Genomic DNA, 144,179 nt, shown 5'->3' on the forward strand with positions numbered 1-144,179 from the left:
CAAAGTATTTGGAGCATTTGAAGCAGTTTTTTTCCCTGTATACCCATGTTTCCTTCAGATTATCAGTTTCAGTTGAAAATACTACAGTCTGATTTCAATACGAAACAAGCTGTACAAGGCATCTTAAAACTTTTCACATATTACGCATAGGCTTATAACATTTCATAATCAATAGTAAACTAGACATAACTAAGATTGAAAATAAAATACAATAATACAAGTGGTATTACAGTAGATTAGAAAATGTATGAATTATTTTGTATTATTTAATTTGTATATTAGTATAGTAATTTGTCACTAAATCTCAGTACCAATGTTTAATATTACAGTGCTTACAATTATTTTTATTCACCGCAGAATGAATTCGAAATTTAAGAGTACAGGAAGGGAAATAAATAAATTTTGCCATATAAATTAAATTTGTTGCACTATTAAACTGAGTTTCCACCCTTACAGAAATACTTTTACTACTCATGACCTTAACTGTCAACAATAATTAAAACAATATATTCGTTTAACTGTTGCTTTTTTACAACTATTATCATTTAATGGAAATGCTAAACATTGTCAGTCCTTCTTTGATTTGAAGTAAACTGTCCTAAACAATTATTGAATAATTCATTACACCCTTTTCAGGGGGGATTGTAAAGAAGCTTGTCAGAATTGGAAATGATTCTGTTAAAGGAAATGAGGTCATAGTTTAGCCAGTCGTCTCATCTAGCATCCGTAATATTCTACTTCTATTGGACCTCATTTCCTTTCATTTCGCCATTTTTATTAAATCCGTGCGTAATATTGTAATAAAGTAATATAAACTTTCCATTTCAGCGATATTTTACTATTACTTTAGTATAAGTTAGTAGTTCTGTCCTTCGTAAATGTGTTTTTTAACTTTAACCGAAAACCATTCTAACCTATGTGTCTCATTGTAGTAAGTAAGTGCCTATGGCCAGTTCACAGAATGCGCTAGTGTTGTATTATACCCGTTAATAGTAGTACTAGGCTTAACCGTCATATCGCTTTCGATCGTTTCTTTCAGTCAAGATTCTTATTCTCCATTTTCAATGAATGAATCTGAAAATTAGGAAGTATGTAAACAAAGTTGTGCACAACATAACTTCTCTTTATCAATGCAATTATTTTATTCATTTAACTGCTGTTAGAGGATTTCTTCCTCCTTGATCTACCTCTTGATCCACGCCCAATTATCATTTCAAACATCAGTCATTTCCTCCAATTAAATTGAGAGTTTACAAGAACTACTAGTCTAAGCTTCGAATGTTTACTATTTGGAATCTTGACCTTGCCTCTAGTCTCTAATCTCAGTTTAATAATCCCTTCTGCTGCTACAAAGAGAGTGTGAGAAATACGTTGACGATACTTTAAGATAATAGCAAGGATGGAATAAACAATAAAATTATGTTGTGCACAACTTTGTTTATATACTCAGTAATTTTCGGATTCATTCACTCAATATCGCCCTACAGTATACTTGCAAATAATAATGCTCTATACACTATGAAACTAAAACCTGTAGAGTAACAACGAGAATGGAATGTAGAAAGTGAACTGAAATTCACTTTTGAAAACTTCACTTTAGTAATAAAAATCTTTTAGAATTTAAATAAAAGTACTGAGAAAAAATAAAAAGTAGAGAACCGTAAAACACCTGATATTCTGTGTTCCATCAAATTGCTCCTTAACAGACAACCCCCTCTCTCGTCTAGCTTCTCCAATTACTGTGTCACTTAATTGTCAGCATCTCATTACATCAAGAGACATTAGAGAGAGGGAGACCGGTGAAATGACGTTAAAAAGTGTTATCTTAAGTTACTCAGCAAAGCGCTTTATTTGAGGTCAAATTTTACCTTCTTCTTTGTTATTTAATGAGGAAAGTACACTGTTACACTGTTAATCGCCATAAATCTGTCAATTCAAATAAGTTGTTATCACTGGAACATTATACAACGCATGACATAAATCTACTTTTTACTTTTTACTAGCTAAAACTATGACAAATAAACACCACAATAAATCTCCTTCAAACATACCATTTTCAAACTTACCATTTATTCTCCAACTATTTCCAATTTCAGCGACGGAATCACACACACACACACACACACACACACACACACACACACACACACACACACACACACACACACACACACGCACACACACACACACACACACACACACACACACACGCACACACACACACACACACACACACACATTTCCACATTTTTGTGTTTTTTGGATTCTGAGGCTCATCATCAGAGAATATATAAAGATTTCCAAAAAGCTACGTCATGAGGGTGATTGCAATAAGCAAATTTCTATTAAATCCGCCTAAAAGAGTTGTTAAATAAATAATTAATTAGATTCCCACGCCACTTAAGTGACCACCACTTTTGCTCTTAGGGGTGGTTAACACTAAATATTGCAAACGTATCTCTGCTAAGTCAATATTTAACCTTTTATTTAAGATCTTAAAGATCAAATTGTCGTTAAATTTACAGCTAAATTCAATACTACATTTTAAGTAGAGTCATTCCCCTGATGCTGGAGTTTATTTTTTTTCTAGGCGCCCTCAAATATAACCAATACAATAAAATCTTATTTTATTTTATGACACAGATACTGTATTTTTATGTTCTGTAATCAGTATTAGCACTCATAGTATTATCTAGTTTCTACTCCCAATAGTACCACTGACAAATTCAAACCATGTAATAGTTAGGCTGGTTTGGAATATATTTAAAAACTGTTACAAAATAAAGCTCAATGAACAAAGCTGTGGATGTGTGTACATAAGGTACACGAAATTGGCTTCCTTGACATTGAGGCACGGCATATAGATAAATAAACAGTAGATAGAAAGCAGTGGGGCGAGTACTCTTTGAACAACAGACCACATTATTTGATCTCCTCGGTACGGGAGGTGTTAGATTAAATTATTCTAACTTTTTTATCGTTTTATTCTATCTATGTTTAAAACTACTTTCAGAATAGGTTTAACACATAGCGAGCTATACTTAGCTTAAGATTTATGTATTATTTTTTGTATTTTTCCTTTTATTAAAGGCTGATATACACCCACCTCTTAGTATACAAAATCATATTTAATAGACATGATTCAAATAGGAATTTAAGTGTTTTATAAGACATGGGAAAATGTTTTAAAACAACTCAGTTTAATATATATTATGACAGGTTCCAGGTTAATGATTTCATACATTTTCCTCAATACTTTTCATGCATTTTTACGATATGATCACAATAAGAAAATATGAATATTTGTAATTATTTTATTAATTCATTTGAAAAAATAACGTTTAAGTGAAATATATTGTGTTTCACCAACATGAGCTAATAAACCGGAAATAGTTTTAATTATTGAATAATGTTCAGCACATTTACTGTACTTTAAAATATGTTAGCTTGGTTATAATTGCTTTATATATCTACATTTATTGATTGAAGTTTAAACTGATTTGGTTTGTTTTCTATACATAAAACTTTAATTTGTGAAATGCGCTGTATATTAGTGCATTTATTATTATATTTTATTTATTTATAAGCTTGATGTACTATTTTATATAAAAAGTAACAGATTTTTTTCATTGGTTAAAATTAAATTATGATTATACTGTGTAACTTTATTGCTGTGAAAATGTATAATACTTTCATTGCCTAACCCATTTAAATTAATTGAGTCATCCGTAATGAAATATAGTCTCCTAATGGTTTCAAATAGAAGATAAACCATTTTTTATAAGATAAACTAGAAAGAAACATAATACTCTCAAAACTGATTCCTGGGATAATTTTACGATTTACATTATTTTAATGCCATGAATGCGTTCTATAAATTAAAATCTCATTCACAATAAGAGATTATTAAAGCATTTTCAAATTTGTTTCGAGTTATGAGAAACGAATAAGCAGAAAGCTTTCGAATAAGAGGTTTAATTCAATATTATTTAATAAATCTGCTCACAGTTCATGTAATTTAATATTCAATAACACTTTAAAATTAATAATCTTGGTGCCTTTCTGTGTTATTCTCGCCTTCTTCTTTTGACATCCCTTTGCTTTTCTCATACAACGTTCAATAAAGCATGCTATTACATTCCTTACATAGAATATTCATTCCTTCTTTCAATATTATAGTATTACTTAATTTAATGCAGTTTTCTGAAAACTCTTCTTGATTAAAAACTGTTACCATAAAGGCTTAATTTCAGCCGGATCCGGTCACAAAATATTTCAACTTTTGAATTGCAATTCTTAGTATAGCTATCATGAAAATAAGTCAACACAATAATTATAACAATGGACACATTTCAAAACTGCACACAGATTGTAACTTATTCTTTTTTAATAGCATCGATGATTATTACGAATCCAAAAATGTTTGGAAACAACTAGAATTACATTTGTGCTGCTATCTTGCAGCAAAATGTCTAACTTGCAGTAATCTACTCGCGCTAACGACGGTGTACTTAGACGCAAGTGTCGCCAAGTGCCTAAGCCCTGCTTGCAGCACGGCGAGCACTACCAATTTAGATAAAGTTTGTGTAGTTACAGTGTAAAGTAAAACCAACTGTTCCATATGTGTTTATTCTTTATATCAAGAGGAATGTACAAGAGGAATACAAATGATTTCTTAGAGTCAAACTAAAAGGTTAAGTGAGAGAACACAAGTGAAAGTGATATACCGTCATCCTCCTCAACTCTAGATGACAACCAAGCAGACTTGGACGGTGGATCTTCAGCTAATCTGAATATTATACAAGGTGAGCATTGTTCGCAATCGTCCTTACTGCCTAGTAAACATGGGAATCTTAACACCGAAATCGACTGTATTGCGTCAATAGATGAATAAAACCCAACATTTTGGATAGAGTATGTGTTGAGACTAAAGGTAGGAACCTTTGACTGTTTATAGGAACAGAGCTTGCATGTGAAACCTGCAGACGTGCTTCAAATCTAGGTCTGCTAAAACTCAGGGCCTTAAACCCAGCCAACAATGAGTACTGGGCACTGTAAGACCTAATGGATCAGACCAAACTTAAGACCAAAATTCGCTGATCAAAATGTTATTGAACATAGGGACTGCAAACTCACCAAAAATGTTTGTGCACAGCCAAGAAAACAATTTGAAGTACCTAAAAAACATGTCCAACTTGCTAATCTATCATTGTTTGAATCACTGCACAGTCTTTAGTTAGTGGTGCATATTTCAATTTAAGAATCAAATTTTTGTGGATTAGATAAGAAAAGTTTATAGCAATACACTTCACAATATTAGGCAAAGTGAGGAAATTAGTATCCTGGAAACACGCTATGTCGCACCAAGACTTATTTCAATAAAAGCTCTTTAAAGTAATTTTAATGTTTTTTATCAGCATTCAAAATGCTTTCAATGACGCTAATCGTGACACTTAAGACAGATCAACGTATTTATATCCAGTATGTTGCCTCCTGTGCCTCACTTCCCAACCTCTAATGCTTGATGCTCTCGAATAATATTTTGCTGTTACAAAAAAGAAGCCCACTACGATATATCACTTATGATGAAGATTTTAGAGAGTAGAGTCAATCATCCTGGAAGTGGACAGTTTTTAATCAGGGAATGGTATGCAAAAAGTAATATGGTATTTAAAAGTCGCCTAAAATTCATAAAATACCTGGGGGAACAATTTTACAGGAGCCAATAATTTTACTAATAGACTATTTAGGTCTATAAATGTAAGTGAAAAGTTTGAGGGTATTTTGGATAGAATTAAAATTGTTTGACCTCGTTACTGGCCATTTTTGGTAATGTTCTCTAATAATTTACGAGAAGACAATATTTTCAAACTTTTATGACACATTACAAATCCATGAGATGTATGGGAGATTTAAAAATTTATAAATAACGGATGGACACCATTTTCTCTGGAAACTCGCCAATCATTTATGCATATCTTCCACGCCTAAAGAAGCTAATGTCTGTAATAAATACAGCTGTTTTTAAAGTGTTTATGCATTAAGGTTTATCTGCGATACATTAGATAACTCCCGCAAGTTGACTGTACAGAGTGGCCCAGACCTCTTCCCACCAACCTTTTCAGGTATTATTTCTTGAGCAAAGACAAAACAAAATATGATATTCAAACTATCGAAATCTCGATAGTTACCCAAACTATCGCTATTTTATATTTTACACATATCTATTTTAATGTAAAAACTGTCTGTTGTAATAAATAGAAATATTAAACTAATACCCTGTCTAATCGCCTATTGGCCTTTTGTCTGAGATCCTTATATTACTGTTTTCATATTGTTATTTATTATATTAAAAGAACTGTTATTAATTAGTATTAGATTATATTATCCCTGGCATGTGAATTTTTGCTACCTGTGTCTCTTTTTTAGCTTCTTGGCTTTTTGGCTCAAATTAAATATTTATTAGCTGTGATTAACTTGTGTTGGCCAGCAACGTCAGTTCCTTTTAAGAGATTTTTTCAATTAAGTATGAAGTAATAAAAGGAGTAGACTTGTCCTGAAAATATTAATAAAATATTGTTTTTACATTCTAATATGAAATAAAAATAATATAATACAAACCAGTGATTTAGTCACTGAAAAGTGAGTACGAAGGAGTTTTATAATTCAACACTGAAAAATACAAGTACCATGTTACAAAATGCGAGTATTTTCTTTAAAATACCTAATTTATTCTTTTAGTTATAAGGGTTATAATCTTTGGTACATAGAAAAACAAACGACTAAATTTATATTGAATTAAACTATTCGATTTGTTTATCGTCTACTATTATGATAGTTGAAAATTTTCATTACCAGCAAATGAAGAAGTTTACATCTTTACTTTAATTTATAATTATACATTTTTGTCATTCATCTAGTTTTAGTAGTCGTCAATTTTACAAGTGTAAGCTCTAACAAAACGCTGCAATACATTGAAAACGCAAAGTAACTTATATTACTAACGCCAAGTGCTAGTAATATAAGTCATCTAGGACTAGTCAAATCAACTAACTAGTCCACTACATTGAGCACTAGTCGAATAAGGGTAGTCGACTAGATTAGCCCAACACTACTATGTTGGTGCAATTAGGATAATGAGGGTAAATCTCTCTCTGCAAATTTCAGTCATAATTAGGTTGCCTTATCTTATTGAGGAGTATTTTCCAGCAAGTATTGCTCCGTATATTTATTGTATTGAGACACCCATTCCACCATCTCAGTTAAATGTTACAACCTTCATTAACCTGTTTTCAAATTACTAATTATATGTATTCCATATCAATTATTGTTGTAAATAATGTTAATTTTTTTTTTTTTTTTACACAAAATTGTACTTTTGTAAATAAGACAATCTGCAGCCTTTATAATTGTCTTTTCCATTGTAACTAAAATACAAAACACTTAATTAGACAACATCTATTTAAAGCAACAAGCCTTATTATTTTATGCTACATAAATTGTCCATCTTATTTTTTTATATCATATTAAGAAATAGAGTTTTCAACCCAAACTATAGAAAAGGTGCCCTGAGTTTAGTGCAATACAACCCACAACAATCAATATGATTAAAAGATATGCAAGGGTGATGTGTTTACTGGGATGTAGCTGTAGTTTCAGTTTGATTGGTTACTAAACAGAATAACTATTTGCACAGGAAATTGTCTGCTGTTTAATATCCTCTAACAGGCTGCCAGAGGATGCAAGGGTTAGTGTTTATTTCCTGTCTTGCACAACTCAAAATCAAGTGTAATTAAATAATAAAGAACAAAATACCAAGCATTAACAAAAATGAATTAAGTAAATCGAGTAGTAATATTTATTTTATTTCATAATTTCTTTGAAGTAAACAAATATTTCATTCAAACTAACTTTGCAGTAAAAAGTAGACTCCCATAATTAGTTTCTTCACTTTAAAATTAAAACTTTCATTGATAAAAACAATACAAGAAATATTTTCAATAACAAAAATTATGTACATTATATTTCTTTTTTGACTTGATACCTACCTTATAACAAGTTGTTCTCCTCTTTTTAATTTCTTTAAATTAGTTTTATTTTCAAAAATAACTATCAGAACAATTTCATACCATCTCAAGGCTTCCAAACATTTTAAGTGTATGAAGCCATTGTGTGTGGACTCAGTAAAGATACAGAGTCCAATCTGAGACGTAAGCCTGGTGTAGTTGGGAATTAAGTCAAAGGATAGGATGGCTCACTTTGTGAAGCCATTATAAATCGAGGAAGGCAGGAACTGAGGTAGAGAGTATGCTAGTGGCTGGATGGGTTAAGAGTCATTGAACTTTATTTTTAGCTTGACCCAAAGATAAGAATACAGTTTCTCAGGCAATAAAGAAATTAGAGCCGGATTTTCAAGAGCTTCAAAGAGAAGTAATGCAAGGAGTCTTGAATATTAAGCCACTTGGGAGGAGAAAATACAAAGGGAGTAACTCTGATGAGGTTAGGTATAGTTAAGATTTGAGGTTGAGAATTCTACTGTGTTCAAGTTAGCAATGAAGGAATAGTGGTACCTACCTGACAGGAGTAGTGGGATAAGTGGATCTGAACGTGGCAAAGTTCCTCTAGGCTAACATACAGCACTCTAGGGCTGTTACAGCTATACTCAACAAGAGTTTTACAGCAAGCCTTCAGCTGATTTAAGAACCTCTGGTCAGAATATCATAATGCAAGGATTGAGGCTTTGAGGGAACAGACCCTCACTTATTCCTCTTATCTATCCTGGTACATGCAATTGGCATTTTAATTGGATCATCTTGGAATTCTGTTTGACAAGGAGTCAAAACTATGTGTATGAACTAGGTATGACAACAATGTTGTCACAGGATGACACCTGGCAGCATCCTGCTGTGGAGGTACCGATGTTGGAGGACTCTGCAGCCGAGCTGGGTGGGCGTGAACCTACTGCTTCTCTGTGACTCCAACACACCATGGATTGAGCAGTACTATCAGGAGAGGTACATATCTCCCTTAATACAAAGAAATTAATGACAGAACTACATCATAGCTATTAATACTCATTGAGTATTGACAATAAAAGACTTGTGATGTCAAGGTAAATTCAACAAACTATCTTTTACCAAATCTTATTGTTTTGAAATTCTTCTGACACATAAGATTTAACACATCCTGGTTCAAGACGAAAATTATCTAATTAACAGACACTCTCATAACTAGCCTATATAGTGGTGTCACAAATGTCTGATATAACTTTAAGTGATATATAACGCTACTCAAATCTATATGGCAACCAGTTTACTCAAGCAATGTTTACCACTAAATACCTATAAATTACTTGAAACTGAATTGTAAGTTTTCATAGATAGGACAAGTAAATAGTTATGTGCCAACAAACAGAATTCCAACTTATTGTTTCCTTCACCTTGATAACAGTAATAGAGGTTGACAGACTAGGCCAGGCTATGGGTATCACACCTGAATGTTAGTGACCTGGCATCTGCTGTACAGCAGCCCTGACATTAGACATCTACTATACATACAAATTATATTTTGAAGATATTGGAATAAGTAATTTAATCAAGGTCTCTTTCAAATTTACTACATACCAGATTGAGAAAATTTTAAGAAATTAAAGGAACTTATATTTGGCCTGCAAACACTAAAACCATTACAGAGGTAGATAAGGAAACTAGACACAATAACTCTGGCTCCTAACTAGTATGTTATGGAAAGCTGTTACTCTAACAGGAAATTACACAAAACAAAACCTTTAACACTACAGCACAGAAAAAGCTTAACTGGCTTTTAACTCTGAGAAAGTGAATTTCAATAATGCACGTGGGGATGCAGAAACTTCACGGCCAATAACCGAAATTTTTGACACACTTACTGATATAAAATATTAAACAAGAATTTCAAAATGTCAGGAACATAACAGAAATCTCTCTCATATTAGCTGCTGATATGGGAAATATCTTGTTTATTGACAATAGTAGGTCAAGAATCAACTGCAAAGTCATATCTACAAAAACTTCTCAAGATTTAATTTGCCACTAAACACTATTTCTAAATTTTTCAACTTAAAATTTGTTTGTGTATTGGAGAACAGTAAATTACATATAAAAGGAAGAAAAGCCTAAAAATAAGTGTTGAATAAGTTAAAACAGAAAGACATTACTCAAGGAAGGAAATTTATAATAGAGACCCAACAAATTGAACTTTTTCTCATAAGCATACTCTTACTAAGGCTTATATATTCCTATTGACAAGAAAAAAAGAAAAACTCACCACACATAACTACCTGACTATCATGTGTACCCAAGGGCCAACCATCCTACCTGAAGGCGTATCTTATTCAGAGAAAACTTGTGTGTATTAAGAAAAAAGAATTACAACTCACCTTACCTAACTACCTGACTGTCACGCCTACCAAGGGCTGACTTCTACACAAAAACGAACTGCTCTTCCCAAAAACCTATTGTATTCAAGTAAAATATAATTATCTTTAGAACAGAAGAGAGAGAAAACTTACCTAATCTATACACTTGACTGCTACACCTATCCAAGGGTCAACCACCTTACCCGAAAGCAGACCGCCTTACCTGAAAACCTACAGCCCTACCCAAGAAACCTTCCTATGTCAAACAATGCTGCAAATGAATAAAATCAATAAAAATATAATAAAACAAAATCAAAACTGAATGTTACTAATAGATTTCTAAGGAAAGAGAAAAAAACTAAAATGAATAAACAATAAGAAAGAAATACAAATTATGGCTGACTTTACAAACTGTCAAATGAAGATGAGTAGGTATATAACAGTTATAAAAAAATTAATTTTAAAAGGATGTTGTGATTGTTGCAGATATCTCAGTGTTCACAAATGAGTGTACTGAAACTCTATGTGGATTTGTTTTACAAGTTATACATAGATGTTGATAGTAAAAAGGTTAAAAGTCAAACAAAAACCAATTTCGAGCAAGTTTTTTAATAATTTTTCATAAGAATTGACAACTCAACAGTCATATTACCACATACAAATAAATATTATTTAACATCATCCGTTATTACAAAAATTCAAATAAACCATTTTTACACTTAATACATAGTATAAATAAATATTTCCTTAAATAGTAATGTTTGAGTCTAAACTAACACATGGCTTAACAATCAACAACAAAATGTTGCAATATCACAATAATATATCAAGTAACAATATTTATTGACAGAATGGGTTTGCTTGTGAATTTTTTAAAACAAACTTTAAAACTGTAAGAGAAAACAGATCTACACAATGATCATCTCATACGTTTTACACAAAATTGATGTCACTTTATAAATTACTCATCATAATTCCCATAGGAGTTTCAATTTTCCTTTTAAAATTTAATATTTGTATGCACACAGCTCAGAATTAATCATAAATATAACATCTCAAACTTAGTGATGTTTGTCATACCAAACATAATAATGATATTTACCATAACTGACAAAATAAAATTAATATCAAATAAACTAGTGATGTATCACTATGACTAAGCTAGTGATTTTCCACTTATTTAGTAATCTTTGATAACTTAAATAATCAACAACATAGTGATGTTGTACATTACCATTAACTAACCATCACTAACCTGCCTATGACATATATAATCACTAACCCAGCAATTATTATTCGCTTTATTAATCAAGAATGGTACTCCCCTACCGCTACTAACTCTCCCTCCTGCACCAATCCTCCAAGAATTGTGCTCAAGCCAATAACAGTTATCAAGATTGAAGATGGAGCAAACTAAACATACTGTTATCAGCACATCTGTTATAGAACAATATCATATTTCATGAAAATCAATATGATAACAGACAAGTTGCACAAGAAAAATGTTATTTTAACATTATTGGATGATACTCATTTACTATACTACTAATTATAGTAAATAGATCATCTTAAAACATTGTATAAGTAATAATAACATTTATAGAATAAAGGATGAAGATAAGACTGTTAATCCTTAAAACACATTTCCACAAATTCATGGTTTTATATCGTTTAATTCATGCTTTAATGCTTGTTAGGATAAACTCCTATTCTTTTAATTCAATAAGATTTGCATGATTCCATAAATACCCAACATAACAGAATTTACACAGATCACTAAGTAAATTAATTTAACCTTTTGAGTGCCAAATACTTTTAAGGTGGTGGTGCTGTCAATGCCAAGCATTTATGACAGGTCACCTCTCTCAGTGCCGTGCACTCTTTTGGTGTATGCGCAGTGTTCAACTAAATCGTTTTAATACATACTATTGTACAGTGGAGTCCCGCTAATCCGAACACTTGTAATCCGAACGTCGGTTAATCCGAACAGGTCCAGGAGGAATTATTTATAACGATAATGAACAGTTATAGGAACTAATTACATAAAAAATGAAAATGGGTGCATCATTTCGTACATAAACAAAGAAAACTTTAATTAAATAGACGTACAGTATTTTATTAAGACAAATTGTGTACGGTACAGTACATAAATAATGAAGTTAAATACAGTACCAAATTGAAATTTATAGGTTAAGTATGAGTTAAATTACTGTATTAAGAAGTGAAACCAAACAAAAATTGGACGTACAGTACTGATATTATTATTGAGTACAATATTAATTGTTAAAAGACGCATTAAAGAGAGTCTATTGGATGACGCGTAGTTTCGTACAACTATTGAACGCGTGGACCCGTACAATATCCAGTACGCTCACATTGCTTAACAATAGAACTCTCACACTAAATACGGTAAATGTGCTTAGTATTCGCAAACACGTATATTTGTCAAGAAATACAATGCAACTGTCAGAAAACATGTTTTAATAAACAATGTTGATAATTCTATAACAAAATAGACCCATTCTCAAGTTTAAAACCGTATTTTTCTGTAATTCTGGCTAATCCGAACAATCACATAATCCGAATAGGGCTCGGTCCCAATTAGGTCGGATTAACGGGACTCTACTGTATTAAGTGGATTGTATGACAACAATTCAAAAGTAAACATACAAAATAACACAAATTTTAATTTTATGATCTTAATTTATTTGTAAGTACCTTTTTTATTGCTCCTTATGTACATAGGAACAAACATATCAAATTTCAAAAAAGTAAGTATCTATGTAACTGAGTTTTAGTTTTCGTATATTTGATATTTGTGCAGTGTTCCACTAAATAATTCAACACTTTCAAAAATAAACATAATGGCATAGTGTTCTTGTTTTATTGTATAGGGGGAAACGTAGAATTTGTTTTATATTTATTTGGATCATAAAATCTGAAGTTTTTAAATTAAAAATTATCCAACAAATTTTAATTTTTAATAAACTTGAAAAATTGAAATTTTTTCATCTAATAAATTTGTATGCAACTTTATTATTGGAAATACCCACAGGCCGATCTCATCGGCTCTGGCACTCAAAGGGTTAAACATAAAAGTGCAAAATTACAGAAAACAGTAGGTTAATAGGTTCATTTGTTACGAATTTCAAAAAATATAAAACTTTACAAACGTATAGTGGAAAGTAGTTAAAAAAATTAACTGAATTGTTTTTATTACATTAACTATTTCTCTTTAGAGTTCCTGCTACGTTTTTACTGATTTTAATGGTGTAAGACAATGCTGTTTGTTCAGGAACAACTCATATTTAGGTCATCATTTACTTAGTTTATCAATAACACAAAATATTTAAGTTGATATTTATCAACTAACAGTTTTAGTTTGGAACATTTAGAGCACTGGTACTAATATTTATGAAGAGCATTAACAATCCATAAACTTAATGTTTTGATGATGAAAAATAAGAACAAATAATTTTTGTCGTGATAGGCACAGTGGCCAATGTAATTTGTGATAATAGTTCAGTTTGAAGTTGAAAGATAAGTGTAGGGCGGCAATGTGAAGAAGTGAGGGAGTGGAGTGCGGCTTGAACTGATGAACTAATGAAATTGACTAATTGAATCAAATCTAGTGATGTTATACATATTGTTACTAATTACCTGTATCATTAAAAAAAATACTATCACTACCCAGATCACGGCATATACCACCATTATCCTAGTTATAATGTATATCATTGACAAACATCACAAGTTCAGTACAAACGTCCATCATTATTACGCTGATTATGACAGATCTAATCAACAGTTACCAACATACCATTGTTAAAATTGACATCACCAATTAAGAAATTACCTTGTTATTATTTCTCTAGTGATGACATACAAACTCTAATCAAGTGATGATCAGTATAGTAACCAACATAACTATGATGTTGAACATTACCAATTAAGTGATGACTTTGTATCATAATTCCTCTAGTGATTACAAATTGGCATCAAATAAGTGTTTGTGTATGTCATATCTAGTTTAGAGAAGACCTACAACTTTTCAATATCTCAATCACTTTTCTCATCAAATTCTAGTAATGACTTATACCAACAGTAAGCAAGTGTTAAATAACTATGTGTTAAATAACTGACACAATGATGATTTATAATATCATATGTTTAGAAATGATCCTGGTCATCACTTCTAACACCAACCAGGTCATCTATCAATCAGAGACATCACTTTCTCATTCATATTTTGTAGTCCCATAATTTGTTATTGAATAAATGTTAATTCTTACTTTATCAAGTAATTATTCAGATAATTGCACTTTTGTATCGCAAACCCATTCTGAAACAAAAGTACAATGAAATGGTGAGAACTGGATTGCAAGATGTTCTGTAGTTTGGTGTCAGGCGAGAGGGAGATATGCGGCTTCCCTGCTGAAATAACACAAGGCACGTTTACACAAACCTCTGCACCATGTACACAACATTTGCGTAACACAAGGATTACACTTCGCAACAGAACTAAACTCTAATCTAGACCATACATATCATAGGAAATTGAATAATATTCAAATTATATTAACACAAAATCTATTGGTATGCTTAGTTATTATGTGAAAACTATAATTGCAGCGAATATTTCTCTAGCTCTTCCTTTTCTATCGTAGTGCTAAATGGAAGTGTAAATGCCAAAGCTATAATTTAAAGTACTAAAATTGTCTACTTATTTGTTATTTATGCTACCAAAACTATAAATAATATAACTCAAACTTAACTTCACAGCCTTCACAGTGGAACAATTTTTTTTATTTAAGTAATGATGAGTTTACACTTCAAATATAAAACATAAGGATCAACATAATGGTTCAAAATTAAAAACTTTGGCAACAGCTGGGAGTGGTGATTGAGGACAACAATATTTTAAGAGATAAAGAATTAGCTATGGGTAAGGGGAATTCAGAAGCCCACTCCCACGCTATTTTTATGATTCAATAAAAAGTATTTGTTTTTCGGTAAAAAACTATACATTTTGAGGCTGTTTTTAGGTTATTTAATTATTTGTTCATGGTTGTACATATTTATTATATTTTCAGCACTTTTTTATAACTTTCTGATAGTGAAGAAGGTGAGAGGGTTGTACCCACTCACTCCCACTTCAAGCTACTGCTGATAACTGAATAATTGTATGAACAGGTGACTATTTAAAGTTATTTTTAATTACATTCAGAATCAAATTTGTCAAGTATAATGGTTACAAGAGTATTTTTATTTCATAAGCTACACAAAAAACTTTAAATCTACAATAAGATAAGGTTAAGCTGTTACATTAAAATTAATACACACCATGAACTCAAAATGAATCATTTTCTCCCAAAATTATTAGTATAAAATTACAAATCTTTGTGAGAGTAAACATGTTCTGATGGAGTTTAATGGTTTGGGAAATTCCAAAAACAGTTATATATTGCAAGAATACTCTTTGTGTCACAGAAAAAAGACAGTCTGAATAATATTAGCCACTTTGTTGTACAACTTTATAATATGACTTTCATTGGTCCTGATGATATGTGGTTTGGGACGTGGACAAATTCAATGAGAATTGGTTTCCTTAAAAATAACCAATCACAATCAAACAGAGCAACTTATACAGTTGTAATCCTGTAAACTTATGGCTGACTTCAATACATTTATCTTATCTTAAATGTGCGTATTATTATATAATTTCTTAATTTAAAACGAGAAAGGATACTTTCCCGCTGCTAACACTTCTGAAAACTATGTATTTGCATCAGTCGAACTTTGGTTTAACAAAAACATTGTTCAGTTTTAATCTGTGCTGTAGGCCACACAACCTAGAGCACAAATTCAGTTTCACCAGGCTTCTGTGTAACGAACGTCCAGTTCTTGCAGGGCTGGGAGTTTGCTCTTCAACACCTCAAACGTCTGAGCACTCAGTTTTGTACTGTTTAGATTTAGCTTGCGAAGATTCGTCATAGCTAGAAACACAAACAAAAACATTACTTCGATTTTAATGACATGGGAACTCACTTAGCATCAATTTATTAGAGGTTATCAGACAATTCAATTACAGTAGAACCCCTCATATCCGGCCTCGGTTTTACCGCACCTCGGTTTATCCGGCCACTTCCCGGAAGCCAATATCGAAATTTATTTACCACGGCTTGCAGACGCGCAGTTGCACGCACTAGTCTCCCACGACTCTTGCGTTATTTTGGTGTATCTATTTGTTTACATTTTCCTGTGTTGTCCTCAGTTGAGCTAATAGGTTTAATCTGTAAACAGTTCGTTGATTATTTCCAGTGCGGTTAGTACAGTACAGTACAATTGTTTTGTTTCGTCAAGTGCTGTGTACTGTAGGTTGGTTTATCCGGCCGAATCGTTATCCGGCCAGGGGCTCGGTCCCGTGGTGGCTGGATATGAGGGGTTCTACTGTACTTAATTTATGTAAAACAAGTACACTATTATCTCTATTACAGCTCATTAGAATTAACCACTTTAATATTACCTATAATACGTTATAGTTGCAAATATCTCCAACTTATTAATTTTGCCATTATAACATAGTTGTGGCAATTGTTGCTTAGTACTTTCACTGTGGCTCTACATGGAGTGATCTTCACTAGTCATGGTACACCCTACTATGGCATCTGCTGCAGTCAACATGTCAAGCAACTATGAGAAACTGATTATGAATGGCAATCGTTGAATAGCATCTTCACTGTGGCTCTATATTGAGTGACCTTGACTGGACACATGGTACACCCTACCGTAGCATCTGCTGCAGTCAACATGTCAAGCAACTATGACAAACTGATTATGAATGGCAATCGTTGATTAGCATCTTCACTGTGGCTCTACATTGAGTGACCTTGACTAGACACATGGTACACCCTACTATGGCATCTGCTGTAGTCAACATGTCAAGCAACTATGAGAAACTGATTATGAATGTAACAGCCTCGACCAATGTAACAACCATGTATATATTACTCTTTAAACCCCTTGTGTGACATTCCAAAAACAACTACCTATTTGGGACCAACAATCAGCTAAAATATCAATTAACTACCATAACTATATAAGGTTAAGGTAACTCATCTCTTTAAGATAACTTTCCTGAAACAGGAAAATTGAAAGAGAAGGTTTGATCATTTCACAATGGATTGTAGGCATTTTAAGAAGTATTTAGAGACATTTTATTATCAGACAAACAGTTAAATTATGTTAAGATTGTTTTACTCATGTGTTTAAAATATAACTTGAGTGACATATTTGTATTTATTAAAGGTAATTAAAAAGATATAATTTTCTTAAATTATACTTTATTAAAAATATGTCATTTCCTCAAGATATGATTCATTAAAAAATATTTAACTTCTGGAGTTATAGTTAATACATCCTGTGAAAATTCAAATTTTTATCTTTAGCCATTTTTATTTGGCTCTTATTACAAAATTAATTATATTATTAAGTTATTATATTATAGTATATTATATTATAACATACAGCTCAAAGCTATAATACATTAACACAATAATCTGTTTTCAATGCCTCAATTGTTATAAATCTGTGAGCAAGTTATGATTTAATTAGCTCATTGTATTTTAAAGCTCCATTATGTTAACTATTTTTAACTACAGCAGAATGGTGAAACAATAGTCATTCATTCACAATCACAGTCATTTTTAGACACAATCATATTTTTATTCTCTTATACAACAAGTTTGTCTGTCACGATAATTCACTTCATATCCATATGGGCAATGTTTGTCTTCCCAAAACAAAACAATAGTACACCATTATCTTACAGCCCTAACACTGATTGTCTTTGAAATATAAAGAATGAATGAAAAATTAGAATGCTCCCCCCCTCTATTTTGTTATAAAGTTTATGTAAGGAGATATCCTTTGCATAGTGGTGCAATGTGAAAAGGAAGTTTCATTTAGTGATTTTGAAAACTGCTGTGTTCCCCAAAAGTGCGGGATTTTGGGGGCAACTCAAACATTTGCAATTTAAACCTCTATCAAGTGACCCCTCATTTTGAAGAGCATAAACATCTTAAAGAGCTTAAAGAATGGTGAAAACCAGAGATCGGTATCTCTTTCCCATACAAAATAATAGGTTATCAAACATTTTATTACGTATTGGCACTTATATTTTTTTGTTATAAAGTTACTTTCTGCATGGAAACCGGTTTATTGGTTGTTTGGGAATCACATATTGGGACCATTTTTTATTAATGGGAATCTTAATGGAGAATTGTATTTGTAAATGTTACAAGAATAGCCTGCACGGTCTCCAGACTTTACACCCAAGGACTTTTTTCTATGGGGTCACATTAAATCCATAATTTACAAAACACCAGTAGAAATGTTGAGGATTTAAGAAACAGGATTGTTGAGGCCTTCAACTAAATATCACTTCAGACTTTTCAAACGTGAGCTCACCCTATGTTTGCCTCACTTCCAAATAATAGGATGACCAGTTTGATCATTTGATTTGACTTAGAACGTTGTGAGTTATTAAAAAACTTGTTCTGGTAACCCTGGCTATTATTTTGGATGGAAAAGACATACCGATCTTTAGTTTTAACAATTCTTTAAATTTTGTTATGCTGCTCAAAATGAGGGGTCACTTGCAAGGGGTTTACATTTAAAATTTTTGAGTTTGGTTATATTTGATTCACTCAAACATTCCTTTCCAAGGAAACTTCCTTTCTACATTGTATCATTACTTAAAGGATATCTTCTTATAAACTTTAGACCAAAATAGAGGGGGAGAGGGTCCTGACTGTTTATCCACCCTGTACTTTTCAAGGTTCACACAGGATTTTTGCAGTATTTGAATTTTCATCCACAGAAAAAAGGCTCCAGTGTGTTCTTAGTCAATGGAATCTTATATGAGTTGTGTTCAAAAAATAATGGGGATTTTTAAGTTCTGCAGGTTGGGAGAGTCTGATTGTCAAGCCTTTTTTTTAAATATATTGATACTCATGCTTCTGAGTACAATACAATTTTCAACTTTTTTTGTTTAATTTTTCATTGGCAGCTTTTGTGTTTTATAAACTCAGCAATTTCTTTGTGTTAAAAAACATAAATCAAGGAATTGGTATTACATTTTGTGTGAAAAATGAAATAAAGTGGAGCAAAGCATGGGAAGTGTTAACAAAGACCTATAGGGAGTATGCTATGAGTGAAAGAAGGGTTTATGAGTGGTATAAACATTTCAAAGATGGCCATAAAAATATTGAAGATGACAAACGCTCCGAAAGCTTCCAGGATATCAACAACCGATGAAAATGTAAGGAAAGTGGAAGAAATTGTTATGAACAATCGCCATATTACAATCATAGAAGTTGCTGATGTTGTTAACATATCTATTGGATCATGCCATGACATTTTTTAAATGTTTTGGGTATGAAACTTGTGGTAACAAAATTTGTTCCAAAAACATTTTTAACAAAAACAGTGGTGAATGGGAGTTGCTTAAGAGTCACTAAATGATGTCAATGATGATGCAGAATTGCAGAAATGTGTTAAAACATGTGACTAAACATGGGTTAAAGGATATGATCTGGAAACTAAGTGAATCATCCCAGAGAAGGCATTCTGAATCACCAAGACCGAAAAAGGCTTGGTAAGTGCAGTGACTGTTTTTTTATTTTAATGGCAGAGTGCATAATGAATTTTTGCCAAAAGCCAAATGGTCTACAAGGAGTTGAACTACCTGCAAGTTCAACACTGTTTGTGTGAAGCAATCCAAAAAAAAACACCATGACAATGCAACTGCTCATACTTCACTGCATGTTCGTGAATTTTGAAACGATGCACCACCCTCCAGATATAACTCTGTGTGACAATTTTTATTTCCAAAAATAAAGAGAACCTTAAAGAGTTGTTGTTTTAGAAGCATAGATGACATTAATAGTGCATCGCTGAAAGAGCTAAAGGCTACCCAAAAGATCAAGTTTGAGATGTGTTTTGGGATGAGGGTAGAAGCATTGGCACAAGTACACAAAATCTAATGGGGACTATTTTTAAGGTGACCACATTAATGTAGGCAAATAAATATATATTTTTTAAAACATTAAAATTCCCATAACTTTTTTAACATAACTCATACATTGCTCTTTTAAAACCTTCTAATTGAGAAAAACATGATTGATTGACTTATAATAAATTAAATGAAAAATGACTTTATTAAAGGCAAAGTTAGGATTATAAAGTCCTCTCTACAACTTAACCTCATAAAAGATACTGGCCAAATTCATACTAATTCTTGGCTACTTAGCAGTTAGCAGTGGTCATGTTATGATTGTATGCAAAACTTTGTCAATGCATAAAGCATGTGTATAGCAATACAAAATTCTCAATTACACTACAGATTCTTGACTAAACATGTCAAGGTGGTGGAAGGAAACTCAGTCACCTGTTAGAGCTGCAATGCCCTTATCCGACACCGGAGTCTCGCAAAGATTGAGCACCTGCAGCTTGGGCAAGTGTTCAGAGATAATGAGCAATCCTGCATCGCCAAACTGTAACAATTACCTTGTATTACAAAGATCATTCTATACTAGGATAGCAGAGTTAATATTTTATCTCTTTATGTAAAGCTAGACATGATCACTAATCTATCGACTGACATACAAATCTGATCACTTCCCAATGTCAGTTTTCCAAAATAACCTAAAAATCAGTGTTTCATAATTAAGTGTACAAAAGTTGGTGATCTGATAGTACACAAAATTAGGCACCAAAGTACATGAGAAGGATATACCTACTCTCCAAAGTTACTGTCAAAAAGCAACTAAATAAAGATACTCATTATTAGTGTACTTTTTAATGTATTTCCAAACATAGAAAACAAAAATTCACTAAAGCGACAGAATAAGAACAAAATCAGAAACAATATATCTTTTTGCATGAAATGAAAAACACTCGCTTCTCAACATAAGTTATTAAAGGATTTCCTTCAAAATGAAAACAATTAAACCACACTTGAGTTTTTCAAGATGATGTTTTTTTACAACTTAGTAACTTGTCCATTTCCTTACGCTGATGTCAAATCGTCAGATTATTGAAATATACACAGTTTTTCATGTACTTTAACTTACCTTGTCTTAATCTGTCGTGCTCAAATTTTTCTGAGGATCGTATTTTTTACTAGTCTGACGGACTGCCCTCATTGTATGCCTCTATATTAAGGCTTCATATGTGGTAGGGGTACAACATTACAGGGCATAATATTCATCCCCATTTGATTTTCTGACACGCACAATATCCCCACTTGGGCTCCCCTACTATTATAATTCCATCTTGATTAATGTAAACTGTTTGAGGTATGACATCAATCCACATCAGACCTTCCGCACTTCCAAGATGAATAAACTTGTCTATTAGAAACTTATTCCTCATTTCAAGAATTATTCATATTCAAACATGATTTAAATAAAACATTATTAATTTTAAACTAGCAGTTACCTGTGACATTACACACAATTTTCAAAATCGAAGACCATAGCTTTTTTAGTGAAAGCATTTATTTATGTAATATGATGGAACCCTAAAATTATCTTTTAATATAAGTAGACATAGCGTATCAGGTACATATTATTTCAGTATCCATGGTTGAAAGATTCCAATATAAATACAATTTTTACTGGTTCTATTTTAGGTTTTATTGTGTGAATAAAACCTATACATAGGTTATACATGAACAATATACACAGTAGTCTCGAAAACCTAATTTAGTAAAAATAAAGTGTCAACTTCCATCTGTTTGGATTAAGTTTCTATCTAAGTTATTTCAAGTGTCATAGTTGAGTTTGACTTGTACTCCTATCAAGAAAATATATACCAACAAAAACCAACTTCAATTTTAAAGTATCTACTTTCGGCTCTTTTAATTTACTTTCTTCCTAAGACTTTTCGGTACATCATATTGATGGTTGGCTTTTTGTCTCGATAAAGAAAATATATAACTTACATACGCATGAAAAGTTACTGAAGTCCAAAAGAGTCAGATACAACTGATTTATTTACAGTTCCACAGTAGTTATGTTGTTGCACTGACCAAGAAAATAAACTCATATGTGGGTTTTGGAATATAACTTAAGATTTAAAAGCATTCATTTGTAGGTTGTGATATTTCTGGAGTTATAAGTAGTATTGATTTTTACCATGATCAAGAAAATATGTGCATACGTAAGTTTAAAAATACTACTTTAGCCAAATTGTATCTACTTACACCGCTCGTATTCTGCTTCTGATATAAGGGTATGAGTGTGCCATACCTTTGCTTTTCCTTGAAGTACAGTAAAATTGTTAAGGAAGATAACCAGTTTCGATTACTTTATGTACAAAACATTCACTGTTTTGTTCATGAAGGTGGGTTTTATAAGCCTGTTTAAATATTATTTTCAATTCATTACATGGGTTATTCATTACTGGTCCAATCTAAAATAAAAATTATACAGTAAATTTTTCTCCAATCTGCATACACTACTGATCAAGCATTGTATTAAATATTTTCTAAAATTTAAATGTAAACAAATGTTTCTGCCACTTTGGTAAACTTCAGCTGAAAGTGTCAATAGCTATTTAGGGTCAGTTAACTTTGGTTTAAATGTCATAAATATTATAATTATTTTCAAGAATTATGAAATATTTTGAGAAATTTTTCCAAAGTTTCTCACCTTTTAAACTTTCCTTGGACTACAAATAATTTAAAACAAAAATTAGACAAATCGGTCCAGCCGTTCTTGAGTTATAGTGAGACTAACAAATGGCATTTCATTTTTATATATAAAAAGTTATTGCTTTAGAAGCATGATTAGCATGTAATGTAAAGCTAAGATTTTTAGAAGCGAGAATTCTCATTCAAAAATTTGTAGGAACAAGATTTTTAAGTTTTTGTGTAATTAAAATAAACTAACTAATAATATATTCCAGGAAATAAGCACTGGTCACAAATGGAGGAACAAACGTTTTTGTAAGTAATTTAATGACTACAAATGATTAAATGATTTTATAGACCTCACACTGCAGGAGCAGGCCCTGTCTACTGTTTACAAAAGAACACATTTTCAAAATTGGTAATGGCATAAACAAATTTAAAAAATGTCATAGCTTTAAGGATTTATTTACAATATCAACAGATTAAAATACCATTTTTGTGTCAATATTGTATAACTTCAAGCTATTCAGTTAATTAAACCTTACTTACAAATTTTGAAAATTGATTAGAAAAGTTTCAAAAAGAAATGAGGGTACACTATACTTTTGCTGCTTGTGATATCACTAAGAGTAGTTCTTACAAATTTAAACTCTAAATTTAATAGTTCTTTTACAAACATTAAAACTGTGATAAAAACAATGCTCTGGTTCAAAACTTGGTGTAACAAACCATGTAGATACATGGAATACATTGATGTGTATAGGGAAGTAAATTTATCTATTGTTAGTGCTATACAGATCTAGGTTTACAGAAGTGTCTTTGACAATACCCCATCAGAAGAAGGACACATAGAGTCTCGCACAGTACCTTTGTAAAACACATGATGGTGGGTTTGGTGGCTAAATATTCATAACATCAATGACCATGTTGAACTTTCAAATGAAATTCTTCTGGTTCTAGGGTAATAGGGATACCTTAAATATCATTCCTGTTCTTTGCATACTATTCCATGGATGTCTCTACTCCCATATCTAAGAAAATTCAGTCATACTGTAGGACTATACCTACCTGAGTGGCCCAGAGGTTGAGATAGCGTAGACCAGGCAGTTTGATTATGTGTTCTGCACAGGCACTGGTGACGTGGGTAAAAGCAAGGCTGAGACACTCCAGGTTGCCAAGAGCCCCGCAGCTGAGCAAGCGTATCACGTCGCTGTCAGTAGACCGACTGGGCAGCGTCAACTTGCGAGGTCCTCCCTTCTTATGCTGTAAAAATCATCATGCCAAATTTTAATATTGTCAACAATATAAATGGAAATTAAATGATGAAAAAGATTGAAATTTTGAGAATGAAAGAAAGTATAGAAAGTGCATAACACTGGTCCATTACCCAACTGTTATACATTGGATTGGTAAGTGAACTACCAGATTCTTGTATCGTTGCAGCTCTGGTGGTCATCTACATCTACTTACTAAAGTTAATTTTGTTTACTTTGATACATCCAAACTATTTGTCAAATGGCCATGTGCATCATACAGGCATGTGCCTGTAGTATGAAAAGCAGAAAACAAGCATTCCACTCGCTGCCGATATAAAAGTAACCCTGAACAGAATATTTGACCATTCAGACTTACAGTGCCCATTACAAGTGTCGAAACTTACAACACAACAGTTTAACCATCCAATTGTATCCATTTGAATCTTAACTGCTTTGTAACACTATTCTGACTCTTTGTGATATCAACCTTTCAATTTTTACAATCAACAATAAGTTATTAAGCAATGCATACATTTGTACATTCATTGTTACTCAGAAGATTAATCTTAAGGTTGCTTTAGTTGAACAAAATTGTGAATAATTGCATAATAAGCCCCAAAAATTACAATTCAGCCATTTCACAATGATAAAATTCATAAGAAATTACCAGTTCAGCATTAGACATCTGCATGCCATTTTCCTCTTGTATATAATGTTCCAGCTTCTGTTTGAAAATAGCTGATTTGAATGTTAATGAACTAAAGCTACCCACAATTACAAGTAAAGTCCAATTCAACTATACTATGAGACTGAAGTTTAGATGGGATATTCTTTCAGTTGATGTATATTTCTTACTAAACGTGTAGATTGATAGCTAGGCAGCTGAGAACGTACCAGCTCCTGGAGATGTAACTGCCGTTGACACAAGGCCGCATAGCTCTGACTGCCTGAGGTCGTGGACTGTAACGTAGTAGCTACTGTCAGTCTCTGGTCTGGCTCCGGTAGCAGATCCCACTCTAGCGCCAGACAGAGTGCCGACTGAGCCGCTCGGTTCTCTCTCAATGCTAGCAGCAAGCAGGCACCGAGCCGCTTGGCCATCAACGCTGCCACAAACCTCTTCCGCTTGCAGCAGCAGCCCAGTAGTGTTTCCAGCTGATCACACCATGAATATATCAGAACCACAATTTATTGATTTCATTCAGTGTCAACAACTTTTTATATTCATCTTATTACACGGCCAGAGATATGAATAACAGCATGGTCTGAAGAAGATCTTTCATTCATTGTTTGCTTGATCAGTTCTCACCTTTTAGTATACTTGAGTACTGTTCCATAGATATTATTGAGGTTGTTGCTCTTATACAGTACAGTGTGTCCATATTCTTCCCCAGTGTTGCCAATTTTCATAATGTTACTAATTATTAGTGAGTTATAGACATCTCTCAAGCTCTTAACAAACAAATCCTTTAAATTCCCATGCCCAGCACATCATATCGAGCCAAACATTAACAATGGACAACCAATGTAAAAAGTTTAACTTTTTATGAGCTAGATTTATTCTCTTAAAATTATATGTAATTATATCAGTTGTTGTGAATTTAATTTGCCAATTTCAACACTATAATCAAAACAGATTTTAATTTCTTAAGAAAACAGGTAGATCAATGCTAAATGAAGGGAGATGAAATTCTTTTTAACTATAATTACTTGACAATCTTGTGAAACATAAAATTGTAATTTAAAAACTCTTTAATAATTTCTCTTTAATAAACTCTTTTATAATTAAAATTATATAATTATAAAACTCTTGTGAAACACTCTACCAGTTAAAACAACAATATGTATTACATTATACTTCCTTCATCCGCAATGAAAAACTTGGAATACTTCTAAACTCACTTTCACATGGTCGACAAATAATTGCAGATGACACAATCCTATCTGCACAAGCCTGTGATTGTATGGTATTACAGAATGTTCAGTCATCAATAGACACATTATGTGGATCTGGTTTTAGTAAACTACTTCAAGGGTTTATCACATATAGCACTACACTATCAATGATACAGATAGATATTTAAGCACTATTAAAAAGAGCAACATAGTAGTAATAATTTTTCAGATAATTTTGGCCAACAGATTTATAAACAATAGTCACAAAATGCTGGATATTTAAAAAAAATAATTTTAATTGCTCAGTTAGAAAGGTCTGTACGTAGAATGAAGTGCCATGTCAACATCTCAAATGGGTTTGAATCAATGAATAGCTATGGTTCTTAAAATGCCTCCCAGTCTTATATTTGTATCTTTTAATCTTGTATTTTGTAATAGCAGCAGCACCGCTGACAGTGTAATGGATGAAGAAACATGTGTTTATTTTACCAATGAATTAAGTAAAAAAAACAGCTTGAACATTCAAATTTGTGTTTTTATCTGTTATCATAATTATAACAAATGACACACAGTCAGAGAGAGGAGAAGGTAGACAACATCAGACCATAGACTTAAGAAAGATTGAGCAGACCAGATTAATTTTAAAATACATGGTACAATTTTACATCATACTTCAGACTTTGCATCTAAAATTACATTATCTCTACCAGTTAATAAATCATACATTAATTGGTATTTGAGTCAGACATGAAGAGGTAAAACGAAGTTATGCTTGAACTGAGGATTAAGGAAAAACACTTAATGGAAATTGAAATGAGAAGTGCATAAAAATTGGTAAAAGCTTTGCAAACAGTTCCTTTACAGTTGCAGAGAATTAGTCTCTATCGGTACCATGGAATATTCATTAATCTAAGACAAGTAGAAAATATTTGTAAGCAGAATTCTGAAGAATAGAGAAATAAATAAGAACAAGAAAATCTTAAATAAAATTATCCCAACATAAAACTTTTGGCCATACAGAATCAGCCAGTTCAAGATTAGTGAAGGGAAAGATAATTATCATAATAAACGAAAATATATAGTACATTTATAAAGGAAGATTCTTTTAAACAGAGTATAAAGAGTAGAATAGGCAACATTGGATTATATAAAATACACTTCTCACCATCTGACCCCACAACACTCCATCGTCTATGCAAGCAAGGCTGGAGGGGCAGAATATATCCAGCCAGCCCTCCTTGCCGTCTCTCACCCCCAATACCATCTGATGAGTGTCACAGTCCGTGCTGGTGCCTATCCTCTCTATCACAGGGCTCAGGCTCCTAAAACATTCCACATCATCCTCTTATTGAAGAATGTAGAACTTAGAATTTATTTTAGTTTTCATCCATTAAATTTAAGAATTTTATAAAATTTATAAGTTACACTCTCAGCTCCACATGAAGCTACATAGTGAGGATATTCTTTTTTGTGGAATAACATAGATACCTTGGGCTGAAGTGTTTATAATATCAATAATGATTATAAGTTTTACAATGTAATAAACAACAGTAATGTAATTAAGCAATTAAAACAAATTTCATAACTAAAAATATCATAAAAATATGAAAACAAACTATAAAATTGTTAATAAAATGATTACTTGTTAATATTAGTTCACTATTTCTTACCCATGGCTTCGCATGCAGGTTCCTGCTGAATAACAAGAACATCATAGGCATATCCTTTCTAAATGGCAAACCAAGTACTTCTGAGATAAGTGATGGTCATTGAAAGATATTATCCACTTTAGAATAATTGGACTTTAAGCTTAATGGGCAATGTTTTGGAGCCTGATGTCGAATAGTAAAAACAGTTTCTATAAGCACCAATAAATAGCTCTAACTCTTAGGCAACATTCAATATTTTATTGAATAACCCTAAGGTTTTCATTGGCACTTCACAAGTGATGGGGAAGCCTTAAGATGGTGTCAATAGCATTTTTGTGAGAGCCCTTTGGATGTAATATGATGGAGCCCTATCATAACTTTTTAAACATTCAAAGTACGCATCTCTGAGATACATATTATCTTAGTATTCATCCAAAATTTCAACACAATTAGACATAACAGTTTTAATCCTATGTTGTAAGTAGTTTATTCTGGCTTATACAATTTTCAATTTGTCATTTTTTACTGGGTTAAGATAGAGACCTCTAGTTTGTGTTGTTTGTTTTCTTTTATCAGGGGCTTGAAAATGATAGGTCACTTGATGGGGCTTTACATTTAAAATTTTTGAGCTGCCCCCAAAATCCCCCATTTTGGGTTTGTGAATGAAGCAGTAATTATACCCCAAAAGTACCTCATAATATAACATAAATGTGTGGCAAGTTTAGTTTTTCTCGTGTGAGCCGTTACAATATTAGTCGGGGGTCTCCAGACTTTTTATTAACCCTGTATATGTATATATATCAATTTTATATTTTTATATTATATATTATTTTAACTGTTTCACAGACTGTTTTCATTTGTAACCTTAGATTTCGTTTGTAAATTACCATCAAAATTCTCTGATGTGTTAAGAGGACAGGAAGGCTACAACCAAGATGGTTGTGAACAACCACATTATTGATAATTACCATTTGCATTTTCTGTCACCTGATTCTTATTCTTCATTTTGATGGGCTAATGAACAGTCTTAATTTTGGGCACTGATCCACAATTTGTTTTATTCCCCTTAAAACCAGTCTTGGACACAAACAGTTAAACTTTATTAGGCTGCAACAGCCAGAGTCAGTATTTTTCTTTTTTAACCCTCGTAGTATTAATCAACAAAATTTTGTCTCCTTTCGCCGTTTCTGTACTGTCAACTTACATAATTTTGTCGGTCAACCGTTCCCTCACATAATCAGATCTTATAAAATAATGCGGTAACATATTAATTTAATTCAGACACCATTGGATTCAGGAAGAAAAATTGTAAAGAAAAATAAAGTTTTATTTCTTATTTATTTTTATCATGGTTATGACATAGCAAGATGATTATTCAAAACGTAAATGAAAACATCAGCTGTTTGTTGTGAACGTTGTCTTGCCGGCATTGTTTACTTTTATTCTGTGCCAAGCTATGCAAGTTTTAGTTTTATTAGTGTTTTAATGTTGTATTAAATGTGTTGTGTATTGTTGGATATTGTAATAGTGCAAATAACTATATTTTAAATAAAGAAATATCTTTTTAATAAACTCTGATAAATTATCAGCTTAGGTAAGATATTGGAGTAAGGTTGGCTAAAATTCATTACACGTGTTTTTCACTCTTATTTTATTCACAAATATATTATTATTCATTAACACAGTAATTTTCAGGCTGATGTAAATAAAGATTAGCTAATTTAGTAACACTGTGTATGTGTGGATTTTAATTTTTCTAAATAGTGAGCAGTATCGCATTTTCTTTTGAAAATTTGGTATTATTTCATATATTTAGGTATAGTTCCTATCAGTTATAAACAATAAATTTTGACAGAGTGCAAACTTTTTAATATGTCTTATACTTTGCTGTATGAACCTTTTATGTAACATTTTTTGATAATTACAAAAAGTAACTTTTTTATACTTTTCAAAAAATGTGTTATGGAATTAATTTCATTCTTGCAGTAAAGTTCATTTCATTTTGAGTAAGAGAATATGCATACAACATATATTTATGTACAATTAATTGTATTAGCAAAACTTTTATTAACAAACTCTTACATACACACCCGATTTTCATAATTTCTGGGAATAACCGCTTTTTGTTTTATAGCTTTATAATGGTTTCATATATTGAGTATAAAATCTGTGTTTTTCTGAAACTAGATGAAATTTGTCACAAATGGCTGTCTCACATTTACATTTTTCTCAAAATAACTTGATTTCATAGGCATGGTCCCCCCACCAAATTTCAGAGATTCTTTTGCAAAATTAGCATTTTATTTAAAAAAATATTAAATAAAATATTTTTATGGCCTACTTTATACGCAAACATTATTTTTTGTTTAGTTCAAAACAAAAAATATATATATGCTCCTAATTTATATTTTTAATAATTTTTTTTTAAACCTTGCATGAAGCTCTAAAACAGCCCGACAATATAGAATGAAATGACTCCCAGTTGTAAGGTTAAAGCTTTTTTATTAACAACCCTGAGTGAAGATCTTGCTGTTCTATCTACTGGATGGCATGTCATCATTGAAAAATGTTTTCAGTTCTATATTTTTAACCTAACTTATATTCCCGATTCTCGATTCCCATATTTCAGTACTTTACCAGAACCTCCAACATTGTAATTTTGGCTCTTTATATTTTAATATAATTTATTATAACTAGCAATCAAAAATAAAACGAAAAGATAATGTTCATTAATCTTTGTAAAGAATACAAAACCAGATAATTTATTTCTATAACTTAGGTATTCTAGTATATAGTATCTAATCTATAGTAGTGTATATATATAATTTTACACAGCTCATAACAAAATTCCACTTGGTGTCAAGTACATTGCTTGACTCGTTTGTTTCTTAAAATTTTAGTCATGGAGGAAATTTTTTGCTAAATCATATTAGTGCCCAATACCACACTTTTAATTTCATCGGTTACTGTGAATATTCCACACCACAATGCTTTCAAAATTATCACTAAGCAGAGTATTTGTAATCTTGTCACAAATTCTACTATACATGAGAATAGAATGAATGGATGTATGCATAACTTCACATTAATCAATAAAAAGTCTTTAATAATAAAAATGATTTGATGTTAGATATTTTAACAATTTTTCCATTACTTCTATCCACTTAAAATCGTTTGCATAATCCACTAATTTACTGATTTTCTGAGCTCATAGAAACAGTAGATTTCGGACATTTTCTTTCCATTGTTAAATGTTAACAATCTCAAAAGAAATTGGTGGATAGTTGAACATATGAATAACTAGTTCAGTTACAATATTGATTCATTCAGGCCCAATTGGGTAAAACCCCAGGAACACAATTTTTCTACACATTGAATCCGTTCCTCTCGATTTATCTGTATTATTCATTTCTAAAGCACTCTGAATAAAATTACGCAAAAAATATGAGCAATGATATACAATTGAATTATATTTTACTTTTTTCTGGATACAATTGTTACAATCACAACTGTGATGAATATTTACAGTTATATTTATACTATATCCAGTTTTAAGAAAAAAAGCACTAAACATTTATAAAACAAAATTTATTTTAAAAACAAATCCAAGGATGTAAACTTGATTTTCTATTACATGTTTCACAAAATAAGAGGTTTCTCGCAATCCAACCTTTACTGATCAATTATTACATGCAACACAATCATTTATTGACATTTTCCGTGTTCCATCATAAAATGAGTTTTAGATAATGCCATATTTGCTGATATACACAGACCTTAAAAACCACATCGGTATATTGAATTACAAATACAACACAAATAGTCATACTTAATTTTAGAAATCCAAATAAAGTCAATGTCCCCGTGAACTATTGGAATATTTGTTCACTAAATAGCCATCCACTAATAACAGTATAAACTTTACTTTTGAACAGCTCCTTTAGAGGACAATACCAGAAATTTTTTGATGTTGAAAGATGTCTTACATAAGACAGGAAAGTTCTTACAATGATATATTAAGAATCCAGAACTTTAAATCAAAACAGGCTTACATTTTTCACACATGAAATATAAACCCAGGATGGTTAGTCACTATATTATAGTACAATTAAAGAAAACAAATGTTTGTAAAATACAGTGGTGTCATTTAAATATTGCATATCAATATTTTACTCTTGGGATTTCCACTTGGCTTACGATTTATGAATATTTTTCCAGAAAGTCCATAGACTGACCCCCTCTTCCCCTCCTATTAAAACGACATTCTGACATGAAAGTTCCAATGACACTGAAGGTGAGTGGAGAAGTCTATGATGTATTGATGACTTACTTGATGAAGTGAGGACTAGTGAGGGCATCATCAGGTACTGGGACAGGTTGCAGCAGCTGAGCCAGCCCAGGTCTCCAGTCATCATACTCTGATCTGGCATCGCAATATAAGTTTATTCTATTGTTATAACAAATATTCTATTCAGAATTTTTTTTTTAGTTGTAAATATAAAGTTCACATATACCACTCATGAACTATGTATGATTGATGATTGTGTCAACTCTTCTTTTGTTTACTACTAGATTTCACATAGCCACAATCTAACAGATGGCAACAGATTTCAGCATTCGACAACTTATTTTCTCACATAATATTACATGAACAAAGGTAATAGTGGTGTGAACATTACAAAAGTAGGTACTCTCCCTTGAAGAGACCATTAAATGTTTGGTTTTTATTCTTTTAGTAAAACCGCATTATGCATTTTTGATAAAATTTAATATAACCACAAATTTAAATCAATTGGAGAGAGGAAGTGCATACACTAAAAGAATTTATAACTGCAAGAAGAATTTATGACCCTTGTTATATATATCCCTGTAATGCCAACAATAGAATAATGTCATGGGTTTGCTTACATTGTGCGGAAGACTTGAAGGTAGCAATCGATGCGGCTGGCCCGATCCTCCTGGATCTGATCATGGTTCCTCTCCTCCAAGATGGCAGAGATCTCGAAGATGTTGAAAATGGCTGATAAACAGACAGACACAAGGTTGGGCAGCACCCGAGGGTGAGGGCAGCCGGAGCTGGGACCATGGACGCTAGAGCAGGTAACAGGAGATATAGTACACTTACTGTCTCTAGAATCAGTAATTTTGTACAGTATAAATCTTAGTCATACTAAGCAGAATGTAAAAAGTCCAGTACTAAAACGACTAGTTTTCCCCCATAATAACAATGTTAAACCTCAAACACTTTTATATCCATATTTTGATCATAGCATTATGATAGATGTCTCATTTTAAAGATAATATGCATCCAAACTTTTTATAGTTTTTAAGTTTATATGTTTTAATAAAACAATGAAATACAAAGAACTGACTTTTTCAGATAACGTATACGTATATTAAAAGAACGTATTTGGATGTTATCAATAATATCTTTTAAATGAGACATCCTTCATGATTCTATGATTAATAATAAGATCCTAAAGGTGTATAAGGTTCAACAATATTTTTATGGATGCTATAATCCCTGTTCTAGTGGCACAGAGAACATGTGCAGATAGCAAACAAAGTTTACATTCGCTTAAAAGTACACAAGATTTATACATACATACTTTAAATGCTCCTAAGTGAAAAGGATTGTTATCAATGATATAATAGAGAGTAATATGAGAGTTGTATCATACAATTTACAAATAAAGCACATTTGACTAAAAATAACAGATTCTTCTCAAACTACTCTATAGCAAGGTGTTTAGGCACATGATGGAGTTCTTTTACGTTGACATTTTGGGTATCTGTAAATGTGGTTGGTTCTCTATGTCCATGATGGTATGTCTACAGCTATAATGAAGTATGCATGTCAGCAAAGATAGGATGTGGTGGGGCGTTCCCACTGGTGATGGGTGTACATGCACATGATGGGATATCTACAGCCTTAGTAGGGTAGTATGTTAGTTAAAGAGGGTCTGTGTCTAAAGTGTAATATCTGCAACTATGATGAGGTGTCTATACCCATTACAGAGTTTTTGTAACCAGAGTGGTTAGCCTCAATGATAGGATGTGGTGGGGCATTCCCACTGGTGATGGGTGTCTATGCACCCTCGTTTTCGTTCCTTCCAGTGCCTAGACACTGATATGGTATGGTGTCTGTACAAAGGATAGTGAGCAAACATATTGGATGACTTTTTACATAATTAGGGCCATAATTTAAGAGTAGCAAAATTGTATAATTTATTATCCGCTATTCATAATCTAAGAGAGAGTCCCTCAAAACATGTAATTTTTCCTAATAAAAATGTCCACAGTCATACCAACCTAGCAACAAATTTGTTAATAACTTCTTCATTGTCATTGTGTGTGTAAAGAGCCTGGATGTAGTCTTGGACTAACTTCTTCATTAAGGGATGTTTTCCAAAATCCTGAAACAATAATAAATATGGATTAATACAAAAATCATGCTAACATTAATTTTTATGATTTGTTCTAGTTTTCAATTAGGCAAGAAACCACACATGATAGGATGTGTCTAAGATTCCATATAACTTAGTAAGCAACAGTTCATATAACACAATTTACATTACAAAATTAAGTGAATTATAATCTGAAAACATGGTAACATATTAGTTCTTCTAATAGCTGCCTTCACTTACTGATAAAATTACACATATTTTACCAGGAAAAGTATAAACAAACATGATAAGAACTATCGTAAAATCCCTATTTAGTCTTGTCATAATTTGTAGAGACATAAAACAAACATCGTTGTGTCAACAAATAAATTCAAAGTTACTTAAGATAAGGGACTGCTTGTACATGTTGCCAAAAAAAACTTTTTAGTCTTTACAATTTAATATAATTGGTATGTAACATAAATACTGTCAATAAGCTATGGATCAATATACAATAAATGTTTTAAAATCTATAAAATTATAAAAATGAAAGCCTATGACCTTCCCATATAATGGTATTGTATATTTTCTAGTTGTTCATCCAAACCTTTATTTATATATAATGTGTTATGTTAGTAACAAGTATTGTACCTTTATCTTCTCCTGAAAACTTGTTCATTCTTCAATTATAAATATAAACATTTTGTTATATAATTACGTTCTTTTTAATAATAATCTCTGGTTTCCAAGTAATTATCTTACATGCAAAGGAATTATGACATTTTGGGCTTCATATTGAAAGCTCAATCAATCAATCAATCAAAATTCATTATGTACATGAACATAGAGTACAGTAATGGCGTCGTTAACGTCTACAAATTACCAGATACAGACCACGTTGTGCTTGAGTATCCGGTACACGACGGGCGTTAACGCGTCACTGACCAGGGGCGAGCGAGGGTGGGACACACAGTGGCGGGAGAAGAAGTGACACATCTCCGCAGAGGGTGGACAGTTCTCTAGTAGAGGTGCCAGAGTGCTGATGAGTTCTTCACTGAACAGTCGACCTGACCAGCTCTCCTCCTCCTATGTAACACAGTACGCTTACTACATGTTCATGACATTGTTCAAGTCAACTTAAGTTTTTTTTAAATAAACTGTGTCACAATTCTAGAAATGTTTTCTTATACTTTCTCGAAGAACAACACAGAAATATTTCAAGTTTTTAATTGTGTTGATAATTTTTCACTGCAGGGTAAACAGAAAAGCTTAGATAATAGTCATATGGCCTTGACCACTTCAACCTAAGAACTAAGAAAGTTATTTAAAAGTTCTCTATATACAATCTAAGGCATTAAGCATGGCAAAACTGTACAGACCAACTATTACATACTTTAATTTTTGATGTAAATGAAGTAAAATAATGTACTAAGTTACCTCCATTAGCAGTCGAGAGAAGATATCAATGGGGACTTGGTAGACACACTCGTCATGCAGTGGTGTGTTTATCGACATCTCCACAAGGTTCTGAAACATAGGAATTGGACTAAACATTAATTAATTTAATTATTATTGAACTATTTCCCCTTAATCCTGAACCATCCTGACTGCATCACAAAAAAGTACTTGATCAATTTGTGCTATATGTCTACCCAATGCCTATTATACTAACATTTTGATAACTAGATCAAATGATTTTTTTAAATTAACTTTGGGTTTTAATTCTGAATGGTTTGTGTTATTAAGTAATGTTTATTTTCCTAAACCAAAAAATTAAGTTACAACTTTGATTCGAGAAGAGAAAAGGCTTCACTTCAAGACGAGGATAGTGAGGTAGATGGGGATAGCAAGGTGGATGAGGATAGTGAAGTGGTTGACGATAGTGAGGTGAATGAGAAAAATAAGGAAGGTTTTGTGTGATGATCTATTAACAGCAGTCCTATGCTAAATTTTTTCTTAGACTTATAATCCATTTGATCTCTTAGTAATTACCTTATGATGATCTATTGAATTTAAATACTAGTTAATGTTTGTTATTGCCAGAATTTACTCAATATAACATGTTTAATAATTTTCTGTAATGTATTGACATTCCTTCTTTACACTGTTTAAGGCTATGACTTGATCGATGCTTTTAATTATAAAATACATTTATAATTAATAAATTTTGAAATCTTGTAATAATCCATACATTTTATTTTATTTTATTTTTGCAATACGAATAAATACTGAAATATAGTAACCATGGAACTGTGTTATCAGAAAAAAGATAGGTAACCTGTTTTATAAAAAGGAATGTAAAAGTGTGGTTCTACAGACAATTTACTAATTTTTTTCTAGACATGAGTCCAATCTTAAGGTATTCAAAACATTAAAGTGTCAAAAGTTAAGAACGAAAAACTTTTTATTTTTAAAAAACTTTGTATTTAATCAATATTGAACACAAATAATACATAGTTAACAAAATAAATAAGCTATATAACTTTGGAACTTTTTCTTTGGAAGTATAATTTTAAATCTTAAGCGATACATTAATTTTTAAATCTGTGTGCAAAAAAAATATAACTTTCCATTATAAGTACAAAAGTGGTGATTAAGCTGGTGATTCTTTTTTCCCACAGTAATAATTTGTATTGTACATACAGTAATTGGAGAGAGAAAGAGGCATTGTTATCTAGACCATTGTACCTCTATCTCACCATAAACCCGACAATAGTGCTATTCCATGTTTACAGTGGATATTATCAGACAGTAAAAGCACTCCCTATGCTGCAATCATTTCAAGGTTTTCCATACACTAGAAGTCCTTTGAGAGCTCTCTTACTGTTTTGATGCAATTGGAAGGGTGTTTAGCTCTCTCTGTTTACATATTTAATATTTACTATATTTCTAAAAAAAGCATCTGTTCATGATAAAAATTTAGTATCAACTGGAGGAATTCAATGCAAAATTAATTAATGTGTATAAATTGTAAATTATTAATTTACAGATTAATACATATGAAATAAATAAAATAGACTAATCAATAGAAATAAAATACTTGAACTCAAGACGTCTTGTGAAAAAAAAAATTTAGGAATGTACTAGAAAGATCAGAAACACATTAAAAAGTATAGTTAATAATTTTTATATATTAAGACAATTTACTTGAACGTTAGCTTCATGCATTATTTGTTATTATTGTTCCTCAAATTAAAAACAATGCAATCTGACGTAATTCACTAGGCATTTTAGAATGCCTTGTATTAAATCCTATTTCCAATCTATTTTGCTTCTCTAACTATTTTGTTTTGAAAAAATGTTTTTGCTTATTTTGAATGAGTGTTCTGTTTTTGTAATGCTGAATATACGTGGATGTGCACTCTTAAAAATATGGGGTTTGCTACAAAAAAATACCCACAGTTTGTAAAATAGCAATGGTATCTAATTTCATTTTAAAGTTGTTTCTCACAATGTCGAAAACCTAAATTAGTCAAATTTTATGAAAAATATAGTTTATTTTAAAGGGGTATTTGCTTTTAGGGATTTGCCACACACACTGTGGCATAGTAAAGCATTCATATATTTGTTACATGCCCGACACATTGTATCCCAACAGAGTAACAATATCATAAAATTAAATAAAATTTCAAAGTGTATTTGTAAATCATAAGATATACAGCAATATTTAGTGAAGACCTGATTTTAATTTTAAGTGTTATTTAATGGGCTGTACTTAATTAAAACAATAAAATGGAAGATGTTCTTGAAGAAACATAAAGATTTTATTTACCTTCATTTCTTTTAATATGACCTCTGGTCTGGTAGAACAAGTAAGCAAATTCTGGTACTTGAAAATGTTTTTCTGAAACAAAAAACACTTTTTAATGTGTACTCGTAGATGCACCAATTTTTCAATTATTGGAGTACTCTATATTACAATACACAAAATAATGAACAAAATCAATTTCAATTATTTTATAGAGAAATTAATTTAGTCTACAAATCTAAAGCAGAACAACATTACTAAGTGTTGTTTATTTAAACACTTATATTTGAAAGGTATGTAGTATCATTTAAACTTGACTCATATGTTCAAAAGGAAAAACTATTTTCACACAGTAACTGCTTTTTAATTTTCCTAATTATACTTCTATCATTAACTGTATCAAAATATATGGCTTATTTTTTGTTGAATTTAATGTTTAGCTGAACATCCTCGAACTGCATATTGTGCCTCAACTAGAAGAAAATTATGTATCAGCAGAGTGGCAACCCAAGAATAGACTTTATTAAACTGTCCACTTTTTAACATATAGACTACGAAACCATGTGGTTTATTTGGATGGCCTACGCCCTGCATATTAACAGGTTCAACACCACACGTTTTCATCTTGTAGTAAGATGCAAGAGTATATTGGACTTGAATCATAACAATTTATTGACAAAGTACTAAGATATTTACATCCAATCTCACAACTGTGTCTTGGATACACAGAAAGAAAATTTGATATACATACTTGAATATAAATTCACAGTCTTCAACCTCAAATCCTTTGAATAAAGATCTTTCATCCAGGATGTCCTTTTTATCAATCTGGAAATAGATAGACTGGCTCTTCTAGAAAACTTAAACTTAAGGATTTCCTTTGTATTTGCGTACTTCATACAAATCGTTTCTACATTCTACACTGTCAATTCTGAGAATTAATTCATCCTTCAGTTACTCATTGTCGTGTTTCAAGAGGGCTTTGCTGAAGATATAGCACCATGAAATCATGAAGAAATAACATTAAGGAGTTACTTAAGTTAAAATAAGAGATTTTCTCACTTTAATCGCCAAGGATAATGCTTAACCTAAGATTGAAACAACAATTAATTAATTTAGAATTGATAATAAGGCTTCTGTTGTAGGTATAGAGTTTGTAAATTAGCCTATAAATCTGTTAATAGTATGTACCCATACAGAAGCATCAATTAGTTCCAGAGTAAATGAGTACATGTTCCAAAACATGCAGAATCTGAAGAAGGCAAGAAGCCAAGAAAATATTAATACAGATAACATTTGTACTTGTTATAAACTAACCTTCCACAAGATGGAGTGGTACCACTGGTCTCGGATATAGGCGTTACTGGCCTGAAATCAAAATGCCTGTTAAATTAACAGAACCTGCCTTACAGACAGACAGAGCCTGTTGATATACTAAACTTGGATAGTAGAATACTTATGCTAAATAAACAGATACTGTAGTTTTCTTTTAAGCTAATTAATATTTTCTTGGAGTTTCATTTTTGGTAGCTAGTTATAATAAATTAAAACTAAAACTTTGGAGGTCCTGTTAAATACTGAAACATGTGAATTAAGAATTTAAAATTTTAGTTGAGTTAAAATATGGAATCAAATTATTGCTCTTATTATGGATGATGTGCCAGCTAACAGGTAGAACAGTGACACTGATAGAGCCTTCATGCAAATTTAGAGTTGGAAAATCTATTGTTTGAAGTTCTAATAAAGTACCAAGTACAATAAAGTTCTAAGTAAGGTTTGGTATCGCCAAAAATGTTTACTCGTCACCACAGAAATTTTATCGAAAGAGCTTTAAAAATGGAAATAATGACAGTGTGGCTCTTGCAGTCCTACCACTGATTTAAAGAAGAATAAAACAAATTTTTGAGCAATACCCAACTTTGTCTATTCATTAGACTGGTCAAATGAAGAAGAAGGATGAGGTGGAATGAAACACAAGTGTTAGTTCTTAACAATGTTGTTGTTCACAGCCTTGTTGTACTTCTAGTCTTCTTGTCTTCTTAACACTAATCACTATATTGCTAGGAGAGTTTTTCTTTTTGCTAGAACAACATTCAAAATTATGGGTAGGAAAATAAATTTAGGTTTAAATAGTTATTATACTTTAAATTAAGCTGATTAAATTTAGGAATGTGATGATGAGGTAGATGATCACGAAATTAATTTAAATTAAACAAATTTAACAAATAAAAACATCTTAACACTAACAAAGAAATTATACTAAAGTGGTATATATTATTATATTTCAAGCTAAATCACATAATCTTTATTATAAATCAAAAAATTAATCATTTATGAAGTGTCATAAGCTACATCATTACGTGGACTGCAATAACATTTGACAATATGAGCTCTTTTTTGTTGTAATCATAAATGTTTGAACCAAAACATGTCCTAAATAATTATTGATCATATAACATGACAGTATAATTAGTTTACATCATTACAACAATTTTAAATATATGTGTTTTGAATCTACTCTTATTCCAAAACAGTAATAAGATTATTATGAGAAAATATATTTTACTAGCGGTTTTCCACGGCTTTACACACTTTATATGCTTTGTCCATGTATGTACACTTCTGGCTCAAGTAAATTATATTTCCAATGCTGATATAGAGTTTGCCTTGTCGCCACAATCAAGAAAATCTGTGTATGTTTATAGTCAATGTACATGTACATGTACTTATTATAAAGTGGTCTAACACTCAAGCTTTAATTTCAACCAGAAATGTATCTTGAAGACAAATATACATAATAACTTAGCGCCTTCAAATAGTGTTTGGCTATTTAATATACCTAACTCTCGTAATTGCAGTTTATAGTGTGCAGGCACTCTGAAAACTTAGATCTTTTGCTGCACCACCTGGTGGCAAGTTACATCAATGGGCATAGAATATAATCCTTTTCCGGGGAAAAATACATATACATACAAAATTTCATATTGATCGATCAAATATTTTACCATTCTATAAAGGACATACAGACAAACATTTATATATATATATATATATATATATATATATATATATATAATTTGTTGAAAACTGAACACATTTCAAAATTGTAAATGGCATAATATTGTTACTTTGCACATTGATAAAAGTATGAGAACCGAATTCCAATACTTAAACTCTTATTAAAATGTAAATATATTATTTCAACAAATCACATACAGATAAACAAATGGAAAGCCATTGGACAGTATTTTTTTATGTTTTTTTTTTATGGCCTGAACCATTTATTGATATTGGTCAGTTGTTAAGGGACACTATGTAAATAGATTCCCCGATTTGGCAGCTTTGGTAGGAATTACACCAATTAAATCATGGTATTGCTTCACTTTACAGTTTTATATTGTTTAATTACTAAACCATCGATACTATGAATTTTCAATAATATTTTTAGATTACCTGAATTTAATTACTGAACAGTAAAAACGTTTGATTTTGATCTTTTACTTGATGTGAACCCTGATATTGAGATTAAAATTATATTTGTATAGTAGTTAGCAATTAGAAGAAGAAAACAAAACTTTTCAGCAAAGATAATTATTTTATTCTTAAAAGACAAAAACTGTTACATTTTGAAACTCTACACATTTAAAATTGCCATTTATGCAGATTAAAGTAAATTTATTCAATGCATTTTAAACAAAAGAGTGTAAATGAGTAAATAGGTAATGATTTAAAATATCTATAAACTTAAAAGTGTCTAAAACTTACAAGAAAGATCCATGTTATAAATACTTTAAGAAATTACCACTTTTGAAAGGTTTATAAAGCCTCTAAAAATACTTGGATGTAATTACGTTTTATACGATGTTAATGCCACTTAGATGGGTGACTCATATCTGGTGAAAGTAGTAGAACAAAGTTACCTGTAGTAGTATAGATCCATTAGGCACAACGAGGCGAATGCAGAACTTGTGGTTAGTATCCCATCTGCTGACAACATATACTTCCTGCAGAGCAGTATAAGGTATGGACATGTCCAGGAAGCCCATCGGCTGCAACATAACATACAGCACTAAGTTTTGAATGAAAAATATTAACCTACAAGACAGTTCTCATTTAAAACTTATTTTACATACACGAAATTAACAACAACTACTACTACAACTAGAGCAACTACTTCCTGTTCAATCAGCAAACTTCTATTGCCTCTGAAATAAACTCAAACAACACTTAACTCCGATTCATCCAAATCTACAATGTGATACAATTACATCAACGTTTATGTTACTAAGACATTTTTAGTGGTATGAATTTGTACAGTCATAAGTCTTTTTTTAAGATAGACACAAGACAAGCCCTCTATTTATAACATCCAAGAGTAAAAAATATGTAAAAACCCCAGAAACCACGGCAAACCCCAAAGGTGCCATTGAGACTTTTTATCGTTTATTTTCTAGGAGCTCCATTTGTAATCATAATTGAACATTATACAACAAACACCAAACCAACGTGCAAGAAACTGACCAACACAAAAGTAATTACTACAGAGCAGTTTCTAAATGTGTTGATAACGAATTTTCACAATTAACAAAAACTTGGTTACAAGTTACAATAAAGGAAATGACAGCATAGAAAGCTACTGAGGGTAGATCGTATACAACAAAGCATTCAATCAAACAGCATTCAGGGCATTAATTGAATTGGAGCTGTTGCTTTCCACTACATCGAACACCGCTCTCACTCTTTCTTTCTCTCTCTCTCTCTCTCTCTCTCTCTCTCTCTCTCTCTCTCTCTCTCTCTCTCTCTCTATGTCAACAGTTAGCTGACTGTTTTTCAAACTCTTCTTCATTATATGCATACAGTAGAACCTCGGTTAACCGAGGTAATTGGGACCCGAGGGTACCTCGGATACGGCGAAACCTCGGATAACACGGAACGTAACCTAAAAATCGTTTACCGGGGCTAAAAATAGCTCAAGATATACTAAAACATGAAACAAAAGTTATTAACTGAACTGTTGTTTAGTTTATTAGTACAAGAAATGTTATTAGTACGCAATAAAACGTGAGAGGAAACGGTAACACTCACAATACTAAACACTGTTTTAATATAACACTCAATTTATTGCACAACTGAATACGTATGATATAGGCTACACAATGTACAGAAGTTTAGTTACAGTACAGTATTCCTGTTTTACAAAATTAAAATCAAAGAAATGAAAATTAATTTACTGTACATTGTACAAAAATAAACAAAGTAAGCTAATCTTTTTTCCCAAAGAAATCAGTTATTGTTTTTTGACTTAGATTAGAGGATATTAGGCTAGCCGCCCTGTTGCGCCAGCGTCGCAGCCAAACTAAAATCGTTTGTTGTTGCGGTTTCTTGTTGTTCAATGTATGCCAGTGCTCCCTCGATCGTTCTTAGACCTTCTGTATGTGATATTTTCTCAGGCGCCCCATCAGGTTCATCGCTGTAAAAAAAACTTTTGTTTTACGTAACCGTAACGCAATCAAAAGGCAGCAGTTGGAATTGGTATGAAATTAGTTTTGGATTGATGAATGGGCAACATTTAACTAAAGTGTAACAAATATACTGTAGTTGTGTTAAAAAATTGATGTTGGATTATGTTTTTTATGTTAAAATTTTGCATAAATAAAAAATCAAAAACTTACTTGTCATCATCTTCTGGTTGGTTGAGCATCTGGATAATCACGTCATCAGTTAGGGCCTGATCCTCATCTCCATTGATCCATTCACTGATGTCCTCTGCACTGATGGGCTCAGCCACTGGAAGGTGGTTACAAAGATTCACAAGCTCTTCATTTTCAGGAGGACATGCTCTTGGCTGGTTTTCCAAGGAGCAGCTGTCTCTTGGCGGCTTGCCTTTTCAATTCCGAAAAGTTTGCGCCATGACCTTCCTTATAGTGTCCTCCCTAACGTTATCCCAAGCTTCTGACACCCAGTAGACAACATCTTTTTCATTGTGATTAACTTGAGAGCATCAGTGACACCCAGCCCGTCCTCTAGCTTCTCCAGTAGATTTCTAAGCAGCCTCTTTTTGTAGTTTCGCTTAAAAGTTTCTAGAAACTCCCTGGTCTAGAGGCTGGATGAGGGCAGTAACGTTTGGAGGCAAAAATAAGGCTCTAATGCCATCGCTGACTAGCTCATCAGCATCTGGATGGGACGAAGCGTTGTCAAGAATAAGAAGGGCCTTGCGAGGGAGTTTTTTGTTCTCCAAGAAAGCTTCAACGACTGGAACGAATTCCTCAAAAAACCATTGTTTGAAAATCCGCGAGTCCATCCATGCGTTTTTTCTGGTTTGTGTATGTGCTGGGAAATGTGTCCACATTAGTATTTTTAAAAGCCACGTGGCTTTTTATACTTGCCTATTACAACTGGTTTGAGTTTCAAACTTCCTGCAGCATTGGCACATCCTAAAACTGTAACTCGATCTTTAGATTTCTTATACCCAGGAGCTGATGTTTCCTGCTGACTGGCTAAAGTTTTTGAGGGCAACATTCTGAAGTTAAGGCCTGTCTCATCACAGTTGAATATTTGATCGGATGTAAGACCCTCACTCAAAAATCAATTTTCTTATTTTTTCTTCAAAAACTGTCACATCAGTTTCATTACCTGAAAGTTTTTCCCCAGATATATTAAGTTGCCGCACTCCATAACGGTTCTTCCATCGCATTAACCACCCCGGAACTAGCGGTAAAAGGTTCATCGCCATCGCCAAAAGATTTATGGAAATCTAGCGCTTTTTGCCTGCAAAATAGGCCCCACTTATTGGACTTCCCCTTGCTCTCATTTCCGAAAACCATAAGAATAAAGCCTCGGAAAGTTTTTTCATACTCACACTTTTTAAACGTTTTTCTCTCTGAATTGCAATTGGAATTTAAGCTCTGAGCACCCCATTTTTCTAACTCAGCCCTCTTCCTCCTCCAATCTCCGACGGTAACCTCACCAACACCCAAGTCTTTAGCGACTGTTCTTATTGACTCACCATTGTCCCAGACGACGAATCGCATTTAGTTTTTAGTCTCTAAGGACACAACGACACGTTTGCGTTTAGCACTCATTTACACCTACTGTAACTGCACTTAAACACACAATAAAAAAAACAGTGATAGACACTTGACTTGTAAAAGTAAACAAAGGACTGCCACTGAGACGAAATGGCGTCTTCGGGCAGACCGATGATGCACGAACACATCCGAGCTGAAGCTGTACACCAGGACAGCCCACTAGATGCGCAATAAGCTAACGGAGTCGAATCGGGGTGGTGGGGAGAGCGAGTGGCTCAGTCGCGTCTCGGCATTGAAACAGTTCGCATTGGTCCGGGCGGCGAGCGGTGTCGGGTTACAACACCTGCAGCTGCTCTGGCGAGCGGTGTCGGGTGACAGTGCCGTATGCATTCGGCAAAGATAAGCGCTAAGCTACGCAAATATTTGGCCGAGGAAACACAAACAGTTGCCAACAATTTACTGTACAGTAGTTTTAACGCATTGCAGGCTAGCGTGCGTATTGCGATAAAAGGAGCACCCAAACGCTCATTACTGTACGTAGTTTGTGCGTGTTTCTTTTGCTTTTTTAAATAAAAAAAAATCGTCCGAGGACGGCCTCGGTTAACCCGGGAGTCTCGGTTAAGCGAGGCTCGGTTAACCGAGGTTCTACTGTATTTAAAGATCCAATTGACTAGCAAAATTCTGAATAACTTATTGTGTATATAAAGATACTATTTCTCAAGCTACAAAAAGACTATATGATTTCACTGTATGTGAGGGAAGAGTAATTAGAAGTAAATTATTAAAAATTGCTCTTTATGGATGGTAAAATGTATCCAGTAAACCTCTGGCTTTAGGGAGCACCCAGCTTCTAAAGCTTTCAGCATATGGCAGTTCCAAGCCTCAGTAAGCTGCCAACCTTCATAAGCTCTCAAACATTTCTGGCACTGGAGCTTTTGAAATCCCCCTTGAAGAGGAGCTTCAGAAACTTTCTTGGGTAAAATGTGTGGCATAATTTGTTCATACCAAATTATGTCAACTACTTATGCGAGCTACAGATTTGTTAGTTTTTATTCTGTACAAGCTCCTGGATACTAGAAACATTCTCTAGAAACTGTTGGAGCTTCCGATCTTTAGAAGTTAGTGGGCCTATGGAAACTTCTGTCTCTGGGAATCCTCAAAATCTGGAAGCCAACAGCCTTCGGAAGCTTTTGGCTTTTAGAAGTTTCCAGCCATTAAAAATCTCCCGATCTTGTGCATTTCACTATGATTGGGAATCGATGGCCTAAGATAGCTCCGGTCTTCGGGACATTTCAACTTTCGGGAGATCCCGGCCTCTGAGATATCCTAGCATCTAGTAGATCCTGGCCTCTAGAACATATTTATAGACAGTCATCTGTGAAAGTTATCTACTTTGAAAAGTCCCATGCTCTGTAAACTGACAAAATTTGGGAGTTCCTGGCCTCTTGGATCTTCTGGCCTCTACATGCTTTTGGTATATAGCAATTTCTGACCTTGTGCTCTTGAAAATTTCCCGTATCCAGAACTCCAGGGTTTATGAGACCTCCTATCTCCGGGTGACCTTAACCTATGGAAACTATCTATTTCTGCAGTCTTTTAGAAAATCTCTGGAGTTCCGCCCCTTTCTTGAGCCCCTCAAGAAAAGAAGCTCTGTAACAGTTCTTGGTTGACATTTTTACCATAAACTGTTAATACCAACTTTTCACTACCAAAATGCTTCACTTCTAGATAAGGATCTCGATTGTTAATCTTTTAATAATGAATCATCTTTGAAGTTCTTGCTAAGTCAGATTCTTTCAGGGATGTGAAAACGTTCTATACCCTCCACAATTTTGTATACAGTGAGGAAAATCTTATTATTTACACAAATAGGAAGGTCTTTCTACGTTAATTTAGATAGCCGCACACTTACCCCTTGGCTACGGTCAAATTCAACTAAAGGTTTGCTGAGTGAGAAGCAAACAGCAAATCATCACTATGTTATTTTATCTTTTTCATAAATCAGATCACTATTATTTCACCAGGGCAATGTCAGTGTAATAACCCTTGCTCAAACAAAATAATTAGATTGGTAAGGTTTTTTTCTATTTTACTTACATTAGTTGAGTTACAATGTTTACAATTCATTACCTTGGAAAGTATAGTAAAATTTTAATAGGGCTCGACTCAACTGTAGAACACTTTGTAAAAGCTTCGGTGAAAGACAGAGACAGTTTGTAGATTTTAGGAAATACTTTCTTTACAAACATCTATGTATAATATTATACAACTTAATATATAATTGTTTAATAAAATTTACTATTAACTAAGTCTTCCAGTTTAAACCCTTCGAGAAATTGATAACACAGCGATAATCTTGATACATTTCTGCCTTGCTAAGCTGGACCATCTTCAGTCAAATGATTTGTTAAGATGGCTATCTACAGCAAGGCCAAAACATGTTAAATGTTTCATTGTGTGCAATGTTCCGAAGCTGTGTGAACTGGAAGACGCGTGTGTTTTGAGCTCCTATGCTCCTTATGATTTCCTACAAGATATTTTATGGCGATGCAAAATCAGTTTTAATGGGTATATGGAGGGAAGTTTCGAGGTATTTTTTATGTAATTTGACCAAACACTCCATCCTCTTGTAAATAAAATAAGATCTTCGTCAAGATGACAACGTATGAAAAAAGTAAGTAATATGCTGAGTGAGGAAATGATTTCAGGTTCGGATAAGTCACTAATGTAGATAAAATTATTAAGAACGAACTAGTAAGACTAGATATTTGATAATCAAATACATTTAATAAGTCTAGTGAAGGGAATATTAATACCCTACAAACACGTGAAAAACAAACAAAACACCGTATTTGCTAAACATTAAAATGTCACAAAAAGCACGAAATTCTTGAGTAATGATTTTACATGGTGAATGAACGAGATCTTGGCATAATGCGAACTCAAGGTCACAGGAACATGGCAAAGTGGCCTCCATCTGAAGTGATAAACTAATACGGCCAAAGAGATGCGAGTTTCACTGCCCCCATCAACAGTGTGAGGTCACGGGGCTTTGGGGGTGGTGAGGGGTGGAGAAGGGTTGGGGGCGGCGGTCGATACCGGGGGCGGCGAGACGGGGGGCGGCACACTTCTCATATTTCCCACAGCGAGGACACCCTACAGTGATACCCTATTGTGTGTATTGATAATGTGGAGTCCCTCAAGGTGTACAGTCGTTACCAGTTTTGTCACCCGCCAAGGTCTTGCCACCATGTTGCGACTTCCAAGGCTTGGAAATTTGTGATTTCACCAAAAATTTTACTCTCATTTTTACGAACCTACACGCAATGAAACTAAAAGACATTTTGTTCATGTTTTACTATTATATATTTAATTATTGTGTTATAAAAGAAAAGCATGAACTTTAAATCTCGATTCTGTTCTACACTTGATTCAAACTTTGTCAAACAATGAGCTAGGTTTTACAGCAAAATATCAAACCAGAGAAATAAGTGTTGGTGTACGTATTGTCATGAATCCGAGTCTATCAGCCTTCAATCTGTTACTCCTCACCGGGAACCTTGTAATTGTCCTTCAGCAGCCACGGAGCAGTGCACAGACACCTAAATTATCCTAATTCATAGAATTTACTGCAATAATATTATCGTGTCGTGTTCTCCTAATCAATTAGAGCTATTATCTCTTCAGAATATATCAATAAAATTCCGCACAGAACATTTACTCACATTTTAGCCCTCTAACTTTTCCTCCCTCTATGGATTTGTACTAAGATATGACAATGCGCTGAATGTAATATTTTGAATAATGCAACTCTCACAGCCCATATATTATCAAATGTATTTAAAAATTTTCAGAACATTTAAAATTAAAGAAAGAATACCTATATGTTTCATTCAGTTGTTAAATATTTATATCCGATAATAATAATTAAATGAAGCATAAAGTCCAATCTTACATCCCAAGTAATTGCGTCTATTGCGAGTAAACTATTTTACATTCGCCTTTAACTATCTATTAGATCAAATACTAACAACCGTTATAAGGTTGATTCCATATCTCTACCTATTAAACTAGGCAATAGACTAGTATTACAAAAACTCAACAAAAAAATAAGGAGTAAATTGTTTTGCTTTTTCTCATTGTCGTTATGAACTCTAATTATCTCATTAAATGTCGGAATTATTCTCTAGGTCCATCTTACCTGAATATTTTTTTTATATTAAATATTAATAAAGAGTAGAGTAGGGGTCCTTTAACCGAGAGGTCACTAGTTCAATTATTGGTGAGATAAAAAAATGTGCAAGCGTGTTTGGGCAGTTTTCTTGTAAAAACGTTTAGTATACTAATTAAAATGTTACTGGCGTAGAAAGCGCACCTTTAAAAAGGAAACTTCTAGAATAGTTTTATTGTACTAAGGAATTCCGAAGTACAAGCTGACTTACCATGGTAAATATCACGGGTTACTAAGTCCCGGAAAGCGGAAAGGGCGACAATAACTAACTAGGCCTCTCGTAATTGTTGCTTGGTTTAGCGGAAAGTAGTTGTGCAATTGGCCGCTTACGGGCTTGGGTTTCACGTTTAATTAGATATACCCAATTTATTCATTGCATGACCATGACCAAAGGCAGGCCGATAGAGAGGCAATCCCAGGCTCTTATCTGGCGGAGAGGGCAGCTTCTACTAATGTACATACCTGATAACCTCTCTAACGGTCGTTCTGGTGCGCATCTTTTGACATTTTTCCTACAAGGAACGAGTCCTACTTTAATACAACAATTAACGATACCTGAATGCGCATGATTCAATTGGCAAACACGACAAAACCCAAAGGAGTACAATCATTTAGTATTTGATAGTATTTTGGGGAGGATTAAGTCCAACGAGGTCATCAGTAGAGTTAAGGTACCAAACAGACCGTTTAATGTATTTATTGAACTGCAAAGTACACTACCTTTTAAACACACACTTGCAAATTATCAAATAAATTTACAAACTCAGAACTAATTTAAAAGCATTGAGGTTGTTTGTCATTTCCAAAAAAGAAGAAAATAACCATACAATTTTCAAACAATGAGTTTTAAGAAATGCTTCTATATCTAGAATCCTTGTATTACAATCTGGCCACAAACAAATAAATCTAACGATTCTAAAGTTACACATTTGCCTGATTGAATATGTCATTATGACATGTAAGGCATGGAAATCTGAATAAATCCAGAAGGTACAGTAAAAGTAGCCTGCCGGCGAACTGGGGTAGGAGGGGGGGCGTGACGTCACGTGGTCATTATTTATTCCATTACTCAGCCTGGAGTTGCCTTTTGTCGTTGGGCTTACATCAGCTGTTCCTGTGTGTCCAGTGTTGTAGCCGGAAATCATTTCGTGGAACTACAGGGGTGGTTTAGTCTGGGATGAATATAAAATAATGCTTCCAGTGCTTATGAGACTTTAAGCTCTGATTGTTTAATGCCATGTATAAATAGAGTTTAAAATACATCAGCGTTTTACTGAAATTTGTTCTAGATTTTGTACGTCATACTCAATATTTCGGCGATCATCATACATAAGTACAAGAATTAAGAGTTTATATCTTTAAATAATTATTTGGGTCCAAAATAGTATAGAATATTGTTACTATCTTTTGTTGGTCGTAACAACTATAACAGAGTGCCATTTTATAATCTCGTTATAAGCTAAGCTAAGATATTCTTAACCTTTTTCTAACTTTGCTTACGAAAAAAGGTTATACCGTGCGTACCAAAGCTCGAGTACTGGAGGACTAAGTATATGAACAGGAAAGATGTCGAAAACAGATCATTGTGCTACCAGATTGACAGAATTTCTCTGTTCGGACAAACCGAGTGCATGTTACCAATCTTTTGCAATGTTTCAGTTTCTCTATTCGGATTATGCAAGTTTGGAAACTCGGAAGATACAACATTGGACGCGTAGTTCCCGTTTGCAAAGGGTAAGAAACACAAATAACGAAAATAGACATTTTCAGCCAGTTTTAAAATGATTTCTGGTCAACGGGTTTGGAACAGTACCTCTTATTCTGTGGAAAGGATATTCAAAAGCGATAAATCAGAAGAAAATTAATAATCCATGGTTTACTACCACGTGTAGTACTGCCCACACATGTAACTTGGGAACAATCACAGTATGCACTTGAGTGCTGCTGCTCACTCAAGTAAGCCCCCTGAGGAAACGTTTACAGCACGCTGTTGATTACTTAGGTTTACAGTGGACTAGAGCCCCGCAAAATCGCTTTATAGAGCGTAGAGACGGTGTATAAAGCCCATTTCTGATAAGGCCAAACTTGGCTTGCTCTAGGATAATTCATTTGAAGTCAGATAACGAATCAAATGTACCTGTCAAGTGTATGCGATATCGCCGGAGATGAAGGCGCTTTCGACAAGGCCAAAAACTGATAGTACTCAGAGAGCACTTAAAAGGTGGCCTAGTACGATTGTATAGAATGATTGTTCAGTCAAGTACCATTTTAGCGCACTACATTATACAAATATGTATCCACTTCCGAGATACAGTATTGGTCTGATATTGGTTTTAAATTTGAAAGTATGTATGGAAAAACCGGTCGCAAAAGCAAGTTCAAGGCGAAACTCAAGGCAGCGCTCAGCGGACAAGCAAGAACAGCGCGAAAACCAGCGTCGGAACTTTACTACAGCTACAACCTTGGCGTTACGAACTCGTGTCCTAATGTCTGTTGCATCACTCCAAAGTGGGTGCATTACTTGCTAGCTCAACCGTAGCAAAATACGCAGTTAATCATTTGAATCAACAACGCCGATAGCAAACCGGTTTCAGTTAGTCTACTGACACTCTCACTTTACTGCCATTGACGTCAACACAGAGGAGTTTCTCACGAGTGAACAAAACGAGATTTGGACTAGACTACATTGGAGCAAAGCGGGAGTAAAACAATAACTCTATGCCCTCGCACTTAGTCAGTATATCGGTTTCCTCATTAATAGAAGCCACCTCTTGTAATATTGGAAGTTTATTTTTTAATTGCTTCTGAAGATTGGTAATACCCGTGGTAACATTCCGTGTGCAAGAGGGCAATCATCATAGTGTATGTGTTACTGTCATGTTTTATATTGTTTTTATGACCCTGGTAAAATATTTCAGCGAATGTGAATATACATTTATAACTAAATAATTTACAGATATTACTATTTAATTGGAAATTCTAACAACTCGAGCTTCAGTTTACGTTATCTTTCTAAAACGAATGTTATATTGATGTTTATATAATTCCACTGACGTCAAAGTAATATGAAATTTCCCATAATATAGATTAATAACAATAATATGACGGAATATCGTATCGAACATTGTTTTCCACGGAAGACTGTACATTCGTTATTGGCTACGAAACTAAGGTCGAGTTGAACGGAGGAGCCGGTATGTTTTTATCTAAAGTTGTTAAGTGAAACCGGGTTAAGGCTGACTTCGCCGAGATGTTCACCGACATTAATATAGGCCGTCAACATGAGATAACATCACTTGCTACCAGCTGTGTATTTAGCGGGACGCGAAGCCCATTACAGGTAATACAGTTGCATTATTTACTTCCCCTTGAACCAAAAAGCGATATTAAAACCCCTTAGATAAATTAAAGTCATCGTTTAGACTGATCCATTTAATTGTTAGTTTTTCAATGTCCTTAGTCCATAAATATGTTAATTCTAATGACACGAAAAATAGTCATAAATTTAAATGTGGGTTTCACCCTTAGGCATTAGGGATATAGTTACTACATTGCAACCCAATTTTGGAATTGTGCTGGGAGAGAAACACATCATTTAAAAATTAAAAAAAAAATAAACATATTGGTAAAGCAACAGACTTGCCACTAGAAGAAGAAACATACAAGTTTATGTTATTGTGAAACACAGTAGATTACAACGTGCATTTACTGACTAAATACGTTATTGAATAGATGACAAGTACATATTATTGTAAATCTAGAGTAATTTACTTTTTATCAGAGTATTCGGTCCACATTATTCAAACAACCTGATTATATACCAATAATAAAAATATATAAATAAAAATTACAACTGCTCTCACACCGCTACACACAAATTCTTGAAACGTCAACATTTTCCGGATCAATGTAAGCTCATTAACGTTCGTGAACTGTACAAAGCAAAATTACAACTGCTCTCACACCGCTACACACAAATTCTTGAAACGTCAACATTTTCCGGATCAATGTAAGCTCATTAACGTTCGTGAACTGTACAAAGCAAAATTACAACTGCTCTCACACCGCTACACACAAATTCTTGAAACGTCAACATTTTCCGGATCAATTTAGGCTCATTAACGCTCGTGAACTGTGCAAAGCAAAATTACAACTGCTTTCACACCGCTACACACAAATTCTTGAAACGTCAACATTTTCCGTATCAATGTAGGCTCATTAACGTTCGTGAACTGTACAAAGCAAAATTACAACTGCTCTCACACCGCTACACACAAAGTCTTGAAAAGTCAACATTTTCCGGATCAATGCAGGCTCATTAACGTTCGTGAATTGTACAAAGCAAAATTAATATACACTGGTAGTTTAAAGGAACTTACTAGTCAAAAATGCAGTTATTACATTATGAAATATAACGTTGATGCTTAGCCAGACGTGGTTGACATAAGGCTAGATGCATATATGAGAAAACCACAATCTATAACGTCCAATATGCAGTATCACATAGTTGTATAGTGTTAAAAACCTGAAAACCTAATTTTCCTTGCCTGAATAAACCTGAAGCACCTAATTTATACCAGCTTTTATTTATGATGTTAAGAAATCTGTAACAAATCCCAGAACAAAAAAGGTAATTTTGTCAAATGTCTCTGGACTCGACATAACCTAGGCCAAATGATCGCCAAACAAAAACTTCCATATACAATAACGGGAACCCGAGTAAAGTTTCTTGAGAACATTGGCTTGCGAACTACAATAATAAAGTGAATATCCCCATATCTTATATAAGTTATACACTAGTCTTCAGTACTCCACGAGCCGCGAGGCGCTGCGTAACCTTGGCCTAATGACCACCAAGTAAAAACTACCATACGTATTACACAAAAGTTCGATGAAGATCACTTCATCATTAGTGGGCTTTTGGACTATGATAACAATGTAAATGACCCTATTTCGTATATAAGTTTTGTTTCCGAGTCTTCACTAATACATTGTACTCGAGATGATGCGTGACCTTTCGCTTGACGACAAAATAAAAAACTACTATACTCATTACCCAAGTAGGGTCCCTTGTGACCATTTTTTTATTATGACATTAATGTACTCGTATATGACACATAAGTAATTCCCTGGTTTTCGTTAAAACATTAGACTTGAGGCACTGCGTAACCTTGGCCTAATTACCACAAAACAAACACTGCAAACATATTACCAAAAATAAGGTATTTTGTCGGGTTTGACTTATGTATTATTGGCTCCACATTCATCTTATAAATAAGAATTAATTGCGAAATGTGTTGCTAAACACTAATGTGAAAAATGGCTAGACCAATTTGGCTTATCTGTTTTGTAAAATATTTGTTGAAATAAAAGAAAGGTTTATATGAAGAAAAAGTTCGGAAAATTTACCAGGAATATTTTGAAATTCGGAAAAAACGCTATTTATACATCATAATCCAAATTTAACTGACACAAAACAGCTATTGACAAATTCAGGCGAAGTTCGACAAAGTGGCTGAAGCATCTGTTTACATTTAAATTTGATGTATACAGTGTTTGATCATTAGTACAAGTAGCACAGGCAAATTTAATATCTAGCTGTTACTTCAAACTGCGCCAGTTTCTAATTAAAACATATGCTGCATTATAAATACTGTTAAACACTGTTCTAAAACGAACCTTAACGAAGAAAGCTGTGAGTGTTTTCAAATAAAGCACTCTAAACTGGTACGCTTCTTTGAAATTGTAATACATCATTTAAGCAGTGACTTTAGTAAAAACAAAGAAATCAACACTAACATACCTCGACGATCTATTCCTTCCCAGACTACAGTCCGATAGACAACACGACTTCCATCTTGTAAAACCTTATAAACTTTGATATGTATTAATAAGAATTATCGCCTTATAGGCCTATAGGAAGTAGGTAGAATTTCCCCCTAGACTGTAATTGGCTTCTCAATCCTATGTATGGATGTATAATTTCTTCATCGAGACAAAAACTAACTCAACTATGGCACTGAACTTCTTAGACCAAAAGAACATTACAAGAACCGCAAGTAGACGCTTGTTGAGAAAAATAGTATTTTCGATATACTGTACATACATAGGTAACTTTATTATTATGCAAATAAGAAAAACTTAACTGTGGCACCGTAAATGGATTAAAACAGCCGGAAGTAAATATATTTTAATTAAGTAGGCTTCTTAGTCCCACGTATGTACATATTTTTCTTCGTCGGAACAAGGCTAACTACTATGGTACTAGAAACATCATAGACCAGAGTTATATGACAAGGGCTAAAAGTAAACGCTGTTTGCACGAAGTAGGTTTCCGAGACCAATGCATTCGTATTTTCTTGATCAGGGCAGAAAAGGATGACTCCGTTTTGGCGTCTGAAATATTATTGATAAGAACTAGAAATTCTCCTAAACGTGCAAAACACGATAAAAAGTCAGGTTAAACACTGACCCTCTTAACCATGAACACGGAAATAATATGTACATGATGTTAGCTTACATACGTTTAGAAAATTTCCTAGGACTCTATAATATTATATCCTAAGTGCTTCTAATAAGTAGTATAAGGCCGTTGATATTTAAAATTGTGTACGAAGTCGTGGGTAACAATTAGTATCTATTTGATAATAAGCCATAGCCTAATGACGATGACACAAATACTAAAATACAGAGTACCAACAAACAGGGTATCTACATGCTGTGGATTGTGAATTGCCGCCCTCAATAGTATATCCGGTATATTGGACACCAGACGCACCATAACCATGACACAAACACAAAAATACAATCTGGATAAGGTCTCTTGTGATTTGTGGATTGCCGCTTTCACTTGTGTATAAAAAGTAAATATATTGGATATTAAGTGCCGCGTAACCTTAGCCTGGTGGCCATGTCACAAACACTAAAATACAAATCACAAACAACCTGGATAAGGTCTCTTGCGGTCTGTGGTTTGTGGTGCCACTTCGATTTGTACATGTCAAATATATTGGATTCTAAGTGTAGCACAACTTTGACCTAATGGCCATGACACAGACACTAAGATATAAATTACAAACAACCCGAACAAGTTCTCGTTACGGTCTGTGGTTTGTAGATTGCCACTTCGATTTGTACATGTCAAATATATTGGATTCTAAGTGTAGCACAACTTTGACCTAATGGCCATGACACAGACACTTACACATTGCCACTTCGATTTGTACACATATATTGGACTAAGTGTAGCACAACCTTGACACACAGACACTAAGATATAAATTAGAATTACAAACAACCCGAACAAGTTCTCTTACGGTCTGTGGTTTGTGGATTGCCACTTCGATTTGTACATGTCAAATATATTGGATTCTAAGTGTAGCACAACCTTGACCTAATGGCCATGACACAGACACTAAGATATAAATTACAAACAACCCGAACAAGTTCTCTTGCGGTCTGTGGTTTGTGGATTGCCACTTCGATTTGTGCATGTCAAATATATTGGATTCTAAGTGTAGCACAACCTTGACCTAATGGCCATGACACAGACACTAAGATATAAATTACAAACAACCCGAACAAGTTCTCTTACGGTCTGTGGTTTGTGGATTGCCACTTCGATTTGTACATGTCAAATATATTGGATTCTAAGTGTAGCACAACCTTGACCTAATGGCCATGACACAGACACTAAGATATAAATTACAAACAACCCGAACAAGTTCTCTTGCGGTCTGTGGTTTGTGGTTTGCCACTGTCAAACGGCATGTCAAACATATTGGATACTAAGTGCAGCATAGTGTTAGTCTACTGATCACGACTCAAAACCTGATCATATGTATTAATTAAATCCCAAATAAGGTCTCTTGCGGGTTGTGGTTTGTCACTTTCAATGTGCAGGTGAAATAAATTGGATACTAAGTGCAGCATAAGCTTGACGTAATGGATATGACACATACGCTAAAATACAAATTAAAAACAATCCGAATACACAACCACTACACAAATTACCCACTACTCGAGTAAGGTCTCTTGCGGTCTTTGGATTGCCATATCATCGTGCATGTCAATGATATTGGTCACGAAATGCTGCGTAGCCTTGGCCTAATGATCATGACTCAAACCTTATTGTGTACATTACTGAAATCCCAAGTAAGTTCTCTTGCGGTCTCTGGACTGCCATATTTTCATGCATGTCAATGATATTGGTCATGAAATGCTGCGTAGCCTTGGCCTAATGATCATGACTCAAACCTTATTGTGTACATTACTGAAATCCCAAGTAAGTTCTCTTGCGGTCTCTGGACTGCCATATTCTCATGCATGTCAATGATATTGGTCACGAAATGCTGCGAAGCCTTGGCCTAATGATCATGACTAAACTCTTATCATATTAATGACAGAAACTCCAAGTAATGTATCTTGCGGGCTGTGACTTGTGGACTGCCTATCCTTGCGATTGTGGCTTTTGTAATGTCACATCCACGTGAATGTGCCGATATGTTTGTCAACCATTCCCTAGCCTCTTGTAATGTGTCTGACTCGGAGTTTGCTTCAACATGTCCTACAGATCATAACACACCGATATCACCTCAGCGGTTAGTTCGAGCATTGGGTAACACAACAACCACTTCGATAACATCCTAACCTTGAACTATTTTCAAATCTACCTGTAAGTAACTTTATTTAGTAGAAATAAAAAAATACATGTAAATATAATCCATATTATACAGACATATGAGCTACAAAATTGTACACATTGGTTGTACTAATGGCAAACAAGAGTGAAATGGGATGTAAATCAGTGATAGAAATCTATGACGCAAGTATGACGTCATGTCGAGAGCTGAGAACTCACAATATTTAGAATAGAAACACGCAAACAGAGCAAACCATCTGTTTCGTGTTTTGAAGATATTTACTCCCGGCAACAAGACGGATAGGGCCGGGGCCGCGCCAGTCGTCTGGTTATTATATTATTGTGTTCAAAACAACAACACAACTGGAGTATGGCGACAAGGGAACGTTATTAAATAATTGGTGCCACGCCTAAATGTAACATTTCACCCATATTGCGACTAAATAGGTTAAAATTAAATTTTTAATTGCCAATCCAAAGGTACACTAAAGTAATAAATACAAAGAAGTAAATTAAGTAAATTCATAAATTAATAATTACAAAGAAATTTTGCTCAAAAAGTGCGCAGCAGAAAAAAAATGCCTTATAAACGGTTTGTTACCTTCAATTTTGCAAATACTTGGAGTAGGCGTTGTTGTATTAGAAATCGGAAATAATTATAAACATTTGGACGCAAAAAGCATTTTGTAGCGTAATTTATATACCAAAATTCATCATCAATGGTACACGTTTAGGCGATAAAAGAGACCCATTTCATATGGTGAAATATGTTTGTCTTGACCTGAGCAATAACGTGGCACACCTTTGTCCAGAGAGTTACGGGAAACCTTGTATAATATACACATAGTAACGCGACGTTCCGTTGCACGCTGACACATGGTTGATCAGCCCAGTCCTGATTTCTGCAACTACAGTAACTCCCACAACCAGTTTTGTTACTACACATAGTGGGAATGAAGTTTTCCCGTGTTCTAATAGATCATTATTGGTTGTTTGCTTCCTTACAAACACTTCAGCTACACGTTTAGATTCTGCGTTTCGTGTCATAGCTTCCAAACTGTTATCCTAACCACACCGTTCATGGCTGAAGTATAATATCACAGTCTGTAACATCATGGGTGCACAACATAACACGAGATGTTAAATGTCTTTAAACTGCATAATGAATATCTCTATTCTAATTATGTCCTAGATGATGCTTCTTAACCTACAATATTTAAAAACTATTTTAGGGTTTCTTCAGGTGCTAGGCACACAAGATGTACTGCATCAGTATCTCAGTCTACAAAAATTCCTGTGGAAAACCTGTGGATTTATTCTAAACTTATTCTGACACTATCGGTATATGCACCACTTGGAGCATGACAGTCATCTAACCTGACTCACGACCTGACCTGACTCAGCAATGCGATTAGTCTTATTTTCTTGTTGGCTAAACTTCCTCCTTCGTCATACATCGGGTGGTGGTTTAAACTCAATATCACGCGAAGAACTGTTCAACGATTTGTCCCTCTTATCTCTACATTTATCTTTGGTAGTGGGTTCTTCAGAGTATATACCAGAAAGTACTGTAGAATATTTACAACATTTTACCGAAAAAGCTTGAATTAGTTTTTAACTATATCTCCGTAAGTAGCGTTAACTGGCCAAGTAATGAATTGAAGTATATGAATACAATTGCAGTATTTTCAAAGTTAACGTCTTCAATAATACTATCAATAAAAACTCACTATGGACATGAAGTTTCTCGAAATTCGCGCAGCTCTATGTATTGCTTACAATAATGCAACTACAATACGAACTCTACATTCATTTCCTGAATTTAATGTAATATGGAGTTCCCAAGATCCGTTTTGATAAGAAGCTATCTGTGGCTCCTATGCCATGTGTTAGATCTCCTACTGTCTGTTATCGTTAGTCACAGCTCAATGATTCAATCAGTAAAATCATTCCCAAATAGTATTTATTGCTTTCTTCTTATTTTAATATAGCCATTTCCGATAATTATTTTCTTAGGTTCATCTATTCTCACTTCCGTCTGAAGCTGCAACATATTTTGATATGCAGGGTGTAAAGTTTTGATACGCCTGGATGTATTCCAAACGGATTGAGATATCGATGTAAACCTTCACCATACTTATTAAAATACGTTTGTGGATTTTTTGGAGGGTAACAAAAGTTTCCTCCTCCCCTTTTTAAAGGGGGGGGGGTAAAAGGGACTAATTGAAAATTTTTATACTGCAACCCCTATCTTGTGACATTTCCTTTTAAAGGTCAATTACAAAGAAACGCAATGACACTAAGAAAACATCTCTACGACGCACCTAGCAAACGTTATGGACATATAAGGCAAAAAATAATAATCTGTAGGGGCAATGCTAATGTCTTGCACATATCACCACAATGCATGCATGATATTGTTCAGTAAGACTTTGAGGTGCCCAGCTTATCTCATTACCAGTAGGTAATTTTTAGATTTTACATAGTTTTGGTAAGAGGTGTATTTCTAGGTAGCATTACAATGTAAGGGGTTATTTGTTCATAACTTTTGCTAGGAATGTCTTAGAGAAGTTTTCTTTGTGTCATTGTTTTAATTAATATATCTTTATAATTAAATGTCACAAGATAGAGGTTGCAATTTGAACATTTACAATCATCCCTTCAACCCCCGTTGGGAGGAAGGATTTTTTATTATCAAAAAAATTCATAAATGTATTTTAATAAGTATGGTGAAGATTGTACATTGATATCTCAATCCGTTTGGAACCTATTCAGGCGAATCAGGACTTAATTTATATCCTGTAAGTGTGCAGAATATGCATACAAAAGTGACATACAGCATGAAAAAAGAGAAGATAGCTTGTCAACAACTGTATGTAAGTAAATGTTCCAACTTCCATGCGTCCCAGCAAACACTAAGCTAACTATAAGGTCAGTACAGTGCAGAAGGTTAAGCTACAACTGAACAGTACTGCATGAGTGTTTAATAATATTTCAACACGTTTCAACAAGATATAGTATCTTATAGAATCTCTTCTCCATTAAATTTGTCTATATCTTTGTTATGATAGACGGACATGAGTCCTTAGCCGTTTTCTGGTTGCATTGCTTTGACATCTGAGACACCGACACATAAGCTAAAAAAACAGCTCTGTTTACCCAGAAGTCATCGAGTGTAATCTAGACGAAGAGGTGTTCTTACCGTCTCCACAGTGAAGGTGAAATGTAGCTAATCTCAATTTTCACATTTAATGGACTGCTTGCAAGGATCGTCCAATGATCATCCGGCCTGAAAGGCATGCGGAATCCGAACACAAGGACATGAAAGTTTATCGATTACCCGGTTTGGTTAGCATATGGACCACATAAAAGGACATGACAATTTAGCGAATATCCGCTTTGGTAACCAAGTGAACTGCTTGCTAGGACATCATCGTTCAATGACCAAAAATCCAAGGAGCAACCACGCTCGTAGCTGCTCGGATTGTTGGCTGTGATAATACCATATCTACTACTAGGCAGGATATTCAGTGGAGAGATAGTGTATAGTGTTACAATAAGATACGTTTTAAATATATTATCTTTGTAAAAGTGTAAGTATTTTAATGAGTCTATTTTAATGTCTATCCAATTAATGTCTAATCTAAAATTATCGACTTTTGATTAGATTTTAGTAAATATGGGATAACAGCCAGAAATGTACACTTCTCCAGGGAAGGAAGTTTTTTCCATAACAAATGTTATACATAAGTACTTTTTAGAATATACGTAAGTTGTCTGGTGCTGGGTACTGGTGGAAATCGATAGAATCACCATAAATATCACTCTCAACACACGAGGGCTTATCAGACAAGCTTTTATACATTACATCAAACAATGCATACATTTCTTCGATCCAATTTATCAGAAAACTCATATTAAATACGTCATCCATCCCTTGCTTAATCACATAATCATCATTTTATTTCGGACATAGATCTAAGAAGGGTTTCGTTACTAATTGACATGTCTGTCTGAAGGTCCTTGCATGATATAGTTTCATTAAAGATTGTAAATGTATGGGCTTTAAAAAGTCTCTTGCCGACGGCCTCGTATCTATAAAGCGAACCGTCTCGTCGCTTGCTGGATCACGCCAAACGGCTGTGCCAGTTGTTATACAACGGTTTGCAATTAGTCGAGCATTGAGATAACAGTATCGCCACAGATGTCGCGTGATGGTGGCATACATGCGCGACATTCACAATCAAGTACTTCTTTTATCGTTACTCAGGACTAAATAAATAATTTTACGTAAATGTAATTAAGTACTATAAATATTGTAATCCACGGAAGACGTATTTTCTTCATTTCATACAATTCTTCTTGGCAACTGCTCCAGGTTTTGTAAACTTGTATGCTTTACCAAATAAGACCATTATAAATACCTGACTATAGCTACCAATGATCCAGTAACTCAGTCCTTTTTATCTACTTCTCAATTAAGAGGCAATGTTAATACACCACCTTCACGAAGTGAAGGCTTTCAGAACTAAAGCTAATTAAATCTTACATGTTTAAGTCATTTAGACTTGAACCAACCTGAGAGTTTTGTTGCAATAATACTCAATGAATATGATTAACCCATCAACTATGTGGAAGAAGTATATGTTCAAAATATTCGTACAATATTCAAGAACGTTCAGCACCCATATATCTAGAAATCTTCTAGCTGATGTCTTCCAACAATGCGTGGTTCCTCCCAATTAGTAAATAAATCAGAATTTTTAACAAGTTAAATGTTTAAGTTATTTAGACCTGAACCTGCATGAAATCAAACTAACTATGTTCAAAAACATCCTAAAAACATTAAAAATCAAACATTTACAAAAGATCTGATTATTCCAAGCTTTTTCCTGTTTGTATTTAAGAATATTATGTGCTTGAATTCATTTCAAAAAGGTTATATTTAACAGTGGTTTATGGTAACGTATTAAAAATAAAAGAAACTATAAGATATCAATTTATTTATCTTGTTTTTTACATTACATTTACTTCTCAGTTAAATACTTTAGAAAAGTCAAAAATACTTATTCTAAGACAGTTAGACAAATTTCAATGGGAAAATAATAAGCTTTTTGTAAATAATGATTTAAATATTTTAAAGTCTAAGTTGTATTGTAATATTGACGAATTAGTAATAAACATTTTCACAATTTTCCTGTAACATTATTCCCTCTTAATCTGTATATTTTTGTTTAAACCTATCATTCACGCATTTAGTTCTTTATTTGTCGACAGAAATGTTTTTTTTCTGTCCATTCTTGACATATTTTCATCACCACTACAGCTACTAATGTGCCTTTATCTATCTACACAGACAGTTTCCGGACCCACAGCATGCCTACAGTCGTGGTCACCATTTCTCCTAGAAGTGGTCGCAATCAGAACGATTGACGTCAATGACCGTGTAGAGCATCCGGTCGACGCTGTGGGTAAACTCCAATTTCCCCCGTGATGTGGACATCAGGGCATTACTCCCGATGGTAGAGTTGGATTAAGAAACGCGACATATTAACAATTAAAACACGTTTTATCTTAACTAAACTTAGTGTTAGCGACTATTAATCATATTTATGTCATTTTCCATCTATTTTATGACGTTATACTGACTTTATAAAGATCAAATCCTAATAAAATACAATAATAAAGCAATATAGAACATCCAATGTATCTTTTACATACCTTATTCACTAGGAATTAATTTTCGGCAATAAGATTGAATCAACAAAAATAGTTTAGAAACCCGTTGAAGAGATCTAAAGCTGAAAATAAAACCAAAGCAGACCAACAGTACAAAAACTAAGGTTGGAGATTTAGTAAGGAGGGAGGAAAATAACACGTTGACATAGAATATAGTGTCCAAGCTACCTGGACAACGGCATCTGCATTTACTGCAAGTTCCTGCTATGGAACACTAGTTTCTCACCATAAGTTTCTCAAGTTTGTGACACTTGATTTAGGGTGACGATTTAAATGGCTATTGCCACATTACCGTTGCCTGATAAAATCAATTTACGAATGAAAAACATTTTTTACGAAGATTCAAAACCATTGTAGCCGATAAATAAATTACTTTTTATACGATACACCATTATTAAGAAAATTAAGTTGGAAGTTGAAGTCCCTTCTCGGCAGGGTCCAAACAAACCAGGAGATAGAACGATGGGCGCCTATATCTCCGAAATGGATAAATTTTTATAGGGGGGAAAATAAAACCCCTCAAAGATTCTGTAAAACAAGCCACAAGTCAAAACCCTTTATTCGTAAGACATTTTACAACTGAAGTCGTGTTTAAAACCATATGCAGAGCAGTGGCAGTGTTTCGTTATAGTACGAATGCAGGATACATCTAACTTGTGAGGTTGATAACGGTATCATTAATTCTTCCTGGTTAATTCAATGGTTAACTTGTGGTTTTCCTTGAACCGCATAAGATATATGAACTAAATATATCTTAAATGAATGGCCGGTCTAAATCACTTAGAATATTACTAAACTACTTCTGCATGTTCATTAGATGGGATAGGCTTCAGCGAAACAAATGGAAATGGATTACAGTTATCATTATTATACAGTCTACATCCCATTGTCTATTTGCAACATCATTGGGATTATATGAGCAATAGTAACAATTGGTAAAGTTATTATCATATATTTAAAAATGTTTTAACGATGTCATGTTAAGATTAGCAAAAGCTCACTTAACACTGAAAGATTTTTAGGATACTTTTATTTGTGCCATTCCAAATGGTTAGCGTCTTAGCTTATCGCCTCAGGGACACGGAGTCGAATTCCAGTTTGGTCACGGAATCTTCCGAACACTGGCATATAATCATCTGACTCTAGTCTGTAATAATGTTATTGACGATTTCGGGCTAAACTTACCATCATCATAGGAGCAAACTCTGCATTTATTAAATAGCGGCAGAATAACTATTACGATATGTTTCTTAATGTAAATTTATAATAAAGTAAATTTAAATAGATGGAATACACCATATTAAGTGTCGCTGTTTCGAAGCCTTCTTAGTATTCGAACGCCACCACAAGGTTATCCTATAAACCTAAAATAAGCCTTGACCTAACAACCATGAAACATTAAAAAATTGTCCTGTAACCTAATCATTCCAGTAGGCTTGCCAACCCTCCTGCACTCTCCGCTGTTTGGAGGCTATGACGTATCCTTAACGGCATCCTGAGCAGATGAGCAACATCTCAAGAAAACACATGCCATGGGCCATGACCATCATCGAATTCCATTTTGCCTACGTAAAATCTGTCATTCTCAATTTCAAGTCTATAACACAATTCGTTCTCAAAATGTAATGCAGATAGGCATGCAGAATAGACATTTTGCCACCCTCTTGAAAGGCTTTACTGACATTCACTTAATGACTTATTTTTATTAAGATACAGAAAATATCCTTTATGTTAATTCAGCCGATTCTGAAATAGAACAATATATCTTCCTTTTGTAGGGCTATTTTGATGTTTTTTTTTTATTGTTTGCTCCATTACTATTTCCTTGCATCAAAATATAAGATTTAAATTCGTGTAAACGCTGCACGGATTACTGAACTATTCTATAGTATAGATGATTTTATGGCACTCGTTTGGGAGATCCGGTTGAGTAAAGACATCGAATACGTGTGAATATATTGAATACGATCTACATAACCGGATGAGTGAAAATATCGAATACGGCCTATATAACTGGTTGTGTGAATATATTGAATACAGCCTATATAATCGGTTGAGTGAAAATATCGAATACGACCTATATAATTGGTTGTGTGAATATATTGAATACATCCTATATAACCGGTTGCGTGAAAATATCGAATACGGCCTATATAACTGGTTGTGTAAATATATTGAATACAGCCTATATAACCGGTTGCGTGAAAATGTCGAAAAAGGCCTATATAACTGGTTGTGTGAATATATTGAATACAACCCATATAACCATTTGATTTAAAATATCGAATAAGGCCTATATAACCGGTTGAGTGAAAATATCGAATACGGCCTATATAACCGGTTATGTGAATATATCGAATACGACCTATATAACTGGTTGTGTGAATATATCGAATACAGCCTATATAACCGGTCATGTGAATATATTGAATACAGCCTATATAATCGGTTGAGTGAAAATATCGAATACGACCTATATAATTGGTTGTGTGAATATATTGAATACATCATATATAACCGGTTGCGTGAAAATATCGAATACGGCCTATATAACTGGTTGTGTAAATATATTGAATACAGCCTATATAACCGGTTGCGTGAAAATGTCGAAAAAGGCCTATATAACTGGTTGTGTGAATATATTGAATACAACCCATATAACCATTTGATTTAAAATATCGAATAAGGCCTATATAACCGGTTGAGTGAAAATATCGAATACGGCCTATATAACCGGTTATGTGAATATATCGAATACGACCTATATAACTGGTTGTGTGAATATATCGAATACAGCCTATATAACCGGTCATGTGAATATATCGAATACGGCCTATTCACCCGGTTGTGTTAAGTCAACCAGCGTGAAATGCAGAAAATTAGGCCTACAACTTAAAGTACTGTGTACGGTGAGAGAACAGTATAAACAGGTTCAGGAAACACACGGTCATTAGTTTAGTTCACAAAATCGTATTGGGATACTGCCCGAGGTACAGATACAAAAGCTTAACTCACTCTTTTGCACGGTTAAACCAGACCATACTTGGTGACACGCGATAAAACCTGAATGGACAAAGTAACAGTTTCTGGGCGCGTTGACGAGACGCTACTAGCCTACTACTAGCCAATTCTCTCTACTTAAATCCTTCACAGTCAATATGGAGAAAGTACGTTCATTCTTCAGTTATCTGCTCCTTAACATTAGCATATCCTCGTTGTTGATTTTAAAGTGTAGTCAGGACCGAAGGAAATGTATGTGGATACTGACTACTAATTTGATGGGATTGTACTATCTTTGGATGTACGAATTATTTGGTATCGGAATGTCTAAAATCTAGACAGTTTACGAAGTAAATGATAGGTTAGTACCTCTCACAGTTGAACGGAGTCAACAGAGTCCAATCAGCTGGGGTGGATTCTGATTCCTGTAGAATGTCAGGTAGGGATCAGCTGATCCACTTCCAAATGAACTGTCTTCTTACAAGAATACGAACTATAAGGGGAATATGTTCTTAAGACGTTCAATGCCGTGTTTGTTGTCTTCAATCAGAGGCTGCTGCTCACGTAATACAAGTTGCCACAAAACAGACGGCAATACACGCCAAGTGTAACGGCTGCTTCATATTTCATAATTCAATACCTATTTCGTGTATATTAATCTCTTCAAGCAACGAAACGTGCCACGGTACAAGCTTGACATAATTAACTAAGTTGAATGCATTTCCGTCGCTACAGTGCGCTTTCAAATGAAAGACGTTAGAAGCTCAGTGTTATCGCATTGTATTGTATTGTGTCACGGCCAACCACAACGCCTGGCTGTAAAGCAATATAGCTTAATTCTGTACCCATTATTGGGCACGCGAGCCGTTCAACCGTACTACAATCATTTCTAAACCATCTAGCATTAGCATGGCGCTATAACATCAAATAATTCAAAACTGATAACACGTTAAGTAATATTTAATACAACATTTTTTCTATAAAATCAATTATAATGTAACTAATATGTTAATATCATTGTTTAGTAAGCAACAATCTCGAAGCGTGGTAACAATGTTCAGTGTTCCTAATTATGTACCAATCGACAGTTTAATCGAAACGATCTTTCAGTGGTTCGAACCCACATTCTCACACACAGTGACTCGAACCCTTGCTGTCTCCAATAATTGATCTGATAATCCATAACATGTTCCAGAGTTCTATAGTAAGAAATACACTCAGAGGAATTATATTCAGTTTCATATGATGTACGTTAAAAGTCACTTGGTTTGTAAAAATGTTATCCCACCAAAATTTACATAGGACGTAAGATAAAAGCAATACCAGAATTATAAAACATTTTAGAACCTAAACATAAAGTTTATACTTGTTTTTTTTTACTACAAACCCAATAAAGTTTAAATGTACTCGTATACAACAAATCTGTTTATAACATTTTAAAATATTGAAATAGAAATTAAAGAATTATTAATTGTGTAGGCATTTTATGGAATACAAATCGATTGCTGCAATCTTATTCCAGTGACATTTCGTAGAGCTGTTAATACAGAAATCATAAGTAATTGAGAACTTACTAACAAAATATTGGAAACAAAGTGTGTATACCGTGTTTAATAATTTGTTAAAGTAAACATTGACTATATTATTAACAGAATAAAGATGTTATTCGGTACACAGCATGTTATGATTGTATGCAATTGCAACAAATTGAAAAATTGAGTACACCATCAATTGTGGGCTGTGAATTGTGATCAATTGAGAGAGTTGCCCGCACGTACGCTCACGGTACACGCGCGTGATCGAGAACTGGCAGTGGTGGCTTGCCCGGACAATGACAGGTGGATTCGAGGGCAATTTTCTGCAGTGAGGATTTAAATCGTTTCATAACGCGGGAAAAATATAGACAAAGTAGGATTGGTTATTTCTTAAATACCATGACTAATGGAAGAAGTATACGATTGTAAGGTTTAATTGAGCGGTCAGCTAAGGTAGAGTGAGAGGGAGAGGTCCCAGGCCAGCTCTCACGCACGCGATCCTGCGTGTCCTCGTACAATAACCGAGCCATCGAGTGTCATTAGATTAATTATCACTTGTGCAGCCCTACCCGGTGGTCTCTTACTCCACTAGCCCACTTCTGGCAGCTTTTGTACGACTTCCACTTTGTAAAATGTTCTGCACACGCGTTTCCGTTTCAGATGAATTTCAAATTTCTTCTTCTACATGATTAAGGCAGTTTCGATAACATGCTACATATTTCCATTTGTTTAGCATACTGTTTCGCAAACAGAAAAACTAAGAATGTTTAAATCAGGAGATACGGTAGTGCTTACGGGCACTTAAAGTTCAGATGAAACTGTCAATGACCCAGAAGTAGCATCTCACATTCGCTACCACTAAGTTTGGGGCAGTCATATAATGTTAATTCGGCCGGTGGCACAAGCGTGCCGATTCACACGCGTCAAAACATTAATTACACAATGAAATTCTTGAAATGTTACGGAATCGCTGTGGAGAGACATGTTAATTAAACAGGTCTTAAAAGGAAATTACCAATAATACGTATCCATCTGTACATGAGAAGTAAAAAAACAACGCTTAATCAACATGACTTCATTACCACTGTAATGATTTTCCACTATCTGGAACTGTCTTCTTTCTTGAAATGATTTTCTTCTTTTACTATTTCTCAATTACTTCTGAATGTTGATGATAGTAGAATGACAATACGTCGGGTAGTAACAAGTAACCACTATCATTAATCAGTGGACAATAAGAAGGCACGGTATAAACAAATGGTGATAGATAAGGAAACGGATGTGGCGCTTATTATTGGTTCATTCAACTGATACTTAGTAAACCATAATAATTGTGACTCTGCGTTGCTTTATTTACCATAAAAGAACTAAAACGTAACAGTAACTTATATGTTAGATTAGTTATAAACCTGAGGAAGATGCCAATTTGCAGGTTTCAAAAGTAGTTTTACTTTTCACTTAACGACGGAAAATATTCGAAAAATTGTAAACTCTTCATAGTTACAAAGAATAATAAACATGGAATTGCCTTCTTACCGTGTACGAGTACTAGACCTGGTAAACCCTCCATAGTCACAAAGAACAATAAACATGGAATTGCCTTATCACAGTGTACGATTACTAGAGCTGGTTCACGATGGTTTCAGAGCACAAGTGACAAAGACAAATGATATTTAGAACAAATTATACTGCTCACATTAAGGCTGCCAACCATTATCTTGGAGTGTGTTATCAGTGAACTATTATTATACACGACACATGCCGAGGCGGTCCTTTGCCCTGACATTTGCGTCATTGGTCATTATCGCGGCTAAGTTGGTTGACAGCGCTGACAGATATTGTCCACTTCCTGCCCGAGTTCAGACTATGTGGCTGTAATCTTAGTTCTTGAGCATAGCGGCCGGTGTCATAATAACATCTGTGTGTTTCAGTTCTCTCGGTGTCGATACATTGCGTACACAATTACTGTTTTTAAATAGTTCGGCCTCCCCTGTGTAGCGGTAGGATCTTCAATTAACAGATATTAAAACTAAACTGACTCTCCAAAGCGGGGCCGAACTATTTCAAGACGGGTATGACATTACCTTCTCTTCGTTACAGTCAAAAAGGTTTCATCTTTCTATTTTAGATATTTTGGAACTATATGTTTGTTTGTGCTCATTTAAAAGAGCGTGACATTCTTTGATAAGTGTTTACAGTTCGACCCATTTACAAATTTACTGATGTTATATTATAATGATCTATATGTAACAATAAAAGTAAAAGATAGGAAACAGAAGTCAAGTCTTAAATTTAACTATACTTTTTGGCACCCAAAATATTATTATAGATTAGTCTAACTTTTATAGTACCGTACTCTCACAGTATCTTCATCATTTTAACAACATTTACTTCGTCGTAGTTAGTGTTTTTATAAATTGTAGTGCAAACGCTATATGATTCAAACTATATCGAACATTAAAATATGTTCGATATAGTCTAACAAACATTTAAATGTTTTGATAGACTTCATTCTAACGAAAGAAACAACACTAAAAAAAAACTAAGTTTCTGATCAGAAAAATAGGGTTAATTCGTGTACCCAATTTTTAACACAAATTATAAGCAGTTAGTAACTGATTTGAAATACTCAAAATTTAAACATACTAGCTAGTACATAATTACAATATTTAAACCGCAAACACAAGAGAAAAGAAGTTTTAATGATTTTGTGTGCTTGATAGTTTATATTTACAACCATTCCATAAAACCACTTAAATGTAACACAGACAAACTACGAAATGGGAGGGTGTGTTGGGTTTTAAGAGAAATTCCCAAGTGAAGGGTAAACGGCAACCCTGTAACACCCTCTCCCCCTTCCAACACTCTCAGCGGCTCAGCTGTTTACGAACGCCATTTGGATCAATTATGGTACTGACGTCACTGTACGCTACAATACCACCCCCCGCCCACCCCGCCACTACCCTCGCCGTCATCATACTGCGGCACGTGTTCGCACTCGCACTCGCACTACAATGTTTCGCGTTTGTCATTAGTATTTTTAGAACTCTCCCGTCACACGCCCACTTGACTTGAATCCAATTATAGATAATTATAATAAACATATAGTTAACCCTTGGTTTCACATTCAACATATATCTCGGGTACTCGTAATCTCACACAGTTTTTTTTTTAATACACATCATTGTTTTCCACGGTTTACATCAATCATCGTAGGCTATTCTAACGTTTGCAACAGTTTTTTCTCAATGTCACCCGTCTAAAGTCTCTGAGCTCAGTTGAAAATTCGTATGTTACGTTGAGATTTGATACGCTGTTGGAGCTAAAAAATAGTCGGTAATTTTAGTAATTATTGTATTTAAAATATTAGTTTCGACTTTGCAGTAATGGTGGATTTGTGGTTGGTCCAATAACTACCTAATTAAAACTAGTACACGCCTACTGTTTCAATAACTGGAAGAGAACTAACTATATGGATGAACACGTTAACACTAATAATATTACAGTTTCTTAAAGGGTAAACTACAGGGTTTTATGTAACTTGCAACTCTCACATTCCTAACCGAGAACTTTGATTAATTAGTTAACTTGGTCGAGGACTCAAGGGCAGCACGACTATTAGTACTGTAGTCCGTGTTACTTCAGGGGCAACCGACCTCTGGGCAGAGTACAGACATGTACAGTGATGTAATCCTAGGAGTACAGTGTTAGTTCTCGGAGTAGCGCGGCCGCGGCGGGCGTAATAGCTGTCATCTAAGTTTTCCGGTTCATATCATCACGTCGAAACTGCTAAAACATTTTAACTCTGAAAATATTCCGCCCTCACTCTAGAGAGCCACGTTCAATAAACAAATGTTTCTGTTTAAGATTTTGGTCACTAAGGATGACTCTCCACAAAAAGGCCGAAATGTTTCAAGAGTTTAACTTTGTGGTGTTTCGACATGGTGTTACGATTACGGGAAACTTAGATGTTAACCTACGCTTTTAGCATATAAATTATTGTAAACTAGTAAAAAATGTTGAGAAATAAATACTACAAAAGGTCTAAATTCAATATTTAAATAAATAACAAAAAACAGGAAGTTTCTGCAAAATGAAAAGCGGGCGGAATGTAATGAAACCACAATGCTATCGCTGTATTTTTCCTACACACACGTACACTGATCGAAGGATCAACACCTGGATTAGAATAAATATACACATAATTTAATGTTCGAATTATTGTTGTAACTAATATTGGATAACAATAATGCTGTATGTGTTTATACAAATACTTCCAAAGCAGCGTATTAATCTCTACTAACCAACTTCATAGCTCATCAGACGTGATGGATCTTTTTTAAATGTATAACTTCACGATGGTAACATAAACTTCAAGAAAATACTGGTTCTCAAATCTTTGAACTGAATTCGTAAATTAGCCATTTAATTACAACTATGGCCGCTGCCCAGTGCCCTATTATTAAACGCCATCTACTTGTTTCATAGTTTGTTATAGATAGTTACAGTAGACTGTACCGTAACTTTAACATTTGTTCCTCCAAGCAATAAAGAAGAGTTTTAAAATGTTGCAACTAACATTTCACAACTTTAGAAACTTTATTAATAAGTATGTCTGAACTTCGAACTTGACGAAGCGAAATGTGTCACGCGCAAGTAAGCAAAGTTCAATCCTCCCTATTACTTCATTAATACTTGAGCTTGTATCAAATATTGAGACAATCAAGCAAGTGGACTTTTCCTTCTCGAAAAGTATGATGATTCACTAAGTTCATCATCCAGTTTCTTCATAAACTTATATTGGTATTTGGTACTTTTTTAAACTATAAAATATGTTATACTAATAGATTAATTTGATTTTCACAAATATATAAAATTTCTATAGGCAAGTTCCTTTTTTTATTCAGATAAGCAATATGCGTCGATTACTAAATAGGCGTCGATTTCTCAATATTATTCTGTACTGGGCAATCCAGACGAAACAAAGTCTGGTCACGCATATTATCGTCCATCTACAGAAATCTGCAACCTTTAATTTCTAAATATTGCTGTGTTCTGGGTCATCCAGACGAAAGAAAGCTGGGCCACAAAGATTATTGTCCATCGACAACAATCAGCAGGCGTAAATTTCCCAATATTGTTCTGTATTAGGTAATCCAGACGAAGGCAAACTGGTTCACACAGATTATTTTCCATCGATAGCAATCAGCAGCCATCGATTTTAGTATTGTTCTGTACTGTGCAATCCAGACGAAAGAATGCTGTGTCACATATATTATTGTCCATCGGTAGCAATCAGCAGGAGTCGATTTCTCAATATCTGTTTGTACTGGGTAATACATATGAAATCAAGTTGGGTCACAAAGATTATTGTCCATCTGCAACAATCATCAGGCGTCTATTTCTTAATATTGTTTTGTACTGAGTAATTTAGACTAAAGCAAACTGGGTCACATGGATTATTGACCATAGACAGCATCGATTTCTCAATATTGTTCTGTACTGGGCAATCTAGACGAAAGAAAGCCGGGTCAAACAGATTATCGTCCATCTACAGCAATCAGCAGGCGTTCGATTTCCCAATATTGTTCTATACTAGGTAATCCAGACGAAGGCAAGCTAGGTCACACAGATTCTTTTCAATAGATAGCATTCAGCAGCCATCGATTTCCCAATATTGTTCTATACTAGGTAATCCAGACGAAGGCAAGCTAGGTCACACAGATTCTTTTCAATCGATAGCATTCAGCAGCCATCGATTTCCCAATATTGTTCTATACTAGGTAATCTAGACGAAAGAAGTCCGGGTCACCCATACTATCGTCCATCGACATCGTGTGTAGCTACAATCCACAGCAATCAGCAGGCGGCGACTTCTCAATATTTTTCTGCACTGAGCAATCCAGACGAAAGCAAGCCGGGTCACGCAGGTTAGCGTGTGTATCCTCCATCCACAGCAAGCAGCAAGCGTCGATATCCCAATATTGTTCTGTACTGGTCAATCTAGACGAGAGCAAGCCGGGTTACGCAAATTATCGTCCATTGATAGCAATCTGGAGGCGTCGATTTTTCAGTATTGTTCAGTACTTCTATATTACTTAGATCCAGTGTTTCTGTGAAAGGTTTTCTACAATTTTCGAGTAGTATAAATGGTGATGTTAAACAAGTGTAGTGTTAGATTACATTTCCTTTTTATTAATATTAAGTAAGTCCATGGTCGATTTTATAAATTTAGAATATATCTGAATAGATGAAACAGAAACAATTAAAAGTGTTTTAACTGCAGGATATATTTTTAAAAACGTTATATTAATTTGTATATTCTTATTTTAATACAAGAAAGCTCTAACTACCAGTAATTAATTCATTGTGTACCATATTTTAAAGCAGTCTTACATCAAATATGAAGCATTGGGGGTGGATTTTTGCAGGTCTTATCTTTTAAATAATAGAATACATTCAAACTTGAATGATTAAAATATTTCCAAATCTTAATTTTTAGTATTTCTACCTTTTGTCCCGGTACCATGAAATCACTACACATATAATAAGGTCTGTATATTTCCAAAGCATGGATAATTATTTACAAATACAGGGCAATAGAATCAATTCCGCTCAAAGGGTCCATAATTTGTGAATTCCAACAATATACGTGCTTTAGAACATAATTTATATTCTTCGTACTTGTACAATAAAACTGCTGTTTACCTCGGTGTAATATAAGGTGGTGATTGTACTTTTTGTAGCTTTTAACCTTCAAAAACATTAAGTGGTTATATCGTTTTAAAATAATGTTTCAAAATGACTCATTTATAAAGAAATACAGAAACGACCTTGTTCTGATAGTGTTATCGTGGCGTCTGCATGCCCCATAAGATAGGACAAGTGACATTTCGCAAATAAACATTATCGTATAGAAGATAGTCGAAAACAATAATGTCTGTTTCATTGCACACACTCAAAACGTAGTTTGTAGGATGAAGTGTTTCAAGAAAGACAGGATTTAAACCTTTGTTTTGTTTTGACACGCAGGTTTCTACACAAACTAAATTTAACAATTATATACTTCAATGTAAGATTGAGTGAAACGAAGTTCTGAAATAAACAATCGCCCTCCCAGATACGTTGACTTCAGTTGGACGCAAAATTGCGTTTTGTTCCGTCACTACAACATTCATTTCAAATACTTCTACAAACAAAACAGCGAGCCATTGCTGGCAGCATAAACGATGAATGTTGTCATACATACTAAGATTGCTATCAATTCAAACGGAGGTTGCTATGAACACGACCGGTGTGGCGATTGTTAGCAACACAGATGACACTGTTTACAACCACAAGTACGACGATGGCTATTAACACAAACGGCGTGGAGATTGTTAGCAACACAAACGAAGGTTGCTATTAACACAAAATGCGATTGCTATCACCACAAATTACTGTGTGCTTAGACCTTAGAAACAACGTTATTTAGTTTGCATCAATGTGATTTATCCAGAGGACGAGACGCATGAATACGAGTCAAGATCCAGAGTCAACTACCCGATGGGGAAACACAGAATGGTGGTATAAAACCCTTACCTTTACTCGCAGGTGCTCATCTTATAAAGGTCTCCCCTTCAATAAAAAATGCTTTATTCCAAAGGTGTTCAAATCAGCCGCTGTTTGGTGTGTCACACGCTTTTCGACGAGTTTCTAGCACGTGACTGGCAGCCCGTACACAATAAAATGACTGACTCAAGAACTGGAAGTGGGTTGTTATTGGCTGGGAATGAATGGAGCATGAATGTTCGATTGTGGTACTGATGTGAGATATTTCAATTTTAGATGAAATAATCGACGTTGGCTAGGCAATGCATGTTTACTCCAGAGTTCGAAGTGGGTTGTAATTGGCGGGGGATGAATGGAGCATGAATGTTTGAATGTGAGATATTTCAATTTGATTTAATAAACTTCGTTATCTATGCAATGTATATTGACTCCGAACAATATGTATTTAATTTGAAGAAACGTATTACATACCCGTTTCAAAATATCTGAATATGTAAAGAATGTCCTATTTTGCCAGGTGAAGATGTCTTATTTTTTATATGTCTCGTGATAACCGCCGTATCCACTACACTGCGCCATTGAAGTCAACGTGCGACTATAATTAGTACGATAAAATCATTTGAGCAAACCTTTGTTTTTGTATCCAGCATTCTTTTCCTCCCGCGACCGGCGCGCGAGACGACATGTCCTGCGAGTGTATTCAACGCGTGTGCGGGTATTACACACGTTCACACGTCGTCGCCGTAAGTCACAAATTTCACAGCTGAGATATTTATGTACGGTTATTGTGATATTTTAATTATATATATCCCCCAACAGTGTATACTTTTTTAAGCAATTCTAGATAGCTTCACTTCAATAACTGAAACCGTTCTTAAGCTGGCCATATAAGATGTTCCAAAATTTCTTTGATCCGTTATGGGAGGCATATTTATTTACTAAGGACCAGACACGGTCTTTAAAAATTGTGTCATTATCTTTCCGTCTACGCGATAACTCTAAACAGAAATTGTAAAAATGAAACTAGTTACATAGGATCTTCTTGTACTAAGGAAGAACGTCATCGATTTTGGGGTTATAAGGTCAAAAGAGTATCCGTCTATCAGTGCGATAGCTTAAACAGATTGGTCCTAGAGACTTGAAATAGTATTGGGTTATAAGTTAAGTATTAACTTTGAGTTAAGAATGTCAAAGGACAATCCGTCTACCTCCATGTCTATCTGAGCATTTGAGTGGAAACTCTTGGTAGGAAGGTCCTACTTGTTACATATGTAACTTGCTGTCGGTCCAAGGAAGAATTCTATTTAATTTAGAGTTCAGAAGGTAAAAGTGCAGTCCGTCCGACTGTCCGTCAATGCTCCTTCGTTACGTTTTATGGGGTCCTTCGATACTCCACATTGTATCGGATTAAGTTTAAAGTCAATTTTGAGTTTTATGATAAACAAATACATATAATTAGTGACCACACACCCTACGTGAGACAAGCACAAACTTTAACAACGGAACAGAAACAAATAAAACCAAATGAAATATAACAAGAACACCACTGTTATATTTGTTGCAAAACATTTAGATAGACATAAAAACGTGCATGCCACAACCGGTTACATAACCCCTGGCCTTAATGACCCCTACTGACGTTAGAGAACGTTACATGCCGATGAATGAATACACATGGGATGAGTCGCATGATACTCCCTGTCACATGATCTGACGTCATCGTCACCGTGTACACAACACATGACTACCGTGACTAGTAGTACGTGTACAGCATAGTAACCAAGGTATAATAAATCTTGTTTACTTCATACGGGAAGCCGTACTAGGATGGCGTATGATTTTAATAAATACCAAATTAACTGTTAATTAAAAGTATGATTATATACTGTATGTTTGTAACTTTCTGCAGTATTAAGTACACCGGTAGTCGACATTTTATTAATCATTTAACTTATCGTTACTTTGATAATGAGATCGATGAAGAATAAATTTGTATAAACATTTTCTTAATTTTAAAACAAGTGAAAAGTACATCATTACTTATACACTCCAAGAATACAGTAAATCATTTTCATAAATATAAATTTTCGTTACTTATATGGGGCCACTTATATAATTCTTTCCAACACGATTTTACGAATTAGGTAAAACAGATCGTAAATAAGTAATATCATACTGCGATGTAGTCTAGACTGTTGATACCCAAATTAAGTGAACTAATGCAGGCCTATGACAAACTATATTTGTAAGATAACAAACCATCGAAGTTCAAAACTAATATTGTCCTACTGCAATACTACGAATCAAAGAACCCTCAATATGTAAGCCTAGCTCAGTACCCCTCATGTACAAATTATTATTTGTTTATTATTACTATTTAGTTTATAACCACTAAATTAATTACACTGCAACATACTATTATCAGACTGCTCTGAGTCACTCTTGTTGGCAGCTTTCTTATAAAACTTTCAATTCCATAATAAGAAAATAACTTACAGAAAAATGATGTTTCAGCTATCTCTCTTTACTTTTGTATTATTTATTTTTATATACATTCATTTTCTACTTATAGAACTGCTGAGTTTACACACCAATCATTTAATTATGTTCATTTTCTGATGTTATTAAGACAAAGCGTCTGTTGTTCTGTAGCTTGAATTTTATTCCCCTTTACACGCAAAGAAGAGTTTTAAAACATCGCAGCTTACATTTCACGACCTCAGAAACTTTATTAACTAACTATCTGAACTTCGAACTTAGCAAAGCGAAATGTGTCACGCGCCGTCAGTATGCAAAGGTCAATTTTCTCTATTACTGTAATATTAATACTGACATTCAATATTCCAGAAACCACCAAGAGGCACAATTGATAGTAGTACTACAATATTCTTACCAATATAAAGAATTTCATGAACGATTCAAACTGTTTTAAAAAACCGTATCTTCCCTTTAATCATTTATTTAAAACAGACTTTTTTATTCGGTTTCGAATTTTCCATGAAAGTAGTTCAATGTAAAACTGTTACCAGTGAGTTCTTAATAATAACCTTTCCTAACCCTGAAATAAGCAATTCCTATCCAACCTTTAATTTCAACTGATCAATTATACTGATCATAAAGCTTTCAAAGAACCACAAGCGCAAGAAAAACGTGTAACCAATCTGAAAAAATCAGAGAATTTTTATGTAGTCAGGGAATTTTTCATAATGAGCTATGAATTTAATATAACAAAATATTTTCAACCCCTAAATCGATACAAACGCCATAACTGTGCACTTACCACCCCCCCCCCCTTTAGTTGCCGTCGTAACTCCCTGTCGCACCTAATGTCGGTGATATTTTATTTTCATTGTTTTAATACGTGATTCGCGTGGTTTCCCTTTATTATTTTCAATTAAGACCAAAATTACCCTTTCAGATTCGATTTCTCCAAATCAAAATAAAATAAACATTATTTTTTGATGGATTTCATCAAAATCGTGCATATTGAGAGCATCCTAGCGTGACATGTTCTATATAATTTCCAGGTTTACCTATTTAAAACATTCCAAATAGATTCTAATATTCAGAAATAAAATTGTACTACTTTTATTGCTACCAGATTTGGGTTTGCGGTCCAAATGTACCAGTAACTCGTTTTGCCAAAGAATATAAATAAAAATAATTGGCACGTTGTATAGGCTACACAACAATAATTATCGTTCGGACTCATCGTTACAGTACATTTTATTGTTTCGCTACGCTGATGACTCGAACGACAGACCTGCAGGTATGGCAAGCAAATGGAACAAAATGGCGGATTGTAACGACTAACAACACTGCAGCGTAGGTAGTAAAGTCTGAGATAACCGAATAACAGAGCAGATAAACATGTTTCCCGCTCGACAGGCTGTTACACGATCTGTCTCTCTGAGACATCCACCTCCTCAGCTGTACACAACAGTAAATTTGGGTAAAAATCCTTTCCATTTCTGCGCGCACATTACTGCCATGAAGCGAAATTCCAAACTCGAAAAGTTAAGTTTGTTTGATTACATGACAACAATGAAGTTTGGGAGTAATACGTTTATTTGGTTAGTATTAAATCATTTATTTAAAAATTGTGAAGTCCGATACAGTGAGAATCCAATGTTTAAGTTGATCGTCTATTTGCACGGTACCGTTTCCAACATACTAGTTCCATATTTTCTTATATCTAGAACTCTGCATACGTTCAGATCTCTCTCGTTCCTGTTGTGGCTAGAAAGTAAAGGGGTTTTTAGATATCAAACTGGAAAACTAACAGAAAAAAATAAGAATAATAAATGTCCATCCCACCGACGTTTAATGGTTTTGTACAGTTTTAAAGAAAGTATTCTCTATACGGAGTTGAACCGTTCCCGTGAAGTAATCCTGCACACAATTTTGTTAACCTTTTAAGAGAAGAGAAACAGAAATAATCTCCAGTTTGCAGCAATATAAAGTAAATTTATGCATGTTGCAGAGGGTTTTAACGTTATACGAAAAGTACTGGATTCTCTAAAGGAAATGCTGTTACTCATAAAGAATCTAAGAGTTAATCTTTTTAATAGAAAGTGCATCTTACGAAAGGTTGGATCCGTTATATAGAGTGTAATATCTACAATAGGGGAGGACGATACTAAAGGAAATATTTTCAAAGTTTTTGAACCATTTCTAATGTTAATCTGTTTTAAATACTTAGAATCGTTCTAGAAAATTATTCCTTACAGTGAGTTAATATTTTCTCGAGAAAATAAGGTTCTAGTCTATAAAGAATTTTAACCGTTATAGGACACTACAGCGATATAGTAAAGGGGGACTCACCGTCTTGGAAGAAATGCAGGCATCGTTGAGGTAGAGTCTATGGGACTCCCACCTGCGGAGGAACTTAGAGCTGAGGATCTTGCTGATGACAGTGCGTGTGTGGTTGAGGCAGCAGACCTGCAGGTCACCCTCGGTCAGTAGCTTGTAGCGGGGCCCCTTGGCAGGTCCGGGCATGTCGGTCTCCAGGTACTTCTGGATCGGGCTCGATGGTGGTACTGAACTGTCGGACTGAGGGCTGTCACCCGCTACTCCCGGTGGCCTCAGGACTGTCACAGAGGGCGAACACAGTGAGTCCGAACTGGAGTCAACGTCACGCGGCAGTTCCTTGTTTTCTGAGATTACCTCTATTTCGTCGTAGCTCTCCAAGGTTTCTAGACAAGTCTTCAGATCGGATGAGACGTCCGATTCCATCCTGCTAGCACCTCCGGGCCTGCAACAAGACGATTAAAAAGTATGTAAATAGGATATGGAAAAATAACAATGCTATAAAATGCTTTTTTCTCTCTATTTCGAGAATAGTTGCGAGAGCAAATGTCTGAATCGAACGCACACATTTCGGATTAGACTCTCAGCCATGAAGAACCTAAAATTTAACTCAATCTGTGGGATTGATGGCATTGTTCAAAGGTAAGAGTGTATTTGATATTATTACACCTGTGCTTGTAACATGTGGAAGTTATTGAGGGGTGCCACAGGGTTCTGTACTTGGACCACTTTTTACACTCTACATTAATGACATAACTACTAGCATCCGATACTCTAAGTTTCATCTGTACGCTGACGATTTACAAATTTACCGCCACTTTTCACCTAATGAGATGGACACTTGTGTACAAGTAATGAACTCTGACATTGATTCAATAGCTTACTGGACTTGCAGACATGGACTGAAACTTAATGAAACCAAGACTAACTGTATTTTAATAGGCTATCAAAGGCTTATTACTAAAATCGACATTAATACTGCTCCAAGACTGATACTGAACAACAAAGAAATAGTTTACAATGAAAAAGTAAAAAACCTGGGAATAACGATCAACAAAAACCTGGGCTGATCAGGTGTTACTAATGTGTAATAGGGTTTTTGCCTGTATACATGGCCTCAAGGGATTTGCACAATATTTGCCGTTGGATGTCAGAGTGATGTTGGTGAAAACTCTAGTTTTACCTCACTTCAATTACTGTGACGTGGTGATCAATGACATGACTGTTGACCTTTCTAATAAAATTCAGCGTACACAGAATTATTGTATTCGGTTCATTTTCAACTTACGACGTGATGATCATGTATCTCCTTATTTTGAGCAATTATCCCTATTAAAATCCAAAGAACTTAGAGATCTTCATGTACTTAGTCTGTTGTACGCACTAATCCACAATGGTTGTCCAAGTTATTTGGCCCAAAGTTTCGTTTTTATGTCTGATATTAGTGCACGTAGAACTCGTAGGGGTGCATCTTTATTATCAATTCCAATTCATAGGACAGCCTTATATAATAATTCTTTCACTGTTTCCGCATGTCGATTGTGGAACGCTCTCCCAGACAACATCAGAAGTATTGACAAGCGCGATCGCTTTGGGGCGGAGGTTAGGGCCTTTCTGCTGCGGACTCGGCGGGAGTGACGGTTGGTGGTTCTTGTGGTCACACTTGGGTTATCTGTATGTAAGTTGCGTGGATGGGGAATGAATGCTGATTAGGATAGGATAGTTTTATTAGTTGCCTGTTGCATTAAAGTGATTTATGTTAGAGTTTAATTGAAATGGTTAAATTTAATTATTATAATTGATATATATATATATATATATATATATATATATATATATATATACATTATTATGTTAAATCCAATATGTAATTAATTATTAGAGTGATTTAGTTTACGTGTCAGTTACAATGTTGTAATAGGTATGATTATATTTTATTTTGTTTGTTTTGTTTGGAGGTTAAGTGATAGAGAGGACTTTTAAGTCCTAACTTCGCCTCTGTAAATAAAGCCATTTTTCATTTCATTTCATTTATAGGAAACATTTCCTTTAACCTGTAAAAGTACGATTCTCACCTTTAGGGCAAGAATAATAATGTTTTGTGGGCGAATTTGGATACAGCTGACCAAAGCGTAGTGTTTAATTTTGACTGAATTAACTTAATATTAGTATTGAATGTTTCCACGAGTTCAACTAAACGTCTCGTCCAAATATCCGTGTAGTATATAGTACCATCCTGAAGTCTTTATTGGAACCCCTATTAATGACTCCTGCTTGAGATCACAAGGCTCTTAAAATCTTGATTGATTGATCTTAAAAATCTTAAAATCTTAAAAAAGTATTGATTTTTGCTGGGATAAACCCCGTTCGAAGAAATATAAAGTACTTTAAAGTCTAAATTAGCCACTCGACCACAGAACTTCGTAAATATCTGGTATCCACTGCTATTGGTACAAGCACACAGACTGTCAAGCTATTTTGAGACCTCACATGAAGGCTCAATAGAGTAAGGAGATGGCCAGCAAAAGCCAAAGAACTAGCCCAACTTTTCTAACCGATTATGTCACCGCCAGTAGAGAGTGAACAATAGGAAGGCGCTAGTTCCCACAATACTAGCCCGTTCATATGAACCCCCAGTGTACTGACCACCCGAATCCACGCGTCTTCTACACCCATCCTCTGCTAGCAACACATGTGTTAGTCTATCTTCTACAGTCCATAAGTCTTCATCTAACACCCCTTGCAGTTATTAACCTACGTAGTCGAGATGTTGGGCATTAGCTAACAATAATGTTAACTCTGAAGTGACTAATTTCAACGCAAACTGGAAATATTTAAAAGCTCACCATATACTACTAACAAATTGTAATAGTACTCTTGAATGGCATTTTTGGACTTTCAGTTATCTGTAAATTTTTCACACTTAAAGTTTTTCAGAAATTTTACCTGTCCTAGACACGCCATTCATTTTATTGGTGCATAATGGCAACAGAAAAACCATTTTGGCCCATATTCATACATTATGAGTCCATTATGTATCTTGCTTGAAGTACTAAACATTATAGATCTTTTTATCCCAAAAATATTAAATGTAACTCTTCTAACAAAATTAATACAGCATCGGTTCTACACAAGCGACACAGCGACGTTACCACTAGTGTTTCCTAACCTTTGTTCACAAGGTCACAGGAATATACATGCACACATCCGCAGCAATTATCGACTCCGGAATTGGCAATCCAGTCCGGCACTGGGCCGGAAATTGGTTGTATTCAAGGTTGCAGAATTACTCCACTGACGTAGCCATTAATTTATTTCGGGAGAAGTCCATCAAGAGGTCACGGAGTCCTAACAATAGATACTACGTTGACTAAACATATTGTCACTACATACTTTTTACTAAAACATAAATATTCAGACAAAGTTTCAAAACCGTATGTTTTCCGTAAGTATTAACTGCTAAATTTTAGGGAAAAATAACTTCTTTTGTTCATTATTGTCTAAGTCCACGAAGAGGTACATTATCCTTAAACCAGAACTAAATTACAGCACTCAATAATTTATATTATGTATTCTTACTTTTGATGTTTAGAGAACATCAACGACTCAGGACAACCCCTTTAGCAACGACGCGTTGAAAAGTGTCCAGTATCTTTGTGTGCTAAACAAACACGTGAAAAAAGCTTGTTACTGTATTTCTCTCTCCTTATTTCACAGGTGTAAAACACAAGACAATGGCACGAAATGTCCTCCCTCCCCTGTTCATTTGAATAGTCAAGTGTTTGAAGTTTGACGAGGCTTTAAATACCCCAGCACCGAACAAAACTGGTGCAACGCTGCAGATGGTTGTACATTCAGTTTGTCTCCAAATTGAATTGAATGAATTTGGTAGATCATTCACTAAAGGCATAAATCCAGCACGAATCCAGCAAGTCGTTGGAATAGGCGTTTGTCCTCGAACTACACATATAGTTTACTTGTTGAAACCACTCAAATCCGAAACTATTATCTGTAATAAGTAATTCTGCGAAATAGTTCCAACTTTGGCCCACCGGTAAACGACAGCCAGGAGACGTATGTGTACGTGTAATTGACATTTCATTAAGTATATTAACACATAAAAGCGTCACATTTCGGAGTTTAATAAATTATAAACCTCTTAAATTATTCAATTTTTGCACATACAAATTACTACATCTCAACAGCCTGAAGTACGATCGCTCCGGACCTATTTAGTTCCTGAACGAGTTGTCGGTACAGGAGTTACTGTAACACTACACAGACCATTATACTGTAGTACTGTGTTCAATATTGTAGTACATTGCCCTCGGCATAATCTATACAAGGCCTAATTTAGAGAAATATAAATTACATCGCAACATAAACGGGTGTGACTGGGACCCTTGCCACTGACACTGCTCTCAATACTGGCGTTAATGTGTTTTCAGCCATTGTACAAGACTACGGACAACACGTCTAGAAATATGTCTAACCCCAAACGGAGACTACGTAAACTAAAACCTTGGATTACAGAAAGCTTAGTTCGGTCCATTATGAAAAGAGACCAATTGAGTACATAAGTTTTTGAGTAAACAACCATTTAATACCAAATTGAAACTTTATTTTCCGGCGTACAGGAACAGACGGGACAGACTAGTAAAGAAACCAAAGATAAAAGCTGTCAGGGCAAAATATAATAATTATTGTAAGAACCCTAAACTTTTATGGCAAGCTGTCGACGAAATGAATAGACTGGAAGGACTAGTAACAGACAATACGTGACGATGTATGATGCAAGTAAACAAGTGAGCGACGCCACTTGAGCATTTCTCTCACGTTGGATATAACTTGGCAAGCATAATTGACTCGAGCGGTCCGCTTGTAGATGGTAACGACTTATTGTGTACTCGATTTTACTACCTCGAGGTGTCCGGAAACAATACTTGTACTCGTACTACTATGTAGTGGCCTACACGGAGGTTCAGCTCCTGGGTGCGATCGCATTTCCGCTTCCTTTGCCTTAAAGACAGCTTTCAGCTGTTTTCTGAACTTCTGTTACACATTATTATCAATAGTATTCGTTCCGGAGAATTTTCCCGATGCCCTCGAGATTCCCAAAGTAATTTAGCTGTTGAATAGCAGCAATATAGTACAAATTATCACTCGTCCTATTAGCCTACTTAGTATCTTGTCTAATGTGCAAGAGAAATTTTTAAGAAATCAATCAACCAAAGATTGTATTAAAAGGCTCGATATTTTGACAGGTCACCAGTTAGGGTTCAGGAGAGCTAAAAACGTTGCCGGTACACAGTTCTCAGTTACGAACGATATCAATTTGGACTTAAGCAAAGGTAACGTATGTTTATTTCTAGGTTTAACTAAAGCATATGATTCGGCATATAGAAGAAATTACTTCAGGAAACGCATTTTATTGGTGTACGCGAAACATCATTTAACTGTTTCAAAACAACGAGTTAATATGAGTCACTTGAAGCCCAACTATGGTGTTATCCTGGAATTACTCTTGAACCATTATTATTTCTAATCTATTTAAATATTTTTTTTATCGATTTACCTATAATACAGCAATTTTATTCCTAGCAAAATCATGGGATATGTTTTCGAAAAAGCAGTAAAAGGGTTTGATCAAAATTTGTTAACAAAAACAAACGGAGATTCCAGCGACACTCCGATTAGTAGTATTAAGCTCCTTATGTGCGATGACGTCACAGTAATACTGAATGCACGTGTGATATAATTGACCGCATCAATGAGTATAAATCCTTGGCGCTATGCTTGACAGTCGCTTGACGCGGACGGCACACATCAGCTATAATAATAAGAGATTTTATAAAATTATTTTGGAAAAACCACTAATTTTATCACATAGCATTTCACTTGTTGAAGTATTTGTCAGCAAAGTTGCCTGTTTCGCCATGTTTACACGATCCCTACAAAATTACAAGCATGTTAAATTTCTGTTTGTCTTGGTGACATTTCACCATGACGCACAGAAATGTTGAATTATACACATGTAATGTTCATTTATATACAGAAATTACCTAAACAGAATCAGTACTCTGATACTTAGTACATATTAGTAGTAGGTAATAGTTCCACTTGTACAGACTGTTCTTCTTAAGACAGGAATAAGTCCAACACTTAATTTCTACCCGCGTTGTGATATAAGCAGATCATCTAATTCAGTAAAGCGTAGGTAGAGGTTTTACGACACCCACGCGTTTACTCAGTCCTATTAAACGCTAATGCATAAGTTTCGCGCGGCGCGAGGCGTCGTCAGAATAGACGGAGGACCCGCCCTGCCCCGCCCCGAGACGCTTCGCGTCGTGCCGCACTGTGTCTAACAATATTCTTGTTTGTTGTATTGTTTAGTTGCCAGGGGCTTTGATGCATTTGTGTTTCTGGTTCGTGTTCGGCAAAGTTCCAACCGTCAAATGTCTCTGCGGGGGTTTATGTTTGGTGTCGCGCACAATTAACTCTGTATTTGCGCGCGCCTCACGTTAAGTGAACAGAACGCTGTTGTAAATCTATTTGCAGGCCGAGTCTCGTCACACGACCAAATCCTAAGTGCTGTTCGGAAATATCTGTTATGCTTTTTTACCAAACTAAAATCTTGTTATTACAACAAACAAGAGAAAAACGTACTTATACTGTATTTACTTCAATACTTGTTTACATTGTTAATACATATGTTAAAAATATAAAATTTTATTTACTGCCGATATAAAAAGCACTTTTCCTTTGAATTACGCGAGAGAAATAAACGTTTTTGCAAAAAGAAACGGGATATTCACTAAGAACATATGTATGAAATACCGAGTTAAAAGTTCAAATGCGTTCAGGTTCAAAACATTTCAGTATTTACCATCAGGAGTTCTTCATTTTATTCTAATTTTTACCTAAAGTTAAAAAAGTTCAGAACAAAACAACATGCATGCTAACTACATAGCTTTAACGGAAGAAAGACCAAAAATACAAAAACACTTTACTATTTGCTGAGTAATTTTTATAATAAAAACACTTAAAACATTGTATATGACATTGAAATTCTAAAATATTGTAAATTAACAATAAAAACAAGATATAAACATAATACATTTTATTGTCAGATAAGCATTTTCAAATTCATACTAAAACCATTTCAATAATATATTCCTATGTGGGACGTTTATATATCAGGATTATAAAAATTAAACATATAATTAAGTTTATGGACAACAAGTTTCCCATTAGTATGTAATTAATATACAGTATTGAATAATGCCACCTTCAGCTCAGTTATAAATGTACAACACTTGTTTTGTTTTGTTGTGGCGGCTATTTTATTGTTTACGTTAATTTGTTGTAACGTTTGTTAAAAATGGTCGGAAGTCGTAAATAAATAATGTTACAAGAGGACAGTATTAATTCACTTGACCTTACACAATATGAATGAGTATTATAACAAATACAGCAAACCAAAGAGAACCTCCTTCCTGCTCATGTTGTGCAATGCGTACAAAATTAAATGATCCCTTCGTTGTTGATTGTGCAAGAAGTAGACTATTTTAGAATAAGCTAAACATTAGGATGAAGTAAATATCCCTTCCGGCTCAGTCGGAAGAAAGCTAAATTTTACATCTCGAAATGTCAAACTGAAGATTCATTATTAGTTTAGATGTTTGATTTGCACAACACAGGGGACAATAGCCCTCAATGTTGACATTTTAATATAATCGTGACCCTTCCAAACATTTAGAAACTCTATAATCTTCAACCCTTAGTAGATAAACATTGTTACAACCATATAAATTTCTTTGTAAAAAACATGGACTTTAATTAGTTATAGTTAGTTCGAAGTTATAATTTAAATATATTCAATTAATTGTGTACATCCAAAACTTTAAACTGCCACCGCCTTGAAACCTGAACAGATATCGAAAAATAAGTAAGAATAAATGTCGCTTAGAATTACTTAACAATTTTATGAAAATGGTGAATTTTCATTTTTCTTGTGAAATAATTGAGATAAAAATGTTGCCCAAACGAGAATAATTCTCGAAATCTATAAAAGTTGTATTGCTTAAAACTGACAAACAAACTCATCCAAACTACATACAAATACTGTCTTTTTACGAAGTTTAGTCACAATTAAGAATTACGATAAACAACATGAAAATTATTATTTCCACATTATTGTGTACTAGTTTAAAACTTGTACGCACGCTATCTGCAATCCATAAGTGATATAAAAAACCACGTTGGAACAAAAATTATTGTAAATTATCTGTGAATTCTAAAAACATCGTTTGTTTTGCGCTATAATGTATTTTAACATATATAACCATTCTTTTTCCAAAATTTTAATGCCGCCATTTTAAAACCTCAAGAGACATCAAACAAAATTTAAATAATAAAAGTTGTTTATAATTATGTATTACATTTTTTCAAGTATCAATTTGGACCTCGTATATTGTGAATTCGTTGAGTTAAAATATTTGCTCCAATGTGAATGACCGCCATCTTAAAACTTTTCATTGGTCAAGAGTGACTAATGAACTCATCCCAGCTATGTCAAATATTGTCTATGTACCAAGTTTGGCTTGAATCTATTTAGTGTTACAATATTTATCGTGTTGATAATTATTCCCGCAATGATGTATAATAGTTAAAACTTTGTACACTTGCTATCTGGAAACATTGAAAGTTCAATGGTCCTGTACGCCATACAATGTAACCATGATCAGAAACAATAATGAATAAATAACTGAATTTGTCACAAAAATATTTATTTTTATCTGGGGAATTTTATGTCAAATATTACTATCACTACTTTTTGTAACTTCTCAGCAATAAAACAACAGACTCAAAAATTTAAAAAATAGTTAGATAAGTTTTACTAAGTCACAAAAATTAATTTGCATAATATTTTACGCGAGGCCGACTACAAATCATTCTTAGACGCATTTGTTATTTTATCTTATTAGGATATTCATAAAAATTCAAAACAAGCCTTAAAATGTTTAATATGAAACACTTAAATATTTGTAACTTGAATCTTTTCAGTCATTTTAACTGAGAAAGTCACGGCATTTACTGTATTGGACATGTTCTTAATCAGTATAACGTCTTATTTCGCAATACGTTTATTTTCCTCCCGTAACTCAAAGGAAAACTTCTTCTATGATGTATGTTTATATATAAACATATCATATATAAATAAACAAAAAAACACACACACACAATATATATATATATATATATATATATATATATATATATATATTAATAAACACACAGCACATAAGTATTTTTTCCTTCTGTGTACAAGAACAAACAACACACGCACTATTAAGTGGACCCCACTGACAAGTCCTAACTTAACAGGGTCAAATGCCTGTGAATGAATGAATGAATGATGAATTATCATGAAATCGTAATTATTGTAAGGTGTTGATAGGACTAAAATTTAAACTTTTCATTAAAAATGTACTGCAATTGATGATGATTAAAAAATGCACATACTGTGAAATGATTTACTTAAAATTGTTTTGTCTGTTAGTGATGTATTGCTACATGTATTGCTATTAATGTATTGATATTAATGTATTGCTATTAATGTATTGCTAGTACAGTATACTAAATTGGATTCAGTAATTTAATTCATCTAATTTGAAAGTGATTAGATAATTCTTACATTCAATCGCTGAGTGGTTTACTGGTAAATCCAAATTTTGCTCTGTTTAGGGAAAACTACATCATAGTAAGGTTTTAACAGGAACGTACACTGATGTATCGCATGACAGGAGATCCTGTTTGAACATGATGAGTTGGTTGTTACTATCCATATATTGGTGCAGTTACAAGAATAGATCGTTTTCATTAAAAAGAGTATCTTTACATTCTCCTTATCAAATTGCTCCTTCACAGAGCTTACTTATACATTAGGAACTGCTAAGTTCCTGTGAACCAACACGACACCAGTCAACTTATTATGAATCCCGTTAAAATATGCATTCTTCAAATAGTTTACACATTTCTCTTCTCCTTTTTCTGCTAGCAACAAATTCTTCAATGGTTGACATATTACCATTACTCACTTTTACTGGATTACTGCAAACACAAAACTCATTCAACTGGTTTGCAATGTATTCTATATTCCCTTTCCACTGAAATATTTACAATACAATCCTCCTTCAAAAGGTACATATGTCTCTCGTACTTGTTTTCACTCAAATACTGCTAACACAAACCTCCTTCAAATTATTTACATGTTCTCTTTACTCCTTCTTCACTGGAATATTGCTAACACAATCCTTCTTCAAATTACTTACATGTTCTCCTTACTCCTTCTTCACTGGAATATTGCTAACACAATCCTTCTTCAAATAGTTTACATGTTTCCCTTACTCATTCACTGGAATACTGTTGACACAATCCTCCTTCAAATAGGTTACATGTTTCCCTTACTCCTTTTTCACTGGAATACTGCTAACATAATCCTTCTTCAATTGTTTACTCATATACGTCTCCCGTACTCCTTTAACACTGGAACATTGATAAAAAAAAACTTCTTCAAATTGTTTACACTTTTTCCATCCTCTTTTCAAGCTGGAATACAGCTTACAATTTCCTTTTTCAAAAACCGTTTCCACTTTTCCTTCACTCTTTGTTCCTCACGAATACTGTTAGTAGAAGACTCCTTCAAATGTTTTACACGCCTCCTTCTCTTTGTTGAATGTTCTCATTTAAAATCATCATATTCAAGTGTTTCGGAAAGATTCGCTATTTTGAGAGATATGTGCACTCCGCAACAGATAGAGAGCTCAGCTCAAACCTTGTTGTAAGCTAGGCTTTGTTCCGCCCTCGAGAGTATTTGTTAAACAAGAATCGCTAAACAATTTATATGACGTCAATACTCCACCTTGAACATAATAGATCTCTCCCGTTGCGGTCTCGCGCACCATGTCCGGAGGAGATCCGCAAGGTGATATCTATTACTGTAATACCACCGTCAAAACAATTAATTCTGGTATTGCACTTGAATGCTTTGCCTTTAATCTCATCTGACAATATAACAGAATAGATACACAACATTGGGCGGTTCTCGTCCTGCTTAAACACCATGTCCGGAGGAGATCCACAAGGTGATATCTATTATTGTAATACCACCGTCAAAACAATTAATTCTGGTATTACACTTGAATGCCTCACCTTTAATCTCCTCTGAAAATATTACAGAATAGAAACCTTATTACCGGACGGTTCTCGTCCTGCAAACACGAGCTACCGACAGTACCTCGGTGCTCTAAATCATATATAAATGTCTAATGCCAGGGAAGGAACCTTGATTTGTAAAGTAAGGAAAACATGTCATGTTGAGCATTGTATTAAACTTTAATTGTAATACTATCAGACCTATAACATACGATACAAAACATTTACCTGTATATTAGTTTAAAACATTCAAAAATAAAAAACATGGTAAATACTTAAAATAGGTTAACGTTTCATAAAAGTCTACGGCAATATGTGAAAAAAGGCACACTAATTTTTGAAAGTACATTAGATCTTTGTATAGGCAATACAAATATTGTAAGGCTGTATATTGAACATAATACTTGTATTTTGGCTAAAAAGATTCACAGATTAAGAATTGAATGTTATAAGATTTTTTAAATAATAAACTATTTCTTTTAAATAAGTTAAAAATAAGGTAACATTGTATAAATTCTACAGCAAGTATAGGAAAAACGAGACACCCTAATATTTTTCTTAGACGTACGTAAATTTCTAGTTTGAATCAGTGCAATCAATTATTTTTATCGTAGGTTTTCTCTAAAAAAACTCGATAGTATCAAACACTTAATTATTAATCGTGTTTAAAATTATATATGGGCTGTGCAACCTTGGGCCTTAAATTCCAGTTCCCATGTGGGATCCGCACCAGTCAGGTATCGATCTGATGATTATGGGTAAGGTTTGAATCTTGAATACAACCATTAAGTACAATATCACAGGACATAACGTATCGCAAGCTATCCATGAGATAAACGAATGCGTCACAACCGACTGACTGGTGATAAGAACTCGACCATTTATCAATGTTATCAGCTCTGCGGTATCGACAATGTCCTCATACATTTCCGTTAAACGGTCAGAATGTGTTGACATTTCCACTCTTTTGCCTTTGTTGCGTGAGCGGTAGAAAGGTACCACGCGACATTGAAAACCGTGACAAGCGCTTGTTCCTTTTGGTACACTAAATTCAAAAATGTTAGAAAAATCAAATCCAGCATTTTTGTGCCCATTTTTATAGTAACATTTTTTTTGTCAGTTCTTAAGCTCTAACATAACGCCACTCGAAATATATAATTCGGCAGAAGCTCCAAGTAGACCAGCCAGATTCGTACATTATTATGCGAACTACAATTCAAGATTTTGTAAAATTGTACACCTAATTGTAACACCTTATTTATTTACTAGGACATTAGAAAAGCCTATCACTCCAGAGGCTGGAAAATTTTCATTCTTATCTGCCTGTCTGCCTATCTGTATGTTTGTTTGCTTATCTCTCTGTCTGTTTGTCTGCACGATATCTCGAAAAATAACGGATGTATAAACTTGAAATTTTGCATTAAGCTTCAAATTTACACAGACAATTCTGAGTTCGTTGATTGTGCATGCCGCTCCATGGGATTTAGATAATCGTTAGCGAATATTGTTGGATTGGTCTAAAGGGTTACCATGGTAGCACCAAAATAATAGCAGAATAAGGAAATAAAAAAAAAAAAAAACTGAGTACACTTATAAGTGATTTAATGATTTTACATTTGTACTCATAAAAATAATGTGAGTGAGAGTCCATGTTAAAAATTGGTGGCAAGAATTGATTTCTGCGCACTCGGTTTGTGTTGTAGTACCCTACCTAGCTAACCGATTTTTTTTATTTGAACACTGGTATTAAACGTAATGTAATGAACACAAATTTGGATTTATCATTTGACACTCAAGAAAGAGAAAGATTTTATCTATAGACTTTAATTGTGTATGAAAATTCACATCTACATAGCATAGACAAAAATAAGTTCTACAGTATGATGGTGCATGTGGTTCAGTTTAACTGAAGGCTAGTATTCAGTGAGCTGACACAATTTCTCTTTTGTCTGCCGGGAGAATGTAGACAATGTAAACTATCTATAGGCATATTCCTACCCTGTATATTAAGGGAGGAACATTTAATTTTGTTCGTCTGGGGGAGATGTTTAACGGCATGATGTGAACCCGAGGGCGAAAGAAAATTTTCTCCTTTGATACATTTATATTCTTTCATTGATAATAAACACGGCACATTTGTGTTGTTAGTCTCGGTCACCATCCATTACAAAGAGCACCATTAATTACAACATAATCACGCCAGCAATTTTGTAATAGTTTTAACAGAAAAATATTTTAATAAAAACAAATCTTTAATTATTTTGTAAAATGAATAAATGGCAGAAGAAGTAGAACTAATTTAGGATCACTCGGTTAAACAAATATTTAATTATCTCTATACAGGCTCACACCAAAGCAAATAAGACACAAATGTAACTTTATATTTTATTCTGTCGGCCTGATACACATGTGTACCCAAGTAAGGGAAAATAAGCATAGGCAGCCTACATCATAACGGTAAATATTTTTTTACAGAAGTGATTAGTACATAAACATAAAATAAATACAAACTAAGTTTAATGAAACTTAGTTTCTTTTATTAAACATCTTCTATTATTAAATTAGGGCCGACCTTATTAAAAATCAATACAAAACTACGATGCCCTAAATAAAATGACAAAAGCTTAAATGACATAAGGTATATTCCCTCAAAATAAGACAAATTTAAAACCTTTTTATTGGTCCTTGAGGAATGGTAATTTTATCAATTAAATTGAAAATAAGTTAAGATACTTTTTAGGTAACTAACTTCTATTCACAATTGATCGTTTAAACTATTAAAGTATTTATCTACCAAAAAGTTATATTAGAAAAAGAAAGGCTGAAACATGTTGGTTTAAACTGGACTACCCAAATACATTTTTGCAGTGACAAGTTAGTACTCTCCTTATCATAGTTACCACAACATTTGAGTTAATCTGGTCTGCATTTGATGTTGCTTGTTGTTATACACCTTGCAGTAATGGTACACTACGCTACGCTCTTTCAATTCTTAACGTCGAAAAGGTCTATAAATAATAGTATAGGCTAAGGATATACGTTATCATTCTTATTTCATTGTGCAGTCACCGTACTCGCAAAGAGTGTTTCCAACATCAAAGAAATTACAAACAGAACTTTCCAAATTAGATGCACAAATTGGATACACAGCCTGTAGACAATGTAGTAACAACTTTGAAATGTGTTGCAAAGGTCAATTATCTGTTTACCAACACGGGAATTGCGTATTTAGTCCGTCAGGTGCCGAGCACAGGTGTGAATCAGTTCAAGGAACAGCAGTCAAGTGTTTACAGAAAGACAACGAATGTGACGTGACGGCCGGCCCTATGACGTCATTTCACGGCCGGACCGTGACGACGATATGTCACGCCATAACCGTTTATATACTTCGGTTTCTGCTAATTACTGCGGTGCAATATATGAGTTTGTAATTATCGCATTTCCATTCTTAAATCGTAGTACAAATCCTCCCATAATTGGCTAAATATACGAGTGTTTAACACCTTCACTGTGACATGAGTCCCAACCCACTTTAGGACAGCGGAGGTGTGCGTCCGCCGCAGTCGATTTGTTAATACCGTACGTTAATGCAGTCTCAGGGCCAGAATATTACGATTAAACCTTTATCTTTAAACGATTGTTTTGTTGAGGTCTTACAACTGTTTGTTAAACCTGAACTTTACTGAACTTGTCGTTAATAACATAGGGATTATTTAACAGATGAATTACAAACAGTTGTCTAACTGTCTTGAACTGAAAAAAGTTTTAGAAAATATCTATTCTATACCGATTTTTTGGAACGTTCTGTAATGTTTACACTATTACGTTTTGTACAATAAAGCGCTTTGCAGAATTTTACGACGGTCGCTATGTTCATTCCAACTCGCGAGTAGTAGCCCTCATAAGGTATCGAAAACTTTTATAAGAAAGTTATATTTATTTTATGCTACAAAATTGGTATGAACCTAGTGGGTACAAAGTGTCAAATTTCAGAAATGTATTCAAGCAACATTTTAATACGTGTCAGACAAATAGTTGGATGTCCCTCACAAAGACGGTGGAGGACGGACATGAGGACGGCCTAATTTTGAACATAAATGTAATAGTAATGTTTTATGTATGAAATATAATTGAGAAGAATGCCATGTTTTTATATTAAAAATCAGGCAATTTACTTCGGTTTTCTATTAACAATGAATAATATTCAGTCAAATCTTTCATTCACAACTTAATCCGTTTCTCCCTGATCATTGTTATAAAATTAGCAATAGTGACTTTAAATTCCTTTATTGCTTACGGGTGGAGCAATAAAATTTATGTTTATCGTGTCTTTAGGGAAGGCATGAACATTTTAAAGTTGTGGATATCAGGTTTAAAAACTTATCCAACGATAATCGGTATTTCCGAGTTTAAAATTAGCTATATTTTCAATGATAATAGTTCAAACTTGTACATGATTGCTGGAGTAAACAAACAGGAAAAGAATATTTGGTTGCAACATGTCTAAATTTATACCAGGTGTCCTCCAAGTCCTACATCGCTCCACTTAACTTTTGAACGGGTGTGAATTTTCAAATCTGTTTTGGGAAATTGTTATAAATGCACCTGTGAATTTTTGTTTAATGTATTTCAAAATTACCCCATTACACAAAATAGAGAGGGCGCGGTGAAAAACTGAAAGTTTTAAATGAGTGTAAACATTTTTTTACCTATAGAGCAATACCTCAAATTAAAAGTATTAATAACACAAAACCAATGACACCAAGAAAACTATTTTATTGCTACTTTGTACAAAATGGGTTCCGTTTCAACAATAACTGTAGCCTAAATTTCAATTTGACGCTTCGTTTTACAGAATCATCTTATATGCCTATAATCTTCAATGTGTTTCTTCTTTTATGAAGACTATTAAAATTAGGTGTCACAGGTTGAGATTAAGTTTTTAAAAATTGTTTACTGAGCCTAAAAACCCGTATTTATGGGAGAAGGCATAATGTTTTTACAGTGACTCCTTCTAGTATCATCCCAATTTAAATATCTTGACAAAAGAATAATAATGGCGAAAATCAAAGATCGTGAGGATGATTCCATCCCACTTAGTACCTAAGATCACCTTTGTTCAAACAGTGTACCTGTTTTGGATACAGGAGTCTTGGAGTCGTTGGATTTGTCTCGTCAAGACCTATAATTTGGGGAATCACGCGATCGGTAATCCTACCTGTGATTTTCGATTTGTCCCCCAACCCCGATTTTGGGCCGGTAGATTGTTCTAGTGACCGAGTCTCGAGGGAAAAGGCTAGAAAGATCTTACCCAGTCCAATAAAATGCTCAACAAAATGGTACGTAATTAAATTATGGCACATATCTACGCGTATATGTGTCCATGGTGCGACTTAACACACTGCGATACTTCTCCATGACGTTACACCGAGCCACAGCTGCACGTGGAAGTCACGATTAGTTTCAGTACTGACTCATAACTTCTTTCCCCAACCTCCGGTATAATTACGCGAAGTGATACGGGAATTTCGACATCGTCTAACCTCGCCTCACCTGACAGGTGACGCGCGAGCATTAGGCCTACATACGCACGGTTCCCGGAATGTTATAACAACACCGAGCGACAACAGCTACAGGAGATAGTTTTATGACGCCATTATCACGCGACATGGCCCCATTATGGCTATTCTTAAGATTTATTCACGTTTAAACTCCTCAACTGAAAAAATACACGTGATGTCTCAAAATCAAAGCGAATCTCTGCAAAACTACACAAGAGCAAAAAAAGCTACTACATGAGGCCAGTGTATCTTCACCTCCCTGGTATATGATTGTTATGCCGCAACAACACATTGTGTGACGGAGCATGGAATCAAATTGGAGCTATTACAGCCCTGGGGGATCAGTGGAGCAACTGAAAATAGAGGCGCCATTGGTGGCGACAATATAACACCCTAGCGACTTGTTCATCAATCGTTTACATCTCGCCGTAGTCACGGTGTATGGAAGCTTATGTAGCTTATTTACCAGACGACCACTGGCACTAGACGCTGACTACACGCTCATACCCCTCAAAGGTTAGATCAGGCAACCCAACAACGGTCTGTTTTATCGTAATAACGACACAGCTAGTGAAAGTACACGAACTGGGTTAATAAACCACTTAGGTTCTAAGAGTTTTATTCCCTGAAATATACTACAGAGTTGTAAATGTAGTGATTTTTATTTGTTACAACTTGTGTTTAAAGTACTTTCCTACTTCACAGTAAAGAGCTTTCATCATATACATTGAGAAAAGGGTCTTGCTGCAGGGGGACCCTCTCTACCCAAATTCTTCGGAAGTATGTATTCCTTTTATTACAAAAACGAAAGAATTGAAAGCTATGAAATTGGTGAAATATTGAGTAACCCGCCAACCTAATCAGTATATATTCACAGGAAGAAAATCTCCAAGAATTGCACAGCTCTGTTCAGTATCAAATGATGCAAGAAAAAGTTTAAGTTCTGTTAAAAGATTGGTAAGTGAAAATAGAGCCACTATGAGGAACTGATGGCATGAGATGTGTGCACATATTAAAAGAGATTAAGGGACTAGACATGGCTCCAACAGCAAACCAGCTTGAAGGGACCATTGTGGCTTGCAAATTTGAATTCAGGCTTGCTTATGATAAGATGTCACCAAAAACTGAAGGATAGACAAATTCAAACAGAAATTCCAGGCTATGGGAACATCAGGAAAAACATGTTCAGGCAAACTACCTGAAAATAAAGTGATCAATAATCTTTTGACAAGTCTGGAAGGTTTAATTAATCTCCATCTTAGTAACAAAAAAATAGTTTTTATGAAATAGGAGAGGTGACATACAACATCACTGTGGCAAAACACTACTGAGTAAAACAATAAAATCTATTTACAAAACCTTTTTAACCTTGCCAAAAATCTATTTTCTATGGCCATGTTTACGATCAAAGACCTCTCCAAAACCTTTATTTATAGATTTGATTTATTTACCAATATTAGATTTGTATTTTTTACAATGAATAGTTACAATCAACACAATAGTGCTGGCTGGACTGTTCAGTCACCATAAGTGTCAACAGGAGTGGATTAAAAATCTTTTCTGAGTACTCAGGCAAGAGAGATACAGACCCCAGAAATTAAGCAGATGTACTATAGTCTGCAACTGAATGGCTGTCAGAGAGTGTAACAAACCTCAAATTGCTGTGCTATAGGTTACAAGCAGTACTATCCTCAGGAAAAAACTAAATGACATCAGTTGACCTGGGTTCCAAATTCATTCATTTGATTCCAACTCACTTTATACTTGTTTTCTTAATTTATGACAAGCACAACCGGATAGATTGTGTTATTAAATAAAAAGTTATAATTGGTGAAATAGTTTTAAATTTTAAAGTGACTAAAACTTAAAGAATAAGGCAGGTTTGATTACACCTAACAAAAATATGCCTGAAAGAGAAACATAAATTTGTAAACAATAAAAATCACATGTCAACTTCAAGAATTGATATTTTTCACCTATTGGAATATGAAAAGGCTACAGCTAGAAAGATAGTGCTGGCCGAAAACATTGTAATATGATATGGTGTGGTAGTCTGTGTTGAATATCCAGCTCACTATTTATCCTGTCGCCATAGAGTACCTCTGATTATGATACTTAATAATCAATTCTTATTTTTCAAGGCTATATGAAACTTGTGTTAAATTATTTTAAAATCCCCCATTATGATAAAGTAAGAGAATTTTTAAAATAGCTCAACTGATCTTTAATTTTTAAAACTATAATGGGGTAGATAAAATAACTTACCATAGTGTTTTTTCAAATATTAATTAATTTTTAGGTGGATTTCATAGAATATACTTTTCAAGATGGCAACCATTTGCATTCAAGGAAAAAGTTAAACTCTACTAATTCCAATCATAGACCTAAAATAATACATTTTTTTAATATAATTGGTAATAATAAACAACTTTAATTCCTTCACTTTTTTATATTTCTTAATTTTTTGATATGGCACCCATTCAAAGTTTTGAAAAGAAATGGTTATATATCAGTTATTATGCATTAAAGTGCAACAAAATTGTGTATTAGAATTCTCAGATCATTTATAATAATTTTGTTCTTAAGTGTTTTTTGATACCCAGTATAATTTCCTGATAGAAGGCTTACCTTCAGTAGAATAGAACATTGTAGGAATAAATTGTGAACACAATAACTACTGTAGTTCTTAAATAATTGAATGATTCTTAATCAATAAAACGTTTCCAGATGGCTGTCATTTACATTTTGCCAAAATTTTTATCTCAGGTAATTCATAGCTTAAATCAAAATTGACAGTTTTTAAAATATATACTACAAAATATATTTTAACAATCGACAGTATACAATCGAAGGGTTATAACTGAATATGTTTACTAATATAATTTCAATATTATTACAAAAATAAATAAATTTTGATATAAATTCAAAGACTGTTATAAAACCGATCTTAATTGTCTTTTGACAGAAGTAGGCTTCTCAGATCTGCTTATGTGTTATCTTCTTGATCAGTGTAAGAAAGTAAACTCAGCTATGGCACACAAATACTCGTATACTAAGACTGGAATAAATTACAATGGCAATAAATATACACTTCTTGATATGTTTTTGATCATGGCAACAAGGCAAACTCAACATTGTAATCAAAAATATATGTAAAGCCTGTGAATTTGTGTAATGATGCAGGTAACTGCTAGGGTATACAATAAATTTGCATACAGACTATTTTGTGAAGGATAGTAATAAAACATTTTCCAATAACTTAACAACACATGTGATGAAGTAAATTTGTTGGATTGATCAATTTCACACAAAACTTGAACGCTTTAGCTTAATCCGTATCTAATGTCATCTTCATAGCAAGTTTAACAAAAGAGCTTTTTCAATTCCTACTATTAGCTTACAAACTCTCTCTGTGTATATATCATCACAAGGCAAAAGTACATTGCTTAATTGAACCTCTTTTTATTACTCGATCAAGCGGAAATTGTGTGTACAAACACAAATCTTATGATATGCTTTTTTATTTACAGTGATTATTCAATTAATTATAGCAGCTACCTACTATTATTATCTATTATTGTTTAGTAACTTAGTTTTTTTTTTTTTTTGTATGGTTGATTTCTCTTGTAATGCTGGTTGTAGCGAAATTATGAACTATTAATTTAACATAGCTTTATATTGTTCCAATTATCCCCGCCAAAATGTGTGGGATTAAAATGCATTCAAATAACAAACTTAACGAACTCAGATTAACAGTAATGACCTCACAGCTGTTCAAATATACAATGAGGAGGAAAGTTAAATAAAACTATTATAACACAACACAAGCAATATTTAGAGAAAGAGAAACAAAAGCACCAAGAGAAGCTTGCAAATTATATAGAAGAGGATAAGCGTTTACGCTTAGATAAAAGCAAAATGGGCTTACAAAAGCAATCACAAGAGGAACAAGAAGCATTATTAAATACTTAATATGAACGATACATAACAGTACGCTCACAAAAAACTCTACTTTAACAAAAGTATGGTGATATTTTTACATTTTCGTTTTACTGCATTATGTTGATTGAGATAACTAATGATAAATAAGGTGGACGAAGGATAGATATCATGTGTCACAGTTCAAAAGTCTCATTTATTTTAGATTTTTAACCAAACTTCGAGAAGACGCATACCTATTTTCTTGGAATTTGGAACATACCTCAGAACTGGAAAGCAATGTTATAATATGCAATTGACAACTATATACAACAGTTGTATATACCCATATGAGAGTTTATATATGCCTTCCTTGAAACAGAGGAATTACCTTAGGCCAAATGAATATCAACAGATATTTGTACTAAATCATGCAGTTTTAATTAATTTTCTTGATTTTGCTGGTACAAGTGAACTCAGTTGATGTCTATTTGTATATACAACATGTTCACAGGAATGCTACAATAAACTTATTTATCTTTTGTAAAATTATTAAAGTCTAGGGTTGAGTCCTTACATATTATATTGTTTTTTTTTTTGTTTTTTTTAATTAGCCACTACCGATTTTATTTAGCTGAGAGTTTAGCAGAGAATACACCACTAGTTCATCGTAAAAGCAGATTTCTAACTTTGTGTACATCCATCTGTGTGAAACTCCACCTTCACTACATTGTATCGAAATTGAAAATTGTAAACCATTGTAGTACATTGAAAATTGCTATCGTAAGTAAGTATGTTGCTCATTGTGGAGCAACGCAAAACCTCCCACATTGGCTCATGCACAGCATGCGTTTAACCTTTTTAAGTGTTTTGGATATGGGGTTTAATGTTATTAAACTGTAATGAGTTAAATTTGAATTATTTGCTAATGTCAACAGACTTGCTTGAAGGATCATTGCTTTCAGACCATAAAATCTACTTTTTTAATATTAGTTTTCAGCTCTTATTCCTTGGACTGTGAAATAAATAGATTAACACTTATAAAAGTTTATTGGTTACAAAGAATTACTTCATAGCATGGAATTATATAATTCTGCATTTTGTACAGAATAAATTACTTACCATTCTAAAACAGAGTGATTGAGATTAAATTAATCAAATTGCCACTGGTAATGTTTCTCACTAGTATTAAGTTCACTAAATTCTGAACTGTTCTGACAATGTTCACAATTTCAGATTTCCCTGGCAATAAATTATTCAATGCCCGATTTTAAAGAGTGGTCGTAAATATTTAAACAGGAGTTACTGATAACACGATTGGTATTTGGTATTGAAGGCAAACATGGGCTCGGCACGACGGTGTAGGCCTACGATAAAGTGTAACAATCTAACTCATACCTAACCTACAACAACAAATATCCAAGCGAGACTGATCGTCTGCTAATGTTGTCTGCTGGCTGCTTAGGTTTGACAGCTAGCACTTGCAGTGTGTCCATATTGAAAAGAAAAATTTCCCTCTGCTACCGACAACCTCTGCACAGCAGAAATTCCCTTTTATCCCTCATGGAAAGAATCCTAATGTTATACCTCATTTTCAGGACTATTTACACTTTTGTTTTAATTTCTCAGAAAATAATGTAGAATATACTTCATAACACCAATATTATTATCTATTAATTAACTAATCTAAGAAATTAATTTTGTGATTTTACAACCATAATATTTTAATATAACTAAACATTTTTACTATTTGGTAAAAAATTGTAGTAATTTCGTTACAAATAACATGAAAATGCTCATTTTACCTTATACGAGTATTTTAACAAACATCTAGAGTTTGGAATGAAATGTGATGGTGAAAATGTATCAATAATATTGTAGCAAACTTTTTGGTGCCTACAAGAAAAGTGGCTGCTAAATCCCAAAGTACATAAATAATTATTTTTATATTAAGGCTATAAAAGAACTGCGGCGTTATTTGTTGACGTAAACTAATAGTATTATGTCCTTAAACTAAAAAGAACAAATATACACAATAACAGAAGCATTACTAAATCTAACACTAAAATGGAATCATGTATGTATAATGTCTACTAGACAACATTTAAATAGATATGTTTATCTTTAGTTAAGGTCTTGAAAATTTTAAATAATTACAAAGTACTAAGGAAACAACGTACAATAATAATATAACCATATAAAAGAGCAAAATTTGTTGCAAAGGGTAATGTTGTACAGTTTTGTTTTTTGTTTTGTTTTTGTTCCCCCCCCCCCACCCCCCCCCCCCCCCACCCCCCCCCCCCCCCACCCCCCCCCCCCCCCACCCCCCCCCCCCCCCACCCCCCCCCCCCCCCACCCCCCCAGATTGATGGGTATAAAACAATTTTTGCAAAATAATAATTCTTTTAACTTTTGCCAAGAGGAAATTGTTGTTAATTTCGCAATCTTTTTATAAACGCAACCTGAACCCAGGAAATGATATAATATATTATATATAATTTTTATTTTTATATATATATATATATATATATCACAGGGTGGGTCTAAAAATATTTATTATTGTCCCTCCTGGAAACACCCAAATATATCCCTTTAATATAATATTTAAATATAAATTTGAAAACCTCTTACAATCGTGATTGAGATACGGGGCAATCTACTTTTTGGAACAAATGTTTTGTTATTGTCCTACAACCAACGGGGTGACGTACCTGCACCGAGAGGTTAATCGTGAAATATATCTTAATGAAAAGAGAGCCTAATTAACCTTGTGATTACACTTAATTTTAAAAGGTACATAGCTTTACTGAATTGAATGCCACAAAGACCGCATCTCAAGGGTGAATTATTCTATCAGAAAAACTAGAGTATATTTTTTAGGTTATTGAAAAATTTACTGATGTTTCAACAATGTTAATTTATAATTTTACATGGTTGTCTTGCCACAAAAATGTGTTTTACAACACTTAATTTTTTAGTTAGCATTTTTTTTATAAATGTTCAATTGTAAATTAATAACAGAAAAAATTTTTTATTTTTAAAAGCTTGGTTCTATTAGCATCAAATTTGCCCGTTTTAGTTTTTTATTACAGTAAACAATTATGGAAAATACTTAATGTTATTGATTTCTTTATTACTAAATTACAAAAATAAATTTGTATGCTGTGTAGAAAAAGTCCTTACAACAAACGTTTTTACCTGCATTTGGTCTAAGTACAAAGCAATTGTTCGAAACTTGTGTTTCCTTCTAACAGGTTTTGACAATGAGCCAATCTTGGTTGTAAAATGAATTCGACAGAGGGTTGCCTAACATTTCTTTCAGTTAATCAAAGCAAATCTTCCTCTATAAATCCTTGTTTTTCCTATAGGTCCTTCCAAATTATGAGAGCCATTTCTTCTATAAACATTGGATTTTTAAATGACCCCATAGGGGGGGATATAAATCGATTGGTGGAACAAATCCGGAGATCTTGGAGGCCAATGTACCGATTGATTTCCTCCTCTTCGGCCAATACCATTTATAGAGGAAACCTTAAAATCCAAATTACTCTCTTAACCTGTACCTCCCATAATGGGGTGGAGCACCATCCTGCTGAAACTACCATCACATTATCAAAAGTCATTCCTCCTGATTTGCAAATATTTGAATAGCTAGGGATTATTTCATTTATGGAGCATATTGAGTAAGTAAAGTTCGGCATTTAAATATTCCATTGATGAAAAAGGGGTCCAAACCCCCCCAATATTTAGTTTAACCACACGGTGGAGAGGACACCATATAACGTTCCGTTTTTTGGTGGTTGCTGTGAATGGGGACACTCAGTAATCCAAATGTGGGGTTTTCACTTCGGGCTCCACCTATAAACGGCAATTTGTGCCTGATTAAACATTGCCCATTATAGGAAAACAACGTTGCCATCATCAGCAAAATAGTATGTTTGGTCAGAAAATCTCTATTGTCCATCCACATATTGCGGCATCACAAGTTCACCAAAATACTACAACTTTTCTTCTGTCGTAAATCATCCTCACCTTGTAAACTAGTTGGACTAAATGAACTTTAAATTTGGTTTAGTATTTTATTAAATTTTTCCAAAATCTTACTCACCAGACATCAGGGGTGCATATCATGTTGCGCTGCATAGTTGCAAGCTTTCTCTGAGCGGATGTATGTGGGGCTACCCTTCCAATAAAATGATTTGGCAAAACATCTAGTGCATGTTTCTTCCATCTGTTGCAGATTGTATCCTAATACCTCGACTTTTTGGCCGAATATACGTACACTCCCCTGTCATTTCAAAACGCTCAAAATAGTTTTTGATATTGGTATGAAACACTTATGGGATGTCCTTTCTGGGAAAGTAGTCATTTAAAAAAATTACAAAACTTCCCGAATAAGGATCTTTGGACGATCGCCCATATCCTCGCATCATACATACAGCAGTAATTCGTTCCTCTTTCAGGGACAATTCCATTAAAATGCCAAAATAAAAAACTGAAACTAACTGTAATTAAGATAAACATTGTTGACCAGCAATATTACTTCAGAGACAACTGATTAACTCCGACAGGAATGATATGGACCTTTGTCCCATATTTAGTAATTCCCAAGCTTAGACCCTGTCCTAGTGAAAGGCTCCCTCATGCCTTCAAACAAACTGAAAACCTGGTAGAACCAAGATTGATTATTAATAACACAATAATGTATTTTCAATAGGCTAGTGGACCTTTTGTCCTCCTTTAAAACCCTTCCCTCGCTGACTGGAAAACACCAAGTACAGATTCATAAGTAATCAGAGAAAGTGACTCATAAGTTTTATTCATTGTAATAAAAACTGGTAAATTTGTACTAATGAAACCAGCTTAAAAATAAATTGTTTATTTTATTTTAATTGAACATTTAAAAAATGCTAAAAAATTAGTGTAACACATTTTTTTGTGGCAAGAACCATGTTAAAATTACATTGTTGAACATCAGTAAATTTTCAATACTAAAAATGCTCTATTTTCTGATAGAATAATTCCTTTGAGATGCGGTTTGTGGCATTCAATTCAAGTAAGCTATTACCTTTAAAATTATGTATCACAAGGTATAGGCTTCCATTAAGAATATTCACGATACCCTCGGCAGGACGTCCCCCGTTGGTGTGACATAACAAAACATTGTTCCAAAAAGTAGATGCCCAATCTCTATCACGATTGTAAGAGGTTTCAAATTTATATTTAAATTATTAAAGGATATATTTTGGGTGTTTCCAGACATAATATACACCCTGTAATATATATATATATTATATGGTATATATATTACCATCAGCCAATATAAAGCCGACTATTATTCAGTAACAGATGACTTCAGTTCATTTAAAAAAGAGAACATAAGTTTCTGCAATCCTTTTGTTTATTTATGTATATCCCATGAAAATACTTTTGAAGGAAGGGCTGAATTAGGATCGGGGAGTCAGATTGCGCATAATATTCTTTAGACTCTGATAAGTGACATATTTATTTAAGCGAATTTTGAGAAAGCCCACATAAAAAGAAGACATATGATTCGCGTGTAATAAATGGCATACACAAACGTCAGTTCCTGGAATAATATGACAACATAAGATAACAGTGAACTCATGGTAGTCTCATTAATTCTTAACCAAAGTTGTTTACGATAAGTCTGAGAATAAGTTCAGTGTTCCGTAATTATTTATAAGTTTTAAAAGTTGGCATCAGTGTTCGACTCATTTGTTCTTCACTAGACAGTAGCTTGCAGGATTGTCAACAACCTTTAAATAGCGAACCCTCCGACCGGAGACTTATTTTAAATAAATAATTTGTTGTTCAAATAATATATTTTACCCGACAATGTTGAAGTTCAATAAAATGCCAACATGAGTTCAATATGGAGGAGGTTTGTTATATTTTTAAAATTTTTGAGGCTATTTTCAAGTGTTTGCAATGGTTAATAATGTATCGTGATAGTTTAAAGTGGCAACTCTGAACTGAGTGGATGTTGAGTGCCGAGTACCATCGTCCTTTTTGTGTCAGACTACGACGTTTTTGTATTTTGCATTGTTTGATGTTATTTTTAAATAATTGGAAGACGGATGTTTTATTATACTATATAATAACCAAACTATGCAAATTATAGCCTACTTTATCGAAAATTTTAACACGTGACTTGATTACCTTTTTGACAATAAGAGTCACGAAACTTTAATAGTAAAAATCTAATTACGTTAAATTCTTAGTAAGTATTGTAAGTAGATTTAAAATGAGTATAAACAAAATCAAGCCTTGTTTTCGGACAGTGCGTTCACTGGCGTGGATTTGTGATTGGTGAATGTTGATGTGCCGTCAAAGCACGAAATTCTAAAAGATACGAAGAAGTTAGATGATGAATTAATTGAGTATATCAGAAGTTAAGTTTAAAGTACTTTAACAATACATCTAAAAGGGAAATTGTCCTAATTTTGAATGACATTTTTATAAAAAAACTATACTTTTCCCGGTCCTCTCTAGTGCCACGCGTGCTCGTGTTCTCGGCCTCAGAGAAGTATTCAGAGACCACTCAGCATGATTCAGTAATGCTTGTAGCGCAGTATCAACTAATTGAGGACGACTTTGCTCCACAGAACTCATATCAACGTATTGCACCAAGTGATCTAAAGTGGGTGTTGAGATTGTTCCCACATGACATAAACAAAAGAGGGCTTAATAATAGAGTCTATGGGGAACTCCAGAGGCTATAGCTGAAATTATGCGAAACTATATAGTAAATATTGCCTAGCGGTTGGGTTTTAAAACTCTTACTGCTGTTATATGTACTCGTATAATACTGGAAGATAAACTATTTACATCACTAGTGATTGTCGAAAGTAATGTAATAAGTAAGTTGGTAATGTACAAGTAGTCTACCTATACTTTTCAAAGTCAAAGCATGACATTTGAGAAAATAATGCTTATTTGGTCGGTTACTACATTTATTTCATCTCTAAATTACCATTATAGTGACAACACTTTGGATGTTGTAATCAGTGAATAGGATTTTGGCTGAGTGTGAGTGTGGGGTCCAACCACCTAGCGTGACTAAATCAGCAATATAAAATTCTTGACGTTTGTAGATCCAGTCTATAGACAGGATTCTTTATAAGTTAACTTCCGTGGCTCTTGGGATTGGGTAAGAAATAAGGTTACTTCTTTTAATACTTTTTTTAAGTGTATATAGACTTACGAATAACTCAAATATCTAAATATTTATTAATAACATTTTATCGGTGAATTAATGCATTTTTTATCAACAATAACGATTTTTGCCGTTTAAAGAGTGTTCATCCAAAAGTGTCTAAACTCTAAATTGTAAAAATGCAACTTTTACGTGCATTATTAATTTTAGTTTGAAATGTTTTATATTAAGACAAAATGCTAAAGCAAATATTTTAGTAAGTATTAACAAATATTGGAAATCCTTTATAACTTAATAATAATGTTTGGATTTATAACGTTTTACTATATTATACAATTTCCCTGTCTGTATACATGCTGTCTGTATCCAAACCAAAACATTTAAGTACAGTTAATAATAACCTACTCCAATGAGTAGTCTAGTTTGCCTATTCCGACCACCTCACCTATAAAATTTCTGTTAGGTTTTGGAATATCTAAAAGTTTTATTGACATCTGCAGTTGCCAAAAACAATCCCTGTTTGACATGCTATAACACGTTAACTACTGTAATTTATGTCCCCACTGCGTATATACTGCAGTAGTACTCTGGTAATCTTGGAAAAGTAATGGTAATGCCTATTAATTATACAATTTTAAATTTTCGTTTGTTTTATATTTTCCCAAATTGTAATATCAATATTGTACTATACAGAACTAACGGAATGTTTTTACAAAATGTAAAGTAATCCACAAAAATTGATTGTCCTTCACGATTTGTAAAGGAACTTTCCACCGGTTATCAGCAACGAACGATGGTATTTTACATCTAATTTTATTTTTAAATATGTCCCAAACAAATTGGAACTCTGTACTAACATGAGTTTGTCTATCCATAAGGCAACTGTTAACATTTATGTGAACATTTCCTCTTTGTCATTTCACAAGATAGCTCAATGTAATGTTTTAAAGTGACAGCCGTTTACATTTTTAATGCAAAGTTTTATTCTAGGTTATGACCCTGCATATTCCATAAATAAAACTGTTTCGTAAATTATAATCATGGCTTTACATTTCCTTCCGTTTATTAAAGTGTGCTTTCAAATGTTTTGGAAAAACAATATGAAAGAAAAAAATAGGAAACATAAACCATTAAATAGTTTTCATATTTTGATAATGTATAAACAAGAAATAAACATAAAGCAAGATTAAAAGCGGAAATTTACGAGAATACAGCCTCATATTAAATATACCTTTGGGCCATGATGGATTGAATACTTCTTAATCTATTTGTCGTGTTTAAACTATTTTTAGCTATAAATCGTACTAATATTTCAGAAATAAAAATTAATAGCTAAATGTGTTGCTAAGTGTTAAGTTAATCTCGAGAACGGCTGAAACCAATTCGTTTTAATTTTTGTTGTAAAACGTTTATTGAAATCAGAGGATGGATTTGTAAGAAGAGAAAGATAACAAAACTAATCGGAGTATTTAGGAATTATGAAAAATGCTGGTATTTATGTTTTATAGTTTGTTTGACTGACACTAAACAGCTATTTATATTTTTAGATGTAGTTCCCCGAAAATTGTCTGAAACATATTTTTAAATTTGTAATTTTATAGAATATTAATTGTACAGTGCATGATAAGTAGTGTAAGATAATAAATACAAAGTTATGTTGAAGTTACTCCAAATTGCACCAGTACGATTTGTCATATAACGTCTAATAACTTTAAACCCTGTTATAAAATCAAACTTAATGAACAAAGATGTGGATGTGTAGAATTTTCTCCTATACCGCGATAGGCTTACGTATTTAAGTTTATTTTCTTGCCTTAGATCGAAAAATACAAGAAATGGAAGTAGCCGCTTTTTGACTAACGTAGATTTCCGAGAGCTACATAAGTATATAGTGTTTTGATCGAGGTAATAAGGCAAAACTCGACTGTGGTGATTTTATACTGCCGGAAGAAGACACCTTTTAACTCGAAGTAGTATTCTCAGACCTACATAAGTAAATATTTTTTTCTTCATCGGGACATCAAGGCAAAGCTCAAATATGACGCTGGAAATATCTTAGGCCGCAAGTACATCAAATTTGAAGTAAACGATTTTTGATCAAAGTAGGTTTCCGAGTCCTAGGCTATTTGTTTTTAATTTTTGATCGGGGAAACAAGGCAGACTCAGCTGTGGCTTAGGAAATATGATTAATTTGAACAAAAGTATACTTTTACGCGCAAAACATGATATAAGAGTCAGGTTAAAGTCTGATACTTTTAAGCATGAAGACTTAAATAAGATGTACCTGATGTCGGCCTACAGGTATGTCTACTTAGAGTTGAAAAATATCATAGGACTCCATCATATTATATAATAAGTGCTTTTACTTATTAGGACTTCGATTTGATAATTACGTGGGTAATAACTAGTACTTTATAAATGTACTTAAATTTCACACCTGTAAATGCATGTGTTCACCAGTAATATTCTTGCCTTTCTACACCAAGGATTCCGAAATATTAAACTACTGTATTTGGAAAAGGGTGATATCACGTGCGTAGTTTCAGGCCACTATCAGCAGTAATTAAATGATCGGGAATCCTCATATTTACGTGGAGTCAAATTCCCTTTAGTTTGCATTTTGTAAAATTAAATAATATTTATTATTTTCAACATTATGCCGGGAAATATTTATAATTTCGTCGCTTGTTAAAACTATTGTATTTACTCTACACTTTGTATATGACGTGCATAGACAGTTTTGAACAGTGGTGTATCATTCTTATTAAACTAAATGTTAATATTTCTTTGAGACTTAACATTAATTTTAATCTACAAAAGTAATTACTGGCTGTCGTATGGTACTACTTTCCTTAAAGTTTGAAGTTGGTTGGTGAATATGATAAGAACTGAGCTGATAACATATGCGTTTCTTCATAATCTGAATGGTCGGATTGCGTACTTCGAAAGCCGAGCAAAAGAACAGACGTCGTCTTGAACAGTACGTTAATTAAAATTATATTTAATCTTAGACTTAAATACTTGCTCAAGAAACAGTGTTTTACGGAAAGGTGGCATAACGCCCAGAAGAGAGTGCTTCAAAATTAGATACATTCAAACCAAGTTAATGTACTTAAATTTCAATTAAAATGTTTATAATTATACAAACATAATTCTGCATACGTTCACCACGTTAACCGCGACGGAGAGGAAGGCCTAGGTATAAACTATTCTTGGACTGACTAGTCAGGCTATCAGCCACCACCATCACCATCACGTGAAACCAGAAAGCGTTAACACGTAGAATACGTTGTCAAACTGTATTACTATTATCTGTACAAACAACAAATCTGATCATCTGGTCCAAGTAACTATACGGTGAGTGCCATTGAATGACTATCAATTATTAAACCAAAACACCAGTCCATTCAATTAGATATGTTTTTACTTTCATTATCTCTTGTTTTCCTCAATATAACAATGAAAACATTTCCTAACATAACGTTTTATATACTGGAGTGAGGCTAAATATTGGAATTAACTTGGATTTCCAAGTTCTCCGCGCACAAACAGTTTACGCAGTTTCAGTTCCGTGTTTTACAGGTACCTCAGTGACTGCGAGACTCGTCAACTGAGGCCGGTGCCAGCAAAAGCTGCTATGCTAATGTAACGCCTGGCTCTCCATATAAATGTCATCATGGCGCTACACGCAACCATTCTGCCTTGATGGATTCTATCTGTGATCTGCAATACGTTTGGAAGTCAGATAGATGGCTTAAATCTCCTACCGGTTAATTTAATGCAGTTCCATCATTCTTAAGATAAATGGATAGCAATAAAAGGAACGATTATTTAGCGATTAATTATAGAAACAGGCCACCCGATGGAGTTTTGTAAAATATTGCGCCATCTTCTCGAAAATAAGAGAAACATACATATTATATAGAAAATTCTCACATTTTGACCTGCAATCTTAAAAACCACATAATTCATAATTATTATTTTAGTATCGTCATTTAATATCGATGACAGCTATAATATATATAAAACTATTGATTTTTGATGGCTAGCAAAATTATAAGGGCGTCTTACAAGAATCGTAAGGATATTATTTTAAAAATCTGACAGGAAATTTAATTTCATTAAGTAGGCAATAAATAATTTCTTGACCAGACAGGCCAAAAATGCATGACAATAAAGCTTGATTTTACTTACAACAAGCAGGTGAGGAAATCTCTAATTATTGCACTCAGACCTAAAAGGACATTTTCTGTGCTTCCATAGTAACAGGCTATGTGTATATTCAGGATGCAGGTAGCGACCGCATCCGGTTGAGATGTCATGTTACATCCACCATAAGGAGGGATAATGGGCACTAATGTTACCGAGGAAGAAGAGAAGGATAGCTCTGTTCCAACCTCTTTCAGTCAATGTAAGCAGTCAAAGAGTATTCATTTTTAGGCCTGTAAAAACATTTGACTCTAATGGAAACCAACGATTGTCCACAGAAGGTCTATGAATTAACCTTTTACCTCAAAATATTGGTGTGTTCGGTTGGTGGAACGCCTCAATTGAGTATATCCATTGGGTTGCCCAGACGTAAGTGACACTGTCGAATTTACAGTGTAGATTTTACTGGTAAGGTATAAACTAGGTGGAAGTGAAGCTCAGCTAGAAGCCTTCAAACCCTCGAAAGGATTTTCCGAACAAGCAACAAAGAACTTCATTAATGCATCAACATCGAACATCAATACAAACGCAACACTACGTTGTGTCGACTGTGACTAAGGTACAATTATGTATTGTTAGTCTTTGACAGTCCGTCTCCATTCACCAGGGTCCGTCAGTAACAAGTGACCTTTGTGGAGTAGGAATAAGGAAAACACGATCTTGACGTTATCATTAAAGCCAGGTTTCAGTCGGTTGCTACATCGACCTTTTTATTACCAGTGGAAACAATTTATACCTATAACAAAATAATATATAATATCTTTAGAGATTATTAATTTTAACACAAATGTATAAAGAGTATCTCTTGAATAAAAATTAAATATCACAAAAAGAGCATTTATGTTGTATAATGAAAACCTGATAATTTAACCGGTTACAGAAATATATTTACATTGCAAATTGCTTTAATTACTTCACTCTTTTATTTCAGTTATAAGTCGTACTTTCTATATACATTGTTTTCTACAAAACGTATAAAATATTGAATTTTGCCTTTACAGCATTAATGTTACGAATTTATCAGATGTGTTATAATTGATTCTATAATGGTAATATATAGGACCTTGGGCAAAATATAAGTAATAAACACAGTATAGGAATATTGAAATGTTCAATGAACAACTGCATTGATTTTATAATGATTTATAAGAGCTATGTAATGATTCAGGATACAGGCTCAGCTTGAGGCTTACTCATCACAAGTTGGTTAATTCTGAGCCAATCAAGGACTGTCGGTTAAAACAATACGAGCATGAGTTTGCAACAGTTGAAATAGTGAATCAATTTACTGTTAGTTACATACTTTAGAATAATGTGTTTCATTGCATGGCAACACTGACTAACGCAATATCTTACGCAGATCTATCAAAATACATTATACGTAGACACCAAAACTACAAGACACAATCCACTATCTCGATCTGGGTGTACCTCTCTTTCCTAATATCCCATTATGTCATTACAATTACCCGTGATTGGCCCCAGCACTCTTCCGTCCACGAGCAAATAAGATTTACAAACATCACTATCATCTTTATTGAGATATTGTGAGAAAAGAGAATTACACTGTAAACCAACCATCGGACTTCTCCCTCTCCCTAGTCCTAGCCACTTCGCTACTTATTACCGCATTTTTTTTCTTTAGGAGTTAGAACAAGTATTTGATCTGACGTATACAATTATTATGTACTATATTAAGATTTAATTAGCAATTTCTTTATTTTTTATTATTTCTAATAATGAATAAAATACGTTTAAAATGAGTTTTATGTAGAAAAAATGCATTCACTCTTTGGAGTACGTCTTACTTTATTACTTCTCCTCAATTCTTAAAATCCAATTTTTATGTACTAATTTTTAGCAAAAAACTTAGTAGTGAGAACGTATTGAGGTAATGCCGTTTACGACTGCATCACGTCTGTCCAGCACTGTACAAGATTACACTCACCGGTAACACGATATCATGACGCCTAAAGCAACCTTCATGGTGGGCATTGGGTGCACAGCGAGCCACACACATTTGGTTTTCCTTTCCAAGGATTCATCATTGAGTTCCCATAGTTAGAACCAACTAGAGTTATTCTCATAATTGTCTCGAGGAGACACATACAATAGTGACTCAACACAAACGCAAGCTTAACGTTGATGTCTGTATGTGAGGGATATGCCGTATAGAGTGATTGGTGTGACTACACAGAACACAGAAGAAGAAGACATAGATTTACTGGACGACTGAAACGACACAAAACCATTACTCGTGTGACCGCTGCGACTTACATGCCCTTTATTGTGCCGGTACGTGAGATCTATGTCGCTTGTTACACAAGGCGTATCTCTGTATTTCTATCTTTGTCGTCACACTATCAAGATATCCTTATGTTAAATAGCTTACGAGATTGATAAAGACAACTACATTTCTATTAATAGATATCCACAAGTACATTTTCTAAGCTTATGCAAATTAATGAAAGTGATAGTTGTATGTAGTGTGGGTCCTCTCTTTCATTTTCCTTTTAGTAACTTAAGTAGTTTTTCCTGTCTCTAAGGCTGTTTGCCATATAAGCAGGTAATGATGTCTAGTTTATCAGAGTATGAACGCTCAATGTTGAGTTTAGTTCCAATTCACCTTCCTCTTAGTGCAGCGTCTGGAATCTGACGCTGTCACAAACTTGACTCCTGGAATCCAAAAAAGACAATGAGAGTTTCTTGTCGCCGACTTCTTTTGGATCTCTTCAGACGAACATGACTCTATATTTCAGAAGTCAAGTCTGTACGTAAGTCAAAGAGAGGAACGTAAACTGGAGCTAAACTTAACACTCACGTTGAATCAACCCGTCCAATGTTAGCAACACATAAACACATAGCAATGTTATGTGTTAGCCAGAGTGGTGTAAAGTAAATACTCTAATTCCGGAATCCACCTTATACTCCTCTCTCTGTTATTACCCTATAGGTCGACTATTTGGATACTTTTATGAACAAAATCATTAACAAGAATACGGACAGTAAGGAGTCCCTCAGTTACCCTGTCATCCAGATAGAAAGTGATCGCCACGGCCGTCACCTGGCAGGGATCCTTGGAGACTTGGTGCAACCATCAACTAAAGTCCTGGGGTTTTGCAAACCAGGAGCTAGCTTGCTAACGGTTGGATCCGGCGGTATTATCTTCGGGATCTTGTGTTATATTAATCGCCGGCACCAACGATGTGGCGGAGGGAGGTGATACAGTCATCTACGAGCATCTTGAAGGACGCTTGGTGAACCTTTTGGGGTCTTCCTCTAGGATTATTGTCGCTTCCCTTCCGCACCGCCATGACTTGCCACCATGCCATCCTATCAACCAGCGCATTCTCCTGGTAAATGCATATATCGAGGAGCTATGAGAGAGACATCCCCGTGTTGACTTTTTCGATTTCGCTGGCATCTCAAGACAGCATTTTACAAGGCATGGGATGCATCTTACGTTTCGTGGGAAGAAAGTCCTCGCGTGTCTGCTGTTGACTTGCCTTCGATCCGATGGAGGACAAAAATCGACTCAAGCGCCACGTTCGCTGCCGCCAGAACTGGGCATGCTGAGCCCAAGTCCAGCTGACCTGCCGACTCCTCCATCGGAGGCTTCCAACCTCCAAACACCATCACGACAACAGCAGACCCACTCTCTGATAACGGAAGTTCCTCATGTTTTTTTAGGGACCCCATTTCAAGGCGACGAGCAAAGTTGACACACTCAATCCAAAGTGGCGAAACAAATACAAAATTTCAAAATCAATTTGTATTAAGGCTGCTCCACCAAAACGCCCAATTCGCAACGAATAAATTGGAAGAAATCCAGCTCATGTGTGAAAATCTAAAGACAGATCTACTTGTTGTAACCGAAAACGGTTTTAACAATAAAAACATTGAGCTATGCAAAATTCAAAATTTTAAATTGGCCAACTGATATTGCCGTCATTATTCTAAAGGTGGTGTTGCAATTTTTTTGAAACAAAGTTTCACTTCAGTTACCTATACGATAAGAGAAACGGACGATAAACATTTTGAAGCAGCCGGGATTAAACTTCAAACCCAAAATTCAAAATTGGTCGTCATCGGCATCTATAGGTCTCCCAGTGGAAACGAAGACATATTTTTTTCAAAATTAGAATCCTTGTTGATGGACCTGACTCACCATGACCTTGACTTCGTCCTGATGGGCGATTTCAATATTAACGCTTTGGACAACAACCACCAATCCACCAAACGTCTAGCCGACTTGCTAAGGTTTTTTGACCTTGAATTATTAATAAAAACCCCCACAAGAATAACAGCAACGTCACAATCGACTATCGATAATATCATTTCCAACCTTCCCAATGTAGCAGTGTCTATGGTTAATACAGCGATTTCAGACCACTATGGTCAAGAAGCTATAATCAGCGGGAAGAAATTCAAACGCGAGCCCAAAATTGTTAAAACAATAAGAGACACAAGGCCAGAAAATATCGCCATCCTCAATGCTTCACTTGCAAAAGAAAAGTGGGAATTTTTAAATTCTTATCAATCTGTACAGCAGCTATTCAAAATTTTCGACAATTGTCTTAATTTTCATCTTAATTTCTGCTGCCCTACAAAAACTGTCAAAGTTTGTCATAAAAACATGAAAAATAATTGGATTACCAATAGCATCCTGATTTCGAGAGAAAAACTTAAATTTTTCTCCGAAATTAACAGAAACACAAAAGACAATAACTTTAAAGTTTTTTTCCGGAACTATAAAAAGATTTATAGAAAAGTTATTCAAGCTGCAAAATCATATGATACATTAAATTTGATAAAGTCTTCCAAAAACATTTCAAAAACCATTTGGGGCATTATTAACAATAAAGTCAAAGATTCGAAAAAAGTCCAAATTAAAATTGGGGATCGAAATGTGGATGATGATATTGAGGTGGCAAATGAATTTAACACATTTTTTGCAAATGTAGCCTGTGAGCAGGGCCCTCGTCCGTCATCACATCAAGTAAAACCCATTCAGAGACAAAGTCCAGTAACATCAATGGTCTTGACACCTGTCGTTGAGGAAGAGGTGGATAGAATTATTCAGCAGCTTCCATCGAAAAAGATCAATGATACTAATTTAATGTCAATGTGGCTCAACAAGCAATGCTCTAAGCATATTGTGAGGCCTTTGACTGTATTAGTTAATCTGTCATTTCGCACAGGAGTTTTCCCCTCGCTCCTAAAAATCTCAAAAGTAATCCCTATTTAAAAAAAAAAACGATCCCACACTCATCAATAGTTATCGGCCTGTCTCGATTTTGCCTGTAATAAGCAAAATATTCGAAAAGCTTTTTTTATTACGAATGCTTCAGTTTCTTAACAAATACAATCAGCTCTCAAATGAACAATTTGGATTCAGAAAAGGCAAATCAACGATAGACGCAATTGTGAGTCTTGTTGAGACGATTGTAGAGGGGCTAGAGAGTCGAAATCACACGTTAAGTGTGTTTCTCGATCTATCTAAAGCGTTCGATTGTGTTGACCATCTTACGCTGCTTGACAAATTGGGGTCCCATGGCATTCGAGGCGTGCCTCTCTTGTGGCTTAGTTCATTTTTAAGCCACAGATCTCAAGTTGTCCAAATTTCAAACCATGTTTCTAATTCAATGAAAATTATTTATGGAGTCCCTCAAGGATCAATTCTCAGCCCTATTCTGTTCCTGCTCTATGTCAATGACATAGAATCATCACTACCACACGGAAGAATCGTGCAGTATGCGGATGATGCGACTCTCTGTTTTAATGAAACAACAAAATCAGTTTTATAACATAACACCTTTGTTGCAGTAAACAGTTGTGTGCAACATTTTCATAGCCTCAATCTAAAAACAAATTCTTCAAAATCCAATGTTATAAATTTTTCTTTGCGCCCGACAGACTGCGAATATGGCCCGGCCATCGTGTTGGATGAGGCCATATTAGAAGAGGTCTGTTCCTCGAAATTCCTTGGAATTTACCTTGATCAAGGTTTGACATGGAGTTTTTCATATTGATTACGTTTGCTCCAAAATAGCCTCAGGCATTTATGTGCTGAGGTCTGTAGCTAAATACTGCCCTATTCAGGTTATGATGACGGCTTATTATGGCTTGATCTATCCACATCTCACCTATGGACTAGTGCTGTGGGGTGCATGTACAATTAACCAATTTTTAAGAGCGTTCAAGCTTCAAAAACGAGCGATACGCATCATTGCAAAATTAAAATTAAGAGAGTCGTACAGGCCAGTTTTCAAAAGATTGCAACTGTTGACTCTGCCAAGTCTCTACATTTTAGAAACAACGTCATATTGTATGCTCAAATGCACCTTGACCAACGGACTTCACTCGTACGAGACAAGAGGCAGAGAAAACTACCGAACCAGGAGACATAGGACGGTAGTTCATGAACGTTTGCCCTCACAGGCAGGAGTTCATCTCATCAACAGTTTGCCAAATGAAATTAAAAATTCACCTACGCATAAAAAATTTAAAACTCGTTTGAAACGCTGTTTAGTGTCAAACGAGTTTTGGCATATAACTGGGAGATCGCACAATCAGAAGACTTGCTCTCGAATTGAGGTGGGTAAAAAATTGGCAATGAATGGAGCAGAGTGAGTGTCAAAATGTATGTAAGAATGAGATTTCGATGTAGCATGTGTGTCAAAATTATTAGATACTTGACGTTTGCTATACAAATGTACTATTTGTCCCCGCAATAAATACTTGACTATTGACTATAACAAAAACCTACCGAAGTGCTTTATGTTGACATCAACACGAGAACTGTTAGATAACTTTTATGTAACTGAAACTACTTACGGTGTATATGTGATAAATTGTCGAGTCTCTTTTTCATAAATAACTATTTATACCGCTTTGCTGTACTAAATATAAGCATCACACCTTACACAACTAACTATGCCGAAATCGCAAAGATTGTAATTTTTCTTAATACAAAAAACTAAACAATATATCCTCATACTAGTGACTAGAATGTGCAATCCACACGTAATATTTAGTTGTATGAATAAATATAGTTCAGAGTAATAGAGTGCATATAGTATTTGATGTTTGTTAAGTGATTTCCTTGTTGCCTCTAATTATAAAATAGGGCATTTTCACCACAACTATTCAATCTATAAAAATAGTGTATCTAAATGTTTGTACTTTTAAACTAAGTACATTGTTTGAACTTTTACTGGACGCAATCTGTACAGTAAAGTGTTAAATTTACGAAGAAGAAGAAGGTAAATAACGGAGAAGTAATTAGTTCCATAAACCAAACTATAAACGATTATATGTAAGCATAAATTGGACTGAAAGCTATATTTTTCAGTTTCTTTAGCTCATGGTTGACTTTAATTAATATTTTCTTATGTAGGCTGTAAATGTGAAAAGCTAAAATATACGATCTATGACAAATGTATAATTTTACATTTTTTTGCCCTTTGGCCACCTTGCCATCTCTGTCTCCACCGAGTTTATATTACATCAGATCGGTCCACTTCAGAGGCAACATTCCTCTGTCAGTTTCACACAAAAAAAACTTGTTTATATACATATATAGCGCTGATTGGATCTGTTAATCCGGAGTATTGGAACAAACGAACAAATAGGTACGGCTTGGAAACCTTGTTGGTTGTAATTTTCTTTTTCATGTGTGATTCTTTACCAATTCTAACAATGGCATTTTTAGTGTATTGGTTATAGGGCCTACTACATACTTCATCGGAACAGAAACTCAGACTGGCACTTTACTAATAATTATAGTGCAACAAATCATTTAACCAATAGAAAATGTTAAAGTTTATTTTGTATTTCCTATGCATATAATGAGATTATTTTATATTTGTCCAACTCGCAAAGTACTGTTATTGGCCATAAAATTATCTCTTAAAATAGTATGAAATTGCCTAATTATTATTATAACAAACACAGAAGTCTCAATAAAACACTGTTCACAGTGTAATCCGACATTGAGAATCTATCATAGCCAGGCCATTGTGAATCATTAACACGTTCTGTAGACTAGTTAATTAACTTACTATCTTTGCTCAAAGTATTGGTAGTATTAGTTCTATTAATTTACGTCATTAGGCAAGCAGCCTTCTATCTGTCTATAATTTATTTTTTATCATCTCATTGTTTGACTTTTTTAAATTCCATAATAAATATTTAGTTTGTAATAAATTTCAGCCAAATACTTTGAAGATCAATATTAAAACTTTACAGAACTCGTATTGTGAGCACTACGAGATATTAAGACCATCAAAAGGCCGATCCGTTAGATTGGTCACATTTCTCAGTTACTGGATTATATAACATTCTGAACTCTGTAATGCATATCAGATGAATATTACAACTTTACAGAACTCGTGTTGAGGGCACTTGTCGAAAGATATTAAGACCGTCGAAAGGCCGATCCGTTACATGGTCACATTTCTTAATTAGTGGATTATAACATTCTCAACTGTAAGGCATATCAGATCAATATTCTAAGTGGGATTAAGTCCGAAAGTAATGGGTTTGTTGACAGCAGCAAACACAGGAAAAGAATACATTTTTTAATGGTCACAGTATCAAACAATGTTTATTTCCTAATGGGGATTTAACTTTACAGTTCTCAAAACGTGTTTAGATTAGTATAGTACTAGTTTGTACTTATACATTTTTTAGTTATTTACGCTGATTAATAGCCAACACCAAGGCTAGCACTATTGGATGGAAACATACGAGTACACAGCAAGAGTAGCAGACCGTGACTTATAGGCTGTGTTGAAAAGATGTAATATTGTATATAGTAAACGTACAAAATATTTAATGATGGAATCTGAAAGTTTCTTTTCAAGAAGATTCAAGGAAATGTCACTAAACTGTATTAAGTTTAGGGCCTACGTTTTACATTTGTGAGTCTAACGCATATTCCATCATTCTCAGTGAGAACAATGAAACACCATAAAGATGACCATTTAGTGGCATATTTGGACTTTTTCAGCATAAAAATGTTAAATGTATGAAATTCTCTTATTCTTTCAACTTATTCTCTTTCATTGAATAACACTTCTATTATCAGCGTCGCATTTCTAAAATATAGACGGATTTGTAGATAAGTCTCTCACTTTGTAAAGTAAGGCCAATAATTCATCGGATCGTTATTGTTAAGTTGTATGCATCACCCTTCCATTATGCATGGTGCGAGGAGGTCGTATGCATGTAATAACAAACAGGTGACATATCAACGCGTGCAGAACGTGCTATACCCGAGTGTTGGCTGTACATCACTGCATGACCAATCGTTAAAACTCTTTATTGATATCGATATTGCATGATGAATGTTATTGCTAACTTGACCTTGAGGCTTAATATACAGTAGTTAGTTACATTGTACGATGGTATATATTTTAATAGTTTACTTAAGAAACATAAAAACTGCCAAAAATCAAGCCTTTCCTCATAGTGCTCAACTTATTCTTCAAGATAGATAGGGTGCCAATTAGAGTTCGCCAAATAAGGATCTCTCGACGCTAGGCACGTCCTGTTACAACGGTCTCTTGTAGGACGTTTTACTACCGAACGGTGCCCAGGTCCGGGTCCTTTGCCGCTCACGTCATGTCACGTCCACTATAGTCGATATATCGTCTTCTACTCATGCACGATCTCTGGCACAGGATCTGATCATATCGAAGCACAGCATAATTGATAGCTTTAGCCTAACATCTCGATTCTTTAGGGAATAAGATTAAGTTTATTTAAGTCGTGACAACTTGATTGTTCTCCAGGACGATAAGATTACCAGAGCTGTAGGGGCTGCGGGATGTCAGGTTGACTATATCTACCTGTCCCACGAGTTGGATTAGACTAACTTAGAGCTAGATAGTATTGTGTGTTCCGGTATCACTTCTAAATTTCCTTGCCTTTTGTATCCTTCATATGTTTCCGTTTATGCTACTGGCTATAATAAAATATTTAATCTCGTCTAATACTCAGTGTCCAAGTTACGTCAAAGTATTCAAATTATTACAATTTAATGGTTATTTTATCATTAGAACCAGACTCATCTAAAGGTGTATTGTGAATTTAAAGTGCCAACAAGGGCAATTCCATCACATCCTTCCTTAAACCGTCAACAAGGACCGTTCTACAACTAGCGTAGATATATTTTCACAGTATTAAAATAAAAATCAAAGTGTACACATATTGTGATTTCCTTTATGGGAACACCGTAATTGTGTTTAATAATATGGATATTTAAAATGTCTTAATTAAGTGATAATATTTTTACACACACTACAAGCCTATTCATTAGGAGTCCAATATACTACTAATGTTACTAAAATTAATAATAACATATGTTTTAAGAAATATTTAAATTTTTCCGAAGAAATTTGAGATAATCAATACAGTTCAGGCACGAAGTAAAACTTTTCTGCTGTAAATATTTGATTATTCATGTACAATAATAAAAACGTGTTTTATTACTTAATAAAACTGTAATATAACCTGTACACAAGGTGTTAATAATTTCTCAATTGAAATGTTGTTGAATAACATAAAGTAGCCGGGGGATTGATTTAATCGCATATTAAATTTGTTAACTGGACAGCTTGAACCTTTCAGAAGAATAAATGTCTTCTATATCATCACGATAGTAAATATAGCTGACATATATTAATTGATACCCCCTTGCAATGATAGAAAATTGCAATAATTTATTCAAATTGTTTATTCTACCATGGCTACAAACATGTAATATCTACAAAGTGTCTCAATGCACAACCGGTTGGTTATAATCACAATTTAGACTGTGTGGCGCTCACGATATATTTCTCTGTCTTGGACAGTGAATTACATTTTATGCAAATCATAATTTTCCAATTCAATTCAGCTGAAGTATTTGCAGCTCTAAGACATTTCAGGTATTTCACATATTTCACTCTGTGCAGATTGTTTATTGTTAGCGAACAATCATGAACGAGTGGGCGTCGAGCATAAATGTCGCTAGGACAAGGCGCCGGCGCATGCGCTACCAGTCAGTATGGAATTGGACATCCGGTATGAGTTTAGCTCATTCAGATTTCGTAACCGTGACGTAATATTCATAACACACTGCAGTTGCAGTAACATTACACCTAAACATCGTATTCTTAGACGAGTACTAATGCCCAAACACATGTAATAAACTCTTGCGCACAAAATATAGAGTCAATATTTTGTTAATTGCCATTTAGTAATAAATTACAAAATATTTTTCATTGTTTACAATTTTTGAGAAAATTGTAGTTTCTATACGTTCATATGAAATATATTTATTGGAGTGGAAAATTTGTGTGAAATGGTATACATTAATAAATGTACTAATAGGGGCACGTTTCAAATTTGGTACAATCAAAACAAGTTTTACTTTGGTTTGTAGTGTTGGCATTTTTTAGTACTTAAATGGGATATACTTTTAATTTCAGTTCCAGTTAAGTCTGGTTCAATTTCCAAAGTATTTAAATATTTATGACCTTACCAACACATTGTAATCTGTTCCTACGTCCCATAACATTATAATTGCGAAAGTTACTTTGTTCGGTTGTTTTGCTTTCACGCGTAAACTATTAAACCAATTGTACTGAAATTGTGTATGGGCTAGTTTGGAAAGTTCAGGCCTGAGTGTGGATGACTACGTAGGTTTGTCCATACATTATCACGAAAGCCGTTTGATGTACAGTGGAGAGAATTTAGCATTTCCTACTGAAGAGTAAATGACAGCGGGAAGTTAAGTTTTATTACTCTAACCCTTTACCGAAGTGGAATAGAAGCGCATAACTAGACACACTTTAGTGTACATCTATCCAGAGTATGTACAATGTACGTACACAAAAAATATGGCCCAAAGATTATGTTGAAAAAATAATCACTGTTTTAAGAGTACGAATAAATAATGATGGAGTTTATATCGTTAACCGAATTTCACATGAATTTTAATATGACCAAAATAATTTCGAAACTGACTCAACCAAAAAGATATTTTTTCATTTATAACTTTATTTTAATGTAATAAATTTAAAGAAAATTGTAAGCATACATAAGCTAATTATAAAATCCTGACAATCTAAATTAAAGGTCCATCTGTATTGGTAAATTATAAATGTTATTTTTTTTCGAGACTTTAAAATATTCGCCATAACAGCTGATGACAATTAAGTAAATTACAATCACCATGAATGACCATTTCACCTATTTTTTTGATCGTGGCAACAAAGCACTCCAACAAAACATTGAATATAATTTACTTGAACCAGAAGTTCTCATACAAGTGCAAAGGCTAAAATAATGGCCATTAGAAATTTTGCTTACCATCTGAAGCCATTTATCATTTACACTGACATAATATGTACCTAAAATATGGCTACAGTTAGTTCCGTTTTTAAACTACTTAGAGCGCCATTATGTATTACATCATAAGAGCGTTAAACATAGAATAGATCAGGAGATTGGAATATTTCCAGTGACTATCACTTATCTCATTCTGGAGTACTTAGAATGTAATTTTAAAAGAATAAGCCTCTGGTGTCTCTGATTTTCAGTAAGAAATTGCAAAGCCACGGACACCTGCTAGTATTAGCGATATTCTTTGTATAAATACTTTTACATAATACATATACAATAAGGAATTTTAAGAACGTATTTATCTATTTTACAACAAGATGCATACATTTACATACGTAAGTGCTAAAGGAAAAAGAATCGTCATAATTTAAAATCAGTAACTTTTATATTGTTTACCCATTTTACTATTAATATCGTAGTTACATTTAATTTCAATTGTAAATAAACTTTTCCCAGATTTTGAATAACAGTATGTAACTATTATCGGTTTTCCTGTTTAACATGGTAAAACATTGAGGCCAGCGTTACAAATTCAGCAGTTGATGTTTTGCCTCAGTTCGCAGAACCAGCTTGGGTCGTGTTCTAATTGGCCTAATGACGTGACAACCGTAGAGAAATCACCCGCCACGGTGCGCGACTAGCCAATTGATTTCGCGCCAAAGAGTTAAACCGTCCGATGATTTTGGTTTTTTTTCTTCCTCTCGTTTACCAAGAATGGCTCGTTAAGTTTATTTGTTTAAAGAGGATAACGTTGTAGTTATATTATTCAATTCAGCGGGAATCTATAAAACAGTTTGATATTTTTAAGGATATTAAAGTCGACCAATTTGGCAATTCACTTCATTGCATACTGTTTATTAGCATGCGGTTTGTGTCATAATTCGGAACCACCTTTATTGAATTTGGCATGTCCTAGAATTGTGTATTGGGTTACTAATTATTTCCTACATACTGACGATACGGAATCTGTAGTACTGTGCAGATTTGTAAGTATGCCCATAAATGAGTATGGACATTGACTACAGAATAATTCTAACATAATTATAATCGTTATCAACTGCTAGTAGTTTTTGAGATGCACATTAACAGCCAAGTCTGCTAAATTGGACAAACAATGTGAGAGGGTTTACAGTACAGTATTGTGCAGGTGGACAGGTGAGCACCATGATGAGAAGGGCAGTCTAATTAGTCTACTGAACAGGCAAACATTCTACCAGGATCTGTAGTACTGACAAGTACGATCGTATGTACTCGTACATCGTGATGTGTGAATGATCAACAAAAGTATAAAATTAGCTTTACAACCTTCAGTCTGGTTGTAGGTTACGGGGCGCCATAAACAGCGTAACCGCTAACACGAATCTGTAGTACTATGCAGATGGAGAAGTATACCGAGAGAGAAGGGCAGTGACGACAGTTTAATGTTATCATTATAACCCTTGGTTGTTGGTTACGGGGCGCCATAAACAGCGTAACCGCTAACAAGAATCTGTAGTATTATGCAGATGGAGAAGTATACCGAGAGAGAAGGGCAGTGACGACAGTTTAATGTTATCATTATAACCCTTGGTTGTTGGTTACGGGGCGCCATAAACAGCGTAACCGCTAACAAGAATCTGTAGTATTATGCAGATGGAGAAGTATACCGAGAGAGAAGGGCAGTGACGACAGTTTAATGTTATCATTATAACCCTTGGTTGTTGGTTATGGGCCACCATAAACAGCGTAACCGCTAACAAGAATCTGTAGTATTATGCAGATGGAGAAGTATACCGAGAGAGAAGGGCAGTGACGACAGTTTAATGTTATCATTATAACCCTTGGTTGTTGGTTATGGGCCACCATAAACAGCGTAACCGCTAACAAGAATCTGTAGTATTATGCAGATGGAGAAGATATACCGAGAGAGAAGGGCAGTGACGACAGTTTTAATGTTATCATTATAACCCTTGGTTGTAGGTTATGGGCCACCATAAACAGCGTAACCGCTAACAAGAATCTGTAGTACTATGCAGATGGAGAAGTATACCGAGAGAGAAGGGCAGTGACGACAGTTTAATGTTAATCATTATAACCCTTGGTTGTAGGTTATGGGCCACCATAACAGCGTAACCGCTAACAAGAATCTGTAGTACTATGCAGATGGAGAAGTATACCGAGAGAGAAGGGCAGTGACGACAGTTTAATGTTATCATTATAACCCTTGGTTGTTGGTTATGGGCCACCATAAACACATAAACAGCGGGTCTGCTGAACAGGACAAACCTGCTACTATTTATGGTACAAGCCCCGAGCTTGCGTCGAAGGTCGCAACACAGCAATTATCTATTTAATTACAAAATCAATAAACGTCAAGATATAATTAGTTAACTCCTCTCCGCTTGTTTAGTTACTTTAAGGTTGAAGGTATATTGATAAAATACATATATTTATAGCTTGATATTCTCTTCTTTACCAACGGCTGGTATCATAGTAGTAAAAAATAATTGTAATCCTTGAAATAACTTATCCGGATCCTTGACAACATGGAAGCTATGGAATGATATTTGAATACTATCTAAAAATTTTCACTTGGTAAGCTATATTCAAATTGCAGAAACCAGCAGTTCGAGTCGTAGGAGGCCGTATGAGCTTCCAGCAGATTGTTCTAACAGAGAGTGGCCGGACCTAGGAACTGCAACTTACTGCATATAGTTTCTATATGAATAACTACTAAAATACTATGAAATATACTAAAGCTTAAAATAAGAAAACTACTAATTCTGTTTTCTGGTTTTAGTTGTAACGTTGATATGGTGTCTACCTTACGATTGTCTTTGGTGGTGACTTTGCCACCCCTCTTATCATCCACTTTCAAGAAGCTAATAATTTTTCGAGTTTTCCCTCTCGTATTTCCAGTGAGAGTATAATATACTTGTACAGTACGTACAGTACTGTACAGTAATATTTGTACAGAATTATACTTGTATCAATGATTGTTCGTATTTTAATGAAGTCAACTATAATCAAATTAGTATTGTCTTTACTTATTGTTTTTAGCAACCAGAGCAATATAAATAAACCGAGTTAGCAAATTATTAAAATATACAATTTGTAAAAATACGGAAATAATTCTGATATTTGGTTACATTTTTAGAACTATTAAAAAATACAATGAACATGTCATAACCTTATGACACCAAACGTCAAAAAACCAATTGCAAACTGTGTTTATAACAGTATTTTCACTTGCAATATGCCTTTCGTTTTAGTGTTTTAGTGTTCCAATTATATTCGTTTTCATCTAATTTTATAAATCAAATGACATGACCTCTTTTAAATATTTGACATTTAAACACATTTTATGGCAGTCATTTTAAATATAGGACTCCAATTCCATTTTTATTTTTCTTACATTATTAAGGTTTTAAATTGTACAACTATATGATAATACTAAATCCACGCGGCGCTTATGGACTGTCCCCCGAACAATTATAGCTTATATGAGCAAAAATTATTTCTAGTTTGGTGTTGAACTTAATTTTTAAAACTTTTAATCGAATCAGTTATTCAGTTGGATTCATACATAATCCTACGTGATAAATAGTACAAGTCGTACTGCTCCATCAGTCTCGTAATGCCATTCTTTACTCCACTAGAGTATTAATGACTCAACACAAACTTTACGATTCCTTAACAATTCTATATCAGGCGATCTATTTCAAGTGCCAAAGTGAGGTATCTAGAAACGAGAAGGTTTTACATTATTTATAACCTAATTTTAATGAGCTTCATCTCGGAAAACAGTTGAGCTACTTTTCGAATCGTTAAAAACATTATATCAAAAAAGAAATAATACGGTTTATAGATTTCTAGAATATCCTAGGAATTAAAGAGATCATCATTACAATTATGACATAGACACCTAAAAAATTCTAAATACATAAAATATGTTATAAATATTAAATAATACAATATTATGCAAAACCTTTACAACATGCTACCTCGTATATCATTCGGGTGACTACAGTATTACAACTTGGCTTCTTATCATGAAAGCACTTTAGTACGAGCATTCTTCCTACATCCTGTTTTCCTACCCTTCATTATGTATAATTTTTTCTATCACAATTGCTCTCCGTGTTGCCAGCAGGGTCAAAATTACGAATAGTAAAATAATAAAACAATAATTAAAAACATATAAAGTTATCAAATGTTCAGCTTGGCTTTCACAATGCACATCGTCATTGCCGCTAAATATAAATATCTTATATTTTGACATATATAAATATATTTATACAACTATATTTTTCACACGAAGGGCTATAAATATTTTATTTTTGTTTGTCTTGTAGTTTGTCTGTCTATCTATACCATATCTCAAGAACTGACTGACATATAGAATTGTGATATCAATGAATGTTCCTTTTTATATGGGCATTATCGAGTTAAATTGTCATACTTCTCCATGGAATTTGGCTTGTTGTGGATAACAATCGAGGCAACGAGAAAATCGCAGAACTGAAAATGAATTAAATAAATTACATTTCAACATATGACATAGTGACATACGTGGTCCAATGAAATTAGCTATAGGCTTAAATTGTTGCATTTAACCTCAGTGAAGCGTGTTACGCGACACGTCCTCCTACCTTATATTTGAAAATTTCGTAAATATTCTAATTGTCTCTGCATTAGAACATTTAAAGCTGATATTCTTCTGTTTGAATTACTTAAAGTATGAAACAATTTCCAACAGGACTCTTGAAGAGTTCTAAAAAGAGCATTTTCATGAACTGGATTCTATTTAAATACTTCAGTAGATTATCGTCTTGACCTAACGTAAGGGCCGTAGTTAGTACATTTCTCCGCAGGGAGCCCTCCTCACCTCACCGGTTCCACTACGAGGAAGTACCGGGTCTCGCGACAGTCCCCCAGTGCTAGAGCTAAGAGGCTGGGCCCGACTGCCGGTTTCAATTCAGTAGTGCGCGATGCCTTGGCGAGAGCGGTTGTGTTTGGGTGCCTTCCTGCTGCTCCTCGTGTTTGGTCAGTATTTACGTGCTATATCAGATACATTTACATTATAATATAACAGTTTATTGCATTTTATTTAGTTTAACTGTTGTTTTCATTATATATAAACGAAAAACAAAAATGAGTTATATTAATTAAATACCCACTAGTACAAACTTAGTTGATTTTAAGAAAAGAGAGTCATAAGTAAAAATATCTTATACAAGAAAAAGTGTTGTTTTGACTTACGTTTACTTTCAAATTTTACAAACTATTATATTGTTGTGCCTAATGTATAATAAAGTTTAATACGTGGTGATATAATTGCACTAATAGTTCTATGTTGTATCGTTTCTGATTTAAAGAAGTATGTTATTCATTAGTATAATATTCTATTAACCGAATTCGAAAACTTTTGACTTAAAATAAAATAGTGAATTACAGTTACCTTACCAAATTCTGTTGAAAACTTTTAGGATGATATATGATTGTATAGCCTGTGTCAAATTCAAATTTAAATTTAATCAATGGACTATATTACCATACATAATAGATATCCACAACATTGAAACCCATAAACGGCGAATAAAAAATTAATATCCCTGTGAGTTTAGTGAGAACAAAATCAACATTTTTTACACATTAAATTGGATCTTTATTATCATTAACAGTTCCCCCATGTCCAAAACTATTACTTTCACTGAACTTGCTCGCACTTTCATGCAGTATTGTTTATTATTGTGCTAATTATTAAGCGTTGTACCCGCGTACTATACAAAATCAAAAATATTTTTGTTGACTATTCAGTTTGATGTTGACCCTTCAGTGGATATCTCAACCAAACATCGTAAGTACAGTGTTTTTAAAATAACAGTGTATTCAGGTGTGGATTGAAAGGGAATTCCCAAACCTTAGTGTCATTGGAGAAAATACATATATGTATAAGAAAATGTCTGAGATAATTATTCTGATTCATTCAGGCACGGGCTCACTCTTGTCGTAATATTTTTAAACATGTAGTCGTAGTTTATACTTAAACGTAGTTGCTTTATCAGATCTTTGTGATTTATATCCATCCATAGATGCGTTAATTAGACAAATTATCAAAATTTGTTTAAAAAAACCTGAATGTAAAATAAGTCTTATTGAATCCACATTATCTGCTTGCTTAAAACGTATTGGGTGCATTGCGTTCTAGAAATATTTAATAGTCCTGCAAGAACCAGAGTTGGTGTTTTCGAAAGGGAGTCACTACATAGGCAAGTTTATGTGTTTGGGACGTTTGTTATTTGGCATCACAAGATAACTAAGCACTTTGAGTCCGTTGTGTACTGCACGATAACTAATTCCAATAACGAGTTTTCAGTTATTCATACGCTCAAATTTCTCGGGGAATAACACCGCTGCTAAATGTATATGATGTATTCCATGATATATAATTCTTTTTTACAAATTTTGAGTTATTACACCCTAAATGTCTCAGAGAATGTGGAAACTGTAATTCGGGATAAAGTGGTTAAATACGATTTTTTTATATTGTCAGGGTTTTTAGACAAAAGGCATATTGTCTCTTCTTGTATTCCGTGATAACTAATTCCATTAAGAGTTTTTTTTTTTAACTTCTACATTTATCAGTAATTATAACTGTTTAAAAACCCCTGAGGTGATTTTATTTAATGATGATTTTTCCTTTACAAGTATTTAATTTCAGGTTTGACTAAATGCGTCATACTCAAGTTTTTTGCTGTTTCCAATTCAACTTTGTGGAAAGGATACTTTGGAGAAGAATCAAAAACAACTTAATTAATGTTTAATATTTAACGTTGAACGTTTCCTAAACGTTCTAAATCCACTCAAGATTGGGAGGCCTATAAGCGTCTTAGGAATCACACGCAGCAGCAAATCCGTAACGCCAAAGTTAGATTTACCACACAACACTTTCAGAACCTCAGATCCACTAAATCATTGTGGAGTAAAATTAAAGACCTTGGTGTGGGAAAATCCAATATCAGTCCCACCTGTTCCATTTGACCTCAATATTATAAATGATTACTTTATTAATACCCCTGTTAATATATCTGCAGCTAGCGATTATTTTGCTGAGCTGGAGGCTGCTCCTCAGGAAGCTGCTGGCCGTCAGTTTTCTTTCACACCTGTGAGTGAGGCTGATGTGCTTGCTGCTTTTACGAGGATGACCAGCAACGCAGTTGGGGCTGACAACATACCTTTGCGCTTTCTAAAAGATACATTGCCAATCACCCTTCCTGTTTTAGTAGTCATTTTCAATTATTCTTTAAATTCATCTGTCTTTTCCCTTAACCTGGAAGAATGCTTTAGTTCGTTCCGTTGAGAAAAGTGTCTAATCCGCAATCCCCTTCTGACCTACGTCCAATCAGTATTCTCCCTTGTCTCTCCAAATGGCCTTGAAAGAGTGGTACATCAACAAATTTCATCTTATCTGAATACCTATACCATCTTGTCTAAATGGCAGTCTGGATTCAGGCCTAATCACAGCACCACCACAACCCTAATTAAAATTACTGATGATATCAGATTGGCAATGGACAAGAGACTAATCACCATTTTTACTGCTTTTTGACTTTTCCAAAGCCTTTGACTGTGTTTATTACCCCCTTCTCCTCATCAAATTGAAGAAGTATGGTTTCTCCGATGGGTGTGTTAACTGGGTCAAATCGTATCTTACTGGGCGACAGCAATGTGTCAAAGAAGGGGAAACAATATCGGAATGGAAAACCGTAACACGGGGTGTTCCACAGGGCTCTGTTCTTGGGCCCCTATTGTTCTCACTTTACATTAATGACGTCACATCTATTATAAGGCACTCTAAGTTTCATCTTTATGCCGATGATTTACAAATTTACGTAACACTGTTCGCCTGATGAACTGAACACGTTTATGGTTCTGCTCAATCACGACATTGAATCAATTGCTTGTTGGGCAAATAAACATGGGCTGAAATTAAATGAAGACAAAACGCAGGCAATGGTATTGGGAAACCCAAGACTGATCGACCGTTTGGACTTCAACGTTGCACCAAAACTGAAACTCAATAACCACGTACTAAATTTTTCAAAACAAACTGAAAAACCTTGGTCTTACTATGAGCTCAAATCTTAAGTGGAGTGACCAGGTTACGGTAACGTGTAATAGAATATTTGCTGGCATTCACAGTTTAAAGCGTTTTGCTTTATATCTACCGTTCAGTGTCAAGGTTATGCTGGTTAAAACTCTCATACTGCCACACTTTTAACTACTGTGACGCTGTGATCAGTGACATGACTGTTGAGCTTTCGGACAGGCTTCAACGTGCTCAAAACTATTGTATCAGATTTATTTTCAATCTCAGACGTTATGAGCATGTGACTCCATTTTTCAAACAGCTATCGCTTCTGAAACTTCAACAACTTCGCCAACTTCACATTCTTTCAACTCTACATTCAGTTATCAAAAACAAGTCACCTGTTTACCTGTCCGAACATTTCAAATTTATTTCCGATATAAGTGAGCGACCTACGAGAAGGGGATCCACCTTACTGTCAATTCCTGTTCATCGATCGAACTTCTTCAGTAAGTCGTTCACTGTTCAGGCATGCATGTCGCCTCTGGAACTCTCTTCCTGATGATATACGTATTATAGAGGGCCGAGCTCGTTTTGGGGCAAAGGTCAAGGACTTGTTGCTGGCCGGTCTGTGGGGGTGACGGGTGGCGGTGCTCGTGGCGGTGCTCGTGGCGTGCTTGTGGTCGGGCTGTGTGTTTGAGAGAATGAATGTAGTAATAACGAGAAATTCATTAAAAAAGTAATCTGTTAATTTAAGTTTTTAATTTAACTTTGTTTGAATTTTTCTACATATTAAAGCTGATAAATGTTATTTTTTAATTATTAAATAGTATGTATATATTTTGGTTAATTTTTAAGCATTTATTTTAATTTAAAATTTGTTATTAGTTAAGATCATTCACTGTACATATATCTGTATATTATGTGAGGTTGAGTGGTAGAGAGGGCTAAATAGCCCTAACTCCGCCTCTTAAATAAAGGCATATTTCATTTCATTTCATTTCATTTCATTTCATTTCATTTCAATATTTCATCAAAGAAAACATTTAAAAGCTGTCACCTGTGTATGATTGTGTAAATGTGTTAAAAATATATTTTGTTTGTAATGTAATACAGTATGTGTTATTATGCAAAGTAATAGTAGTTTTTAGTTTTTATTTTATTATTTTTAAATTATTTTATTATTTTTAAATGTAAATGAAGTTATATATTTGTTTAGAAGTTGGGTTTGGAGGTTAAATGTAATAAAGGGTCATGTGGTCCTAGTTTTGCCTCTGTACTCATGTATAAATAAAGAGATTATGACTATAACTATGACCTGTAGACGAGCTATAGTAAGAGGTAGACATTTTTGATTAATAAATCAAATTACTGTAATCAAATTACTAAAGGATGAATCGAATCACTATTCTTTTAGATATTTAAAACTGTACATTTAGATTGGAAACTTTTTGGTTTCAGTTTGAATACCCGATCGTACGGCCTACACTATACTGAAGGCGCCATATACATTTCTACATCCAACTTTGACTGCATGGACTAAAATGTTACACGCTTCAGTTTGTGAATCCACACTTAAACTGTAAACTATTCTAATTACAGTTTTAAAATTATTTTTCTAAAAACATTGTATATGTCAATTTATGAATAAGGGCTACTTTGGTGCTAATTCGGATGCCACTGTTTTGGAAAAAGGTTTTCTTTCCAAGGACCATCATTGTTAGAGAAAACTGACTTTGTTTGACTTCTGTGAAAGTAACATGTCATTATGACGATCCGTTCTTGTCTTTTTTTCCTCCCTAAAAGAAAGCGAAGGAGGCAAGAAGGAGGCCACTCTGTCTCCATCTACCATTTGTTTATTACGCATTATAAGTAGGTTTAAATCAGGTTATCATAAATATGTTACTTATAGTACCAAAGTTAAAGATAACCTTTAAGTACTAAAACTTTTCGACGTCATATCACGTTTAGCGATCAGGCACGTTATCTGAGGTCGGGAAAAGTAACGATCGGTGATGCCCCTGGTCATCAGCGCGGACTTCCCCCACCCCCCCCCCCCCCCACCCCCCCCCCCCCCCACCCCCCCCCCCCCCCACCCCCCCCCCCCCCCACCCCCCCCCCCCCCCACCCCCCCCCCCCCAACCTTTACCTGGTGATTACAATCAATAACAATGAAAGTCTCAAACACTTCGGAGAACATTTAGTTTTTGCGCTTTGGCGTTTTTTACAATAAAAAACAATAATTGACCCTAATGGGGTACAACATTCAATTAACACACTAACATGTATTCACTTCCTTACTTCATATATAATATATGATGATAATTTGTTGTAACATAAATAATAATAAATATTTTTAAAAGCCTACCCACGCCAAATTCACCACTGATTTCCTGTTGTCTTCTTTTGATAAGGTGGGAGACGTTCGAGGATTTCCATGAACTATTGTGCTCGAAATATAGCCTAAATGGTATTCGGCTAGGTTAATGTGTCACAAACCTTTGAGGTACGTATCCTGAAAAGAGATAAAATATAAAAACATTTTATCACTCCTCGAGGTTTTCATAAGAATTTTAAGTAGCCTACCTAGGAAATTTGAACAAATTTCAAAACATTCACAAATAAACATGGTTTTAATACAACATAAAATTCTCACAGTACGAGTAAGTAGTCTAGTTATAGGTTAAGGGAGTGACATTTTTAATAACTAAAAAGTGATGTTGTTTAAATGAAATATATTTTTAAGAAATATTTTTGAATAAAACATTACTAACGAAACTCCCTTCTAACATATTTTATAACAGTTTAAAGTAAAAAATTCAGATACGTGTCTTGAACTGTTTTTGATCCTGATTATAAGATACCCTTAAATACTTATTTTAATGTCATCAACTTCTCATGGTCAAAAATTGTGTTGTGTTTTCTCCTTTTTTCCAGAAAATATACCTTAAAAGGTTGTACCAAGTAGGTTTTATCTCAAACGAACACCAAATTCACCGCCTTCCTAGATAATGTTCTAAGCCAATTTTCAATTTACGGCCTTTAGATCACTTTACTTGTCAATAGTAATGCATATACTCAGTCCTTTCCAACATATAATAAAACAATTACAAAATCTTGGACCTATCTGACTAATCATAATTTTATTGCTCTACAAAAAACGCAGTAAATAACCTTAGACTTTAAAAATAAAGATTATTTTATAACTTATTTTATTACCTTATTTTTAAATTCTCAATTTACGCTAGATTGAACTAATACATTCTTGAAGTACTGTTTTAAAAAATACGAATTTCTTTAAATCCAGTGCTACGTGGATCCTGTTGAGTTTAGTCTGATAGGTCGCAATACGATGGCGCCCAGTGCAGAAGTTGGAACTCACACTAAACTGTTTTCCAATCACGGTTTTATCATGGAATGCCGGTGCGTAGTAAAAGGCTTTGTATTAATTAACTTATGACTCAAAAAAATGTAAAGGATCGCACCGTTAATGAAGATTGCTGAAAAACTATTACATAACAAATAGAACAGTATGACATTCTGATAGTTCATGAGAATAAATAAAATATATACATTTTATGTTTGTTTTCACTGCCCGCAATATAAATGCAAACGAATCGAGAAAGATAACTTGAAAAGCCCTGAACTTCCCAAATTCACCAATTCCCCAGACTCCCCACACGCCCACAAACTTTGATGGGTTCCCAAACCACCTAAGACTCCATAATCTGGAGCGACCATGTCCTCTTAACATTACGGTAAGAGATCGTAATGTTAACTTAAGTTAACTTAAGTGATCAACTACACCTGGAGAACAAGAGATGGATGCGCAGATTGTATTTTGATGCATTACGCATTACTGCAGCAGTCCATGAACATATTAACGAATTCGTGAACTATAGTCTAAGAACCAATTTGCATTTTATTAATCACATAACCCAGTTATATGTGAAATCGTTACAGAAGTGCGAACCCCTAAAAATAAATCAATCTTCAGCTGCACTACTATTTGTGGAGGTTGAAATCGGAAGATATAAAAAATGTTAAACATATCTAAGAATAAACATTTTCAGGCTATAAACTTTTAACTTGACTTATTTAAACAGTCCGGACACGATTTAATAGTTATATAGCCGTTAGACAATGAGACGGGGACTGGATGTTGCCTCTTTAGCCGAATAGTCGGCTTTTACATGATTGGTTAACGCTGATTTAACGTTTATCTAAGCGTCTGGGTGTCATAATAAACAATATGATCTCAGGAAAATATTAAACAGGCTGTAAACCTTTTCGAATTTAAACGTGATTGAACTCGCGTGATTGAAAATTGATTGATTTGCTAGAGGAGATTCCACTATATATTTAACAAAAAATTAAGTTGTCTGCATATAAAATGTAAAATTGGCTCTAGGTTCCTGGAATCCTTATATACTCTACCTTGGACTTTGCACTCAATGATATCACCAGTGTTTCGGTTGAACTGAATTAGGAATCTCGATTTAATATTAATTTTCGTTAAATATTGTACTTTTACGTTATTAAATACCAATAAATTATCATTCGAAAATATGAAACTACTTTTCTCGGGAGATTAAAAGAATATAATGTAAAAACGAATAAAGTTAAATCAAAATGGATGCTACGATATATTGTTAGTTTGCATAAGTCGACGTGGCGCCACTACAAGCTCCTTTTTTTTTGCATTGAAGTGTGACTTTCTTGTCAGACAGCCAAGTCGGACAATTACTGAACAGGTTGCAGCAGCGGCAAGGTTACTGTTGTTGTCAAGTGTTAGTTTTGCTGAATGGTTTACTGCATGAATAATGTTAATTAAATCCTGATTATGATTTATAATAGTCAGAATTATATATGTGTAAATGACTGCAGACGGAGATATGATTGTTAGCTACAATTAACTGTACCAACACGCATTAATAATGTAGTAACCCAGTGATTAAGTTATACTGTTTATTAGTTGCATTGTGATCCTGTATTTCCTTTTGTTATGAGTAATTTTTAATCCCATGAAAAACTTAAAGAGGAAAAATTAAATTTAGGTCTTCTCATGAAGCTTTCCAACACTATTAATGAATTATTAAATTAGCTTTAGTGGCTTGACCAAAACAAATGGTCTAAGTGGAGATAATTTATCTTGTTATATTATACCCTTTCATGGTTGACTAAAAGCGAGGCAATCTACTAGTGTTTGGCTTCCATCTTGAAAACTCTTTTTATAAAACGTAAATAAGATAGTGGAAAATATTATTTTAGTCTATTTTAACACTAAATAATTTATCGAGAAACGTTTTCTTCATTTATTCGCACTGAATATAGTATAAATATTTCAATATTGTTATAAACTATCTTCCCGTTCACTATTACTTTTTGTATTGTTTTGTTGTATAATTTTATTTTAGTAATAAACCATGACTAGCGAAATGCTTCTATTTTTATTTGTAATCGTGATATTTTGTCAAAGTTTGTTACATACCCTCTGTAACTGAAATTTGACAATAAATTTCTACCGAATCACAGAAGCATAATGGGTTTGTCATAGGTGATACGATTTATTCTTGATAAATTCTATTTTTTTAAAGCTTTGCTCTGAGGCAAAATCATATAAGAACTCGTATATTATTTAATTAATAATACAAATAAAAAGTATTTAATTGATCTAAGTACAAAAACACTACTTATGCAATGATTTTACTGTAGAAAAATTACCAAAATCATACATATGAAACAAAATTTTATCTTAGTTTCCAATATGGCGGATCCAAAATAGTGCTTGGAAATTATTATTATTATTAATAAGGTATTAAAAGATGAAGTATTTCTTGTCCAACAACGGTAAATTTTGCACATCACTACTGACATTATTGGCTAACAGTTAGTAAACATTTTTAGATTAATCTTATTGATAACTACTGGGTGTCCCAGAAAGGGAATGCACTTTTATTTTGGGGAAAGCCGAATGTCCAAGAGAGATAAGATAAAGAGTTTATCAGGGCTTTGTACCCATGCCCGAGGAAAATCATTTGCCATGGATCACTTTTTACCGGTGAGCAGTGTGCTTTCTGTGTACGCGAGTATTACCATACGCTTTCTTATGTGACAGTTCGACGACACTTCCGCGCTCAATACAGACTTCATGATCTCAACCAAAACGCCATCACTGAACATAATTAAATGCTGGGGTGCGCAAATTTGAAGCTACAGGATCAACTATGAATCCTCGTCCCATCGGTCGCCATAGAGAAGTGCGTTCTGAACAAAATATCGAGCGTGTCCGAGATGCTGTGGAGGATAATCCACATCGATCAGTAAGAAAACACGCTGCTGCTTTGAATATACCCCGAACCAGTATTCAACGCATTTTGAAACAAGATTTGAAGTTACACCCGTACAAAATCCAGTTAGTACAGGCATTGAAAGAGACTGACACTACCCGCTTCGGCTTAACTACGCAAACGAGATGCTTCGTAGTTTTAGAAATTTCAATAACATAATCTTCAGTGATGAAGCACATTTCATGTCGATGGATATGTGAATAAGCAAAACTGTCGTTATTGGTCTGCAGAAAATCCAAGGGAGAAACACCAACGCTGTTTACATTCCCCGAAGGTTACTGTCTGGGCGGGAATGACTCAAACAGGCATCATTGGGCCGTATTTCTTTGAGGATAACCAAGGGAACACTGTGACAGTAAATTCCCAGCGATACATAACAATGATTAATGTTCATTTACAGCCGTTCTTGCAGACGTTACCTCGGGCTAACAGGCAAAGATTGTGGTTTCAACAGGACGGAGCTACGTGTCATACAGCAGGAAACTCCATGACTGCAATAAGGCAGCTGTTTCGAGGGAAAGTCTTTTCCAGATTTGGTGACATTAACTTTCCTCCGAGAAGCCCAGACCTAACTCCACTGGACTTTTTTTGTGGGGGTATCTAAAAAAGTCGGGTGTACAACAACGCTCCTGCTACCCTCGATCATCTGAAGCAAAATATTTCGTGAGGAAATTGAAGACAATCCCACCAGAACTCTGCCGTCGAGTTTCGCAGATGTAAGGTTTCGTTTGGCGGAGTGCCGGCGCCGGAGGAGTCTAACATCTGGATGATGTAATCTTTCACAAGTAATTTCCCTGAAGTGTAAAAACAGGTAATCCTGGGATAATTGCTGTAAATAAAGCCATTTTTCTGTTTTTTTTTTTTTCTTTTTAAAAGTGCATTCCTTTCTGGGACACCCAGTATAATGTCAACGTGAAAATAGCATTGTAAACAAACTCAGTTCATTAGTAGGAGATTTTTAACAAATGACATGTAGGCTAAACATCTACATACAGCATAATTTTAAGGCGACTTTTATTATTTAAACACTAATATGAAACATAACTTCGTGAAGAACTATTAAAGTATCATCGAGAAAAATTGTATCTATCGTTTTTAGATCTTCATGAAAATTCATTTCTACAAAAACAATCATGGATTTTGGCTGATCGTGATTGAGGCCTATCCCTCAGTAGGCCGTAAAAATTTCTCATTTGTATGACGGGGGATTAACAATTTTAATTTTCATACGATTTTCTGTTGTTTTCGCCTGGCAATAATTCAATGAACTATAGATTTAGCATTGAACCTCAGCGAAGCTTGTTACGTTATATATAGTGTGGTGTACTCCTACCTTATACAATCATTTCAATAATTTATTTTGTTTTGTTGGTAATGTTAAAACACATCTATTTCACATTTAAATGTAAAATTATAATTCGAATAACTGCCTAGAGTACTCTCTTATTATTGAAACATACTTAGATATACATTTGATACTAAGACCACCTTTTTTACAGATGGAGCATGGTCCTGGTACGAAGGCATTCACAGGTAAGAAGAGTTTGTAATGTAAAAATCTATCTACTATTTATATAAATTTGGTAAATTATATGTAAATAGTACTGTTTAATAAAGTACATTAATATATAGTACTAAAAATAATTAATTTGTCATAACTTTGCAATCAAGATTACCTTTACGGCCGAAACTAAAAGCCAATTCGCCTAATAAACGAATTTAATTACGAAAAATCACTTCATTATTATACGAGTATATGCATTTTCAGCTCATATAGATGTGTAATCCCTGAATAAAAAACAGATCCTTCATTTTAAATATTTGAACTAAAAATCTTTTGTTTAAAGTGCGTTTATATCGATGTAAGGTCTATGAAGGTAAACCTTACATCATAAACGGTGGGATAATTATTAAGAGAAGCAAAATTTTCGAGATCTGCGATCTGATTTATTCCTTATGTTGATAACCGTAATACATGGTCTTAAAACTAGGTTAAATTGATCGGATTCCAAACAAACACGTCTAAAATCACAAGAAAAATTATGAGTCAACTCCATCACATTATCTCTAAACTACATTAATTATTAAGAACAGAGCACAGGTAACAATACGTCTGCTCGCAACAACAAGTAAATCACATTCTACCAACTAGACGGACGGATCTTTTTCAAGCATATATTTTGATTATTGACATGTACGTTAATGGGAAAGTTTTTAATCAGACTAATTTTGACATCAAGGAATTAAACTAATAAATAATAAAACTGTTAAGGACATATTATAAATCTATACAATTTAACACAAAACTTCGTGAATGTTACATTGAATATATTTTCACTAAAACAGTATTGTAGGTTTATGTTTTAGACAGAGAGGAATTGCCAAAAATGGGTTTCTCATGCAACAACTGCCCTAAAACACATTTCTGGTGGCTTTTAATCAAAATTTACATAAATATTTTTGTAGTATTGAAAAAGAGTGAAAGTAAAATTATTCGATTAAAATGTTGAAAAGAGACAGGTATAACTCACTTAGTTATTAATGAGTGCAGTACTAGTGACTTCACCCGCCAAAGCCTGTACTCAGCTGGAATGTGAGAGACGGGTAGGCGATGACCACCCGCGTCACGTCGCCCGTAACTTCTCACTGTATAGCCTCCTAACAGCTGCCGCGTATGCGTAGGCAGGTAGCCAGGCTTGGCTTAGTCTATTGCCCAGAAGACAATAACACCCTCGCGGCCCTTTATCGTTTATGCGAGTAGTAGGCCTAATTTGCAATCAGAGACTTGACGTTCATATATTTGCTGCTGAAATATAACAGGATGTACGAGCGGTTTCACCATTTTCTTTAGACACGTTGTCCACTCATATTTTTGTAAAGGTTTTTGGCTGAATTGGACTATTACTTGTTTATTAACATCAGCATCTATATTTTTATTCAATGTTTTATTAAGGATATTAAAATAAACATTAATTACTAAGATGAGTTTTCATTTCTGCAATTAGCCCGCAAACTTTCTCTGGAAAATTGATTAACTTGAACCACTTTTTATTACATGATCGAGTTGAAATTTAGCATATAAAACCCAAATCCGGTAACATGTTATTTTGAAAGACGATAAATTGTCTGAATTTTAGTCATATGTTCGACGAATACTGTGCATCACTGCAGAGGTTGTATTCGCTGAGCGTTAGCGAAGCCTGTCACTTACGAGGCAGTAAAAATTTCAAATCTGTACGTCTGTCTGTCTGCTTGATATCTCAAAAACGAACTGACGCCTATAAAAACATCGGATTTTGCTTGAAGTGTCAGTTATGTATTAGCGCATTGAGTTCCACAATCTGATTTTAGTAATACCCTCCCTACGTCACGGAAACTTTTATGATTTAAACACTGCTATGAGGCATAACTGAATGAACAAAGTCTGAATATATCGTGTAGCAGGATATGTTGCTAAAGATCATCTGGAGACTAAATTTTGCAGGCAACTTTATTTCTACACAGACAAGAATAAGTTCTAGATGCAGTAGATGTACCCGATTTTATTTTGTTTATCAGGGAATGTAAAAATGTCTTTACTGTATGATGCCTTTCTGCTTATTTGACTGCAGTAGTGACAAAGTAGGAATAGATTAATAATAATTACATTAATCGTTTTCACCCCAAAATTAGTATTGAGATGATTTATTTCAGCTGTTGGTGGTATTTTATTACAAATAAGCTTTAAACTCGTATTTTCAATCATCCAAGAGTTAAAAAAAAACTGTATTCCTAATTACATTTTATATATATATATATATATATATATATATATATATTAAATATATTATATATAAATTAACAAAACAACCCAAGAGAAATGAAAAAAAATAATACAAACGTACAGTACCTGGAAAAAGATTCTAAAGTAAAACTTAGTTTAAAAGAAACGCATTTATGGGTAATAGTAAGATTGACGCTTTTTCATACAGTAAATAAGTTAACAAACTGGAACATTTTTTACGATACTATTAGATTAAACATGTGTAGAAGATAACTTGCTAGAATCGGAGTCGCTCAACCCTGACAGCGAATGAAAAGTGAAGTGTCGCTTTAATCCTTAAGTGAAGTATTATTCACTTAGATATAATTTTGAAATTAGCCAGCAGAGATTATGGTATGATTTTTACACAAAGACGGTCCAAAATACCTACTTAGACTAGTGGTGTTTATCCTAAGTTAATCGGCAAAAACTTTATACGAAAAAATAACTGTTGTAAAGTGTTCGAAAAATTATTTTGAACTAAACTTTATACATGAGTACTATTTCTTATATTTTTATAATCTCTAGTCTAAATGCTTATAATGTATCAATAAATAAATTTCGTATCTGTAGCTATAATACTTTCTGACAAAACGTGTCTAAGTTTCGGAGAATCGCAAATTAAAGATTTTATTATATAAAGTATTTATATTCAATGACACATTGGTCATTACTTCATTACTGTTTCTTACTGCCATTGCTTACAAAATGTATAACTTTCCCCTCCTGGTATTTTTCTACTCGTATTTAGTCCAAATATTAAAACTATTCACTTTGTAGCATAACGTGTTAATAAGATTGTCTTAGACTTTCACAATTAATTCTGAAAAGAATTGCTTTTATCTTTAAATGTCATATCAGTTTACACATACCATGTTTTAGGTTACCGAAAAGACGTTTACATCTGATTTATGTTTTG

General features: G+C 34.0%; 1 protein-coding gene across 1 annotated transcript; it reads right to left on the reverse strand.

Annotated features, from left to right (window-relative positions):
• Window positions 1-15,002: 15,002 nt before the first annotated feature.
• LOC124354620 (C-Maf-inducing protein-like) lies at window positions 15,003-102,723 on the reverse strand. The gene is made up of 15 exons (XM_046805223.1): window positions 102,378-102,723; window positions 80,575-81,004; window positions 41,946-42,074; window positions 39,343-39,393; window positions 38,050-38,121; window positions 35,715-35,804; window positions 35,172-35,363; window positions 34,204-34,307; window positions 32,800-32,982; window positions 32,222-32,314; window positions 27,408-27,564; window positions 25,244-25,501; window positions 24,162-24,356; window positions 20,847-20,952; window positions 15,003-16,392 (listed from the first exon to the last, which is right to left on the reverse strand). The coding sequence occupies exons 2-15, from the start codon at window positions 80,983-80,985 to the stop codon at window positions 16,268-16,270; spliced, it is 2,166 nt and encodes a 721-aa protein (XP_046661179.1). The 5' UTR covers window positions 80,986-81,004; window positions 102,378-102,723; the 3' UTR covers window positions 15,003-16,267.
• Between the last annotated feature and the right edge of the window lie 41,456 nt (window positions 102,724-144,179).

Source organism: Homalodisca vitripennis, chromosome 2 (genome assembly GCF_021130785.1).
Source record: "Homalodisca vitripennis isolate AUS2020 chromosome 2, UT_GWSS_2.1, whole genome shotgun sequence".
NCBI lineage: Eukaryota > Metazoa > Arthropoda > Insecta > Hemiptera > Cicadellidae > Homalodisca > Homalodisca vitripennis.

Excerpts from the sequence above, each read along its gene's own strand:
- LOC124354620 (XM_046805223.1), bottom strand. The coding sequence starts at position 80,985 with ATGGAATCGGACGTCTCATCCGATCTGAAGACTTGTCTAGAAACCTTG. Across the intron at positions 38,122-39,342 it reads ACCACTCCATCTTGTGGAAG|AAAAACATTTTCAAGTACCA; the intron begins GTTAGTTTATAA and ends TTTTTGTTTCAG. Across the intron at positions 16,393-20,846 it reads GGGCATTGCAGCTCTAACAG|CTATGACGAATCTTCGCAAG; the intron begins GTGACTGAGTTT and ends TTGTGTTTCTAG.